Source organism: Pleurodeles waltl, chromosome 8, assembly GCF_031143425.1.
Source record: "Pleurodeles waltl isolate 20211129_DDA chromosome 8, aPleWal1.hap1.20221129, whole genome shotgun sequence".
NCBI classification, from domain to species: Eukaryota; Metazoa; Chordata; class Amphibia; order Caudata; family Salamandridae; genus Pleurodeles; species Pleurodeles waltl.
The window spans coordinates 310,731,659-310,875,837 of NC_090447.1; the positions used below are offsets into that span (position 1 = coordinate 310,731,659).

General features: G+C 44.2%; 1 protein-coding gene across 1 annotated transcript; it reads left to right on the forward strand.

Moving 5' to 3' along the window:
• The first annotated feature begins 15,037 nt into the window (after nucleotides 1-15,037).
• On the forward strand, nucleotides 15,038-92,152 carry CHMP2B (charged multivesicular body protein 2B). Its single transcript, XM_069204148.1, has 6 exons — nucleotides 15,038-15,223; nucleotides 34,217-34,308; nucleotides 61,298-61,492; nucleotides 72,232-72,334; nucleotides 79,168-79,274; nucleotides 90,037-92,152. Exons 1-6 carry the CDS (start codon nucleotides 15,190-15,192, stop codon nucleotides 90,148-90,150), a joined length of 645 nt encoding a protein of 214 aa, XP_069060249.1. The 5' UTR covers nucleotides 15,038-15,189; the 3' UTR covers nucleotides 90,151-92,152.
• The last annotated feature ends 52,027 nt before the right edge of the window (nucleotides 92,153-144,179 follow it).

A 144,179-nucleotide genomic window follows, 5' to 3' on the forward strand; every position in this document is an offset into this window, starting at 1 on the left:
GGGAGGTGGTGAAGTGATGGGAGTGAGGGTGGGGGTTTGTGATGGCATGCAGGTGGGGGTTGTGATAGTAATAGAGATTTGACTTACCAGAGTCCATCCTCCTCCTACTCCTGCCAGGCCTTCAGGATGCATGATTGCCAAGACTTGCTCCTCCCATGTTGTTAGTTGTGGGGGAGGAGGTGGGGGTCCACCGCCGGTCCTCTGTACAGCTAGTTGGTGTCTTGCTGCCACGGAACGCACCTTCACCCGTAGGTCATTCCACCGCTTCCTGATCCCTTGTTCTGGGGTTCTGTCCCACGACGTTGACCCTGTGCAGAATTCTCCACCGTAGCTCCATCTTCCTAGCAATGGATGTCTGCTGCACCTGCGATCCAAATAGCTGTGTCTCTACCCGGATGATTTCCTCCACCATGACCCTTAGCTCCTCCTCTGAGCACCTGGGGTGTCGTTGTGGTGCCAGTAGTGTGAGTGGTGTGGGTGAGGGTGTGTGGGGTGATGTGTTGGGGTGTGTGATGTAAGGTGTGTGGATGGTGTATCGGTGATGATGTTATGTGGCTCTGGTTGTATGGGTGCTTTTGCTGTATGTCTCTCTGGTGGCAATTCTTTCTAGTCGTAAAGGGCTGTGGGTAATGTAAGTGTGTGTTTTTGGTTTGCATATGTGTGTCAGGTGTGTGTAGTTTGAATTGTCCAATGTGGTGTAGTTTTGTTTGAGTGTGTGTATTTTGAGCGCGGAGGTATGTACAGCCAATGGTTTACCGCTATTGAATGTCCGCTGCGGTGATTCGTGGGTAATAATGTTGTGGGCGTAGTTCTGTTGGCATAACGGTGTGGGTTTGGATACTGCCAGTTTGTGCTGCCGGAGTTGTGTGTGTGGGTGTATAGTGACGGATTGGTATGTGTGTGTCATAATATGCTTGGCGGTTATCTGCTGCGATGGCGTTTTGTAGGCGGCAGTCATCATGGCGGTAAGTGGGATTTACCGCCAATGTCATAATGAGGGCCATAATGTTTTAAGATGAAGTTTTTTATCAAGGATAAAACCCAAAGACAGTTCTTGAAGTGGTCCTTCAGTTTTATCCGGTGTTGATGCTTCTTTTCTACCAACAACGCTGGATCAGTGGGAGCAAAAGTGGATTCGGAAATTCAGTTGTGACGAATTTCAGCAAAGGCACTCACTTGGTCTTTTCATAATATTACATTTGTTCAATAAATATAAATAACAATACAGTAGTAATGTGACCAACAAAAATAGTACCAATAATGAATAAAATAGTATGTTCATAGCATATCACTTAGCTCAAGTATCAATATGCAAGCCAAATTAAAAGAACATAATCAAATAGCCAAATCATTAGAGTGAACAACAACAAAATGCTCTGAACAACAAGAGCATATTGTCTCCATTAAAAGCTGTGGCCATAAAATAGGCGCACATATAGCTCTGCTCTCTCTGTGTCCCTGTCAAGCTTGCCTGAAAAAATTAGTTAAGTGATCTTCTTGCCAATAATTTAGAGCCTCATGGTGTTTTGAACAACACAAACCACTTGTATAAAAAACTAATTTGTGACACATTTCATACATAACATTCTATCAGCAATAAAACGGGAAATTAGATGTCATACAAAAATAAAACAAATTCTCTTGCTTTCCCTTCCAACACTTGTTTCTTTGCAATACAAGGACTTTGCAACTTTCTGTGCAGGCATTTATACATTCATATAATCTTTCCTCAAGATGTCAAATAACGACTTTAAAATATATTACATTCATTTGTTTCTTTGCACAGTATTTTTGCATGTACTCAATCCTGGAATAAAGCGTCTCATAAATATAACAAAATGGAACATTTGCAATTCTGCCAATACACACTGCAGACATTGTTTGTGTGATGTTACATCTTAATACTTATGGAAAGGTACAACTGTCAGCAAGACAGGCAGCTTAAAACTAACATTTTATTTCTATTTTACAGAGGAACTTGTGCAAATATATTTGTTGTGCATGTTTTAAGATCTTCGTTGCTAGCAACTACAGAATTATGTCACGTACATTTCTAATGTGTTATCTAGCTTTCTCACCAGTTGTGACGAACATTTTCAAGACGTTTCCTAGGAAACACCCCACTTATAATCACCTTTCCCCTCCACCACAAAGAAATATTTTAGCCATATCACATGACCAGTGTTATAGTCTTAATGAAGAGTTCTTTGCCGGAGGTGGTACAGGAATAGAGTCTGCTTACAAGGGTTGTTTTCCTGGCTCTTTGGTCTGTGAATGGTACCTTGTGAGTGCTGATTTGTAGGTGTCCTTGGAGGTGTTGTTTCGGTTCGTCCCCCAACTTTTTCCAGGTGCTTGCAATATTGCTTGGGAGTTTCTTAGGTCCTCTGTTTATAAGCATGCTTGAGCACAACTTCTTGCGTCTGGTCTTTTTCACGGGGTCAAATGGTTAGTGTAGTCTGAGATTCAATTGTTGAAGTTGGATAGGTTGTTCTGTACGTTGCCTATGAGAGTCATTTGGTTGGATCTGAGACCACAGGCCCAGTCTATTAGTGTTATGTTGTTCCAGTTGCAGCTGAGGATGATGGGTGGTTTAGGTTTTTTGGGGTGGGGTGTGTCAGATGTCTGAGGACTTCAAAAGGAAATGCCTAGAAGTTTCTCCCCCACTTCAAAGACACAACTGGGTGTAAATACTGGACCTCAGACACCAACTCTTCAGTACACTTATGGACCTGAGAATACTCTGCCTGGAAGGAAGTAAGGAAGGACGGCTGTGCTGCTACAAGGACTGCCTTTCTGCTGGACTGCTGCTCTGAAGGAACTGCTGCCCTGCTGTCCTGACCTGCTGCCTCCTTGCCTGGGAAGAAAGAACTGGACCTGCAACCTCATCTTGAACCCAGTGCCCCAGAGTGATTCCGTGGGTTAGTCTGCTGGTATCCTGATCTTAGCCTCAGGGACATTAAAGGCTCCCCAATCAGCTTCTGGATCTAGCTGCAAGGGGTTTCTGACCCTCAAGTGATGCCCCTCAGGTCCTGGATCCTTGGTGCGGCTCAGCAAGCTTAAATCAAGATTTTGGGCTCTCTGGGAATGCAAACAGACCCGTTCACACCGAGACCACGCTGCTCGCTATGAAAATCAGCACGAAGCACCAGCACCTGTCTCTCCACACTGCAGCGTCGACCCCTTACGGGGGACTGACAACACCAAACTCCAGTCTGCCCGTCTGCGACATCCGGCCTGCTCTTCAAGCCATGCCGACAACCTCCCACAACACTCTTCTCGCTCCTCGTGGCCCTCTCCAATGGGAACGGGACTCTTGCCACAAAACTTGAAACCATGAGACCATTTTGGAACTGTATCTGACCTGTACTCCATTGCAGTCGTCCTGAACTTTTGACTTGGACCCAATCCAGCGTGACCAGATATCCCCAGTTGGTGCTTAGTGCTTTTTGGCACTATATTCATCAAATTCTTTAAAAATTCATAACGTTGGTTCTACAGATTGGATCATTGCTGTTTTTGGGCTTGTTATATTTATTCAATTTAGCTCTATGTTTCTAGCCTAGTGTGGGATCCTTTTTGTGTGGTGTTTTCACTGTTTTACTGTTTGAAGTGTTGCACAAACACTTTATACATTGCCCCTAAGTTAAGCCAGACTGCTCTGTGCCAAGCTACAGGGGGTAGAGCACAGGTTAATTTAGGGTTTGCTTGTGCCTTACCTTGTCGCGAGCATGACCTTTCAGTCATGAATAACCACACCTTTATTAAAGGTTTGTAATGTTTACTTCCTGTTGGACTTTTTTGCTTATGCAGGGTCATCCCCAGTCTTTTTGCCTCCTGCCTCCTATTTTTTCTGACCTGTTGCCGTTGGCTTTTGAACTCTGAGCACTTTACCACTGCTAACCAGTGCTAAAGTGCATATGCTCTCTGTGTAAAATTGTATGTGATTGGTTTATCCATGATTGGTATATCTGATTTACTAGTAAGTCCCTAGTAAGGTGCACTAGAGGTGCCAGGGCCTGTAAATCAAATGCTACTAGTGGGCCTGCAGCACTGGTTGTGCCACCCATGTCCCAGACCTGCCACTGCAGTGTCTGTGTGTGTATTTTTACACTGTAAATTCAACTTGGCAAGTGTACCCACTTGCCAGGCCTAAACCTTCCCTTTTCTTACATGTAAGGCACCCCTAAGGTAGGCCCTAGGTATCCCCAAGGGCAGGGTGCAGTGTATGGATAATGTAGGACATATAGTAATGTGGTTTATATGTCCTGACAGTGAAATACTGCCAAGTTCGTTTTTCACTGTTGCAAGACCTGTCTCTCTCATAGGAAAATATACAAGTGTACGGGTGGAGGGTCACTCTCATCTGAAAGGACTGTGCCTGCCTCTGACAATGCAGACTCCAACCCCCCGGTGTGTGTCTGAGGCCTTGCCTGGGCAAGGCAGGATTTCACAAGTAGGTGTGAGTCCCCTTTGAAGAAAGGTGACTTCAAAGACTAAAATGGGTATAAGAAGGGCACCCAAATATACAGACTTTAGAAAACACTTCTGGAACCAAGAGGAACCTCTGCCTGGAGAAGAGCTGATAGCTGAGGAAGAAGTGCTGCCCTGCCTGTGACTGTGCTTTGTGGAGCTTTCCTGCAGTGCTGCTTCTGCCAGAGTAAGAGGGCAAAGACTGGACTTTGTGTTCCTTCCATCTTGTGAAGAAATCTCCAAGGGCTTGATTTAGAGCTTGTCTCCTGTTATTTGATGTCTCAGGGACAGCAAAGACTTCTCTCTGCCAGCACCTGGAGTCTCTGGAGAGACTCCTGCTCTGACAAGTGGTGCCCTATCCAGTCCCTGGGCCCTTGAAAGGAAAGCTGGTGGAAATCCAAGGAAATCGACTTCGGACGACTCCGGACCGACGCCGCTGCTGAATCCAGTGACACCGCCTGCATCCTGTTGCTGGCTGTGTGGACTGGGTTGAGTGTGTATCCGATGTGAGTCAGGCCTTGTACAAGCTGCAAGAGTCCGATATTGTTGAGGCTTTCTAGGATGTCAGTTGCTGTGCCACTGAGATGAATGTTGAGGTCACAGAGTAGGAGGTATTTGTTGGATCTGATGGTGATGGGGGTGAAGAAGTCAGTGAGGAGGTTGCCGAAGGTGGTGCGGGGTTCTGGCAGTCGGCAAGTGAAGGTGCCTGAGATGGCCGTGGAGTGGGTGAGCTGCAATTAGAAGTGCATGTGTTTCATGACCACAGTTGGTTGATCCAAAGAGGTGGTGCTGGTGATGGTGTTAGCGCTTCTGACCTTAATAAGTAAACTTACAAGGGGACGCGAACAGGTCAAAGAACCTTTTGACTCAATTAAGATATTCTTACCATAGATCCAGTACATAAACAATAATCAGTAATCATTACTAATCAATAAATCAATAATCAATGGAGTAAGTAATTGTCGCGAGCATGACCTTTCAGTCATGAATAACCACACCTTTATTAAAGGTTTGTAATGTTTACTTCCTGTTGGACTTTTTTGCTTATGCAGGGTCATCCCCAGTCTTTTTGCCTCCTGCCTCCTATTTTTTCTGACCTGTTGCCGTTGGCTTTTGAACTCTGAGCACTTTACCACTGCTAACCAGTGCTAAAGTGCATATGCTCTCTGTGTAAAATTGTATGTGATTGGTTTATCCATGATTGGTATATCTGATTTACTAGTAAGTCCCTAGTAAGGTGCACTAGAGGTGCCAGGGCCTGTAAATCAAATGCTACTAGTGGGCCTGCAGCACTGGTTGTGCCACCCATGTCCCAGACCTGCCACTGCAGTGTCTGTGTGTGTATTTTTACACTGTAAATTCAACTTGGCAAGTGTACCCACTTGCCAGGCCTAAACCTTCCCTTTTCTTACATGTAAGGCACCCCTAAGGTAGGCCCTAGGTAGCCCCAAGGGCAGGGTGCAGTGTATGGATAATGTAGGACATATAGTAATGTGGTTTATATGTCCTGACAGTGAAATACTGCCAAGTTCGTTTTTCACTGTTGCAAGACCTGTCTCTCTCATAGGAAAATATGGGGGCTACCTTTAAATATGATTAAAGTGTAGATTCCCCTAGAGAGTAGATGGACATGTGGAGTTTGGGGTCCCTGAATTCACAATTTAAAAATACATCTTTCAGTAAAGTTGATTTTAAGATTGTGCGTTTGAAAATGCCACTTTTAGAAAGTGAGCATTTTCTTGCTTAAACCATTCTGTGACTCTGCCTTGTTTGTGGATTCCCTGTCTGGGTCAGTTTGACAGTTGGGTTGTTTTTCACCTCACACTAGACAGTGACACCAAGGGAGCTGGGGTGTAACCTGCATTTCCTGATTAGCCATCTCTGCTAGGAGGGACGGGTGGAGGGTCACTCTCATCTGAAAGGACTGTGCCTGCCTCTGACAATGCAGACTCCAACCCCCCGGTGTGTGTCTGAGGCCTTGCCTGGGCAAGGCAGGATTTCACAAGTAGGTGTGAGTCCCCTTTGAAGAAAGGTGACTTCAAAGACTAAAATGGGTATAAGAAGGGCACCCAAATATACAGACTTTAGAAAACACTTCTGGAACCAAGAGGAACCTCTGCCTGGAGAAGAGCTGATAGCTGAGGAAGAAGTGCTGCCCTGCCTGTGACTGTGCTTTGTGGAGCTTTCCTGCAGTGCTGCTTCTGCCAGAGTAAGAGGGCAAAGACTGGACTTTGTGTTCCTTCCATCTTGTGAAGAAATCTCCAAGGGCTTGATTTAGAGCTTGTCTCCTGTTATTTGATGTCTCAGGGACAGCAAAGACTTCTCTCTGCCAGCACCTGGAGTCTCTGGAGAGACTCCTGCTCTTACAAGTGGTGCCCTATCCAGTCCCTGGGCCCTTGAAAGGAAAGCTGGTGGAAATCCAAGGAAATCGACTTCGGACGACTCCGGACCGACGCCGCTGCTGAATCCAGTGACACCGCCTGCACCCGACGCCGTAACCTTTGCTGGAACGCAGCGCTCTTTGCAGGCCCAACGCCGCTGCAGCCCCGCTGAAGTCCGCGACTCCGTGGAAGTCGCCGCACCACTTCGTGACCGACGCCGCTCGAAGTGCGCTGATTCAACGTTTCGCACAGACGCCGCGATACCCGACTTCGCGCATCGGCTTGTTTTCACTCTTCACCAAAGGTACTGTACTTGGGGGTCTACACGACTCCGTGCCCGGCGCCGCTGGTGTCGGCTTGTTGGGAACGACTCTGTCACGACGCCGTGTTAACATCTCATCGAAGCATTTTTGTTTCTAAGCGCTATTTTTTAATTTAATCTCTAAAAAAATCATAACTTGACTTGTGTATGTCGGATTTTTGTCGTTTTGGTCTTGTTTTGTTTAGATCAATATTTCCTATTTTTCTAAACTGGTGTTGTGTCATTTTATAGTGTTTTCATTGAGTTACTGTGTGTGTTGGTACAAATACTTTACACCTAGCACTCTGAGGTTAAGCCTACTGCTCTGCCAAGCTACCAAGGAGGTAAGCAGGGGTTAGCTGAGGGTGATTCTCTTTTACCCTGACTAGAGTGAGGGTCCTTGCTTGAACAGGGGGTAACCTGACTGTCAACCAAAGACCACATTTCTAACATTGGTGATCAGCGGGTGGGATTTGGACTTGTATTTGTACTTGACATACAGTGATTAAGTGTACACTACTGTTTTGATCTCAGACCACTACGTGACCACATACTACTTGTTTGGTGATCTTTTGCTTTTTCTCTTAAGGACTCCTTTTTGTTCTACTTCCATGATTTTGCTGATCCCTTGACTGATTCTTTTCACTTCATTGGGAACTTGTTTTCTGCCGTTGGAACTTTGCACTTGTTGCCATCATGTCTCAATCTAGAGATGCAACAGCTGGAGCTGTGTTTGAATTAGGGAAACTGAAGAGGTACTCAATTGCTCAATTGAAACAGTTCTGTGAAGATCTTGCCTGTCACGTTAAGAGCTCTGCCAGGAAGGGGGAGCTGCAAGAGGCATTGAGGGCCTGGGTGACAGCCAAGGAAGCTGGGGGGCACACAGAAGATATGGATGGGAAAGTGCAGAGTCTACACCGTGGTGTATTAGAGGTACCTGTTACACCTGGGGGGAGGTTCTCCAGGAGTGGTAGCGGTAGGTCCTCTAAGGGTCTGACTCCTAAAGATGTGCAGGACAGACAGGAAGAAAGGGCTCGCCGGTTAGAGTCAGAAAAGTTGAGGATGCAAAGGGAGTACGACGAGTGGGAAAGGGACTTAGAGATAAAAAGGATGATTTATGCTTACGAGCTTAAATTGAAAGAGCTGGAAGTCATGAGGGCTGAGTCCAGCTGGAATGGTGGCAGCAACAATTGTATATCCAGTGCTGCTGAAGAAGTGCACATGCCCAGAGATGTGGTGCCCTACTTGAAGGAGGGAGTTAACACACACCCGGAGGTTCAGGGGTATGAGGTAGCTCCAGTGATGCACAGGGTCCCTGAGGTGGATTGGGGAACTGGCATGGGGAGTCACATTCCTACTGGTGGGAGGGACACTCTACTGACTCTAGGAGGGACTCAGGGAGAGGGGTTTCCCCCAGGTAGAAGTGCTGGTTATGGAGTGGGAAGACATCCCAGAAGACTGTGGGTTGAGTGTCAGGAACAGTCAGGTACTGTCTCACCAGTCTCAGGAGGGTGATGTGGGGTGCTTTTTCAAAGCAGAGTCACTGGATGGTTGGGTGAAGGGTACTTTAGTTAATTCATGTAAGAGGCTGAGTGATGTAATTGCTGGAGAGCATATGTCTAGTCCTTATTTTCCAGAGCTACGCCAACACCAGGTGGAGTGTGAGTTCTCTGACCCCAGGGAGCTTACAATGGAGGCAGACCTCTTGGTGAGTACCAGAGAGTCTGAAGAGGCATTTGGGGGGGCTCCTGAGAGGAGTGGTCTAGGTATTTCCCAACCAGGTGAGGTAGGGAAGGATTGTAGTGTCCCAGGTAGGTCCCAGTGTAGTGGGATGGGTGAGGGACCCCATGTCCAGTCTCTGAGGAGAGGGAATGGGGATGGGCTGAGGTCCAAGGTGCCCGAGATCCGGTCCCAAGTCCTGGAGGGTTCCATGAGGGAACACCAGGAGGGGAGCCTAGCCTGTACCATAGGGCCATCTGTTGAGGGAGATCGCACAGTGTCAGGAGAACTTGGGGAGGCGGCTGTAGCCAGCGTCCCACCAGTCCTGGTGTCTGGCAGTACCACTCCTAGTGAGGGGGTGCAGAAGTCCAGACAGAGGGTTGAGAGGGGGTTGCGGACCTCAGTGGAGAACCTGGAGGGTCAGGGGTCAGCTCTGAGAGCAGAGCCCCCCAGGAATGACCTTGGTGAGACCATTTCTGGGTTGGGGGGAATCCAGACTCTGTCAGATGGGCAGAGGTCAGGAGACCTGCGCCAGACAGACTCTTTTGTGGCCCTTGGGGACAGTGTGTCCCTTGAGGGGGGTAAGTGTGCCCCCCTGGAAGTCCTGGTGTGCCAGGCAATGGTTCAACCGCAGGGTGGTGACCCTGGGTTGAATGATCAGGTTCAGAAGGTAAACTCTGACCTGATGGGGGGTAAGTGTGCTCCCAAGGAAGTCCTGGTGCGCCAGGCAGTGGTTCAACCGCAGGGTGGTGACTCTGGGTTGGATGACCAGGTTCAGAGGGTAAACTCTGACCTGGTGGGGGGTAGGTATGCCCCCCAGGAATTCCTGGGTTGCCAGGCAGTGGTCCAGTCTGTGGGTACAGACCCTGGACTGGAGGATCAGGTGCAAGAGATAAACCCTGACCTGAAGGAGTGGGCGGTTTGCCCAATCACCCCCCCTGGTGTGATTTCAAGGGGTACTCTCCCTGAGGGGTGGGTGCAGAACCCTGAGAGTAGGGGAAGGGGAGAGAAAGACTCACCCCTGACCCCAGTGCAATCTAAGGGTACAGACCCTGGATTGGAAGGCCAGGTTCAGGGTGTCCCCCCTGACCTGGAGGAAGGGGCTACTGCTAACAGTGCCCCTACCATGTTGTCTTCTGGGGGGCCACTCCTAGTTGTGGGGTGCAGGACCACAGAAGAGAGGGCAGGGGGAGGGAATCCTCACCCTTGGCCCTGGTCCAACCTGAAGGTACAGACCCCAGGTTGGAGGACCAGTTGCAGGTTAACATCCCTGCACTGGTGGAAGAATTGTGCAGGACTGCTTCTAAAGCACTCTCACAATTTTGGACTCTGGGGGTGCCGCTCCTGCAGGGAGGGTACAGAGCCCCAGAGGGGAGGACCAGGGTCAGGTTATCTTCTCTGACCTGGTGGAAGGGAGAGTGGTCAAAGGGTGTCAGGCACCTGGGGCTACCGCCCCCCACTCTCCACAGTCACAGTGGGTGGAGAGGCCTGAGGTCAGGCTCTCATCCCTGACAGTCATCAGGGGTCACTGTGGCTTGCTGTCCTGGTGGACAGAGTTGCCCCTGGGGGTGGGACGAAAGTCACACCCCAGGGGTGGAGTGGGCAACACCACTGTGTTGGCCCTGGTGGTACTATCTGCCCATTGCAATACATCTGTGAGCAAAGTAAAGTTAGGCGCTGCACAGATGGTGTCTGCAGATGTGGAGAAGGGTTCCCTATGGGTTAGCTTAGTAGGCCCTGAGAGTATGGACAGAGGGATCCAACTGGAGTCAGGAAGGCATAGAACTGGAACATGCCCCTGCTGTTGTGGGCCTGGGTCCTTGTTCTATCGCCCCAATCACGGAAGTACATCAAGGTATTGATTGTTCTCCCCTGGCTTTGGGCTGGTAGGGGGTCGTGTTGGACTTTTTTGCTTATGCTGGGCCATCCCCAGTCTTTTTGCCTCCTGCCTCCTATTTTTTCTGACCTGTTGCCATTGGCTTTTGAACTCTGAGCACTTTACCACTGCTAACCAATGCTAAAGTGCATATGCTCTCTGTGTAAAATTGTATGTGATTGGTTTATCCATGATTGGCATATTTGATTTACTAGTAAGTCCCTAGTAAGGTGCACTAGAGGTGCCAGGGCCTGTAAATCAAACGCTACTAGTGGGCCTGCAGCACTGGTTGTGCCACCCACATAAGTAGCTCTGTAATCATGTCCCAGTCCTGCCACTGCAGTGTCTGTGTGTGTATATTTACACTGTAAATTCGACGTGGCAAGTGTACCCACTTGCCAGGCCTAAACCTTCCCTTTTCTTACATGTAAGGCACCCCTAAAGTAGGCCCTAGGTAGCCCCAAGGGCAGGGTGCAGTGTATGGATAGGGTAGGACATATAGTAATGTGGTTTATATGTCCTGACAGTGAAATACTGCCAAGTTCGTTTTTCACTGTTGCAAGACCTGTCTCTCTCATAGGATAATATGGGGGCTACCTTTAAATATGATTAAAGTGTAGATTCCCCTAGAGAGTAGATGGACATGTGGAGTTTGGGGTCCCTGAATTCACAATTTAAAAATACATCTTTTAGTAAAGTTGATTTTAAGATTGTGCGTTTGAAAATGCCACTTTTAGAAAGTGAGCATTTTCTTGCTTAAACCATTCTGTGACTCTGCCTTGTTTGTGGATTCCCTGTCTGGGTCAGTTTGACAGTTGGGTTATTTTTCACCTCACACTAGACAGTGACACAAAGGGAGCTGGGGTGTAACCTGCATTTCCTGATTAGCCATCTCTGCTAGGAGGGAGGGGTGGAGTGGTCACTCTCATCTGAAAGGACTGTGCCTGCCTCTGACAATGCAGACTCCAACCCCCTGGTGTGTGTCTGAGGCCTTGCTTGGGCAAGGCAGGATTTCACAAGTAGGTGTGAGTCCCCTTTGAAGAAAGGTGACTTCAAAGACTAAAATGGGTATAAGAAGGGCACCCAAATCTACAGACTTTAGAAAACACTTCTGGAACCAAGAGGAACCTCTGCCTGGAGAAGAGCTGATAGCTGAGGAAGAAGTGCTGCCCTGCCTGTGACTGTGCTTTGTGGAGCTTTCCTTCAGTGCTGCTTCTGCCAGAGTAAGAGGGCAAAGACTGGACTTTGTGTTCCTTCCATCTTGTGAAGAAATCTCCAAGGGCTTGATTTAGAGCTTGCCTCCTGTTGTTTGAAGTCTCAGGGACAGCAAAGACTTCTCTCTGCCAGCACCTGGAGTCTCTGGAGAGACTCCTGCTCTGACAAGTGGTGCCCTATCCAGTCCCTGGGCCCTTGAAAGGAAAGCTGGTGGAAATCCAAGGAAATCGACTTCGGACGACTCCGGACCGGAGCCGCTGCTGAATCCGGTGACGCCGCCTGCACCCGACGCCGTAACCTTCGCTGGAACGCGACGTTCTTCGCAAGCCCGATGCCGCTGCAGCCCCGCTGAAGTCTGCGACTCCGTGGAAGTCGCCGCACCACATCGTGACCGACTCCGCTCGAAGTGCGCGGATTCAACGTTTCGCACAGACGCCGCGATCCCCGACTTCGCGCATCGGCTTGTTTTCACTCTTCACCAAAGGTACTGTACTTGGGGGTCTACACGACTCCGTGTCCGGCGCCGCTGGTGTCGGCTTGTTGGGAACGACTCTATCACGACGCCGTGTTAACATCTCATCGAAGCATTTTTGTTTCTAAGCGCTATTTTTGAGTTTAATCTCTAAAAAATTCATAACTTGACTTGTGTATGTCGGATTTTTGTCGTTTTGGTCTTGTTTTGTTTAGATAAATATTTCCTATTTTTCTAAACTGGTGCTGTGTCATTTTATAGTGTTTTCATTGAGATACTGTGTGTGTTGGTACAAATACTTTACACCTAGCACTCTGAGGTTAAGCCTACTGCTCTGCCAAGCTACCAAAGGGGGTAAGCAGGGGTTAGCTGAGGGTGATTCTCTTTTACCCTGACTAGAGTGAGGGTCCTTGCTTGAACAGGGGGTAACCTGACTGGCAACCAAAGACCCCATTTCTAACACTTCCCTATATTAACAATGCTAAGGTCATGTAGATTAATCTCAAAATCAGATGAAACACATACAGAAATGGCACTGGCTGTCCAAAGCGGCGGAAGAAACGTAGTCCAATCAAGGCTTGAATAACAACACATTCTAAAGTTATAGTGCAAATCAATAGCAAAGTCAGCTGCGTCAATGTTAGGATGTACATGAAGTTCAGCAGAGAAATTTGTCAAGCATTAGTCCCTGTTATCATAAGTCATTAGTGAGAATCCTTAACTAACATCAAATTAGCATCAGCATGTTGGGCTTCATGCAAAACAATTTAGTAACACAAATTTTGAAAAACATCAAACTATGGCAGAGCCATAGCAAAACAGCGCAGTTGGTACCTAGAAAGAAAAAGCAAATATGTATGATAATTACAATCTGGGTATACCTATCCTCAGGGTGGATCAGCAAGGCAGAATCAGTCTTCGTCCTCAGGACATCAGTCGATCAGCAAGGCATCAGGCTTCAGCATCAGAATTTAAAAGGGCAAAGTCTTTAAGCATTAAAGTTAAGCACTTCTCTTGTCAAGACGCATAAGAAAGTAGTAACCTCTTGGTCAGGAAGAAAATGGGTAATGGGCTGTCTTTTCTCTGTGCTGTGTCGTTAAGTCAAAGTTACCTAAACTTCCCCCAAATCCCTATTTGTCAGTTAATCGTATGTTCATACTCTGTCCAATAAATCAAAAATCCCAAATCTATGAATTCTAATATTACTCCGCTCACATATCGTTGATTGGTTTGTCTTGCGATGTCCTCATCATCCGGCTTGTCAGGTAACAATATTCCTGCAGCTTCTACTCTAGTCAGTATCTCTGTTGTTCTTGTCCTGACAAAGTCAGTCTCACACACATTACACATAAAATGTTGCATTAGCAAGAACATCCTCTCCTAGCAGTGGGTTCACACAAGAAGCTTCTGTTATGAGCACATTTAAACAATACAATAGTAATTCACAGTTTCACTTTCGTAGTCAGCTATTTTATTAAACGCTAAGAAATACAGCTGTCACATGAGGCCTGGCAAGTAGGCCAAGACACTCGCTAAGTTAAGGCCTACAATTAATAAAGCTAATGCTTACTTCATAACCCTTAATATGACATATAACTGCATTAGTCTAACACATATTTGATGTTTCGTAATATTTAATAATTGATTAATACATTTCGTTAACATTGGTGGCCATTCTTCGTAATCACATTTTCAAATGCATGCATAATTTTTCTACGTTATTTTATTTTCCACATAAACTTATTATTCAAAATACATAAACACTCAACACCTGCCCTAGCAATGGTGTCCTTGTGAATTATTGTGAGGCCTCTTCCAGGTTTGTGGGGCCCATTGCTGTGAACGATCTTATAGCCAGTAGGAATGGCCATTGCGATTGCAGGGATGGAAGATGGGCTGAGGCAGTTCTCAGTGAGGAAGAGGATGTCCAGGGAGTGAGTGTTGATGAGGTCCCAGACCTTGGTGGGGCGCTTACATAGGGATTTGATGTTAAGGAGCATGCAGGAGATACGAGTTGGGGATGTGCAGAGGTTGACATTGGAGAGATGCTCTAAGAGAAGTGGGAGCACATGAGAAAGGTCCTGCACACAATGTGGTGTGACACAGGGGCAACGGATATGGTGTGGTGTGAGTGTAGCGGTGGTGGTCCGGAGGCAGAGTCGGTGGTGCTGGGTGTGGTCCAGATAGGGATCGGGCGCTGATGGACTTGCCTTTGGCACACCTACAGTTTAACTGGTCCTAGTAGGAGAAAAGCGTGGGGGGAAGGGCTAGGAAAAGACGGGAAAGCAGCGGGATAACGACTTTTCTGTCTCTGTTTACTTTAATTACCCTTGCTGAGTCAATCGAATAAGAGGGCGTCTTCAGAACTGGACCTGGAAAGCGTTGCTTTGTTCGTTAAAGATATGCAGCTGAAAACAGACAGAATTTCCTTTCAGTGAGAAAGAGAAGACATTACTCAATAGAAATACCGACCAAGGGTCGGTTCTGCAGCCGAACAGCTGACAGATACTTCGGTCACTGTCTCGAGAGCTGCGCGCGCCACAGACTATTCCTGTGAGGGAAGGGAGGGTAGAGGCGGGGATCATATGACGCCGTCTAGTCACGTGACCCGCACCACGCTCTCGTCCTGTATGGGCGCGAGTCACTGCAGCTCCTGGGCAGGGATAGGACGCTGCGGTGTGCGGCAAGTGGCAGCCGCGGCCCAGACCAGGAAGTGAACAGCAGCAGAAACATCCGTCGCAGCAGCAGCACCACCATGGCCTCTCTGTTCAAGAAAAAGACCGTGGATGGTAAGTGTGGAATGCTTCAGCTACAGGCGCGGGTGCTTTTAGAGAGAGTTCCGCCCTCGGAACAGAGCCAGGACTGTGACTGGAATTGTACACCTCCAACTGCCCACCACCAGCGAGGCACGTGAAGCGAACGTTTCCTCCCCTCGTACTCCTTGTCAGACACCCCACGAGTGATTATATGTGTCACCTATCAGGCTGGCGCACTTGTAGGATCGCAAGACTATTCTGAATTATAGGAGCAGCTTCTTGTGACTGTCAAAAACGACTAGCCCGAAGCATGTCAATGAAAAGTTACAGGGGAACCAGCATTTCAATGTCACGTGACTGTCGTTTAAACTTTGACAATTTTGAAAGCTATGGCAAGAGTGCTATTCATATTTTTGCTACGATTTAACTGTTCTGAAGGTACAGCATGCCATACCTACGTTTACTTTGCTATTTTGGGGTAGCTGAACGGGTTTCAAATTTTTTTTTTTTTGGCGAAGCCATTACGTAGACAAGGTTGATGTTTCATTCCTTCATAACGTGTTCCTCATTGGGAGGGACTGCCCTTTTACCTGTCGAACCACTTCCTCTTTCCCTCCCGACTCATGTTCTTGTGGCTCTGATGTCACCTGGCAACAGGGTAAAAATAGACATTTTGTAGTCACTGACGCGCCTCTCCCCCTCTGACGTTCTTGTGCTGGCTGTCACTGTGTGTGCACACTGGTGTAAGGCGTGTTTTCCAAGGAACCACATTGCAGGGTTGCCGCTGCCTGCGAACATAATGTACAAATTGTACAGAATTAATAATTGACTATCAGCTCAAACGAACAAAATACAAAGAATCATTACCGATCTCCACTTACCTTCACATCATGCACATTTATATATGGAGAATAATGTGATGAGGAAGTGGTGCTTATGACCCTTTTTTTTCTGCTCTCATCCAAAACACTTTAGTATATATTTTGTTCCCGTTACCACATTGGAAATTCTCCTCCTCGTACTTACTATGCAAGCTTAAATGTCACCGGCTGGCAGCCTTGTGGGTGTGTCGGGGGGTAGTCACTTGTCGCCTGATGCTTGGACAACAGATTCGTTAAATAAGTCACCTCTTGCACAGGGAGGTTACGAATGTATGTACATTCTACTAATTGTGGATTTCCTCTAATCCTGCGTTGTGCCCTGTGATCGAGATCTGAATTCGGTTCGCAGTAGATGGTACCAGAAACGTCTGGGCTCTTTAAGTTACTAAAACATTTTCTGTGGCGGATAATGTCACTCATACACAAGAAAATAAAGTGATGTGCCACGGAGAAGACAATTCGGATAAGCTGGAAATCGAAACTGCAGTTTAACCCCTAGTTCTACTGTCTCTAAAGTCTAGTAGAGAACATAAGAAGTGTGTGTGTGTGTGTGTGTGTGTGTGTGTGTGTGTGCACGGAATGAGCCTATTGTAGTTACATAAGAAATGTGTCTTTGTACAAGGAATGACCCTTATTGTATTCGAGTTGTATTTCCATTCATCCTCTGGTGATGCTTTCACTGTTTTTTTTTTTTTTTTTCTTTTTCTTTTTTGTTTCTTTTTTGTGGCTTGATTGTTCTTAGAAGAAACTACAAATCCCATCACGTTATCTGTCCTAATCATTTTGAATATTTTCTGCAACCAAAAAATCACCAAATTTAATTTCAGTTTCGAAAATTAAAGTGATGACACACATCACGTTATGACCATGACACTTTGGCGTGTTACTCCAATTGCTGCAATGGAAAGAAAGAAAGATTATAACTTCTAGGTTATGTTAGATAGCCAAATGAAAGACCATCCCTAGAAATAACGTGTTTTGGCAACGTTATGCGAGATCGCAGCCCTAACACAATGTTAATGTTGATTTTGTTAATATTGTAATTGTACACTTGGGGAAATTATAGTTAGCTGAAATACTTAATTACTACCCTTTTAAAAGTATAAACGTCTGCTTCTATATTTCACTTTAGAAAGTTAGGAACTGTGCTTAATTAATGAGGTATCTCGAGAATTTCCTGCCTTTCAAATGATGAATGTTTAAACAGGCCAGAATATTATCACTTGTTTTTTGAGTGACCAGAATGCCTCGTGTCACCAGAACATCCATGTTTAGTCATGCTCTTTCCCTTGCCATAATTTGTGTAGGAGTTGCTGTCTAGTGTCTACAGTGTTCGCTGTAGAACTAGGAGACCCGGCTTATAATGTTTCCCTCACGACTAGAGTAAGTCATCTAGGCAAATTATTTTACTTACATGTGCTTCAGTTCGGTTATCTGTCAAACCAGGCTCTTCACTCTATTAAGCCACACGTACAAAGTGCTTATTACATTGATATGGCACTTTTTCATTGTAATAATTCGTGTTATTAGCCTTTAAGTGAAAGGACATGCTCCTCTACTTTACGCCCCTTCCCACCATAGCTCTCTACACCCTTGCACACACTGCAGATCCAGTGATGACGTTTTATAATTAATGACCTGCAGTCAATAAGACTAAGAGGAGATTGGCTTTCTCTTGTCTCATCCTCAATCTAAGTACATTTGACTAATGCACCTTACCATAATCATGTAGTAAATCAAACATAGGTAGGTACGGATGTAATTAGACCATTCATTGGCAGTGGGTTGATGTTTAATCTTTTGCCTTATGTTTTAATTAACATGGCTCCTAGGGTGAAAAGACCTCTTAAAAATTAACCTTTTTTTGTCAGGGACAGCGGGGGTGAGTTTTAAGCGGATAAAACGGAAAAGTATATGTATTATTTTAAACCGCATATATTTATTATATATATGTGTTTCATGCTTTCTTTGTAGCTGTAAATTCACATAAATGCTGAGATATATATTTTCACCCGGAAGCCCTTAGCCAGATCAGGCTGCAGTGCCAACAGCAGGCCACTGCTGATCTCAGTGATTGCTCAAATTAAGGCATCGAAATGAAAGCTTGGGCCAATGTTTCACTATCCATTTGTCCCTGTTATTTTGTTTGAGTAGCATTTGCCTTATTATAAGGGTAAAACATGTCACTGTGCCACGTTTCTAATGCAGTACCCAAAATATAGTTTCCTATCAAAACCAAAAACATGCGTGAGGTGAGGAGTAGGATAAAAAGACAGAAAATGTCAATCTCTTTGCATAAGACAAACCAAGGTGAAACTGAGCCAACAAGATTTTAAGTTGTTAAGGTATTGAAGGAAGTGAATGGGGTGTGAGGGTGGGGCAGCTGGCCAGAGGTATGCTCGATCACTCTTGCGTAGTGGTCGCTACTAGTTTCTGGCATATTCCTGGCTCACACAGGGTATCTCCTGCTGTGGCATGGCTCATTACCTGGTTAGGATTTACCAAGAAGGAGATTGTCCGACTGTGAATACATGGGTCCAGAGAATTGTGGACATGAGCCCTTACTCAACATTGACCTCTGCACAGGCTATAATCTTGTTATTGTCGACTATTGCTGTGTGCCAAGTTGTTCCTACCCTTTCGTTGTAAATATGTCGTTATTGGTTGCACTTCTGGCATGATCAGTACTTTTTTTTTTTTTAAACAAATAATTGTAAATATCTTTTAAATAAATAAATGTACGTTATCTTCTGGTGCAAGTCACATTCGCGTTTTTGAGAAGAAAAAACTTGGCTGGGTCAGCAATTGTCTTAAAATAGTTTTTCTCTCTGAGTTACAGCATCGAGTGATTCATTGCAACTCTTGAGTTATTATGATTATCCCGATGTCTTTCATGCTTTAGTTTCCAATCTCAACTCATCTGTTTTTTATTTTTTTTTATTTAAAATATTAGCCTGGCAATATTATTTGTGCCTCCCCCCCCCAAAGCTAATAGAGAGTTTCGAGGTGTGTCATGGTGGGGTGATGGGGAGGGGTATTACAGATCACTTTTATCTAATTTTACTTTGGAGAATAGAGCGAGATATGTTTCTGAGTAAACAAAAATAGACAGACTGTCTCTGGGTTGTTCCCTCTACTTGACTTTTGTCAAATGAAAGGCATGTTCTTTTTGAAGTTGTGACATTTGTATGCAGAGTATATGTAAAATACGTGTACCTCGTCGCTTCACTTGGTACAACCTTCAGATGCTGGATTGCACATGCAGTTCTTAATACTCCATCCTTGTGTGTGGTGTACCAAGTCACGTCCCTCTCCTATTACTAATTCTACATGTTTTAATGTGTTTTAGATGCACAGAAAACGTTTCTAAGTGTTTTTTAGCTCATTGTTATAGTGGCAAAGCAACTAGATATTTCCTAGTAAACCTAGTTCATTCATGATTATCTAACACCTGGACGAAATGCCAGTTGGTTTGGGGCTTCTGTGCATGCTGTGACTGACACCCTTTATTTCTATACATTGTCGCCACTGTAGTCTGTAAATAAACATTCTGCTACCAGATCTATTTACTACATTTACATTTACTGACACTAACAGCCTGGACGCCCTTATGGCTTGCCAGCAGTTGCAGTGAGTACCTCTGGCCAGATCTTTGCTACTCTTAGATTCTTCCTTGTAATCCTAGACAATGAAGTGGCAGTAGCAGAATGTAAAGAAACACTTGAGAGTCGCGTTTACCTTCTGTGACACCCACCCTTTGTCCATACTGTAACTGTCAGCAGCAGATAGCCTTTTGAGAGGCTAAAGGCGAGACCAGGCATGCCAGTTCTTATCACTGGGCATTCTCTAGCTGCTATCCCCCACCACCACCCCCACCTTTTTGGTATTGAGGGATTGGTGTAGGGGCAAACCTTTGGGGGCCATTCCTCCCTGTGCCATGTAAGAATGAAAACAAGAGCTATACATTGAGGTATCACAGTACAGTGTCTAACCTTGCTATAATGACTGCAGCACTACCCATGTACTGTTTTATTAGAAGGAATGTACAGAATCAAGCATTCTCACCCGGTGTGTTGGAGATACCAGGTTTAATTTTATATTCCACTGCACTGCACCCTGGCTCTCTTGCCACCAGTAACCTCCGATTGCTGACCACCAGCACCACTTGTGTCGTGGCCTGAGAGTAACCTAAAGTGCAGAGGTGCAACTGTAAGAGCATTCCAGAAGCTTACTGGAAGGACGATTGTCGCTCTGTTTAGAACTTATAAGCATATACCTGGGTATTGTGGGCCTCACTTAAACATTAGATGCCCTGTCTACATCTTTGAGGCTTCCCAGGCCATTTAAGGCTAGACCATTTATGAGTATGATTTTAACACCCCTCCCTTGTTTTGACGCTTTCCTTTCATCGGAGCTTTCATAAAAATCGTACTTGTTTACTTTACTAATTTGAAGTGAACAGTATCTGACTTAGTTTGCGCTCACTCCACTCGTGTTTGTTCGAGAAAACTGACTGAATTGTTCAGTGGAGCAAGGAGATGGTCGGCGACGGTACCGCTCTGAAAATAATATAAGTGAAAAAAGGCTTTAATGTTATGACAAAACTATGCTTTACCAAGAGCACGAGGAAGGAAAAAAGAACCTGTACAAAACATTTGACGTGCTAGGTCCTAGCAAGGCAGCAATATCACGCACTACCATTGTTTCAGTGAATATCATACAGCTCTTAGCACAGTAGGCAACAGCATACATACATTTGAGTAAAAAGTGTTTCGAATAATCAATGCCGCAACAGCTGAAATGCCACAACCAAACTTTAACATCGATTGTCGCTGAAAAAATCAGAAGTGAAAGATAAACAACTCCGTCCTGTACAGTGTGCGTTTGAGGGGAGCTACACTTACATAGGCACGCACACGCCTTCCAGGGTTGTCACTTTTTTATTTATTTATATTTCTTCAATCATCAAGGCACATCAGAATTCTAGTCCTGTCTCTTATTAGTGAAACAGTCTCCGTATTTACTATGTTAACCTACAAAGATTGCCCATTTCAGCTCTGTGTCTTCATTGCATTGGTTTGGAGAAATCCTAAAGTATCTCTTTATTATACATGTTAAGCTCGCCGTGGGGCAATCACAGAAAAGGCACTTTGATTATAACATGTGATTCTTAACAGGACGTTGCAGAAGAGGAACATGAGAGGAAAGTAGAGGGATAGTTGAAGACTGAAATCAAGGAGCGGCAAAAGGGTATAATTGGGTTGGTACAGATAAAAGGTTGGAGGAGGAGATTTTTTGAGAGAAGAGAGGAGAGTATGTGGAGGAAGACGGGATTGGCAAAATGAGAGGATGGGCCAGTGGCTGAAAGGTGGGTTAGAGGAGGAGTAAATTGGTAAGAAGAAGAGAGTATAGGTTGTAGGAATAAACAATGCTTAAGGGGCGGACAGGAACTAATTTTAGGGGGGGCAATGAGGGTAGAGAGGCAGTAATAAAGAGGCGGAGTTTGGTGCCTGAATTATTAGACATGTAACGGAAGGGGGTGGTATCTGAGCAGGTTATGCTTTGTCTCTCATTCCATTGTTAAGAGGGAGACACATATGCAGAGACCGAGTGCAGTCGCAGAGAGCAACAGTCTTGTCGAACTGGTTGGCTACCGTGGTTTTTCATGGATTGTGGTTTACTACCTAGGTCTACAATTTATCTTCTGTATAGAAAATAGAATTCAGCCACCAAAATCTATTTGCTTAACAGATGGCTGGATCTGTGTCCATCATTCAAGACTCTAGAAAATGTTTCTTTCCACGCTCTGCAAATTCCCATCTTCTTTTCACGACAAGAAAGAATTTAGGGTATGTATTGCTTGCTCAGAACTGAACTGACCGGGGCTTTGATCCACCTGCAACCTTTGGATTAATGGCCAGCATTTGGCATTTTTGTAGTCCGCCTTCATTTGAGCTGTTGTGCTACTTGTAAGTAAAGTTGTGCTGAGTCTTATCCAGAATCCAAATAAACAATTTATGGAGTACAACGTATCACCTCAGGGGTATCCAGGTGCTGGGAGATGTGGCTGCGAGCTGGTATGGCTATTCCTCAAAGAGTCATGTCGAGTTTTCTCATGAATTCGGTGAGGGTTATGTTATGTTAGTGGATTTGTAGAGCACAGCTTATTGCCCATGAGGGTACCCAGGTACTGGGCAAGTGATATCTGAGTCTGGCCGCGGTCGATGCTAAGACTAGAGTGCTAGTCAAAGAGGCAGTTCATCAGCTTCTTTTGGAATTCCAGCAGCGACATGGAGACTCTGATGTGGAGGTCATTCCAAGACTTTGCTGTGAGGTGGGAGAAGGATCATCTTCTGACTCTACTTCTACTTGTGCAAGATGTGTGGGTGAGAGAGAGTGAGAGCAAAGGCTTCTGGTGGTTTGATGGAACTGAAGGCGGTGGTTGAGGTAGGAGAATTCAATGTTGTGCAGTGCCTGAAGAGATTGTATTGTCAACATTCATAGTTAATTGTGTTTTGACCCTTACTAGGGAGTGACATCCCTGCGAGCTAGCACCAAGCGTTCACAGGAAGCCTTTACATGATCAGTCACTACTGGACTACCAGTGGTCGAATGATATCCTCCCTAGCACTGCAGCTGAAGATTATTTGAGTGGAGAGAGTTTCGCCTCTGTGTTCATTCAAAATTCACAGCGCAAAATTGGAACTCTGATATGAATTTACGTAATGGCGGATTTTAGATGAAACAAATGATGAAAGCTCACTGTAACTAAAACCTTTGACGGGTGCAAAAAATTGGGGACTCATTGTTATGCCTTCAGTTTAAAAATCAAGAAGATGCATTCTGTAGCAGTCCGTTCTTTTGTCTATGTCAGTTCATGAGTGAACTCAACACTACAAGCTGTCTAAGATGTTGTTTTGATAGTTATTACTCCCTCTCTCTGTTGAATTGTAATGAAGACGCTTGGATATTATTTTTATTATTTAAAACATGTTCCTTCCAGGTTGTGCTTTGTTAATTTTTGTTGCTTTAAGTATTTAAAGCCTGATAAATGTTTATAATGTTAATTGTTTAGGCAGTATAGTTGTTATGTTCAGGCTGTTTTATGTTATAGAAATAAATCCAAAACATTTTAAGAATCCTCGGATTTGGTCTGCAACCATGAAAATTAACCATGATGATATTTAAGTAGACTTTGTCCGTCTTTGTGTGCGACTATCCAAGTTTGCTTTTTGTGAACATTCTGCTTTATGGTACATACATAGACCCACTACCAAACCTGCAACTGACTACAGGGCTCGAAACGTTTTGCACTGGATTACAGTTAGTCTTTTCTTGCGCCTTAGACAGATATAAGTAACTACATGTGCTATATTCTGCACCACAATAGATTATTTGCCTACGGTTTCACTGTACATATTCTGTTTGAAGCTACTCAACATTTTATTTTCTTAATGCTAGCATTTACCTTTTGAAAACAAAGGCATGAAATTGCTATTATTAAATCGACAGGGACTTGTACCTACTAAAGAGATCTAGTCAGATATCTGCCTCTTGGAGAAACATTGTCATAAACCTTAGTTCATCTATGAATCATGGGTTAACCACGGATTCTGTGAAATGTCTAGTTGTAAGGTGTATTGTATCTCTGGAAGTCATTGGGTGCATGATTCCCACGAGCAAGAAACGAAGTACATTCCTTAGGATATGTAGACCAGGTATTTGGTCTACAAATCACACTTGATTTGGCAGCTTTTTTGTTTTCTCCTAGTACTGTGTCAACAATAATTTACTGCAAGATTAACAAATTCAACTGAGAAGAGGTTGGAGGAGTGGAAAGGATTCCTATTGACAATGGCTTTCAGCTGTTTGTCAGCTTCACACATGGCGTAACCGGCTGTGTGATCTCATACTGTACTCACTCACGAGAATGTTTCTATGTTGTTGGCATTTATACAGAACACAGTATGCCTCAGTATAGCTTTGCGGTGCGATTTGCTGCTTCGGGTGTCTCAGCACACAATTGCTGTGTGATATACCAGAATCGGAGTCATCCTTGGATGATATATTCAGGGTACTGTGTTATAGCTCTTCAGAGGTTGGCTAGTAGGAATATTCTTAAAACGAGAGTGTGAATTCACTTTTGAAGGGCATTTAGCCACGGCTTTTGTACCTCTAAGGCAGGTACCGGGCACTTTGATGGTTAGTTCGGGACAATTTAGGTGTCTTGTTGCTCGTTGTGCAAATGTGTTTGCTTGTGTTGTCTTGACGGCAAGTGCCATAAAGGGGAATTCACAAGGAGACAACAAAATACATTTTATTAAAAGTTTATCACAACCAATCTTTAAAATGCAGTTTGGGGTTTACCTTGTAACCCGTGTGAAACCACGAGGAATTCTATACGTAGCAGGAGCGCTCTGGGAATGTAATAACATTAAATGTTAGTGTTGGAGGTATATTTCAGACGTTTTCAGATGTGAACATTAGAAAGTTTTACATTAGAAAGTTTTTATTTTTTTATTTTTATTTTTATTTTTTTATTTTTTTAAAGCTCATGATGAATTGCAGTTGAAAAATATCTTGTGGGAATACACGTTTGGACCCCAGACTGTATTTCGTGGTTTACTTTTCGAAATGTTTTTGTGTTGCTTTCTTTACTTGAGTGCATAAGTCTGTCTAACAAGAAATTGATTATGGTTTCAGTCAGATAAAGGTAAAACAATATTGTGAGAACAAATTACCTTTGCTTTTTCCCTCATTTGGGGCATATCTACATTTTGCTGAGGTTATCTTCAACCTGTGAGCAAAGCATAGTTGACATTTTCAGTTAACTGTTTTGCCCCTAAGTCTATTTTGTACTACACCTCAGTGAAGTACATTTCAGAATTATAAACCTGGATATAGGGTTGTACATTTTAAAGACAATTTTTTTGTGTAAGATCAAACTAAAAGCTTCATTTGCCAAGAGAGTGTAACGATAGAACCTATGATAATTGCAAGATAAACAAGCATTTGCAATGCAATAGTTCTCACATTACATCGAGTTAGAGCTATTAGCGTTGTAAACGCCTAATCGGACTTTTCTTGCCACATTAAATTAAAAACAAAAAAAACAAGTGTGATAATGCTGTGTAAAACACAGAGCGATCGCGCAGCGGAGTAAAGAGAAAAAGTAGTCCAGAAATCATACCGAAAACATAGAGCCTCGTAATTTTCCTGTAGTTGACCGGTGTTCTCGAGGAGGGCTAAACACTGGAAAAGGCATGACGTATGCATGCCTTTCACGAATGAAAACAAGCGGATTTTAAAAGGCAAGCCCACGAACCAATGAAAGTGACTGACGTAACATGGGTGTGGTTAATATCCCCCCAAAGGGAGATTAGAAGAGGGACGGAGCGCTTTGCGCTCGCCCCTAAAAAGGTGGTGTTGTGTTTTTGCTTAGTGTTTTCCTGACCAATGCAGTTTTGGAATTGTGAAAGGAGCTGCTTGCATTTTTATTTTTAAATCAACAGTTAAATGTCTACTCGTTTTATTAAAAGGAGCAGTTATTAGATTAAAAAAAAAAAGTGATATTTTTTGTACATTGAATGGTAAGTTGTATTTTCAAGTTCATAAAAAAATAAACATGTATTTTACAGTGTCGCTCGCATATCAGTTTTATTAAACCCAATTAATTAAATGTGGCAAAAGATTGCATCGAATCTTGATTCTTACCTGCACTTAGTCCTGCCAATAACATCTGAGCTAATCGAGTTAATTTATATTGACACTCCAAACTGAGCATTATCAATGTTGTTTTGGTTTCCCCGAAACATTCAATTAGGTATTAACTGTAGTTAGAATGGAATTAAGACTCTAATTAGGCTCCACTGTATTTTATTCTTTAATTTTCTCATCTTTTTTTATCAGTTATATTTATTGTGTAAAATATTTTTCTGTAAGCCTTTTAAGAAGTTTGCATTCTGGAATGATTTCTCTTATATATTTCGATCTAGACACGGTTTGGCAATATCAACACCTTTTAGCATTTAAGTCTAGAAGTATCTACATTTTCGAATTACGTGCCCTTAAATATACCAGGTCTAAGGGGCAAAAAGGTAGATGTGGCTAGTTTGGAGTTCGGGCGGGTCTTAGGCTTGTGGACTCATCTGTATTATCTTGATACGAAAGAATGCTAGGTCCACTGGGGTGAAAGACATGGGTGAATTCATGGTTTGCATTTTTAAGAAGATGCCTGAAACGTTCCGAATAGTGCGGGTGTTTATTATTGATGAACTCCGTTACATCTTTAAGGATTAAATTCAGGGTTGTAATCAAATGCTTTTTAAAGACCACATATTCAAGCATTGCCATATAGACATCTCACTTGCAAATTGTGAATCATGTTGCAGTGGATTGATGTATGCGTCATGCAGCTGATGAAAAATTATTTCTGAAAAAATAATCTAATTACTTGAAATCTTCCGGATCTGCACAAATAAGCATTTAAAAAGAATTCTTTCAATGTTTGACCCTCTTTCCCTGTGCTTTATTCCTGTTCTTTGTCCTTCATTAATCTGCTACTGCTGTTGTTAGTGTGCTTTCTCCTTTATTGACCATTTTCTTCCTTAATCATCCCTTTTATTTTGATATTGTTTCCTTTCCATAACCCCATATTCCTTATTTTGTCCCCCTTTCCTTTTATTTATTCATTCATTTTGTTATGGTCTTCTTCCTTTATTCTTTCATTTCCTTTACCCATCTCTCCATTTCATTTTCCGTCATCAGTTTTCTCATTAGTTCACGTCCAGGTTTTCTATCTTCTGAATTCAGTCTAACATTGGTTTCATCACCTATTCCCTCTTTTATTCCTTGAATTATTTAGCCATTCCTCCTTTCTTTGTTTTTTTTTTCTTTTATTAATCATTCCTGCATTTTTGTGGGTGTTGCTTGCCCATTGTATTCCTTCCTTTTTTATCTCTTTCCATCTTCATTTTATCTATGCACAACTGTCTTTCATTCCACACTTTGTAGCTTCATCACGCCTCAGTTCCTTTATTCCTCATATATTTAATACCTTCTTCCAAAATCACAATTGATATGATATTTGACATCCAGAGGTAATTATTCAGGGAAGGCTCCTCCTCAGTGGCACAGGGGTGTCGCCCCCCTGACTGAGCCAGCAGATGAACAATATAACGATAGCTTGCTATCGTTTTATTTTTCATAATTTTTTATCTGCTGGCTCTGCCAGCAGAGTGTACAGGGAGGGGCTGGGCTGGGCCACAGGAGGGGGGAGGAGGGGAGAGTGCACTAAGTGTGCATGTGTGTTTGGCCGGCTGTCTAAGGCTGGCCAAATACACATGTGCACTTAGGTTTCTCCAACCTGGCTGTATACACAGCCGGGCTAGAGAAACAGCACAGACCCTAGGCTTGTGTCTGAGCAGCAGTGACTGCCGCTCAGACCAATCCTGTTGCTGCTTACATGCTATATTTAGCATGTAAGCAGCTCCAGGATTGCTGTGGAGCCTGTGCTGTTGTCTCATTGAATGCTGGGACACAACAAGAGGAGCGAGACGGTAGGAAACGGCGGCTGGAGACGGGTGGCGCGAGGTAAGGTTTTTTTTTGGGGGGGGGGGTTCTTTTTTTTTTCTTTTTATAAAATGTTGTTTCCCCTGTGGTCCCCACTGCCTCCCCTTGACATATACTGCGGCTGCCGCTGTAATTATTATTGCAGTTTTCCAGGAGAAAACCTTCCTTTTTAAATGTTAATAAGTGACCAGTACGTTGGTCTTGTAGCCCACAAGGTGGGATGCATTGTGTTTTAAAGTGAGACATGTAGAAATTTGATGTTATTCTGACCTGGCCATGACAAGCCCCCAAAGCTTTTTTCACCGTGGAAAGTTCTGGCTGTCCAATGATGAAACTAGTGTGCAGATTACAATATTCTGCTAGCTTAAGTTTGGTACTAGCTACAAAAATGATTTAACCCTATTGATGATATTGATGAGAAAATCAGTTCAATTGTAAAGTGGGATTTTTAATAAATATTTAGGAAAATAACTTTTAGAAAGTTACCTTTTATCTACCAAAAGCTCATGGAGGCATATTTGCATTAGCCTTACAGCAGCTGCCCTGCTAGTGCTTGACCTTAATGATGTGTAAATACTGCTTCCAGAGCCAAGACAATGGCCTGGGTGTGGGCGTCGTTTTTCTTTCCCTTGCAGGAAGCCCAGATTTTGCCCTGGAACTTCATAAACTTGTACAGGATCTGTCCTTTACAAGTAAATGTAAAATGAGTCATGGCAGTGCACATTCCGAGTGTGCTGCTGGCGCAGACAGTGTGGCGCATTGGCCTCGGCTCTGCCTAAGAGCCAAAGACAATGCTGCTGCACTGTCTGCGCTGGCTAGTCCGGCGGGAGACTCATAAAATGACAGTAGGGAGGTCGCCAGCTTGGCAGCCGCCTCACCATTATCATATTGGTGGTCCAGCGTTCGGCTACCTAAAGGGATTCTGATGGCTAATAATTTGAAATGACCTGTAATTCAGCAATGGACGCCTGCGTGGCACACCAGGCCACCACTTCTGCATTTAGATTTGCAGAATGCTAACATGGCTGCTTCTTTTTCTTTATACTTTATTAGATTGTATTTTTCAATCTAGTCATTCTAATACAAACAATTTCCCTCTCATCTTTCTTTTCCTAGCTTTAAATGTAACTATATTTTTTTCTTGGTTTTAAGTTTTTTGAAAACAAGCTTGTTTGAAATCCTTAATGGTGATTTACTTACTAAGGGGTGCGGAATTTATTAGAATATCTACTTGTCCATGGGACAAGTTGCTTCCTAAATCTACTTGTCCTGTAAAACAATCTACTTGTCCCTTTGGTGCCATGTAGTGCAGTGACAAATTATGGCAGCAATCTCATTATGTAAGAGCTCTGATAATAGCCTTTCTGATTACGCCAGGGCTACTACTATAATAAGGCTGAAAACTTGCAATTTCAGAGGAATGCCTTTGAGTCTGCAAACCTATTAACTTGCATGTTTTAAGGATTTTCACCAGCTCCTCTCTAATCTTTTCCCATAATGAGAAAGGGTGGAAATGTACTCCTGACAATGGCAGATGTTCTTCCATGAATGGGGAAAAAAGCGGTTGGAGGGAAAGTGTCCTTGTAAACACTCAGTAGATTTTCACATGAGCAAATCTACGCATGCCTATTTGCTCGTGCTAAAATACAGTTCACACATTTTCTAGGAGTACAATTTCCGGGTCTACTTCTGTAAGCTCTTTTGAATTCATGAAAGCCACTAATTCAAAGACATATACCATGGGTGCACTTTTGTGACTTTCTTTAAGAATTGGGTCCCTAATTAGGTCTGGAGTTAACAAAGACATTTTGTTTTGATTAAACTTCGTTTTCTCTCTCTATCGGCTGGCTTTACTGTGAGTGATCACACACTGCCCTTCCACAAGGAACATATTGGCACTCAAAGTAGTTTTCTTCAGTGCTAGGAACTATTATGGCGATCAGTGGCGTAACAAAACTGGAGGGGGGCCCTGCAAAGCACAGTGACCGGTCTGCCATAAATTAGGAGCGCTACAGCTCACTCTGCAGGCTCTTTTTGTTTCATTTAAAAAAAAAGGTTTTATATAGCGCAAACTCAACCCGAAGATGAGCACCACTTATGTTACACAATGACACATTCATATTTTTTGTCGACAAGGGGAGATTAAGTGATTTAGCCACGATCACAGTATGTTGAGCCGACGCCGAGACTTGTTTAAATTGTAAACAGATAACTACTGTCTTGACAATGGTCGCAGTATTTTATAGGGAAAAGTAAGTGATTGTGAATTCTGCAAAGTAGCATGGTAAGCAGCTTGGTCTCGAGGCAGTCGCAGACAGCAATCTGTCTGTTATCCTAGTGTCACAGCCACAGGTGCCAGTGTCTTATTCTTTTTGTATGAGACATAATTTAATAGGGTCTTAATCAATCAAGTAATTTATAAAGCATGCTACTCACCCATCAGGGCCTCAAGTCTCTGGGGGCTACTGATAGAATAACCATGTCTTGAGGCGTTTCCTGAATGTCGGGAGGTCCTGGGTCTGGCGTAGGTGGAGCAGTAGAGAGTTCCAGGTCTTGGCGGCGAGGTGAGAGAAGGATCTTCCGGCGGTGATGCGGGGGACGGAGGCGCGAGGGCGAGGATGGCGGAGCGGAGATGGCGGGTGGGGGTATGGAAGGTGAGTCTGTCATTGAGGTAGGCCGGACCTGTGTTGTGGAGGGTTTTGTGTGCATGGATGAGGAGTTTGAAGGTGATCCTCTTCGATACGGTTAGCCAGTGTAGGTCTCTGAGGTGGGCAGAGATGTGGTCGCGGCGTGGGACGTCGAAGATGAGGCGGGCAGAAGCGTTTTGGATACGTTGTATTTTCGTTTGTAGTTTGGCCGTAGTTCCTGCATAGAGTCCGTTTGCGTAGTCCAGTCGGCTGCTGATCAGGGCGTGGGTGACTGTTTTTCTGGTTTCTATGGGAATCCACTTGAAAATCTTGCGCAGCATGCAAAGGGTGTTGTAGCAGGAAGAGGAGATTGCGTTAACCTGCTGAGTCATGCTGAGTCCAGGATGATTCCCAGGTTTCGTGCTTGAGTGGTGGGGGTGGGTGCGGCTCCCAGGCAGGTAGGCCACCAGGAGTCGTTCCAGGCGGAGGGGTTGCTGCGACGATGAGGATCTCTGTTTTGTCGGTGTTTAACTTGAGGCGACTTGATTCCATCCAGTTGGCGATGGCATGAAGTCCATTGTGGAGGTTGTTTTTTGCGGTTGTAGGGTCTTTCATGAGGGAGATGATCAGCTGGGTGTCGTCTGCGTAGGATACTATGTTGATGTGGTGAGTTTGTGCGGTGTTGGCGAGAGGGGCCATGTAAACGTTGAAAAGCGTTGGGCTGAGGGAGGATCCCTGGGGGACGCCACAGATGGTCTTGGAGGATTCGAACAGGTAAGGCGGAAGGCGGACTCTCTGGGTTCTGCCGAAGAGGAACGAGGAAATCCAGTTGAGGGCCTTGCCGCGAATCCCGGCGTTGTGGAGGCTTGTTGAAAGGCAGTGGTGACAAATGGTGACGAAAGCTGCGGAGAGGTCCCGGTGGATGAGCGCTGCAGTTTCACCTTCGTCGAGCATGGTCCTGATGTCGTCTGTAGCAGCGATGAGTGCGGTCTCAGTGCTGTGGTTCTTGCGGAATCCTGATTGGGAGGTATTGAGTGCTTTGTTGTCTTCCAGGAAGCGGGATAGTTGGCTGTTCACGGTTTTCTCAGTGACCTTTGCTGGAAGGGGAGAAGGGAGATGGGCCGGTAGTTCTTGGGGTCATCTGGGTCTGCCTTGGGTTTCTTCAACAAGGCGTTGACATTGGCGTGTTTCCAGCTTTCCGGGAAGGTGGCTGTCTCGAAGAAGCTATTGATTATGGCGCCTAGGTGTAGGGGGCCCTGATCTAGAAACATAAAATAGATTAAAGTTGTTATGTCAACACATGTCTAACACCTGTTCTTTGTGAAAGTGTTCATGTGCTTATTATTAGTAAGTGGTATTTTTACTAGCGACATATTTGTGTGTTGCTAAATATCACTAGGTAAATTAATCTGTGCTCACTCAGGTATTTGCATGTGTGAAGAAAATGTATTTGAATGCCTGTGCACGTTACTGTATGACCGAGTGCCTGATAACATTCATCCAGCAGTGAGCCTCAGCATACACTGCATGTGCACATGCGCATGGGTGCGCATATGCATTGATGTTCCTCTCTGGCGCATTGCTTTTCAAGGCCTGATTCAGCTCATGTACACGAGGTTACAGGCAGAGTGCGTGCAACAGATGGCTTCCTTGTGTTTTCTGGTCACTGGGGTGACTTGCCAGGTGTACTACAGAAGCAGGGATTAGTGTGATCTCGTGCCACCTTGTCATGCATCTAATCTCGCTAGAACCTTCAGTGTTGGTCGTGTTTCTTCCTCAAAAGAGAACGGGTGTCTGACCCTGACACGAACCATTCTTATTTGATTTCATAGCAAGCTGGTGTTCCACTAAGTGGCTCACAACATGCTGCTCTTGTCTCTTTTCTCCATAGAAAATCAGAGTGGTCTCTGACTTTCCAGTGCCTCTGTGCGACCACTATAACAGAGAAGATAACAGACCTGTGACTATAGGTGGGCAAGCTCCTGAAAGCTCGAGGTTGAAGCCCGGCTTTGTTCGAAATCCCTATGGAACTTTGAGTCCAAAACAAGCTGATCTTATTTGTGGCTTTTGCCTGCCTCACTCATTGTAGCTTTGTGCACAACGAGATAAAACAAACATAACAATTTGGGCTGAAGAAAGACGCATATAGATACCAATTTAGGGAGGCAAATTTTTACAAAGTGAAACTAGAAAACCTGGATTCATCGCAGCTGCCCCCTTGATCAATTTGGTTGATCTTAGGCATATATTGTATTTTACTGATCCCCATTTTTTTCACTATTGCATATGAAAATACCTTTGACTACGTGAGTTCAGCATACCAGCTGTACAAAAATCCTACTGTTTTTTATTTAAAATACTATAATGTTGCTCTCACTAGAACAGTCTGGGCCACATACAGGGTTCACAGGGCAAATGTTGTGTCTCATTTTACTAATGGCACTGTCACCAAAGTGGGGATAGGGGCAGGAATTGTTCTAAGCGCATGTTTAGAAACATTGATAAAGTCAATAGGTCTCGGCAATCCAAGAGGGATAGGCGTTGGCAATGTAAATGTGTTTGCGTGGGGCTCTGGGGTTCTTCTTCTTATACACAAATACATTAACATTGCCAACGCCTATAGCTCTCAGATTGCCAAAACCTGTTGGCTTTTCTAATGTTTGTATTCACAGCCACTTTTTTGCACAGCTCATCAAGCAGCTCATCAGGCATTATTCTGCTGTTCCAGCAGCAAGTGATCATTACATTTATTCAGGGAGATTGTTGAGCAAGCTCACACTTTTGAAAGAGCACAACTCCTATTCTGACACATAGCCACTTACAGATTTCGTGGTATGCTAAAACAGTAAATTAAAGGTCCAAGTGAGCTAATTTGTACTGCTTTCAGTATCCACATTATGTCCTAGATAGCTAGATACATTCAGATGCCATCTTGACTACTGATGAAATCCTTTAAATGTAATCACAAGGAGGCTGAGACTGGAGGGCCGCAATCTCAACCCATTATTGGTTAAGATACTTCAACCTGTCATTTCTTACAAGCAACGTGTTCATTGTTCATCGCAATGGTCAAATTCCCATTGAAAAACAGTCTGGTCATGCATATCCATAATGGCCCAGTTTATTTGTATTTTAATTATTTATAAATGCTAACAATTAAGAGGATATAATCTACTTGCGACGTGCATCATAATGAAGGAAATGAAAGGTAAATTGTCAATACGTCAGAAAGGTTAGAGAAGAGTAATCTCACGACGAAAGCGCATCATAACAAGGGTGATTCTGCTGGCACAGGCTGGGTGAGTGAGAAGTACCTTTTCATTGTTATCTTGAAGTTATTCAGTTTGGTGGCTTGTTTGCAGGACCGCAGTGGCTGATTTTTGCAAAGTATTTTTTGCAGAGTCCTTCTATACCATTCGGTGAGGAATGTAAGTTTTTATAGCCAGTTAGAAAGTGCATAACGAAGTCATTTGATTTTTGCTGGTGTAACAGCTCCTAAATAGCTTTCAAAGTTTCAAGATCTGCATTTCAAAATCTAGGCCTTTCAGTGTGGAGCGTGCCGTGGAGACATGCTCATGTTTTTGAACATCAGAGATGAGTGTGATTGCTGTTTGTCATCGTTTGTCGTTGAACATAAAAAGTGTGGATGTAACATAACTTGTTATCAAGTTTTTAGGAATTCTCATCTCTGGTGGACCAAGTCTTGGATCTGCAATGCATGTGCTTCTTTCTGCATGAGTACGTTTGCCTTGCATGCTTGCTCTTCGCGGTTGCAACAGGTCAGCCAAGACCTTGTTGGAAAATATTCACCGTTCGGTAAGCTTGGGAGTGCCTAAACCGGTGTCCTCACGAGTCTGACGCTTTAGCTTTTGTCGAGTAAAATCATTTTACTAATGAATACGTATTTTTAAAACTCTAAAGTGTTCTAATCTTTTTATGCCCTCCAGATATAATAAAAGAGCAGAATAAAGAGCTACGAGGCACACAGAGGGCTATAACCAGAGATCGAACAGCCTTAGAAAAGCAGGAAAGGCAGCTGGTAAGTAGAGCATAAAATCCCCTCCGCTTTCAACGATGAATGACTGAAACTGATGCTAGACTAATTAAAAAAGAGCCATAAACAGCTGATGACAATGGAAGTTTGTTCTTTTGCATTATGAGAAATTCCTCCATCATGCATGTAAATTGCTTCTGAGTGCTACCTGTGGAGAACTGGGCTGAATATATGTCTGCCCAAATGCTGATATCCTGCTAAGTAATGGCTCTCCATTCATCTCGTGCGTTCCTTCTCCAGCTGCACAGACACACTCACTGAACCTAATGGGGGTGCAGCTCCTGGCGGGTAGGCTGCTGCAGGGTTCAAAGAGATGTTGCGGGCGGGAAATTGCAGCCCCTAACAGCCAATAGAACTTTCATTGTTTTGGTGTAGTTATATTTTAATCTGAACGCTTATTTCGTGTGGCATTCAGCAGGCACAGTATCCAACAGGCGCAGTCAGAATGTTCTTCTAACCTGCAGTGAATCATGTGTGCACAGCGCCAGCAGCATGACTTTTCCTAGACAGGATCAATCTTCTCTTGCACTTCTCTGGTCGACCAAGTGGGTAGTACAAAGGGTCTCTTAGCGGCGTTCTGGCTTCTAGTCCTGTTGTTATCAATACTAATACTTCACCATGGGAGAGTTTTAGATCACAACAGATTCTATTCTGCATCCTGAATACAGTTTGTCATGCATGCCTCTTAAATACAAATATCAAAAATGCAATTAGCGTTTTTGTCTGATTATGTCATTGTTGCACAAGTGAGTCGCACAAATCCATCATAGCTACTTGTTGCTCTCGTATTGTTTCTTGACAAATGTCCAAACAAATGTAACATGTTAAATTTATAATTCTGAAAATGTGAATGGGGGATTCCTGTAAAGTATTATTCCTTCCTCGAATCTAATAGATAGATAGGGTCTTGTTCTCTCTTATCATAGTATGGAAAGAGCTATTTAGAAGATTAATAACTTGAAAGAGATTCATGTTGTAGGATCTGGTTTGAGTAATTCCTTGTACTGCAGTTTGGTGACTATGTGCAACTGTAATGCTGATGCAGTATGGGACTATGACCTTACTGTGAGAATACCTCATAGATGGCAGTCACCAAAACCTTTCTTTTTCCATTCCCTTGGTTTATGATTCTCTGGCCTGTTTTCCAGTTTATGACTGAGGGTAGACTCCTCAAAATTTATAAGTAACATGAAACTAGAAAGTAACATGAAACGTGAAATGGTTGGTACTCCCATCATAGTTAAGTTACCTTAGCTTCTTTGATTTTGAGATTTTCTCAAAATAGAGAGTTTGTTGCAACTGCAATATCTCCTCTACGATACAGTTGTCCCGAGTATCTGGTATCCTCATTTTTGGACTCTTGACTGACTTCTTGCTAATCTAGTGTTTGCACGAAAGCCTAGGCCAGTTCCTTGATACCAGCCTGGTCATGGTCTTGGAAGGGCCCACCAAGTGTCCTCTCCATAGTGACAGAGGACTACTACCTCTGTCACAGTTTCATTGGTGTAGCACAGTGGTGGCAGCATGGATTGGTTTTAGTGATCCTAGTGTAAATACACTTTTTTTGTCTGGGTCACTGGAGTGGTGTCACTGGTGCGATGACCTACCGGTCCCCCGTGTAAATTTCCACTGCACTGGTGAACATGTATCCCTGTGCTGAAATCCAGAGTGCATGTGTGTATGTATGTATGTATGTGTGTGTGGCCTGTGTGTTATACATATTGTGCATATCTAAGTGTAATTAAGTGAAGGAGGCCTGGGGTTTCCATTTTGGGAGCCCATTGCCAACTCATGAGCACAGGATGGAGGTGAGATTACTTTGCCATAAAGTGAAAGTGTATTGATGACATTCCTGAGATTGGAGGGAGGGGACCTATACACTGAATTGTGGAAAGAAGAGGTTACTTACAGTTCAACAAGATCCTTTTGCTGCTGTGAATTGTTGATTAGTTTCCTTAAATCCTGCCATTTGGTGAAAGGTAGGGGCTTCAGTTCCTTTTGTCAGAGTGTGAACAGTCCTTTTAGAAAGGGTTTGGCCTTTTGTCTCCCTTTCAGATCATTGTTGAGTGTGTCTGTGATAACCAGCTGCAGAAAGCTCATACCTCTTTGTGCCTCTGTTGCATGTATTTTAAGCTGGAGAACACCCTGCTGTAAGGAGCATCACTCCCGACAAAGGCTGAGTCTGAGAGACAGCCTGAGAGGGACAAATGAAAGAAGAACTGACCACAAACCGTTTCTGGAAGTACACATGTCCTGTCTGCTGTACCTGTGTAAGAGTAAGGGGTGTTGACCTGCTTGTCTTTCTAGCTCCAAGTTTTCTTTGACTAAGGAGGAGGTGCTCCCTGGAATACCCAGAGGACTGCTGTGCAACCTGGGCTGGTGTCTGCCTGAAAGCCAGCTCACATGATGGAAAGGGACAACACCTGGAGTCCGACTTGAAAGAATAGCTGTTCTTTGTCCCAGTGTGTCTGGAGGATCCTGAAGGGACATCATCTGGAGTCTGACCTGAAAGAATGGCTGTTCTGTGTCCCAGAGTGTCTGGAGGATCCTGCCTGGGAGATGGGGGGGATGGTAAGCCCAACCCTGCAGGATGAATGGAATACTGGCATAAGCAACAGCAGTTGACCCTCATGCCATGAGTCTCTGTTAGACTTGTGGAAGCATGACTGGCAGGCTGCAATCTTCTGAGCTAATCAGTATATCCAGAGTAGAGGATTGAAGGCACTAATGAAGTGTGCCTCAGCGAATCGCCCCTTTAACCCTGCTGTTGCAGCCCTGGCACTTGCCCCAAGTGGTCAGCGCCAGTGAAGAAGACTACTACTAAATTGTGGCACACAAGTGTAGCTTGAATTGACCTTGCTGTCGCAGTTGTGACTCATGCCCCAAGAGTGGTTGCACAGACTTCTTCTGTGGATAGCCCTGTGGCACTTACCTACCGTGTGCCTGTGTGGAACTATGCCACTAGAAGTTAAGCTGCTGCCTGGAGACACTTGCCACTGTGCGCCTGGTAAGACCAAGCTGCCACCGCTGCTGCAGTAAGGCTCCTTTAAGTGACTTGACTGCTGCTACCAGACCTGCGCCACAAGCAGACCGCATAAGCACTTCAACTCCCGGAGGACCAAGGTGACGAATCAACAAGTCACCCAGTCTATGAAGGAGGCCCTTCGAAGACCTGTGGGCCATTCTTCTCCCAACACCATGTGCCTGGAAGAGGGCCTCCGACTGAAGACAGACGCACACCTGCTTTTACTTACAAACACTGCTGTGTGGCCTGTGCCTCCTCAAAAGGAGTGAAGCCACCGCGTGACACACCAGCAGATGGCACGTCTTCCCCCTACAATAGAAGAACCAGGACAGAGAGCAGGAGGTGAGAGTGATGCCTATCTTGGATCCAAACTGTGGCTGGGGCAAACACTGAGAGATTGACTATCTGCTAGTACCTATCAGGACAAAGGCATTGGAGAGTGCTGCACTTATGGTAAAACCCACACAAGAGTCCCTTAGTGTAAATGAGGAAGAAGGGGGATGAGTGGATATCTTGCTCGTGAGGCATTAGTTCGACACCTCTGATGCTCTGAGTATCTTTATACTTTTTGGGTATTGTTTATTGTTGAGTTGTACTGCATATTAAAGTATTTGTCTTTTTCCAGTGATAAGACCTGGGCTTAACAATCACTTTATTATATTTTTGGGTGTCTGAGTGCCGACCTTGTTGTATTTCTACACTAACCACCCTGAGACGCCTGTGACTTCTCGTCCTTGGTACCAATAAGAGTCGAGTGCACAAAGTGGTTGTAATTTTTCCAGTTTGCAGAGCTATAGAAGGAATGGTCCTTGGTACCAGTAAGATTCAAGTGCACAAAGTGCAATTTTTTCACTTTGTAAAGCTATAGTATGAATGAGCCTGGGACATGACCGCTGCTCCTCCTTAGCCGTCATCGAGTAGCGTTGCATGCCCTTTTGCCCCCTGAACGGGGCCTGACATGCCAAAGTTTCTTGTGGATTAATACCATGCTCTAAGAAACTCCCGTAGATTAATGTACCTTTGTTACAGGGAACACACACTGTTTTGGTTATGTAACGTCATTTTTATGTGGGATTCCTTCTTTTTAGTGAATGATGAATAGTAACATTTGCATTCAAATTCTAACACGAAAAAAGAACATTTTTGGCTGGTTTCACACGTTTCATGAGAAAAGTAATTGCTGGCCTGCCTCCGTGTTGGAGGCAAGGTACGCTGGAAGAAATATTGAGGAACAGCAAAAAAGCCTTAATTTACCACCGAGGGAACAGTTGATTATCGGAGATCAGGTGTGCTTATTTATTTAGCGTGTAATTAGGATTTACAAAACTCTTTGCTTAAAAAATTATGTTCAGTTCGATGCATAGGTCTCAGAGGAAATAAAATTAGCTGACTTAACCTTTCTATTTCAGAGGTATTGTAGAAGCCCTCAAAAATAGCAAAAGGAAGAGAACTGCTTTTTATATTTCTTTAACCAAGTGTAGATGTTTAGAGTAGAAGTAATCCAAATCTGTAGTAATGATTGAAGTCTGTGCATACCAGCTTCTTTTGGGGTTGTTACGTGCATAGCATCTAATCTCTGAGGTAAGTTATCGTTTTGACCATGCCATATAACTAACTAATAGCATAGGAAAAACTCTGCTGGCTCCGCACTCCAGGAGAATACTGGAGTAGGACCTACTCCTCTCCATGATGCTGATGTGCAATTGTTTTGGGTTGACTCCTCGTCTATGCAAACAGATTAGAAGGGCGAATCCAGCACGAACTTTGGGGATGAGCCTTTCTTGGTTTTTATGTACAAGGTTGCCAGTCTCCCAACTCCTAATATCATCCTGGCAGGTAAAAAGGAGCGTGACATAAGTTTCTACCTTTTCTTCTACAATAAGCGATCTGTCCCACATTTATGGAGATCTTCCAGTCTTCTAAAACAAAGGATAAACACTAGTCATTTTTAAGTAGGCCAGTTAACAGGCCGGGACAAAAGAAGAACGCAGATGTTCAAAAAGTCTCTTTACATTGTGTATGTTTCAGGCTGATCGTTCTCGTCTGCTTTTTATGAATTTTTCCTTGACCATTGTGTACTACTTGAGAGTTTTACGATACTATTGTTTTCTGGGTGTAGAGCTGCACCTTACCCTACCAGACTTTTTCGTTTGCTTGCCTTTCTTCATTTCATTGCTTTTGTAGCATATATTCTACACTTCTCTATACATTCTATATTCCGTCTTACCTTAGAATTTTACAGTGTGTACAATATTGCAGTTTAATGTCAATACTTATTGCATCTGCTCTCCCCTGAATATCCACTTTTCACACTTGTCATACTCGATCTGTTTCTCTGTTCAGACAACGTGATTCTTCTTGCCTGATATGTGTTTCCTGCTTTGTAATTTATATTCCCAAATCCGAATTGTACATGGTATAAAATTCCTCCTCCTCCTCTTGTCTGTGGAAGAATGTAGACTATAACCCATTCAATCCTTGTTCTGTAGGACTGACCTCACCCACTTAAGAATTGAAGACTATTTTCAGGCTTTCCTTATTTGTTTTTGTATTCTTTCCTTTTGCGTATTAAAACGTGGTAGTGATGCACCCGTCCTTTTTCTGAAGACTAAGGGAGTGAGACGTGAGTGCTTTGATTCCGAGAAACAGGACTGAACAATGTTTGCATTACAGTGATGCACAGGAAGGAATACTTTCTTCATGTAGTGCTGTTGAAAATGAGGCATATAGCGTTTATTTGGTACATGTTGTTAGGGAACTGATACTTTTGTATATTTTGGTTAGTACAGTTCACTGTGAAATTGGCTCTTCTGTATTGCGTACAGCTCTTTTTAATGTGGAGTTATTACATTGCCTTACGTTTGTTCTGTTCATTTAGTGAAAGACTGGTACATGTCACACGTTATGTCCAGTACTTTTAATCTGGGGTTCAGAGCATTTCCTAATTGTTTTCTTGTCAATGTGGAGCTGTGACAGATTCTTGCTTCTCATTCATTCGTCCTAAGTGATGAACCACGGTCCTTATTGCTCCCATCAAAGTGCCTTCCTACCCCTGTTGATGTAGAACACAAATCTTGAGACCCAACGTTACTATTGTTGGGATTACTTACCAGTAATAATATTTCATAATCTTATTCATCACCGTGGCTATGCGTAAGCCTTGCCTTAGGCACATTTTGTTCTCCTTAACAGTAATAAAAATAAGATCTTTAATGTGATTCTTTCTGTAAACGTCAAACAAATTATATATAAATAGGAATAGAAATGTGACTTCCTGTAAGTAAATTCGTCATCAATATTACATTTTTTAAAGTTATACGTTGTTGCCCCTACGTATTAGTTGTATATTCTACACCCTCCACCATCAGGGAGGGGAAGGAAGAATGCCAGTGGCAAAGAGAACTCTGAGCTGGTGTCATGAAGATTACCATTAAGTAATCTGAGCATTACCTCTCACCCCATCTTCCTTGTCACAGTCGTTATATGTGAGGATTTACACAAGCTCCTCATTGAATATACAACCAGAATCATGTGTAATAGACAACTTATAGTAAGACTTATATTTTTTTCCAAAAATATAGTATGCTTGGGGGCTTATATATATAAAAAAAAAAAATCACAAACAAAAAGTGGTAACATTTGCTCATGTTAATCTAAAGAAAAAAGTCATTTTTAAACTTAGGTTTGGACAGCCAACAACATACCTCCACCAAGAGCCGAAAAAAGATCCTCCTTCCCTCAATTTCAATTTCAATTTATAGTAATAAATGTACTAGGAGAGGCCCAAGTAGCTGCATTACATATTTCCCTCAAGGAGACCCCCTTGAAGACTGCTTTTTTCTTCCTTAAAGCAATCTAGGCAGAGGGGTTTCCCACAACTCATATGAACAAAAAATAGTTTGTTTTATCCATCTGCTAACTGTGAAGATGGAAGGTTTCAGACCTAGAACTACCGAAAGTTACAAAAAGGGATAGCACTTGGCCGAAACGGTTTCTCATTCCAGAAAAATAAATCATTAATACTCTCTGAACAGCTAACTAGTGACAGTTCTCTTCTGGAAAGCGGAATTCGGAAAGAAAACTGGCAGGACAGTTTGTTGTTGGTTGTGAAAAGAAGATGCTATTTTTGGCAAATAGGTAGGATCCGCTCTACGCACCTCCTAGCTGAGAACGACTTTAATATAGGGATCCGCATATAATAGAGTAATATCTACTAGCCTGTGCCCAGATATTATGGCTACCAAAAATAACATTTCTTAGGTTAATAGATTGAAGGGGACATTGTCCAGGAGCTAAAAGGAAAATTCTTGTAATGCATTTAACAGTGACAAATCTCATGATGGAACAGAGAAATGCACTACTCTAAGGCAGTTTACAAAAAACCTTCAATAACTTGGAAGCATGAACCTCTAAAGATAACCTCTAATTTTCTCTAAATGCCTTAATCACGGCCCATTGACTGCATATGGTTGGTACTTCACGGCCTAACTCAAAACCAGCTGATAATAAAGTTAATGCACATGACCAGGGACCAACAAATGGGATCTAAACCATTTTCAAACGTTTTTCCAGTACCTGGCATTAAAGTTAAGTGCTGCCAGTCTTCTGTATTGTTGAATGGCTATTGCTACCTTAGAAGAACAACCCTGCTCTTCTAGTCTCACCCTCTCAATATCCGAACCCCCAATTTCCTTGTTGCTTCTTCTGTTAAAGGAGGCTTTCTCACGAGAGAGGGTTGAATTGGAAAAATCCATGGTCTGCACACAGAAAGACCCAGGAGAGGAATATACCAGGGTCACCAGCCCCAACAAAGAGCAATTAGTAGTATTCTCACCTTAGCCTCCCTGATCTTGCAAAGGACTCTGGAAATGAGAGGAATTGGGTGGAACACATAAAATATGCCTGTATACCATTGTATTGCCCACCCATCTTGAGCTCAAGCCCTAAGGGAATGAGTCAAAGAGCAAAACAGGGGAAGCAATACGTTCTCACCTTTGCAAAAAGATCCAGCCATGGATGACCTTATCTTTGAATTAGCTTCCTGAAGAAGTTTGTGCAAAGGCATACAATCATCAAAGAAGGGAAGGCCCTGCTCAGACGATCCACACGGCCAATCTCCCTCCCCAGGGAGCTGAGTTGCATCTAGGAAGAGGAGACTGAATTCTGCCCAAACTCTCACAAGAAGGACCAACACATTATTAAACACACCTAGACCTAGGGATAGCCCAAAAGGAAGAGCTTTGAACTGACAAAGTCACAAAACCACAGGAATTTTTATGATTACTGATGGATAGGAATGTGGAGGTATGCATCTAACAGGTCTAGTGTTGTCTGCACATATGAAGGGAAGGATCGGCTGGAGAGTGTTCATCTTGAAAGGAACCCAGGGCAGGAAGGAGTTAAAGTTCTTTAACTTAAAACTGAGTGCAACTGTCTCTAAAGAAACTACAGGGGGAGTAGTAACCGATTTTTGTTTTCCTGCAAATGCTTTAAGAGTTCTTTAATTTTCTTCAGAATTGTCTGCTTTTTTTTAAAGGAGTCTTTGGAGCAAAAGTCTGGTAGAACAATTCCAGATAACCTGTTGAGCATTCTCTTTGGTAACAATGCTTCGTAGCGATGAGTGCCCAAGAATCTTATATCCACTTTTTCCACAAATGAATAAAAGAATCTTAACAAATTTTCTACTGGTTGCATACAGTCATACCTTTGAGGTTTTAGGGAGTCTGGGCAACTGCTGACTGGGATCTGTTTGCAGAAAGGGGCATCCGGCCACTCCCTCGCTGAGAAAATTCTTTACTCGCAAACTGCAGGAACCCAAAACATTTTTGCCCAAACCAGCGGCCTCTTCTGTCTGCACCTCACCGGACAAGAGTCATGAGCTTCATTTGGAGTTTTTTTTTTTTTTTTTATTGCATCCTCCAGTTGTGTTCTGAACAGTTCTGAACTTGCAAAAGGAATATGGCTAATTAAAGTTTGAGATGCATCAGCCCTCTATGAACGCATCCATAAATGAAGCTTGGCTGATATTGCCTAACCTTAGTGGAGGCGGATACACATAAACTGTCATATGATACATCAGACGGGTATCTGAGCTGCACTTCCATTAATGCCATTCATGTCGATCAGTCACCACCCATCTGGATTTTGTATGCTAAGGATTGAAAATCTGTCAGCAAAGACTGAATTGTATATGTTGAATATGCAGACGCCATAGTGGTAAATTTGACCCATTGTACACCTTTTTGATTGCAACATCTACTTTCTTATCCACAACATCCTTTGATGAAGCATTCGCTGAGAGAGAGCCCTGAGAAGAAAGTCCGGCCATAAGAGAGTCCATTTTAACAGATGAAGGAAACTCTTCCGAAAACTGCTTAAAAGGACATTTCTTGTATAAGAAACATAGAAACAAAGGTTTTTCAATGTCGTTCCACTCTTTGTTTTTCAGATTGTACGATGAAAAAAAGACTTTACGTTTTTTTCTTCAGTATTGCACAAAAAGTCTTGCTCCTCGTGAACAACTGTCGGGGGTAAATTTAAATGTCCTCTAACGTGAGATAAAATTTGCTGCATGCTTACCTGCGGAACATATCTGCTCCCTTGTTCCCCAGTTCCTGAGACTCTACGTTCTGTTGCTTTACCTCCCAACTAGGCTGAATGGCAGGGGACTTTTAGGGCTGCAGCCACAGACTTATTTATTATGTCTTGTAAGGTTTCCATTGAAGAAACGGGAAGGGAGGTTCCCTGAGTACCATATTCCAGTTCCCTCTCTGGATGCTTTGTTTTGGCAACACTTTTTAGAGATGGTGCGTTCCCCTCCATTGTTGCACAGTAACACTTCAGCCATCAATCAACTTCATGAACAGAGAAGCTACTTCCTGCTTCTCTATTTCTATAGTAACAAACCCACATCATATACTGTAGCCTTGTGAGACCATGCTGCATAAACAAACACAATGTTGTGAACCTCTATTGAACTTAAAACACTGCTTTTCTCCTTTTGTGCAGAAGAAGAAAAATGTAAATTGCCTTTTTTTCTTTGCTTAAGAAGGTCTGGATGATTAGAGTGACTTCATGACTGGCCAATTTATGACTCTACAAACACTGAAGGCCCAGATGTAGTGCTGCTGCCTGACATGGCTCTTATTTAAATATGGGTTCAGTGTTTAAGTAGATTAAACAAATCACAGACAGTAATCCATTCCTGATTAGAGTTAAAAAAAAAAAGTCTGGAAGTCAGGATGTGCTTTCTGTTTCTGTTTATGCATATGGTGTTTACTGTAAGGGAGTAACCTTAAAGGTCTGGCCTTAGCCAATACCTTTTGTTTTTAGTTAAATTATATGTATAATACGTATGCTCATTTGAGCTTTCAGCTAGCTCTATTCATCCATTGTTATGCTGTAGTCATTCACACTTTGCTTCGTTTCACTACAGCATACAGCATGGGGACTGAGTCACAATACTTCAGCCACTAGTTGACTTCACTTTGAGTGACTACATTGTGTTCTTTTATAAAGAGCATACCCGTACACACGGTAGTTTCCTTCAGTGCCTGTGTTTTTGCTTATACTTTCTAACTGCTTTAGTGTTGCATTTGTGTTTAGAGCCTGATGTGACAGCAGGGCGCTTTTGATGTAACCAACGCACATTCCACCTTATTAGTTCCTGTCTTCTGCCAATGGTGTTGACATTGCTTTTTGGAGGGCCTTTTGTTTATCTGACTACTGCTGTTTCACAGCATTACAGATTGTGTCCATTGAAACTGTTCTTTCTGTATTAGGTTATAGCTTTCTTTCTCTCCTGCTTTCTTTCTGGCCTTCTTTATTTCTTGTCTTTGTCCTCTTTTCTTCCCTTCTTTCCCTTCCATTCCATTTGTTTTCTCTCCTTTCTTGCCTTCTTTTTTGAATTTTTACTTTTGTTCTTGCCTTCTGGCTTTCTTCTTTATTTCCTTATGTCTTGCCTTTTTTCTTTCATTTCTTCAGCCTTGCCTTCTTTCTTGCCTTAGTTTCCTTTCTTGCCTCCTTTGTTTCTTTTGTCTCGTTTTTTTTGCCTTTTCTTGCAGTCATTTCTTTATTTTTTTTCTTTCTCTCTTTCTCTTTCTTTCTTCCTCTTTCTTTCTTTCTTTCTTTCTCTCTCTTTCTTCTATTTTTTCTTTCTCTCTTTCTCCTTTTCTTTCTCTTTCTTTCCCCCTTTCCTTCTTTTTTCTTTCTTCCTTTCCTTCTTTTTTTCTTCCTTTCCTTCTTTTTTCTTTCTTCCTTTCCTTCTTTTTTCTTTCTTCCTTTCTTTTTGTGCCTTCCTTCCTTTCCTGCATTTTTCCCTTCCTACCTTAATTCGCAAAGGCAGGAGGCTAGCAGTCAATGCCAGAACAGTTTTTCTTAACATCTTTGTTACCCAAGACCATTCCTTTTTTACTGAAATTATGTATGTAACATAGTTATTTTCATCCAGCCCTCATCAGTTATCCTGTGGATGTGGTATTCCAATTTACCAAGGGGCAGTGCATCAGCTCACTTCAACCATTGTCCATTCACTATGAGTTACAGCCTGCTGCCCTTTTACATGGAGCACATCCACATGCAAGGTAGTTCTCTTCAATGGCAGGATGGCAGGGAGCACTGTGGTAATGTTTTTATTTTATTTTATTTTTTTACCAAAATATATTTTTGTCTTCAGCCAGTGTTTTATTTTACATTGATAAGGACCACACAAAGCAAGACAAAAATTCCAGAAAGGCTTATGGCCAACACCAGACGTTTTGGGGTTGCCAATGCTTGTTTGTACTATTGTAGAGGAGAATAAAACGTGTCTGTTGGTCGAAGCAAAGCCTCACACATAACGACCGTGACGAGGAAGATCTGATAGGAGGTAATGTTCAGTATGTTGCTTCACTTGCCACATAAATATTTCTTGTTGCTGCATGTCATTGTGGCTTTAAAGTGCTTCCTTCCTCCCGACTCACTGTCTCCCTCACATTATTTTATAATGAGCAGAATTATGCTGTACTCATTCAATTCCAGTGCCGAGTTGGAGGCAGTTTCTCTCTGTTGTAAAATTAAACTGGGTTAAATACCTTTCAGACTAAAAATGGCTTTAACTTGAGATTTCTAATGTGGGCAAATAAGACACTGAAAAGAGCTAAAGCACCTGCCACCTTGCCCCTTCATTATTGTTCTTGTGTGGTGTATGTAATAGGAAAGATGTAGTGATTCTCCTCAATATGTTGGTAATAGCGCACTTGCTCTTGTACCTTTTATCTCTTCTAGTTTCTCTTCTCTTCCTGCTGTGGCTGGTTGTAATGGGGAAAACACAGGAAAGCCAGGAGAGACCCGTTCATTTATTCATTCAACTTATTACTTTTCAGCCTCTGGCAAGAGCATCATAGGTTTCTTCTGTTGCTTTCATGCCTGCGCTGCTTTGTGTCCTCCTGGCTGCTCAGTAATGTTTACCTTTGCAATGGATAGGGCGCTGATGCCTGCTAGTCCTTCTCCCTCCATTTTCCTGACTGGAAACTGCAGGAACGTATGACACTTTCAAAGCAACTGCACAGAAAGGAAACATGAAAACTGGAGTCTTCTATATTCATCATTGATTCAATAATTTGTGTTCTAGAGCTACTCTTCCCCTATTCGTAAGCTTTCCCTAATCATTTAGTGGATAAAATAAGTAGTCCTGACCATCTGATTTAACGAGTAAAAGTAGACTAGATTATATTGTTTGGAATTTGTAATTGCTCGCGCAGCGGTTTACCACTTACTGGGTACTTTGTATTTTATTAGTTTATATGCTAACGTACTAAACAATAAAACATAGCGGGGGGCGTTTGCATTCATTATGAATTTACATGTTGCAGTGAGTTATTGCTGCAATAACTTGGTTCGGCCGTCCACGAGTGTTGAATTGCCTATTAGAAAAAAATAAATAAATATGGCAAAAAGAGATTATACTGTAATGTATTAACATGCTTTTTAAAATCTACTAGAATCAAGTTTCTGCATGTGGTTGCGGTATTTACTAAAATCCTGTGATTTTTTTTTATTATTTACGTGAAGGTGTATCTCTTATATTTCGAGTACTAGACTATCAATGCAACGTTAAGTCGTCAAATATTTTTAACATCTCTAAAGGAAAATTGACACAGAGTTTCCCTACATGTATCTATGGTCAGCTAGACATTTTAATAAGCATTGGCAGTGCCAATAGGTCTGGCACTGTCTGACTGCCTTCTGACTTTTTCAAAATCAAAGTGATAGATGGAATGCTTGGATTCATCTCAGCCACTGGCAATCAGTTAGGGCTGCAAATCAGTCTTGTCCGTGCTCCAACTGGAACGGTCCAGCCTGAACTGCCAGGCCCAGTCCTCCCTGAACTGGAACACAAGCAACGCAGAGCTGGTTTCACCCTTATTAGGGCTTATCAGTTAGGTATAGCTAGGTTCCAGTTGCATATGGTTGGGTCCAAAATGAGTTGGCATGGTTGGCAAAAAACGATTGATTGGGATGGGCCAGAGCGATTGCCAGTGGCTGAGATTATTTCAAGCCATTTTTGTTGTATTGTTAATGCATCTTGCTTTCTTGTTGTAATTTCTGCTGACTTACTTCTCAAATTGTTTGTTTAAAAAGTGGCCAATTACTAATTATCTGGTCCAAAATATGGCAAGCTGTATTGTTATCTTTGATAAAAACAGAGGTAGGTTTAAACCCAGGGTGCCAGATCACTAAACTATTTTGGCTGGTGCTATTTTATGTAGTTGGAGGTAAGTTAAGGCAATGCTTGGTTCAGCACATTTTACCGCCGTATTATGAAAGCAGATTTCTAAATGTGTGGCAAAAATGTTTCTGCATGTTTGTTGTGTGATATTTTTTGATGGAGATGTTTCATGTATATCAACAAATGCTGCTACATTTCAGGCCACAGTAGTACAGGAGTTTAAATTTCCTGTTACAACGTACATTTACAACTGTCTTAAGGCCTGAAAATAGCACTTCTCCAGCTCAACTAACTAAGACACCAGTCAGCCCAAAACAGTGATACAGTGTCTTAACCTAGCACTTGCAATGCTCACCTTAAGTGATCATACCGAAGTTCTCATACCCTGTAATATAGCTTTCATCTTTCTTCTTGGGATTTTTAATAATGTATGTGGAGGCCAGACCCTCAATATAGGTCTGGCTTCTTTTCTGCACACAGCCAGTGTACCTGTAGTCATATGATTAACAGCAAAGTATTATTTTGTATTTTTTTTATTTTCCCCACAAAAAAATTCAAATGCTCCCGGCCGAACTCCACCTTCCAAGGACATCTAATGCACAATTCCCCTGAATTGGCCCGGAAGCCTGCAGGTATCTAGCCCGTGATGTAGGAGCCACTGGTGGAGACGATCTTATAAAGCTGCACAGTTTGTCAACGGTGCCACGGAGACCGGGCCTATGCAGTGTCCGATGAAGATGGCACTGAAGCAGAACCTCATGCAGGGAGTGACAGGGCATTTGACTCCGGCCCTGCGGTCTGACGGTCCTGGAGAGGCAGAGCATGGGGTGTAGTGCTCAAGACACATGGAACCCAGGTTGAAGAAGGTGCTGAGCTGGAGGCCTTTGGAGCGGTGAGGAACAGGAAACAAACTGAGTGACTGTGGAGAGCGCTGTGGCTGAAAAAGACTGAGGCCGCCAACGGACATCCAAGCGGAGGCTCCCGTCACTTGGAAGATCTGGAGCGGAGGTGAGGCGGGGGCTCCCAGTGACCTACTAGGGAGACACTGCTGATTGTGCCTCCCCCGCTCCCCCCCCTGCCCCCCCTTTTGACATTGTCAATCCCGGGGACAGGCATTTCAGGCCTCAACCGGCCCTGCAGCTGCTGATGGGGGATGGCCGGTGTGGTCTGGACGACCGTGAATATTAGACTGTAGAGGCCTCTGCTGCGCCTGGAGTGCTTGTGACTTTGTGGGGAAAGTGCTAGGAAGGAGGATTAATTCCCGGGCTGCTGACCTGATTTCTGTTCAGGTGGCATGGGGCCTAGAAGGGAGCTGCAAACTGGGAGGCACCCAAGGGTGAAGCATCAAGAAGGCCTACATAGGGCCTGGATTGTAGATGGAATGTGGACCCCCCCTGCTCCAACCGAGGCCATTTTTGGAATTGACTGTTCTTGTTGCTGGAGCCTGGGGTGGGCCACCAACTAGAGAAGTTGATGGGGAGTGGTAATTTATTGACTGGGTCAGTGCCAAACAATACATGTGGAGGTGCCATCGGGGGCAATTGGGATCCCGCACAGCTAAGTGAGTAAGCAGCCCCTGGCCTCGGAGACATCTGCCTATGTAGCAGGCGGGGGGGGGGTGGAGGAGACCTACATTTCAGGGCACAAAGAATACATTAGCACTTGAGCAAGTAGACCCGTCTGGGAGACACACATCATATCATTGTGAAGGTGGACTGGTGTAATTTGGGTCTCTTTGGAGACATTAGATACTGGACTACTTACATTATCGGTGTACTGTACTGCTCCACTACTGTACCCATACTCACCTAAACCGCTAATCCTGCAACGTACTGGCAATGGGCAAATATATCAAAAAGAGGGATTTACAGGACCCTTTTCCTCTCAAGAATCTCACTCAGCTGCTGACGTGCTGTAACACTGAGCAGGGGACCCTTACCACATGAACATCATGGAGCAACACTTAACACAGTTTTACAGACTATAGCAGCCTCTCAGAAGGCCCTTGAACTAAAAATCGATACAGTGGCGGTGGACATAGGGCTACTGAGAGACTGTCACAGACTCCTGGCTGAGCGAATAACAACCACAGAGCATTCATTAGCCACTGTTGCCCCAGAAATGACCTACGTAGGGGAAAGGATGACTCTCATGGAAGGCAGGGTCAAGACACTGGCAAGCAGAGTTGAAGATTGAGAAAATAGGACACAGCAAAACAACCTGTGAATCATAGGCCTGCCAGAACAGATCAAGGGCCCAGGGAGGAATGTGGTTGACTTCTTAGAGATATGATTGCAAGATGAGGTGGCCCCGGAAGGCCTGTCCCAGTTCTGTGCCTTTGAGCAAGTGCATAGTGTGCCAATGCACCTGCCTCTGCTGGGGGCGGCTCACAAGCCAGTGGTAGCCGAACTGTTGTATTATCGTGACCGATATCACATCCTATGTCAGGCCCATTAGAAAGGTAATATCTTGGTTGAAAACCAAAAGGTAATGTTTTCCAGGACTTCATTAGGGAGGACCAAAAACAGCATGCCTTCTTCACAGATGTTAAACGGCAGCTTTGATAGCCGAACCTTCAATATGCCATGTTGTTTCCAGCTCGGCTAATAGTTACCAGTGGTGATTCAGTTAATTTCTTTAATTCTCCATCTGAACTTTGAGACTGGATCGATCACCGCCCCAAGACAGAGGGGGTGTCACGACCAATATTTGCAGACCAAACCAGGAATCACGTTTTTGGGCACTGCAGGAGAGTCAAATAGTGGTAGAGGCTCTCACCCATCTTCTGCGGTTGGAGATGACAATTCAAAGGATTCTGACTTGGATACTGACTCCATTTCCTCACTTGGCTGTGGGAGCTTGTTGCCACTAGGTAACCCCGGCATAGCAGGCAAACTAATTTGACAAACCAGGGATGCAATGTTACTCCTGTTGTTGTGTGTCTGTCTTTCTCACGGGTGGGCTCGTTTGACTGCTGATTCACTATTGGGCCAAACAAGAGACCAGTTATTTTCTTAGCCCTTATGGGTGGTGTGAAGTAAATCCGGGAGCCGCTGCAGCTGGTGCAGCCCGCCCCCCGATTGAGATTGAAGGTGTGTGGATGGTATCTGCATGAGTGTTGCATGTTTCCTATATGGTTTGGATGGGGAGCATGTTACTTTTTGTCCTGGGGTTTGTAAGTTGTGGTACTAGTTTAAGGTTGTTGACTTTTAAGTATCGGACTGCCCTTGCCCATCAGGATTGCCCTTGCCCATTCACACTCTGCTTTACTGAAACCACTGAGAGCCCACAAATGCACGGTAGGCCTTGAAACCCTACCCCTGTCAGTGATGCACTATCAAGCTCACATACAACAATGGCGACTGAAACAATGTACAGTTTTGTTAGCTGGAATGTGCAGGGGCTAAATAATACGGGGAAACAGAAGAAGTTCCATACCTATTTAAAGAGAAGAAGAAGGGCTCATATTGCCCTCTTACAGGAAACACATCTTACCCTCACTGAAAGAAAGGCATTGTGCAAGCGATGGCAGGGCCAACTATATGCTACTACATATTCAGCTTTTTCCAGCAGTGTTCTACAGTGGATCCACCAAGGGTGATCTTTCAGAAAATGAGCTAACTAATTGACCCTGTTGGGAGATACATGGTGGTATCGGGTAGCATGGCGGGCAGGGATCTGACCATAGTGCGGATTTATGCTCCTAACTGACTAGGGAAGGTTCCTAGATGGCCTGTCCTGACATTTAGCAGCATACATGACGCAGCCCATTATATTGGGAGGTGATTTTAACTGTGTGGCAGAACAGCGCCTGACAGGTTCCACCCGCCACTACCAAATTCACTGTTGTGTGGGATAGCCAGAACATTTTTACCATGGAAGGATAGATGGGAACTGGTAGACTCCTGGAGACAAACACATATCCAGGGACCCAAGACTAATAGTTCTTTTCAGGGAGGCATGACTTGCATGTACGTCTGGACACCTTTGTGTGCTCACCCGGAGTACGGGGGCAGTCAGGAATGTGGAATTATTTCTTAGATAATGTGGCCACGACCAAGATCCCCCTTGATTGAGTCAGTTGGGTTCAAGGTATTTATTAGAGGGTGCTGCATAGCGGAGTTTGTGGGCGTGTGACACACACACTACTAAGGGAGGTGGAAATACACAACAAAGCACTGTGGGACTTGGAGATTGCAAAGCCCAGAAATCTGGGGTTGAAACAACAACTATTGGAGGCTAGAGAACAAGTAGTGGTCCATATTGATAAATTGCGCTGCTTTAATTATCAGGAATACTTGACACAAGCCCATGCAGAACATGTCAAAGGTTTCCTGTTGCCTTGGCTTAAAAATCCTACAGCTAGAAACTATTTAATATTGGAGGTGGACTCAGAGTTGGGGGAGTGTCTGTACATGCAGGAGGGCATCATTGGTAGCAGTTATATGCTCCCCCGCCAGAGTTGCCTTTCCGGGCTGTGCAGTACTTCATGGACCCGATGGATCTCCCATACGTAGCCCAAACAGAAGCGGAGGCACTTGGAGGAGAAATCACACATCCAGAAGTGCGGACAGCGATTAAACACATGGCACAGGGCAGACACTGGGGACGGACGGGCTACCAGTAGGATTTTACGCCACCTTCATTGAAAAACAGGCATCACAACTGGTTGCACTCTATACAGCATCCCAAGAAGTGGGAAGACTGCCCACCTCAATAGGTGAGGCTCTGGGGATCTTGCTGTTGAAACCGGGTCGTATGAACTGTCAAAAGTCCCATTTATTCCCACTGAACAGGACTGTGCCTCAGCCTCTGGACCTCCATGGACTTACCTGGGAAGGGAACTACCTCAAGTATCTTGGAGTCCACATCTATCCTGATTCCAATGATCTCTCAGAAGGGAATGTTAGGGCAGCGGTTCAGAATTTCCGTGCCAGTGTTGAGTTCTGGAAAACCCTACCACTGTTGGTTGCTGGTCGCATAGTAGTGGCAAAGATGGTGGCACTCCATATCATTCCCCGTCGAATCTTCAGAGAACTGGACTCCTTACTGACGGACATCATATGGGGAAGAGGCAGGTGCAGAGTGGCACTGACTAAACTTCAGCATTTCACTGCAGAAGGAGGACTTGCGGTCTCGGATTTTGAGGCTTATTACTTAGCGGCGCAGCTCCAGTGGTTTACCCAGTAGCTGTACACTTGGGGGCAACCAGGGGAGCGTTCAATGGGGACATGTCCTAGTCACTCGGTACTCCATCAGGTCCTCCTGAAAACCAGGTGCCCTCTTTAAGGAGGCTCTAAAGGTTGCAGGTTTTTCGGTACTGTTGGCGTCGTGCACGCCAACGCATGTATGTGAGTGCACCATATTCACCGGATATTCCACTATGGGCACTAGAGCAAGTGTCTAAAGGTGGAGGATTGAGGAGGGTGGATGAATGACGTACCTATAGAGTGATAAGAGTAGGGGATATTTATAGAGATGGGGAACGTTTAACATTTGAGGACCTTTCTACTGCGTTTGTTATTCAAAGATGTCAATCTTAATGCCACCGGACAGTGATAGCCACAGTGCAAATCCACTGGGGTGAAGGCTCAGCAGAACCGCCATGACATAAGGGATGCCAAGTTCTGTGCACAAAACCAGGTAGACTCAAAGCAGTAACATGTATGTACCAGGCATTACGACACGCTATCACTACTCCATTGACAGGACTGCATGAAAAATGGGAGGCAGACTTCTCTGGTGGGGTTACAGACGAGGAATGGGCCAAGATACTTGCATGCACCAACACTGTCTCTAGGAAAGCCAGATTTGTTTGTTTGTATTTATTTCATATTATTACCTTACACCTGGTAAAATCAGTCGATTCTTTCGCTGCCAGTGAGGTCTGCCCCCAATGCGGAACCCAGGAAGCAGAAATGTTGCATATGGTGTGGTCTTGCCCGGTCTTGATGAACTACTGGAGAGAGGTTGTGATTGACATCAATGAGGTGACCCAGAGAACAATTCTGTGTGCACCCCTGACATGCTAACTGGGATCTAAGAAAAGGCTGTGGTACAGCAGATGGCGCTAGGGCATAGAACCACTTGGTAGACTGCCATAGGGAGCCTATACCAGATGACCCTGTGAGTCACCAGCAGTGCGAGTGGATTCGTCAGAGGAAAGAGAATAGACCTATTCTCTCGCTTAGCACAATGGGAACAGTATGATTGCAGGATTACTACTCTAGGTGCCGAAGCTCAACTTGCATCTTTGACACGATAAATGACGAAGCAGGGGTGCGGGTGAGTGGGTAGGGTACTGGGGTAGGGAAGGTTAATGTTTGAATCGGACTGGACTGGTATGTATCCTACGCATAGCACAATACCTGTGTGTATTGAATGATACCTTCTTTACAATGGAAACTACTGCAATCTCGGCCATCTACGACAATACTGTATGCTTTTGCTTCCATCGATTTTGTGTTGGTGTTATGTAAAATGATAATAAAAATCTATTCACATAAAAACAAGGGTTCAAATATTTCTGCTCGTTTTGTGATATATTTCATTTAATGAACGGGTGAGGATAATCAATTGTTTTACAGTGACCAGGAAGAAAAGACCTTTATATTATGACATATGTTTTAGAGTTTATTTTGTATTGATTAGAGTAAACGTATCTTTCTCAATACGAGCGTGCTGTCCTCTCCAGTTATACGTATAAGACTCAAGGTGTCCAGTTAGCATTGCGCAGCTTTCGTCCAGTTTGACATGCTTTCTTTAACCAAGAAGTTTGGCTTTATAGAGAATCCAAAATGAGCTTTAAATGACCTCTCATCACGATTTATTAGGTCAAGTTTGTGATCAATCCTTGGCTTATCATTATTCAGACCATAGCTTGTAATACAAGTTTGCTTTCTGTACATGGCTGACAATTTCAACCCCTCTTCCTCGTCCTCCTCCCTCTCAGAAGTACATCTGCTAATATTATCTTGAAAGTAATGTATCGCACACCTTGATTAAATACACAGCAGCCCACTCTTACTATGCCCCTGCTGTACTTTGTGAGCCTGAAATACAGCATAAGTATTGCAATAGTATGCTAACTCAGATTTCTTACGTTTGTTAAGTAGAAATATGACAGCATTTGGATGCAAGCAGAAGACATTTGGCATTGAAGCTGTGGGCAAGTAGCAAACTGTTCATAGCTAAAAAGTGACAGCTTTATTTTTGAATTCTTATACCTCATGAATTTTACCTCAAGAAGGCCTGCTGCTTGTGACAAATTATCAAGCTGTGCCAGGGATTCCTCACAGAAATAAACTTACCTTTGTGGGTTAGCCTGTGTAGAGCTCAGTCACAATACTTACCAAAACATGTGTTCTCTTAGTCTCCCTCTCCCATAGCCTATCTGTTAGAGTCCCTGTACCTATGCACTGTGTGACCAATCCTGTCTGGTAAGGCAGGATAACCAAAGGACCCAGTGAAAATGTACAGAGACCATAATGACCACATGTGGAACAAGGTATATTTAGTGATCCAAATCTCTCGAGCAGATCTGTGTATCGTTGTATCACCCTCTGATCCTGGCCGACACAAAGGGGATCTCTGGTTACAGCCCTGACTGCCACAGAGGCCTGATTAAACCTAGGGAATAAGATTCCTTTTGTTATGTTTCACATTTTTTTCCGCACAGCTTGAAATCTTGCTAAAGAGCAGTTTGGTGGCCATCTTTATATGGAAAAATACCCTCTTACATTAAAGCAGTAAAACTTACAAAGACACTACAAATAAGTGTAAGTGGGCCACTTTCACTAGTATGCAGGTATTTGAATGCACAAAATTGAAATATTATTTTGTCTGATCCATAACAGCCGTTTACATGTGCGAAGGTGAAAACCTGCCTGGTAGCCACTACCGTGACTGCACTTGAGATACTTCTCACTGGAACACTTTTAACATTTGGAACTTTCTATTATTTCATCGCACCTGTAGCACCTTCCAACTAAACAGTCTTCTACCAGCCATCGAAGGCTGAAATTCGAATTCCTCTCATCCATGAAGCCCTCAGCAGTTCCATTATAGCAAGAATTAAACAAGATACAACAGGACTTCAATTTTGTTGATTTGCCAAAGAAGCGCCGAACTCCAGAGGCCAAGTTCTCACACATGGAAAAAAGAATAGTAAACTTCGAACAGAAACTAACGCTCCTTAGGATTTATATACCCAGAACTTGTTTTAAAAGAAGATCCAATTATTGATTTTAAAAAAGGCAGCAAAAACTTTGAAAACAAATGACGTAGGAACAATCTATGACTGTGGTACTCTGAAGAGGACTGAAATGGAATACCTTCTAGTACTTTGAGAAATTACTCATGAAATCAGTCAGATTAACTCAGGCTCAATCAGGCTAGTCCCAATTATTTTACTATTCACTCAAAGTATCACCCGTCTCATGAAACATCTCATGCAAAACCCGGGAGCCTCATGTAATTCCTGAATTACATACAAGTAGTGGAAATCCTCTATGTCATGGCAGGGTACAAACGTAATACTTCCCAAGATTTTACGTTAAGACACAGCGGAACAAAAACAAACGGAATTCCTGATTCGAGGAAAAACTGAGTAACCTTGCTATTGCATATGACCTCATTCACACCTACTGGTTCAAAATCACTCACATATCTAACCTACAATCCTCAATGGCCCTGAAAGTGAAACTACAACCTAGACATGATTTCTACAATAGAAATGTAAATCTGACATCAAAATGTAAAATCGGCTCCTTGTGCTATTCTTAATAAACCTTTCTCTGAAATAAAAATAATAATCATAACAGCATTTTCTTTTGGGAAATAAAGTGATCATATCCATCATTTAATTACAAGGTATAAAATCTCCTGGTAAAGTTAACTTCCCGAGATATCCTAATGTGTTTCAAATTAAACAATTGACAGCAAGACGTGCTATTCATTTTACACAAACTGAACCAAGAGCAAAAAGTGACCCGTTGAAAACACCTGTGGATCTCTTTCCTTGACGAGTGGAGTATAAAACTTATTAGAGGTATTGTTTATAGGCTCCATATAGTTGACGCTTTAAAGTGACTTTTTAGAATATTCATTTTTATTACACTTTTAACTTGTGAGTACTCTCCAAGATTTAATTATGGTCAATGAAACATTTTAATGGTAACCTAAAACAATGTGAGTTTACCAAAGGTTTTAACTTATGCTGACAGGCTCGTCTTCTTTTTGCCTAGGTTGTATTACATTTTGGATTTGCTCTTAGCCATATTTAAATAGCATTTAAACTTTTCTTTCTCTCCTTTCTAAATATAACCATAAAAGTATATGTATTTCGGTAATAAAACCTGTTTTGGGAGTCATTTAATGCCTACAGTTGCTGCCCAATTTTCTTTCCTGTATGTCAAGTTGGAGAAGCATATGATTGGACCAGAACAGGCCTACTTCATGACTTCAAGGATGGATGGGGGTATTACACCTCTTTTCATTATCTATTTGAGATGGTGAACCCTAAGGTGTGTGTGGGAAAGGGGCACAAAGCTTATCACTGATGAGGTTTTGTATGTTATCAAAAGCAAAATCTGCCGCTGAGGCTCTCTCATACATCATTACCATCAAGAGCTCTCCCATTACCTAAATTCTATTGTTCATTTCTGAAAAGTGACCAAATCAATTTAAATGTAATCTGCAACTGAACTATTAGGCAAAGTTTACCTATAATTTCTCTTTGTGATGCAGAGATAAAAAGATGACAAACTCAGATCTTATAGTAGGTACAAAGGGCCTTCATGAACATCACAACTCTGTACACAACCATTCGATAGAGCTGTCAGATTTTCCATCTAACTTACATCTAACTTACATCAGGAGTCCAACAAATAGCTGCTAGTCTAAACAAGATTTGAAGTATCACAAAAATCGCTTTAATAATTCGAGTGAAGTAGAAATTAGGTGCCACCTATTACCACTCCACTTGCAGAAAGCATTGGCAAGGCTAGTACATCTTGCCTATGTGAGATTTAGTGGCTTTGGTGGCGTGTAGTGCTGTGGAGTGGATTTGTGTGTCATGGAGTAGCATTGTGAGGCTTGAAGTGGAAATGTGTGGCATTGTTTGGAGTGGAGTTGAGTAGAATTGTTTGCCGAGTGGTAGAATTGTGTGGCATTTTGTGCTATTGTGTGGAGTGGAATTGTGTGGCATGGAGCAGAATGAAATTGGGTGGTGTTCCGTGAAGTAGAATTGTGTGGAGTGGCACTGTGTGGCATTGTATTGCATGGAGGTATAGTGTGTTGAATTGTGTGGCATTGTGTGGAGGGCAGTTGAATTGTAGATCATTGTGTGGCATTCGAATAAATCCATGTTGCCCTCTCTCTCCTCCATCTAAGTTGTTCTACTAAAGTTAAATTTCAGCAGCCTGATTAGCTTCATAAACTGCAGTACATGCTTCATTCTCTGTGATGAATTTTGCACAGGCTGTGGTGCATGCCCGTGTGCTTGCAGCAGTACGAAGTGCAAGGCACAGACAGAGAAACAAGCCGGTCAGATTGTAACAAAACCAGTAATGTGGCTGGAGTCATGCAAGCGCAGTAAACGATTATCTTGAACCAAAAGAGATATTAAGTTAAAACCTACATGGTAAGCAGGTTTTGTTTGGAGGCCGCCCATATGTTTTCAGGAACAAACTTACCATTTAGCTGCAGTTTAGTTTAAGGGACTAATGCAGTGCTTGCAGCAAAAGGTTTATGTTGGACCAACATTGTCTTCTATTATTCGCAGCGTTAGTTTCCGACAGCAATGCTGTGTTCCTAAAGCATGTGGGGGGTGGAGACTGTTAATGGGGTTGGAGGAGGGCGGTAACAGTAAAACCGAGAAATGCGGGATGGAGGGAAACGAATTGGAATGGGTGGGGTGTGAGGATGAATGTGAAAGGGATGTTGGGTAGAGGGTGTGGTGTTATGGCCAACTCTGCTGACCTAGGAACTGGGGAACCATAATGAGTCTCTGCATTCTCTCAGCATCCTTATGATATTGGGCAAATCACTGTGCCTAAAAAACAAAGTGTTCTTGTGAAATGTAACTAGTGCTCACGTAAAGCGATGCAATAACTTTTGACTCAATTTTACGCTATATAAAATTGTAAAAAAAAGCAACATTGGGAAGGGTGGGGAGACGCTGAAGAAACACAGAGGGCTCGAGTGGAGAGAAGCACACAGGTGAGCACAACAAGTGCCAGGCAACAGAGAGCAACAAAGGAGAGACTTACGTGAAGGAGGTGATAACCACAAATTAAGTGCCTCAATCCCAGCACAAGCAGCAGTGGAAGGACACTAATTAAGGGCAACAGGATGTAATTGTGAAGGTACACCTACTTAAAAGCACCCAAGCAAAACAAATGCCACAAAAGTCTAAATAAGAAATGTTGTGTCCTAATCATAATAGAGAACCTCAAACCAGGGGACTACTGACAAAGTGCAGGGTCCATGTTCACAGTCTAGTGGTCATAAGTGGCTGACCAGGACAGCAGTGTCAGACCAGATTTATCAGCAGTTTTGTCTGGACTGCGTGGAAAATGAGAACTGCTTCCACATAGCCTGTCTCAGATTTGAAGAAACAATGTCCCGTCGGTTCATCGGCTTCACAAGATGAGAATAAGTTCCACATATGTCTGGAGGAATGTACAACGATGAATCCCAGTTATGAAAGGAATTTAATAATGATTACGCTTTAAGGACGTCACTGGAAAAGCGGTGGAAAGAGGAGGAGTTCTGCTTTAAATGTGAGGCAAATTGTACGGTGTATCAAAATGTATAATTTGCATTACTGTGAAAGCAGATATGTTATGCAGTACAATAGTTGATAATTGGCAAAATAGGAGTTGCACTTTTCATTTTATTTTTGTAGTGGAAACATTTAATATAGCGAGGGCTGTCTAATTAATTCATCCTTTGTGTCTTTGGGTAGAGGTAAGTGGGCGCAGTGGAGAAGGTTAGGGTATCGAAAAAGTGCTCAGGACTCGTATAGTAGGGCCCATAATTCTTTATCTCCATCCCATAGTGCAGTGTTATCATAACAGGCATTTTCAAAGTCAATTGGTCTCTCCTTTGGGAGCTATTGGTTTGTTAAACGGGTTGCAGCTATGCTGCACAGCTTCCTCGATTCTGTGCAGTATGGTTAAAGAATGATTAAAAAAAGCCTTTGACCTGGCAGCCCATCTTATTTTGTAGGTGGGTGTCTTCAAAATAACACTGGAATATTTTTGTATTCTTTAGTTACCGATCTGAGAGGAGGCAGTTGGTGGGGAAGCAACACAGAGGGTGGGGGTAGAGTGGAGAAGCAACAGACAAGAGGCCAAGATAAGAGTGGGAAGGGGAGAAGCACATTTGCACAAAACCACTGCACAAGGGTGAGCGCAAAGTGGAAGCAGTTGGGAGAAGCACACATATGACCGAGAGCAACATGGATGCAAGCAGAGATAAGTACTCCAGGGATACGGTTGGTGGGGGGGAAATGCGGTCTTGTGGAGTACTTAGCTGAAACGAAACAAGTCGTGCTTGAAAACCAAGCCTTAGAAGCGTTGAAGTCAGCCAATCAGAAGTAATAGTAAAGAGGCAATGCTCCATGGGAGGATCAACCTCAAGATTGAGAGGCTGGGATATGCATAAGAAGAAAACAAATGAGAGGTGACAGGTAAGTCAACCAGTTGTAAGCAGAAGGCGGGCTCCAAGCCCTTGTGTGTTCTTGGTAATCCTACAATATGTCTCTCAACTGATTGAGCATGTGCTGTCTAGTAAGTGAGACCTAAAAATGTGTCTAATGATTCTTCTGACACTGCTTGTGCCATATATTGATGCTCTTCTTTGGTACACTGTAGTGCTGCATATATTTATGGATCAGGTTTGATATCTGAATTGTTGTGCAAGTCAAACATACCGGACATGGGCAAGAAAATCGTTTCTCATACATTTTCTGCGTTGCATGAATGAAAGCAGCACATAGAAACTAGGGATACTTTCATGTGAAGAGTGTAGGAGTTAAAAGAAAATATATGCAGCATTTGTCATGTAAGATGTCTTGATACAGTGCATTCCAGCGCCGAGTTTTGCTTGTGAGAATTTGAGAAAAAGTTGAAAATGTTTGATGCTACTATTCTAGAAACGATTTTTTGCAGTGTCTTAATAAAAAATATTTATCCTTCATGTCACATCTGCTTTTTCGTACTCTATTTTCTGAACAGGAGCTTGAAATTAAAAAGATGGCTAAAACCGGTAACAAAGATGCCTGCAAGGTTTTAGCAAAGCAGCTTGTTCAGCTACGAAAACAGAAGACAAGGACCTATGCCGTCAGTTCCAAGGTCACATCTATGTCAACACAAACCAAAGTAATGGGTTCCCAAGTGAAGATGGCCGGGGCAATGTCGACCACTTCAAAGGTATTGTAATACTTTAAAGTCCCTGGCCCTTAATTATCTGTTGTTCTTTGCTTCCTAATCTCTGTTAGGCGTGGAGTACTCACTGTTCTCAACGGCTACCTCTTATTGTTGTCTGCGGATTTCTCCAGAGTTATTCTTTGATTTGAATTTCAACCTTAGTGTCCTGTCTAGAGCAGTCATTCAGTAGCGTGCCTGCTTCAAAGCATCAACTTTGATACCACCCTCTCTTTCTAATCCAGTCTCCTTTTCATTCTCCTACTTCAATTTTAAGTGTGTTTTGGAAACTGCCCCTGCATTTTATTCTCTAGAGAATCCAATGTTTACAATAATTTCTTGTAGTCTCTTCGAAACCCTGGTACAATGCTATACATAGTTATTTTAAAACAGATGGGTTAAGGGAAATAATTGCAGCCTGTGTTCCTTGCTGTTTGAGCATGCTCTACACCCAGCGTAGTACAGAAGTATATATGAGTAGAACACCTAGGATATTCTATTAGTCAGATTTTCTACATCACACGTTCGGAGGCAATCCTATGTCTGCACATGACTCTTTTCAGAATTTCAACTACTTTTACAAGCATAAGGAAACAGGAACTGCTTCACCTTCTCACTGGCCTTTTTGCTCTACACACACACTTTCCCCACATCTAACTGTAACCTTCTACAGCTTTCACACAAGTGCTGTCTGGGTAACTGATTAGCAGAAATCACTGTTTAGGTTTATACTTTAGTTTATCCAGTGCTAAATCACCCCTCTTCAAACCCTGCACACCCTCTGGCTTCAAATAGATCCTTAGAGATACGTTGCATTTAGAATACATTTGCATCTTGCACCCCAAATATGTCACACAAAACTTGATAGTCTGTTTCTAGCAAATAGTGAAGAATCTGCAAGAAGTGTTCCACGAACTTCTGAAATCATGTGGATGCTCCCACTACCAAGGATAGACTAGTGAACGTTTCTGAGATAAATCATGCCTGTATAGGAATTGCTCCTTCCTCTGTTGAAAGGCACCTCTCTCTCATGGATGTAACACTATTCTTCAAAACCTTGTGAAAAAATCGCCTTGCTTCCTAGAGCTACTACCTTCTAATCTATGACCATATAGTCAACAAGGCTGTTATAAGCTGCATGGAAGCTTCACCCATCAGTTGCCTTCATACTGACAACCCTTTTGTCAACTACTGTTCATGCAGTCCTGGGGGACTACATCTGTCTGTTAATGAAGCACTTGTAAAAGCCCTTGCTTTCTCCAAAGCATTAAACCTGGCGGAAACATTCTCATTTACAGATGAGAGTCTTCAGGGTATGGGGATACCGTATGCTTGGTAGTTCCATTAGTATTATTACTGCTAAAATTAAAATAAATGTGATTTCAGAAACTCAGAAAATATCAGCTCGGTGTGTCAAACTCCCAGCAAAAAGATTCTGGTCATAGTCTTTTTGAGCGGTATTTCAACCAGGTTAAAAAATATCTCAGCACAGCCCTGCATCTTCAGTAGCAAATTATAGTTTTTTTGTTACATTCACTTGGGAGTGGAATAAGACACTTTTGCCATGCTCAAGTTCCTGCAATCAAGAAAGGCAGATGCACGAGATGTGACGAGACCGGATTGTTATCTTAGGGTCAGATGTACTTAACTTTTTTTCTGTGCGCAAATGGCCCGATTCACAGAATCTAGTGTGAAGGACGTCCCTCCCTAATAGTCGCAGTGGGATGTAAGAATGTTGGTGGTAACCTATTCGCAAACGGGAAGGGGTCCCCTTCCCCTTTGCAAATGGAGGTGCAAACATTTTTAAGAGCAGGCAATGGTCCAGCGAACAACTGCCTGCTCTTAAAAAATGCAAAGAAAGCTTTTCAGTTTTCTTTTTGTAATGTTTCCCGTTTTCCTTCAAGGAAACCGGGCTGCATTACAAAAAAAAAAAAAAATGCTTTATTTAGAAATCATTCACAGACCTGGTGATCTGCTGACCTAGGCAGGCCAACCTCCCTGTGATGGTAGCCATTCACAGTGGGTCAAATATTCACGAGGCAGATCAATTTGCAACCCACTGAAAATCGCTAAGTGTTAACCTATGTGTTGTACATCGCATTTGACGATTTCCTCTTAGCAAATCGCTAAAATTCACTATTCGGAAATCGCAAACCCGCAGTTCCGTACATCGTGACCACAGTTTTTTAGAGTTCATTAGTTGGAATGGAAATGATCCAGTAATGATTTTAGGTAAGTGAAGGAAATACATTTTTGCTCAGAGACGATCATCAAACGTAATTTCTAATTAATCAAGCATTATAATTATACTTATTAAGGAGCCTTCTTGTGTTAACAACACACAAAAGAGTTCATTGCTCAGAATTTTTTTTTTCTTCACAGGAAACAGTTTTCTGTGGTCTGTTCAGCAGCATCAGAGGTATCCTTGCTGCCTGGCTCAGGAAATAACAGATATCCTGAGGCTTAGCTGTTTGACCAAAAAAAAAAAACAGTGTGGCAAACCAACAGAGTTTGTTTCTTGGCTTCTAAGTTTACACACCTTAAAAGTGGCTCATCAGAGCAAAAAAGCAAATTTGCAATTCGCTTCAGTAATGGGAACTTGGAATAATTAATGCTTAATGCACGTTGTGAATTATTCCTTGGTGAGGTTTTCACTACCAAATTGAATTAAGTGTGCACAATTTGAGTTTTGGATAGCAGGACTGGGGCTTCCTTGCTGACTCATTCAAGTGTGGTAAAGATTACCTTATGCATATGCATCTTGCCATGTTAGACACACCAATATAAAATTGATAAGTCATCTCTTCTGCTCCACATTTCTGATGACTTTAGTTTTGCCTCTTTTCATGTTTTTAAACACTACAGACATTTGGAAGAGCAGAAACCTGAGCCTTTCTCAAATACACACTGTCCTTTTTATCTCTGAATTTCATCCCTTTCCAGAGAATTTAGACCTTTCCTGGGTCTTTCCTGATCTAACCTATACATGATGTTTGGGAAAAGAAGAATTCTTCCAAGGCTCAAATAAGGAGCACTTTACTGTGGTTCTTCTTGTAGAATTAGAACATAAGTAGCTAACTTAGTAAATATTTTAAATTAGCGAACACATCTGTTAAACTTAATTCTATGGTTTTGTTCATAATTATTCTCCCACGTCCGAGTAGTAAAACCGTAATGTCATATCAAGCATTAACTGTTTAATCCTATGGCCTTTTCTGATTTGAGATTCTTTAATGAAAGACAAGTTCTGATGGATACAACTACCTCTGGATTCCTCACCTAATGAATACTCCCATGGCGCCAGCATTCGACGGAAATCTTCTTCCTAGTCTCTGCACGTCGACGAGGACGTCACTCTAGCCTACGCAACGCCGTCTGACGTCATACAGGCAATAAGAGGTCCTCGCCGACGTCCGTTCCCTTTTTTCCGTGCATTCGAAACGGTTATCTTCGAGGGAGCTACTGTTGCTTATCCAAGTTACAGTGTGTTTTTCTGCTGCGTGATTTTTATCTGAGAGTTACTATGTCTCAGAGGAAGTCTGGTTTCAAGCCCTGTCGGGAGTGTGGGGGCAAGATGTCCGTTACGGACCCGCACTCGGACTGTTTATGGTGCTTAAGCTCCGACCACGACGTCGCAACATGTGATTCATGCCAACACATGAATCCCAAGGCCCTAAAAGAGCGAGAGGCTAAACTCTTCATGGCGAAGTCGAAGAGGAAGGAGATGAAGCATCATAGGAAGTCCTCCTCGCCGAAGACTCATCGGCGCCATCGAGATTCCCGGCGCCGTAGGGATTCACGGCGCCGTAGGGATTCACGGCGCCATTCCAGCCAGAGGTCTCGATCGAGGTCGCCTTCGGCTCGGCGTCGTAAGACTTGGGAGGTCAGTCCCACAGTCACTCCACATCCATCGACGCCGTTGCCTTCTCCAGCTTCGCCGACTTCGCCTGGGCAGACATCTTCAGTGATTGAAGTGCCGCAGCCTCAGGTGTTCCCTCCGGCGTCGCAGACATCGAGGCTGGCGTCGGGGTCGCCTTCGATCCAGGCACCCCACTATCTGGCTTTTCCTGCCCCTAGAGCCGATAATACCGCATTTTTGAATGCGATGTATACCATCTTTCAGCAGATGGCTCCAGGAGGTGCTCCAACTGGTCCTTCGGGGCCGTTGGCTTTCACCTTGGGTGCTCCGGCGCCGCTACGGCCAGCACCCTTCATGCCCTTTCTCCCCTTAGAGAATGTGGGCTCGGCTCCGGTGTCGACTCCGGTGGCCCCAGAGGTTTCGGCCCTGGAGGTTTCCATCCAGTCGACTTCGGGGTTTCGACCAGTGACTCCGACAGGACCATCGGAGGCTCCGAGACGCGGCTCTCTGCATCCGGCTCCTACCTCGGCGTCGAAGCTGCCTGTGGCGCCGGACATGGCGTCGGATGGATCCGGCGATCGGCGTCGTTCCTCGAATTCGGCGGATGCCATGTCGACGCCGCGTATTGAAGAGAGGCTACATTCTAGGAGGCGTGCTCTCCGTCTCTTAGAGGAGCAGGAATACCAACGGGTCTTGGAGGAAGGAGAGATAGAGGATTCTGGCGAGGGTCTTCATGGACTGGATACAGCTAGTGGGCTGGATACTTCCCCTGAGTGGGACTTGTCATCTCCAGGGGAGTATACTGAGGAGGCAGCCACTTTTCACGCTGTGGTAAGAAAGGCAGCTAACTTTCTTGAATTGCCTTTGCCAGTAGCGGAGGCGAAGCAGAATTTGTTGACTGAGATCCTGCATCCGGCCTCTACTGCAGCGGAGCCTCTTTTACCATTCAATGAGGCTATGCTTGATCCGGTGTTGGAGGTGTGGAAGAAGCCGGTATCTTCCTCGGCTGTTCATAGGGCTGTGGCCAGGAGGTATCGGGCTGCACCATCTGACCCTGGCTTTCTGTCCAGACACCCTACGCCGGAGAGCTTGGTGGTCCAGGCCTCCTGTTCTTCTAGATCTGCGCCTGGATCTTTTCCGACGGTGCCGGGGGATAGAGACTCCAAGAAGTTGGACTCACAGTCCAAGAAAATATTCTCATCCTGCAGCATGGCGTTGAAGTCCACCAACGCGTCATGTATCTTGGGGAGGTACATCTATGCTCTTATGGACGAAATAACATCTTCACATACGGAGCTTCCCCAAGGGCTTTTGAATATCGTCTCCGATGCCCAGGCTGCTGCAACCCAGGTTATCCAATCTGGGTTGGATACGACTGACTCAGTGGCTAGGGCAATGGGCACGGCTGTGGTTGCGAGGAGACAGGCTTGGCTTCGCAACTCAGGGTTCTCTGCGGACGTGCAGTCGACCCTGTTGGACCTCCCGTTTGATGGGGACAAACTGTTTGGGGCCAAGGCAGATTCGGCCCTGGAGAGGTTCAAAGAAAGCAGGGCCACAGCCAAATCATTAGGACTACAAGCCCCTTCTTCTACCTCCTCCAGATTTTTTAGGAGGTTTCGTGGATTTGGACGTGGCTCTTCCTCCTCTTCCTTTCGGGGGAAATTCCAGCAACCCGCCTCTTCTCACCCCTATAGATCATTTAGAGGGAGAGGTAGGGCCCGCACCAGAGGAGCCTCTCAGCAGCACTCTGCCTCTTCCTCGCCTTCTGGAGGGGTGCAGCAGGGAAAGCAGCCTTAGGCTTCCACCATTTCCCACTCACTCCTCTCCTGTAGGGGGAAGATTACGGCATTTTCTCCACAAGTGGGAGACTATTACAACAGACACTTGGGTTATCAGTATTGTGGAGAAAGGCTACACCCTTCCCTTTCGGGAGTTTCCGCCCCCCCTCCCGCCCGCCCATCTTATTGTTCAGAACAGCACCTCCTGTTGCTAGAACAGGAGGTTCAAGTCCTCCTTTCAAAGGGCGCGGTGGAGTTGGTTCCAGAGCAGGAAAGGGGTCGAGGTTGTTACTCAAGGTACTTCCTGATTCCCAAGAAAGATGGTCGGTTGAGACCGATCCTGGATCTGAGGATCTTGAATTGGTTCCTCAATCAGGAAAAGTTCAAGATGCTGACCCTAGCACAGGTGCTTTTGGCGTTGAACAAAGAAGATTGGATGGTGTCTGTCGACTTGCAGGATGCTTATTTTCATATCCCGATACTCAAGTCGCACAGGAAGTATCTTCGGTTTGTGGTAGGGTCGCAGCACTATCAGTTTGCGGTCCTCCCGTTTGGTCTTACTTCAGCACCTCAAGTCTTCACGAAGGTGATGTCAGTGGTTGCGGCAGAGCTCAGAAGGAAGGGGATAGCAGTATTCCCTTACTTGGACGACTGGTTGATCAAAGCCAAGTCCCCGGAGCTTGTGTCGCATCATCTGCAGTCAACAACCCAGTTGTTGTTCGACCTGGGCTTTTCGGTGAACGTGCCCAAATCTCACCTGTAGCCCTCTCAGCGCCTCCTGTTCATAGGGGCAGTACTGGATACAACATTGAATCGAGCCTTTCCTCCGCCTCAGCGGGTTCAAGATATTCAGGAATTGGTTCCAATGTTTCAAAATGGAGCGGTAGTTCCAGTCCTCAAGGTCCTTCGTCTGCTCGGTCTGTTTGCCTCCTGCATACTGTTGGTCACTCATGCTCGCTGGCACATGAGGGCTCTTCAGTGGTGCCTCCGAAGGCAGTGGTCTCAACACAAGGGAGATCTAGAAGGTGCGGTCAAGATCTCCAGAGATGCTGCTGTGGACTTGAAGTGGTGGATTGCGAGCAACAATCTTTCGCAAGGAAAGCCGTTCGCGCAGTCGCCACCAGTGGCCACGGTCATAACGGATGCTTCCACTCTAGGGTGGGGAGCTCATCTGGGGGATCTGGAGATCAAAGGACTTTGGTCTCCAGAGGAACAGATGTTTCATATCAATCTGTTAGAGTTACGGGCTGTACGTCTGGCTCTCAAGGCCTTCCTCCCTTCCCTTCGTGGTCAGTCGGTACAGGTCCTGACGGACAATACTACCACGATGTGGTACATAAACAAACAGGGAGGAGTAGGGTCGTACCTTCTCTGCAGAGAAGCTCTTCAACTATGGTCCTGGGCAAAGGACCATCCGATTTGCTTGGTAGCAAATCATTTGGCCGGGGTCTTGAATGTACGTGCGGACAGTCTCAGTCGCCAATTCTCGCCCGACCACGAGTGGCGTCTCCATCCAGATCAAGTCCGTTTAATCTTCCAGATGTGGGGGTTTCCTCGGATAGATCTGTTTGCCACTCGGGAGAACGCGCATTGTCCGTTATTCTGCAGCCTCCAGTATCCGGTGCAGGGAGCATTGGGGGACGCGTTTCTGATACCCTGGTGCGACCAGTTGCTTTACGCGTTTCCCCCCATACCCTTGATTCCTCGAGTGTTGAGGAAGATTCGCCAAGACCGGGCCCAAGTCATCTTAATAGCTCCGGATTGGCCAAGGAGGGTGTGGTACTCCGACCTTCTCCAACTCTCGCTGTGCCCTCCGCTCCATCTCCCTCTCAGGGCAGACCTCCTCTCGCAGTCGCAGGGGCAGGTTTTACACCCCAACCTCCAGAGTCTACACCTACATGCCTGGAGATTGAACGGGGCAACCTGAGTTCCTTCTCTCTCCCGCCTGATGTAGTGGATGTTATATTAGCGGCCAGGCGACACTCCACTAAATCTATCTACGCTAATAGGTGGTCTAAATTTGTTATGTGGTGTGGAGAGAGACAGATTGATCCCTTACATGCTCATCTGTCAGATGTTTTGTCTTTTGCTCTGTCTCTAGCGCAGAAAGGTTGTGCAGTGGCTACCATTAAAGGTTATTTGTCTGCCCTGTCAGCCTTCATTTGTCTTCCGGATCAACCATTGTTATTTAAATCCCCTATTGTTCTCAGATTCTTGAAAGGTCTTCTAAATAAATATCCTCCTAAACCATTTGTTATGCCTCAATGGGATTTGTCCTTGGTCCTTACTTTCCTTATGGGGTCCCCTTTTGAGCCTATGCATTCTTGCCCCTTAAGGTATTTGGTTATTAAAACAGTCTTCCTGGTGGCTATAACATCTGCAAGGAGAGTGAGTGAGTTGCAAGCCTTATCGGTAAAACCCCCTTATACAACTTTTTATGGGGATAAGGTGGTGTTGAGGACCAAGGCTGCTTTCCTCCCGAAGGTTGTTTCACCCTTCAATTTGGCCCAGACAATTACTTTGTCCACGTTCTATCCTCCGCCTCATCCTTCAAAGGAGGAAGAGAGACTACATCGATTGGACCCAAAGAGGGCGTTGAGCTTCTACATTGATAGAACGAAGGACTTCAGGCTGGAGGATCAGCTGTTCATCGGATACGTGGGCAAGAAGAGAGGAAAGGCAGACCACAAGAGAACACTCTCCAGGTGGGTTGTTCTTTGCATTAAAATCTGTTACTCTTTGGCAAAGAAGGATCCTCCTGATGGCATTAGAGCTCATTCCACCAGAGCTAAGTCGGCCACTACGGCCTTGGCCAGGGGTGTTCCTGTGGTCGACATCTGCAAGGCCGCAACTTGGTCGTCCCTTCACACTTTTGCGAAACATTACTGTTTGGACTCTGAGGTCAGAAGGGACGGCCATTTTGCACGGTCAGTGCTGCAGGATTTCTTGGTTTGACCATTTCGGCACCCACCACCGGGAGTGGTACTGCTTTGGGACTCTATTCATTAGGTGAGGAATCCACAGGTAGTTGTATCCATCAGAAGAACGAGTTACTTACCTTCGGTAACGACTTTTCTGGTGGATACATTAGCTACCTGTGGATTCCTCACGGTCCCACCCGCCTCCCCGTTGCCTTTCTGGTCTTACCAAGTAATCCTTGAGTGCGCTCCTCTTGGTCTTCAAGGTTGCAATAGATGTTGTATATATGGATACTTGTATATATTTATATGTGTATATATATATATATGTATATATCTTTGTGTATATACATGATTTGCATATATTTGTTGGTTTAAAAAAAAAAAAAAAGAGTTATATTAAATTTACAGCCATTTTATTGCAATGTTGTGTATTTTACAATGTTATGGGATGTTGCCTTGCTCTTTCATTGCATTGGGTTGTTGTTCTCATGCACGTAAAAAATGTTGGTACTGACGTCGGCACATCGGCGAGGACCTCTTATTGCCTGTATGACATCAGACGGCGTCGCGTGGGCTAGAGTGACGTCCTCGTCGACGTGAAGAGACTAGGAAGAAGATTTCCGTTGAATGCTGGCGCCATGGGAGTATTCATTAGGTGAGGAATCCACAGGTAGCTAATGTATCCACCAGAAAAGTCGTTACCGAAGGTAAGTAACTCGTTCTTCTTGTCATCTAACTGCTTGATAAGTAGGATTGGTTAAATGCTCACCCTGCAGGCATTATAACTCTGTGGTACTCCAGTTTGTGTGCTACCTCTATGACCTGTTTCTCATCATGTTCCCTTCTATGTTGAATATTTTTGTGTTCTATATTTTACATGCTTTAAGATTAGTGGCGCTTGAGGGTGCTACATATCAATTTCATAATATGTTAATTGCTCTGCGTTGTAGCTTTGAGGTGTGTGACGCTATGTACCAAAACATTTCTAAAGTGGCTTTTCCTTTATACTGGCATTTTTCTAAGTTATTGTTGCACCTATTGAAGCTACACAGGGGGTTGTCAGGCATCATATATGCATCTTGTGCGCGTGACTTAATACTGAGGTGAACACCTCAAAAGATTACTGCTTAAATGTGTAGACTGTAGTAGAGAATATTACATGTCCCCTTAATGTTCGATTCAAATGTGATTTCTTCATCAGGATGCATTCAGTATGATTACAGATGAATAGTCTTGCCAAGGAATACTGTGGTTGTGCTCCCCTACTTGTTGATTCCAAGGTGCTTAATGGCTTGACAAGTAACCAATATTTATTGATGGCCAGTTCTACAGTACTCCTTTTTTTTTTTCGACCTCTGAATGATAAAACATTGAGTGGATCTGCCAGGTTACCTTTGACCATTGGGTCGAACAGAGGTCGCTGCAGTGGATTCATTAGTCCACCAGATGTGGTTTACATAATGTTGTGTCAGGTGGAGCACATGTACCCTTAGCGAGTGCATTGGAGGATACTCCACAGCAGAATACCTTGACTCCCCTATGGCTAGAAGTGTGAGCGCATGGATGAAACTATAAATATATATATATATATATATATATATATATATATATATATATATATATATATATATATATATATATATACACACTAAGCTGTCAGCACTTCTAGCACATGTGATTTCCCTCTGCTCAAGATGGCATATGAATATTATGAGCGGATTGCTAGGACTGCGCCATGATATCAGACTGCCAGTGGCGTCATGGCATCTCTCCTTAAGGCACAAGCAGTAGAGCGGACCCTCTGGGAGGGAGCACTACTTAGCATGTCAACATGCTGCTCCATTCATTTGCATCAGAATAGTAAATATGAAAGGCTTTTTTTCCGTGGGGCACTGGACTGTGATCAACTATAATGTTGGTGCTCATCTGCTGAAGGACTCGGCATGGTGGATTCTTCGATTCACTGTGTATCTATCCCTGGCCCCTTTTGACATTTCCAAGAGCACCACTATATCACATTGCAGTTTTGGGACCAAGGTAAACAAGTACATTTTTCACATAATTCTTGGGATGCAGTTGCAAAAAGTATATTATGTACACAGCTAGGTTATTGGAGGATAAATCGCTCATTGCCCAAGAATGTAGAAAAATAATTGTTTAACACTGATGTTTTCGTAATATTTCTAGACAATGCAGGCTGTGAATAAGAAAATGGATCCTCAAAAGACCATGCAGACAATGCAGAATTTCCAGAAGGAGAACCTGAAGATGGAAATGACCGAAGAGATGAGTGAGTAAATCATTTCTTCATTTTGTAGGAATAAAAAATTTTCTAGCTATCGCGTCAAGAATTTTAGATTCTATTAAGGACACGGAGGCGAGGATTATGCTTTCTCTTAACTTTACTGACAAACACAGCAGCCAATAAAAAACAATAATTTTTCAAAACTACTAATCCCATGAGCCTTAGCTCACCAATCATGGCACGATACTGTCCATATATATATCATGAACTCTATAGTCCTTCCTCTTTCTTTGCGAAAAACAGTTCAAACTTGCGTAAACTTGCAGAACTTGAAAACAAAATTCTTTCCAGATCTCTGTAACAACTCCAGGCGTTGGAAGATAACCACATTAACGATGCTTCGTCGAAATCCTTCATGATGTCGTGCTGGATGTTCCTGAATGAAAACAAAAACAAACCACTAATATCGAATATATCATGGGAGGGAAATTACTTCACGTTTTTAAATTAAAACCATTTTTTAATCAATTATCATATTAATGACATAAAATGACAATGAAGCCTTTATCACCTTAATGATATAAATGTACCAACTGGGTGGGATAATCCTCGCCTCCGTGTCCTTAATAGAATCTAAAATTCTTGACGCGATAGCTAGAAATTTTTTAATTCTATGTCAGGACCGGAGGCTTCGGATTATGCTAGTTCAAAGTCTATTTACTACTTCCGACACTACATCCACAATGGGTTTATGATAGAAAACCTTAAAAGTGGAATCGTTTGACCAATCAGCTGCAGCCATAATGTCCTCAAGTCTGGCTCCTGTCGCAAAGGCTTTGGAGGCTATAGCTCCTCTAACCGAATGAGCCCCAGAAACACTTATGTCAATGCCGGATTCGGCTAATAACCACTTGACCCAACGGGCTAAGGTTGCTGCAGAGACAGGATTAAACGGTTTTTGTAAGGAAATCAACAATTGACCTGAAACATTTTGCCTGAATTCTCGAGTGACATCCTCATAACTCTTCAGACATTGAACAACACATAGTTTCTTGTTATGCGGAAACGATGGATATGAAATACATTTGGATGAAGTTTTTGTACGCCTAGAAGTGGAAAAAGATACTCCATTAGGAGTGAATACTCTACCTGATAAATCCAGAGCTTTAACGTCTGAGACCCTTCTGCAGGAGAGTAAGCATAGCAGCATAGTCAACTTTGCGGATAATTGTTTGCGAGATAGACCGTCATTATCCGGCCAGTTTCTAAGAAAACGTAAAATAATGTTAACATCCCACAAGGAGGAATACTTTGATTGTGGAGGTTTTACCATACAGATGCCTCTAAGCAATTTGCAAATCAAGGAATGCTCTCCTACCGGTTTCCCTTGAATATGGGGGTGACCTGCCGAAAGAGCTGAACGACAATTGTTAATTGTCCTATAAGCTAAACCCTGAGAGGCAAATTCTGACAAAAAATTGGCTATGACATGAATTTCTGACCCCAAGGGATCCACATTCCTTGTGTCGCACCAACGAATCCACTTCTTCCAGGCCTTTTCGTATCTCTTCTGAGTGGAGGGGGCCCAAGATTGGGATAAGAAAAACAATGCTGATTCAGAAACTCCAGGCACTTGCCATCGTCTCCTGAAAGTCTCCAGGCCATCAGAGTTAACAGACCTTGAAGGGCCAGAGGATGGAAATTGTTCGATGGATCTGACAGGAGATCCACTGACCACGGTATCTTCACCGGAAATTCGCATGACTGGTTCATTGCGGAAGGGAACCATGGTTGAGCACTCCACCATGGGGTCACCAGAATGATTTCCGAGCGCTGGCGACGCACTTGAGCCAAGACGCGAGGAATCATTACAAAAGGAGGGAAGGCATAGAGAAGTTCCCTCGGCCACAACTGCATGAATGCGTCCGTCCCCTTCGCTTGAGGATCCGGCCTCCAACTGAAGAAGCAAGGGACCTGGCTGTTCAACCGGGAAGCAAATAAATCTATCTGACATATCCCCCAACGAAGTTGGAGAGCTTGGAAAATGTTCCGTTTGAGCCTCCAGTCGCTGCCATCCCGAAGGAAACGAGAGTTCCAGTCTGCAGTCGTATTGGTAATGCCCGGAATGTATTCCGCTATTACCGAGATTTTCTGATTGAGGCAAAAGTGCCAGAATTCTTTCGCTATCTCCGCCAGGAGACGAGACCTGGTCCCTCCTAGGCGATTGATGTATCTGACTGCGGAGACATTGTCCATCCGCAGGAGAATGCAGCAATGAGCCCTGCGGGGAGCCAAGGATTTGATGGCGAACAATCCTGCCAGGAGCTCCAGGCAGTTGATGTGATAAGATAATTCCCCCGGTGACCAACGGCCTCCTGTCTCCACTGGGCCGCAACGTGCCCCCCAGCCCCATCGGCTGGCATCCGATTCGATCACTACATCCGGGTTGGAGGGAAAAATCGCTCTGCCATTCCACGCATCCATGTGGTCTAGCCACCATGTTATCTCTGTCTTGGCTTCCTCCGAGAGGGGAATTAGCTCTGAATATTGAAGACCTTTTTGGAGATGAAGAATCTTCAATCTCTGAAGGGCTCTGTAGTGTAGAGGCCCCGGGAAAATTGCCTGAATAGATGAGGCTAAAAGGCCGACAAGCTGGGCTAGAGTCCTCAACGATATAGTCGGAGAGGCAAGAGCTCTCCTCAATTCCTTCTTGATCAGATTCCATTTGGTGATCGGGAGAATTAGTAATGATGCTAGACAGTCTATCTGAAACCCTAGAAAATCCATACTTTGTGAAGGAATCAGGTTGGATTTCTCTGAATTTAGGATAAACCCTAGATCCTGGAGCAATTTTATGGTCCAATTGAGGTGAGTCAGCACCAGGCTTCTGTCTTGAGCCATGATGAAAATATCGTCCAGGTAAATAATTCGGCGCACTCCTCGTTCTCTTAGAAATTGCACCACTGGACGAAGGAGTTTGGTGAAACACCAGGGCGCTGAGGAGAGGCCGAAAGGGAGCACCTTGAATTCGAACCACTGGGAATCCCATTGGAATTGTAGGAATCGTCTGTGAGGTGCAAATATCGGGACTGAGAGGTAGGCGTCTTTGAGGTCTAGCCGTACCATCCAGTCCTTGTCCCTTAAAAGATCTCTGAGAAGGTGGATGCCCTCCATCTTGAAATGGCGATACACCATCCAGGAATTGAAATGTTTTAGATTTAGGACCAGTCTGGATCTGCCGCCCTTCTTTTGAACCAAGAAGATAGTGCTGGCGAAACCCCGAGGGTGAGGCGAGGTTTCCACCACTGCCCCTTTTTGAATGAGAGAGATAATCTCCTCTTTTATGAATTTGTGATCTGCGTGGGAAAAAAAGGAGAGGCATAGGAGGACTCTTTTTTGCTTTGGGGGGGCGTAAAATTCTAGCTGAAAGCCCTGAACTGACTGAAGAACCCAAGGATCTTGAGTAATGGATTCCCAAGCCGGGAGAAACAGTTGAATCCTGCCCCCCAAAGTTACCTCTGAGGGAAGAATAATTCTCACCTGAATTTGTGCTGTCTTGAATGGAGTTACCTCCATGATATCCTCTTGAGTTTCTACCTCGCCCCCTGTAGCGATTGGGGTAGAAGTTGCCCTGGTTTGGGTAGGTTCCTCTGTTGCCTTGGGAGGCATATCTCGGGGTCTGGTATCTTCGGCCTGGCGCTCGACCCCTGAAGCGTCCGGCCCGCATAAAAAGAGCATTATTGAATACCTTTTTGATATTCGATTGGGCTTTATCAAGGGCTGTAAATGTAGCTACGTATTTGTTCAAGTTGGAAATAAATTTATCTCCGAAGAGCATACCGTTAGCCGCAGGACCGGCTTCGTTAATGGACAACTCAGCGAGCTTAGGATCTAAACGAATGAGGAAAGATCGTCTGCGCTCCGTTGACATGGCGCAGTTTGCGTTTCCCAGGAGGCAGATTGCTCTCTGGGTCCATTGAAGTATCGCTTCCGTATCCAAGGGGGTTTCGGTTTCCTTGGATTCCACAGCTAAATCCAATATTTTTGTTAACGGACCGGAAATGTCTAATAATTTGTCCTGGCAACCTTTCCAGGCACGGTCTAGACCCTTTTTTGGGTCCTTGGCGAATTTCCAGAGAAAAGTCGCCATGTTAGGATCCAGTTCTGGTGTGTCCGCTACTTTACCCAGGAGGGAGAGGCGGGGACACTCTGATCTAAGAGTATTGCGCACCTCTTTCTCAAAGCTTCTGCACAGCCTGTCTTGGACGTAGTTCGCCACTTCTTGTTGAGGAACCCACTCAGTAGAGCGAGGGTGAATGATATCCTCTGGAGAGAATAAGAGGTTCTTGCCTTGCGGGGTGTCATCTTTGGGTGTATTATGCTTCGCCTTGCGCTGCTTTTTGCGTGGTTGAGTATCAGTCTGAGATTCATCTGAATCCGATTTTGAGGAAGAGGGGTCGTGGTAACTGGATTGGGAAGATGGCTGCACAGGAGTGGAAGGCGAAATTTGAGGGGGGGAGATCCTCCATACGCATGGTCACGCAACACGGACGTTGCCATTTGTGACAAAAGTTCTGCAGAAGAGGTGCCACCTGAGCGCTGTAGTCTAAGACTCAACACGTCACCGGAATCCCCGGTTTGCAGGCGAGGTTGTTGGCTACTCTCACCTAGAAATTCTCTTCTAGCGAAGTTAGACAGAGGTTGAGTAAAGGGCTTGAGGGCCTGGATTAACGCCCAATTCACGGAGTCTTGCACATGGTAACCCAGTGCTTCCACCAGTCTTTCCTCCAAAAGATGTTCTGAGGTTTCCTCCTGCAGTTCGCCATACTGCTCTTCCTCATTGGCGTAGTACGCCATCGTAAAATATGCGTGTAAGTCCTTGATAGGAGGAGTTGACAGGGGGGGGGGGGCAAAACCCTGAGCAGGTGTGTCAATTATCTGGTAAAAAAAAGTTTTTAAAATGGAGGGAGCCACCTGCCAATTTTAAATCTTATGGAATTATGCAAAAATTTTCAAAAATATCTTTATACCCCCTGAGCAAAGCTCTATGAGTATTGTTTCAGCCCCTACGGGCGCTCTTAGGCCGATTGCACAGGAGAAATTGCCACTCGCGTACTCGCGCTGCAAAGAAGCCGGTCGGAAGCCTGGGCAATGAAAGAGGACTACGTCCTCCGAACGAGCGAGCGCTCGTTCTTACGGCCTGCTCCCGCTCCACACCAGTGGGGTTGTAACGATGAGGGGCATTAATGAAGCGGAGCCGAAGCTCCGGAGAACGGAGAAAATCAAATACTTCCGACGCGCTAGAAATATTATTAATCCTTACAAATCGACATGACATTAAAGCGGAGCGAAGCTCCGAGCGCGCTGCTTACTATAATATATTAAAATCACAACAAAATGTTAGAGCGCTTCGCGCGTGACTTAACTGGCTGCTGGAGCAGCAAAGAAAGAGGAAGGACTATAGAGTTCATGATATATATATGGACAGTATCGTGCCATGATTGGTGAGCTAAGGCTCATGGGATTTGTAGTTTTGAAAAATTATTGTTTTTTATTGGCTGCTGTGTTTGTCAGTAAAGTTAAGAGAAAGCATAATCCGAAGCCTCCGGTCCTGACATAGAATAGGAGATTAAGGTTTGACGCCATTCGCAACCAATACATGTCTGAGGTCGCCTACAAATTGCTCTCCTATGTGGTTTGAGTGCCCTGTAGTCAAAACTGTTATTGCATGCTGAGACCAGAAATGTACAGAGAGGTACGTGAAAAGGGTTTTTAAAGACTTTTCCACCTACAATGGCGACCTAATTAGTGACTCATTTAAAACATGAAAAACAATATTTGGCTGAAGTAACCTACTGCACGTGTGGTGAAAGTCAACTGTTTTCTTTGTGTGTAGTTAACTGTTCTTCTCTTATTACCCGTGTGTCATCTAGTGTGAAAGTAGAGCATTTGTAAACTCTGTTTTGTCCTGCTCATGTTGCATGCTATCACACCTGTTTGTATGTTAAGTGCGTCCTTTTTACGTTTCCCAATCTATTTCGAATACGGACCTTTTTTTTAAATGATTTGGGGTTTCTTCGCTAAAAGACTTAGGTTTGGGTTCCAGTCTGTAGGCATTGCCAGGTGGGTTTATCCTTAAAAGTAGGCAAACACACTCATATACATTTTCGTATATTTACCTACCTGTCACACGGAGTTTCCCACTCAAACACATGTACTTGTAATGCTATCAATAAGTTGAGTATTTGTGTTTCCAGGATGGAATGAGAAGAGACTACCCCCAGAGGAAGGTATTATAATAAAACATGTTGTACCATGGGGATAAAAGAAACCAGGAAGCCTAGTCACAAAGACATTTTGTAGTACATCAAGTACTACTCTTTTATGTACTCTTGCTTGCCTTTGTATATTTGTCCCAAAACATCGCAAATTGAAATGATATGGTAATGTTCATTTAATATTTGTCTCCCAATAGTACAAGTGGAAAATGGTGCCTGTTTGCACTTTTATTGACGGTGGTTAGACTCTTAAGGCCGATTCACAAATGCACGGAAGAGTCTATAAAAGAGTACCCGTGTAGTACTTATTCCCGTACTAATATATGGTTTTGTAAATCAGCCCCTCAATGCCAACGTGAATCTTTTAGTCTGATTCACACACTGGGAAGTTTCAACCTGATGGGGGTCTCCTTGTATGTAAATTTGTGCAATATAAAGATGTTTCTTTCTCATTGATTTTAACGTTATAATAGGGGAAACAAGTCTTCTGTTAGAGGGTAGCGGTAAATTATTTAATCACGCATATTTTATTGATTCTTTTTAGATGTTGTTTGATGACGTGCTTGTGCTAATGCTTGGTTAACCTTTATTATCCTGTAGTAAATGATACTCTGGATGACATTTTTGATGGGTCGGAGGATGAAGATGAAAGCCAGGATATTGTGAACCAAGTTCTGGATGAGATTGGGATCGAGATCTCTGGAAAGGTATGGTAAACTACGCAGTTTTGTTGAGTACAGTTTGCATGCTTGTGGCATTGCTTACAGTAAGCATCTACAGTAAATGGAATTCACTTTAAACTATCTTTATAAACAAAAAGAGCTCGTCGATATACATCTTCAAATATCACCTTGTGCTACGAAGACATAAAATGCTGTCAATCCAAATGAATACAGCAATATCAAACACATAATCGTGTTGTTAGCCAGTACTAAAAAATACCTACAAGCAGTTTTCTATAAAGCAGATACACTTATTCAATCTAAAGATACTGCTGTAAATATGACTAAGAGTTTTTTTCAGCATGATATTGGGAGCTAATAAACTGAAAATAAATCCTTCCAAGGAGATTATGGTGGTAGTTGCTCTAGCCAACACATCTCTCACAGATTTGTCTGGGGCCACTTATGGCATGCCCTTTCCCAGCTACCCTTGCTAAATTCTATGGTGTCAATAAGGACACAACTCTATAATTCACTTCCCATATCACGGATGCCATTCAGTCGCCCATTACCATAAAAAATTTAGGATCACTTCGGGTTTCTTGAGGATACACTATGCTAGTCGTCTATATCTTTGACTTCCTTTCTATAGTATCCGCTAGCCAGAACAAATTGCTGAATGCTGTGGTCAGGCTCCCCTATTGTCCAAAAGACAGTGATTACTTACTTCCAGCCTTCTATTAAGGTATCCCATCTGCTTTTTAAGGGGTCTTGTGCTGCTCCCCTTAGGTCCGCTCTACGTCCTTTTTTAACATTTTTTTTTAAGCTTTATATATCTTTATTGGCTTTTTCAAGGTACAACTATGTACTAAACATTGAACAAGAAAAAGTATATCCCCGGTTTGAATAGCCTGAGCGGCTCAATAACATCATTTATAATATTGTTGGCAGTTGAAGAAGACCAGTAAAATACAAGGCATATTAATTAGGACAACATAACATAGCAATGAAGGCAGTTAGTAGTACCTTACAGGGTTTTGCGTCCTTTTCGTCAGAAGAGTAACCAGCATTGTATAATGATTGAAACAATACTGAAACTTCTTGCCAGAGAAAGACTCCAGATGGAGTGTGGTGTGGAGAGACGTTTGAGGGACAATGCACATGGTGCAGTATTGTGAGCCCATTGGTACGAGGGCGGCAGGGGGGATGTCATAAGGAAAGAAAGATTATATGGGCCCTCTGCATGAACATTGTGTGGAGTCGTTGTCGTGTGAAGTATGTTTGATGGAGCTAGTTAAACTATATGAATTTTAGGCAAGTGTTTTGTGACACACGTTTCACGTTTTCCAGTACCATTGCCTATTGTTTAAGCGGTGAGCACCATTCCCAGGCTGCCTTCCCATCTGGGTGAACCGCCAAGTGCACTGTCTGTGCCTGCTGCTAGTAATGCCATGTAAAGGGTAGATATCGCCTTGCGTCCTACTCCAGATGTAAGAAAACACTGTAAACCCTGGTGTAATTTAGGCTTGTCTCCACCCGCCAACTATGTGTCCCTAACAGCTAGTGGGAGTGCACAGTAGGTAAAGGAGGAGTCTGCTCCATGTCCTTGGATGTCCTGGAGGTCTTGAAATGACTGCAGGACACCCTCATCATATAGGGCTCCCACCCAAGTTTTCTCTTCTTCCTGCCATGGTACCGGGTCATGGCTGGGGTGTCTCAAAGGCTGAGTTGCGGTGCATAAGGAATCAAATTCCATCTGGGCTGGATGTATCTCTTCCAGACCACTTTGAGTACGCGTGTCAGTATACTCAAATCTTTCGCTGGACCCCAGGAGTAAACCACCCCTCTAGCAAACTCTTACCATCAAATTTAGTCCTTTTCCCCTAATTTTTCATAAAGCATGATCAGGAAGACAGACTATCATTGCAAGCAGTCTGTGGAAAGGCTTTGAAAAGTCTTCTTGTTGCAGCCTAATTTATATTTTATCAAGGCATATTTTAAATCTGGTCAGTTTAAATTCACCTAGATGCCTTGCTTCTGACACTTGAGTATTCTTAAAACAGATCAAACATTCCCATTACGTAAGGCTTTCTTGCACAGAGAGACAGTATCCGATAGAGACTTCTGGCTACAGATTATTTACCTTTGAATCCACCCCGAACGTCAGAAGGGATCCTAAAGATTTTTGTGAGCAGTACGACGGTGCACCAGTAGGTTGCATCGATCGGCTCTGTGTTCGTTGGAGGCGCCATCTATGCTGGAAATTACGCTGCAGGTCCCATATAGCCGCAACTCTAGTGCGCCGACATCAGTTCTTTTCTTTCTCCACCAGCCAGCGCTGATCCGAAGATAGCTGCCAGTCAGTTTTTGACTGGCCTTTTTCGACCTTTTGTTGAGTCTTTTTGAGAGATTATTCGCCTGGTGTTACGAGGATGTGTTCCCGGAAGACAGGATTCAAGCTTTGCGGATCCTGTCATCGGGTGATGTCCATGATGGATCCGCACCTCATGTGTCTTTGGTGTCTGGAGCGCGACTACAAGCTGAAGCTGCGTTCCAAGTGCCAGACCATGCATCCAGAGGCTTAGAGGGAGCAGTCCCTAAAGCTGATGGTGACCTGGCAAGGGAATTTGCAGAATTCAAGGTGTCTGTCGAGAGGAAGGTCCTGGGACTGGTCGCGGAGTCCAAAGTCATTGTCGTCCCTCTCCACGTATTCAGGATGATCGGGTAAGTCCAGACATAAGAAGAAATTCAAGAAGTCAAAGTGCTCTTTGACTTGTTCTCATCAGTCGGCCGACAAGACAAGGTAGCTTTGATGCTCTAGACCTTATTCTGAGGAACCTGTGGCTGGGCCCATTTCGTGCCTCCCTGACTTTCTGGGAGCCGACTTGACCCCTTCTCAACTCCCGAGAATTTTATGAGGCTATGTGCCTCATTTTTGGGCAGCTCTACCCTGCTGAATCACTATTGGACCCCACTGGGTCATAGAGGGCCCCTTCACTTTGGGTTCTGTCCTGACAGCTCTGGCCTCAGCACTGAGTGTTTCCCAGGGATCTAGTCCTGGATCAGAACCGGTGCCATCTGTGTCTAATGGTGGTGCTGTCCCCATTGTAATTCGTGCTTCTGACCCGGAGCCTGATGGACGTCATAGGATGCCAACTCCACGGCCGGCAGGAGCCTTGTCTCCTTGTTCATATCCTGAGCCCTTTTCCTATGGACTAGGCTTCTGGGTAAACAGGAGGGGTCACTGGAATGTTTAGAATATGAGCCATGTGAAGCAATGGACTGGTATGAAGACTGGCGTGTGAGGCCAGTGGACTGGACACTTCTCTAGATACTCGCATGCTTTCTCCCCTAGCATGGCTACGGAGGAGGGAGCTTCTTACGTTATGGTGGTAAGGAGGGAAGCTGAGGTCCTAGACCTTTAACTGCCCTCTGTAGCCGTCAAGACCAATCCCTTGATAGAGGTGCTGCAACTGGTAGCTTCCACCTTAGAGCCCCTGCTCCCATTCAGTGATGCCCTCATTGACTTCCTACTAGGTACCTGGTCCAAACCCAACACAGGAGCCCGTGTCAACAGGATGATTGCCCACCACCATTGCCCTGCGCCTGGGTACCCAAGTTTCTTGACAACACCCCACCTCTGAGAGCTTGGTGGTCCAAGCTTTGACATCCCATGGCTTGTTCCCTTCCACCTCCCAGGATAGGGAATCCAAAAGGTGGGACTCACTTGGAAAGAAAATATTTTCTTCCGCTAGCCTTGCTTTGTGGACCGTGAATACTGCATGCCTTTCGGGCTGTTATTCTCACAATTTATGGGATATGGTTGTGCAAGTGCTGCCACCGATCCTGGAGGAGGCCCGGACTGTACTTTCGCACTATTGCCGATGGTAGAGAAGTGGCAAAGTTTACTATTCATTTTGGACTTGGCATGACCAACTCGCTAGCTAGAGTGGTTTCTTCGACAGTGGCCCCTAGGTGCCACGCCTGGTTGAGGACATCTGGCTTTTTGGGTAATGTTCAGACCTCTTTTAATGGACATGCCCTTTGATGGCACCTGTCTTTTTGGAGACTAGGCTGACTCGGCGCTCGATCAGTTCAAGGATTCTCAGGCTACAGCCAGGTCCTTGGGCCCAACAGCGCCCCTCTTCCCCTTTGTCTGCCTTTCGTGGCTACTTCCCGGCCAGCCACCGTGCTGCGCATGCTGCCCAGTCTGTGAGTGGCTAAGGGATCCTGCTGGTCAGTCTGCCGCCACTCACCCCCTTTGCAGCCGTCTCTAAACTCTCCTAGTCCGCCCCTCCCCCACCAAGGACCAGTTGGCACCAGGATTTGCCATCACCTACCCCACTGGCATTCCATCACTTCAGACAGGTGGGTTTTGCAGATCGTCCGAATGGGCTGCTCTCTCACTTTCAAGACTACCCCTCCCTCCATGCCACCATCCTATGATCTGATGATGGAGGATCATTTGTCCCTTCTCCTCGAGGAAGTTATGGCTGTCGTGGCCAAGGGATCCATAGAGAGGGTTCTAATGCCAGCAGTAGGCTGTGGCTGCTATTCCCACTACTTTCTGGTCTCCAGAAAGGACAAGAGTCTTTGCCTTATCCTAGACCTTTAATCTCTCAATCTCTTCCTCAAGAAGGAGAAGTTCACACTGCTCATGTTGGCTCAGGTCTTGTCCTCCCTGGACCCAGGAGACTAGATGGTAGCGTTGGACTTGCAATACGCTTCTTTTCATATCCACATCCTGCCTGCCCACTGATGTTACTTGCGGTTCATGGTAGGCCACAAGCACTTTCAGCTCACAGTGCTTCCCTTGAGCCTTACCAGCACCCCTCGGGTATTTACCAAGGTGATGGCGGTGGTTGCAGCTTATCTGCGTATATCGGGGGCTTCATTCTTACCCTGTCTTGACGACTGTTGAAGGTGAATTTGCCCAGGGCTGTCGCCTCCCACCTCCATACTACGGTGGACCTCCTGCAGTCGATGGGGTTCACTATAAATGTGCAGAAGTCACTCCTAACTCCCTCTCAGACTCTTCCTTTCTTTGGAGCTGTTCTGGACACACTGCAGTTTCAGGCTTATCCTCCTAAGCTGCAAGTCCTGGATATTCACTTCGGTACCAATGTTTAAGTCTCTATCTTAGATTTAGTGAAAATGACTCTGAGGCTGCTGGGCTCATGACCTCCTGCTGATGGCACATGCCAAATGGCATATGCGGGCTCTAAAGTGGGACCTGAAGTTCAGTGGGGAATCTCTCCGACAGGACCCATATCTCAGAGAAAACTGTGAAAGATCTGCAGTAGTGGCTTACAAACCGCAGTTGGGTCAGAGGCATATCCCTCTCCCTTCCTCAACCAGATCTGACCGTAGTGACGGATGTGTCACTCATGGGATGGGGCAGCCATCTGGGAGAGGTGGAGATCTAAGGCATCTGGTGGAAATGGGACTCTACATCAACATGCTGGAGTGCCAAGCGTTCTGGCTGTCACTGAAATCCTTTTCTCCATCTATCAAGAGAAAGATGGTGCAGGTGTTTATGAACACCACCACCACCATGTGGTACTGCAACAAGCAGGGAGGGGTGGGACGGTGGACCCTTTATCAAGAGGCTTTGCACCTTCATACGTGGCTGGAACATCAGGACATATACCTGGTGGTTCAACGTCTGGTGGGCTCTCTGATTGCTAGAGCAGATGAACTCAGCCAAAAATACCTTGTGGATCATGAATGGCATCTCCATCCAGAGGTGGTGCAAGGTCTCTTTTAGCAGTGGGGAGAGCCTTGGTTAGATCTGTTCGCCTCCGCAGAGAACACGCAATGTTAGCAGTTTTGCGTGTTGGAGATTCCAAGGCGGCAATCGCTCTGAGATACTTTTCATCTTCAGTGGAGTTCAGGCCTCCTGTACGCCTTTCTGCCCTAAACACTCCTGCCCAGAATTCTCAAGAAGATCAAGAACGACTGGGCCAAAGTAATCCTAGTGGCTTCGGATTTGGCATGGAAAATCTGGTATCCCGAGCTGCTGAGCATGTCCATCGATCCTCTGCTCAGACTGCCCCCTCGAGAGAATCTTCTGTCGCAGCAGCAAGGGAGGGTTATGCACCCTAACCTGTTCACTCTCTACCTTCTTGCATGGAGATGAGCAGCGACAGTTGACAGCCTTTGACCTTTCTTCCAGTCTGTAACATAATCTTGGCAGCCAGGCACTCGTCCACCAAAATGGTATATGCCTGTCTTTGGAAGAAATTTATGGCATGGTGCTCAGAGAAGTCGGTTGACCCTGTTTCTCCGCCTCTCTTTGAGGTCCTGTTCATTCTGTCCCTTGCCCAGCAGGGCTCTGCTCTGGGTATTCTTAAGGGATATTTGTCTGCTATTAATGCTTTTTTGCGGTTGCCTGATCAACCTTCTTTGTTTAAGTCTCCTATTGTACATAGGTTCATCAAAGGTCTTACAAATCTTTTTCCCCCAACCCCATTCATTATGCCCCAATGGAATATCAATTTGGTTCTGACTTTTTTTATGTGTTCTCCTTTCGAGCCTCTCCACAATTGTCCTCTCAGGCTTCCTCCATTAAAAACAGCTTTCCCTGTGACAATTACATTATCCCGCAGTGTGAATGAGATGCAGCATTGTCATCTAAGCCGCCCTACTTTTCTATCTAATCTGACAAAGTGGTGCTTCGCACTCTGCCCTCTTTTCTGCCAAAAGTGGTCATGCCCTTTCATTTAGACAACTCCATCATCTTGCCTACTTTTTACACCCTCTAAAAAGTAGGGCATCCTTCTAAGGAAGAGAAACGACACCACTGCCTGGGCCCAAAAAGAGCATTGGGGTTCTACCTTGATTGTACAAAAGAGTTCCGGATGGATGACCAACTCTTTGTAGGGTATGTAGGTGCGAAGAAAGGTCTGGCAGTGAAGAAGCAGACCATCTCTAGATGTGCTGTTCTCTGCATTAGCATTTGCCAGTCACTGACCAAAAAACAACCGCCCGAGGGCTTGCACCCTCATTCTACCCAAGCTAAGGCTGCGACCACTGCGTTTTCACGTGGATTTCCTGTCCTAGACATCTGCCAGGCAGCAACATGGGCATCTCTGTGTACTTTTACCAAACACTTCTGCCTGGACAGTCAAGTTTGTAGGGATTAGCACTTTGCCCGTTTGCTCCTGCAGGACTTTGCAGACTGACCTGCGGAGACAGTATTGCTTGGGTATCTATCCAAAGTTAAGGAATCTGCACCTAGAAGTATCTATCACACGGACAAGTTACTTACCTTCGGTAACGCCTTATCTAGTAGAGTCTATATCTAGCTGCAGAATCCTTACCGACCCACCCATCCTGATTTAGGCCTTAGATTTGACACACCAGTAGTTGGTGTTGTTCATGGCTCTGCTCTTATGGCATGCAAAGTTGTGAAAAGAAACTGACGTTTGCACGTCTGGTTGGTGCCATATAGGATCCACAGCATCCTTTGTGGGGCGGACGATGCCGACGGACACGCAGCAGATCAACACCACCTACCGGCACCCAGGGGTACAGTTCCCAAAAATCTTCCAGATGTAGTCCGACTCCTGGGGAGAATTCAAAGGTAAGAAATCTGCAGCTAGATATAGTCTCTTCCAGATAAGACTTTACTGAAGGTAACTGACTTGTCCATCAGAGACGCTCATAGAGAACATATGTGCCACCATTACTGGCACACATGCATACAAAGGATTATTTTGTGATGCTTACTTTACAAATACATTAATAGACATAAAGAAACTTCGGAGATAAGACAGACTCGGCCACTAAAGTTCATCACTTTAATTAATCCATAAATCAGTGCCATTAAATTGGAAAAAAAGAAAGGCTTAGCTTTGAAGACAGATCACATAGTAATCCTTCTCTGAAAGTTGGGAAAAGGTAAGCATAACAACTGAAAGTGAACTCATTAAGTCTGTTCAGGATGTCTGCTTTTGACAAAATTACTATGTTGTGCTACAGTAACACACTCTCCTAATTTAAGTTCCATTTTGACTTTTGATTTTTTTCTTTCGAACCCTGGGTTTATGCGAATCCTTTTGAAATGTCTGTCAGACTTGCAAATAAATGGTTTGAATTCCAGCAGGATAAAGTGAGGCCTACCTGGTTGAGTAACAGTTTCAATTATGTCTATTATGTACAGCATTACGTAGCCATAATACTGTGACAAGAAGCGCCTCAAGTCAGTAAGATTGGTTTAACTCTATAAGAGTGGAACTGAAAATATCAGAGCAAATTTATGTTGCATAATATATCAAATCTAAGAAAAAAAGATGTGAAGTAACTTTATTCGGCAGGTCCATTGTGTCCCATGTCCCTAATCATGGTCTGAATGGTTTTTAGGCTCAGTGAATTACTCCCTTCTACACTCAATGTGGTGGATTGCCTGCAAATGAAAGTGCAACCGATGAAGAGATTGATTCCACACTACTACAGAATTTTTCAAATATATTAAATGCATTTTAAAGATGAGACCAATATTAATAGTCTACTGCACAAGTATGTAGCTATATACCTTTCAGGAACACTCAGCAAAACAGTTTTTTTCCAAAAGGTATATTGAAACTTCTAAACCGTGAACCAAGCAACCCATCACAGAGTAAGCACGGGTACGTAAAGTGAATCCCACTATTCACAGACTATTGCATTAGGAACTGTTCTCAGCATCCTTCACCTGCTCCTCGGGCAGCCGCCAACGTCGGACGCCTGGCCACCTGTTGCATCACGATGGAAATATTGTCCTCCATGGGGATACCTGGCACACTGCCCTGTTGACTCTGGTTATCACGTCGCAGAAATCTTGGCAAAAGGAGCACCACGACCATCTGGACTTCACCCACCCTGTTTTCCAGGGCCATTTTTGAGGCTTCTATGGATTTGAGGATAGTGGCCGGGTCAGGCTGGGTGTGTCCCAAAGACTCTACCGCACCCAAGGACCCTCCAGAGCCCCCGGGCCCCATCAGCACCATAGTGAAGTGGGCCATTTTGGTTTGGGCTGCGGCAGGTGGTGGGACTTTGTTCTTGCCCATGATAGGTGTTAGGGGGGTCAAGCCCAGAGGACTGCAGAGAGGAGAAAATCCTCGAACAGCCCGCTTGCCATTAGGCAGCATGAGCAGCCAGGGAGTGACAGGTGTTGACGCTCATAAGGTGTAGGTGCATATGAAGTGAGGATGAAGTATGGGGAGGTCCCTTCTAAGCCTGCTTGCTCTGTGGAATCAGGAGCAGCCAGGTCATCTCCAGGAGCAGGGTGCAGCTTGACGTCAGACCATTCGTCTGGGGTGTCATGCCGGATGAGATAAGGCCCCAGCCAGAGGAAATTCCCCACTGCTGTAGAAATCTTGGGGCCAGGGGTGCCTCTGCCCTGGGTTCCCATGTTATCAGATCAGGAGAGGGCCTCTGTTGCCGGGCGAGTCCACCAGGCCCTTAGGTCCCCTTTTGGGTGGTTAGGCTTGAGGCAAAAGTGTGGTAGGTTCCGAGAGATTTAGCAGGTGCCTCAGAGGATGCTCCAGGGTGCAGCCGGTGACAAAGTGGCAAGAGGCGACACTTTGCTCACCCCAGTCCCAAGGCAATAGCAGACACGACACTGCAGGCATTAGGGGAGAATGAGCCCCCACTGACCCTGGCCCCACTCCCTAAGCAAGCAGGTCTCAAATCCAGGGTGGAGATGCCTCCTCCACTCATCAGCGTCGGTGTGTCCTTGGAAGGGGATGTTCCCCATCTTTGTGCGGTTCCCGCCACAGGCGAAAGTAATGGGCATGTTCCAGACCATTGTTTTTTAACCCACTATGCCACTTCAGATAGTTAAGACAATATGCAGATCAGTCCTGGTACTGTTCCAAAAAGAACAGTCAATCCCCAACTGCCACCTCAGTTGCCCCCTGACAGTAACATTTGCTGTTGGTCTTCATTCAATCAATCAATCAAAGCATTTGTAAAGTGCACGACTCACCCGTGAGCGTCTCAAGGCGCTGATATGAGGGTGCAGGCTGCTAGTGATCGAACAGCCAAGTCTTGAGGTGTCCCCTGAAGGTAAGTAGGTCCTGTGTCTGTCTTTGGTGGGTGGGAAGAGTGTTCCATGTCTTGGCGGCAAGGTGGGACAACGATCTGCCACCGGCAGTCGTTCTGTGGATGTATGGGACGGTGGTGAGGGCAAGGTCAGCGGAGTGAAGCTGTCTGGTCGAGGTGTAGAAGGGGAGCCGTCTGTTGAGGTATTGTGGTCCGGTGTTGTGTAGTGCCTTGTGAGCATGGGTGAGGAGTTAATTAAACTTTTCAACTTAGTTGTTCATTTTATGACTGACAGATTATTTTTGTTTGTTCATTTAGCAAAACTGATATGTTTTGAAGAGATTTTTGCTGAAAGTTATTTACTTCCAGATTGTTGTTTTTTGATTTTCAAAATAAGATTTGTCCTTAGATGGATTTGTAGAAGCCTATAGGTAGGCGACAGTTGGATCATTCTGTTTTTCATTTAAAAAGTTATATATTCTTATAGTTTAGCACCATGTCCAAAATATTTCTTATTTTTTCCCCCAAAGGGAATGAATGTTTGTATGCCATTTCGAAGAAATATTTGTTTGCAATGTCGTATTTAATTTAAGCCATCTGGTTTATCACTGTAATACAGTCTTGTGTAGATAAGACTTGTGCTTCATTTGTTGCTTTGTTTTGTCCAACCTTTTGAATTGTTTTTGCCTTCCATTAACCAAAAACATTTATCCATAATTATTTTTAAAAATGGCTGCATGTTATCAGAATGTATCAACTGGTATAATTTTTTGTTTTTCAGATGTCAAAAGCTCCATCAGCTGGAAAAGGGTTACCATCTGCTTCTGCAGCCAAAGCTAACACTATATCGGATGAAGAGATTGAGCGGCAACTTAAAGCACTAGGGGTAGATTAAGCCTTTAGACAATGTCCTGATGGTCACGGAGGCACTGTTCCCTTTCGACTGGTGCTTAAAAGTAGAAAGTGACAAACACTCTCATTCCAAGAGACTGATATATTTTTGTAAGAAAATAGATGGAAATGGAATTTGCATGTCAATTCAAGCCCGTGGCTCTTAATGGCTTCCTTTGGAGTAATTTTTTATTCCTCAAGACACTACTTTTGGAATTGAACATTTAGAAACCCAGTATTGCTCCAATATAACATCTTTTGCGCTGGTTAACTTCTTTTTGTCTCCCACAGACATTATTAAATATATCATTTGTCACCCGCAGATGTTATAAGAAAATAGAGGGAGGCAGATGTTCAACATGTGAACACGTTAATTTTATGAAACGGTTTTCTATTACTTTCGCATTGTCAAGGTTGCAAGATATCGAGTTTCTTGGTGTAAGGGAAATCGTTTTTATCCCGGATGGATAATTTTGGAAAGCAATTTGAGGATTTTATTCAATTAAATTTCGAAATGATCTTTGGCGTAGAGGATGCAGCAACCAGATGCATCTTCCCTTAACAACGAATGAATCCATGGAAAACTGTTGTTTTATTTATTTACATTAACCGTTCTGCATCATTTAAAAGTCCAGTGGTATGCAGTAAGTGTATTAACGACCTACCTGAGGAACTTCCAGGACTCCATGACCTTATAGCAACAATGGTCTTTGTTACTATCAAGTTGTCTTTCTCAGTTGTGCATACCTCTATATATAGTAGGCTGCATGTTATTTAATTTGAAAAACTCATTATTGCAAATAATAGAGAGCACATGGCTTACTGTTATTGTTAGGCTCCGAGCAAATTATGGTTTTATTGATTTGTAACATAGTCTGATTCTCGAGGGTTCCAGATGCACACATTTAGAAGAATCGCTATGGGAATGTTGGCTTTGCTTTGTTGAAATGCATTTTGGATGACTTGCAGGTGAAGGGGGAGGGAGTGCAGCAAGAGGCCTCAGTGAAAGAGTGCCACAATTTCAATCATGACCTCCTGCTGGGTCTCCACGCGTGCCTCATTTATGCACTTTTACGAGATCGTCTGCACGTGCTGCCGCTGCTTATATTTGTGCTCAGCAGGGGTACGCAAAACTCATTTTTTCCCCTACTCCAAAAGTCTGTTGGGAAATAACGTTTCCTTGAGAGTGTGGTTACACGTGCATAGTGTATGGAAACTGCCACAGCTTGTTATATTCATCTCGGAAATGTTGTGCCTTTGTGGATTCAAGCCTTATTGTCTTCTTGATTAATTTAGCCATGTTCTTATATCATTATGTTTTTAAAGAATTACAGGTAAGACGTGAAGCTCTCTTGAATTTCAGAACACCCCCACGGCCTTGGAAAGAAAGAATATCTTTACTTTAGCGATGACTGTGGTGTATGAAATACACCTTGCTAAATACACCTTATGACAGACTTGCCAAAATATGGTGTATATCCTTTTTTAAATTCTTAACTATAATTGTAAACTTAGCTGAGTTCTTGGTAGGTTGGACCGTAATGCTGATTATAAGTAACAGATTAATTCTTAAATTTTTTGGTTTCAACCACCATCTTCAAAACATTTTGTGATTATAGCGTTTTGCCTTGTGCAATGGCCTGAAAACATGTAATCTTTGAACAACGAAGTAGCTTTTACCAGGCTGCAAAACCCACAGTGCAGTTTCCTGGTTTGTGTTGATTTTAGTGCACTGATAGAATTTTAGATTTAAATAGGCAGCCACATCAGATGCTTGTTGTAGTCAGCATCCCTTTCTATTTAAGGGGGACCTCAGCAAGCTAAAGCCAAAAAGGCAGGCGTCATACAGCATATAGACAAAACCAATTTAAACTAACCTGGACTCATATTTGTGTGTAATATAAAGTTTCTAAACTGTTCTTTGTTTTTTTTGGTGTGTTTTGAGGTTCTAACTTGTTTTTGGTTTCTTTTTGAAGAAAAAAATAAATAATTTGTTACATAATGTGCACTGTTGTTTTAACTCTTCTTACATTCTGTAATGTAAAGTATCCCTAATTAGTGTTGCTCATTATTGCAAGCATCCTCCCAATAAGTCTGTGCAGTTGTTTACTTTTTGTTTCACTCCAACTGTTGTGACTTGAATTTGCCCTGTTCCTTTCGGTGGGTAGCGTAAACCATTTGCTCGGACTTTGACTCTATTCTCTGTGAACATATAATGATTTTATTACTATTCTGTTGATATAAGGAATCTGTGTAGTCATATTCCCATACAATAGTTGGGATCCTTGGTGTGGTTTCCCCATACCTTTTGCTTTCTGACCTTGTGTGTGTCTGACTTTATTTTTTGCAAGGCTTTAGGATTCCGTGCACTCTACTACTGATAACCAGTGCTAAAGTGCAGGCACCCTGTACTCTAAACATGGTGATATTGGTTTCTCCACCATTGGCATATTTAAATTACTTGTATGTCCCTAGTAAAGTCCACTATGTGTACCCAGGGACTATACATTAAACAGGGCTAGTTGCCTGCTTCACTGAGTGTGCCACCCATTGAAGTAGCCCTTTAAACATGTCTCAGACCTGTCACTGCAGAGCCTGTGTGTGCAATTTTAAACTGCCATTTCGTCATGGCAAGTGCACCCACTGTGCAGGCCCCAAACCTCCCTTTTATCACTTATAAGTCATCCCTAAGGCAGGCCCTAGTTAGGCCCAAGTCAGGGTGCAGTGTATTTAAAAGGTTGCACATGTACGTTTAAGTTTAACATCTCCTGGAAATGAAAAACTGCTAAATTTGGTTTTTTTTTACTACTGCAAGGCTATATCTCTCCCATAGGTTAACATTGGAGTTACCTTGAAACATCCTTTAAGTGGTACTTCCCAATGGTAAAAGATGGAAGTTTGGAGTTTGGTGTCTCTGGACTCACAATTTAAAATCACAACTTATGATAAATTTGTAATTTAAATTGTAAGTCTGAAAATGCCACTTTTAGAAAGTTGGCATTTTCTTACTTTATCCATTCTGTGCCTCTGCCTCTCTCTGAATACACAACTGGGGGGGTGACATGTGGGCTTTGCATTCCCTCTAGACAGTCACACACAAAGGGAGCCTGGGTGTCACATTTGCATCCTGTTGACCCATCACCAGGCTGATGGGTCTTCCTGGGCTAGATGGGAGGAGGGAGCTCACACTTGTACGTGAATAGTGCTGTGCCTCTCACCATACAAAGGGCTACATGACCCCCGTAGAGTGTCTAGTCTTTAAAGTATCTTCCACTTCAGAGGCTCAACTGGGTATAAGTACTGGATCCCAAACCCCCTGAAACCAAGGACCCTCTGCCAGCAAGAAGGACTGCTGTGCTGCCTAGAGGGACTGCCACTCTGCCAACTGCATAGCTGTGTTGGCCTACTGCTTGCTGTGTGTTGTGCTGTAGGAGGGCCTGCCACTTAGCAACTTGCTTTGCTGTGTTGGCTTGCTGCGTCTTTCCTAGAGTGTGAAGGACTGGACCTATTCTCTGCATCCTTGATCCTAAGATTCTCTAAGGCCTTGTCTGCTTGCCCCCTGATTTCAAAGTCTCAGTGCCATCAAAGACCTCAGTAATTTCTACACGGCTACTGGACTCTACCATCGATTCCTGCAAGTGGAGCTTGGTGCTTCCCGTTCGCCACATCAAAGGACCCGCAGTTTATTTCCAAACTTGACAAATTCCTGGTTGGTGATAACACCTGCCAACAATCATCAGCTGAGCTCAACGCTCCGTGTTTTATTCTTCAATGGACCCGGGCTTAATAGCAGCACGTCGCACTAACTCACCCCCTTTCTGTGCTAAGGCGTTGCCGGAGCAACGTTGTGCTCCGCCTACCATCCCAAGGTGAGACTGCTGCAGCACCCCCGCCAACCGGACAAACGCGACATTGGGAGCCCGTGTCCGAGGCCACCAGAGCCCGCAGCACATTTGTACCTCACCACCTTGTACAAGGTACTATGTGTGTGATCGGACCCGTGCGATCCCTGTAGTCGTATTGCACTCTCTCACAGACGACTGTCTCAATCTCAGCACAACAGTCCCAAAGGTCCTGCCAAGGCTCTTCCATTCTATTGACTATTCGGCATTGACCTACAGATACTTGGTGCAGTTGCACAATTTGATGATCCACCGCGTGAATCTTGCCCAGTGTAACACGTAATTTTAAGGACTGCTTTTTACCTATATTTTAAAATTTTCTTATCTTGAGATCTTCTTATTGGATTTTTGTCATTTTGTTCCTGTTTTATTCAGTTAAATATTCTCTGTTTTTCTAAACTGGTGTGAAGTCTTTTTTGATGATGTTTTCACTGTGTTACTGTAATTTAAGTGTTGCACAAATACTTGACACATTGCCTCCTAAGTTGAATCTGACTGCCTTTTGCCAAGCTACCAAAGGGCGAGCATAGATTAAATTAGGGTGTGTATAGGACATACCCTGGCTAGGATTGTGGTCCCTACTTGGACAGAGTGCATACGTCTGCCAACTAGAGACCCAGTTTCTAACAATAGTCCTATCCTCATAATCCGATTGATGCTTTTTGATACACTGTCTCATATCTACTGTATCCAAACGTATATCATAGAACATTTGTAGATGGCATATACAATCTCAAACCTTTATACCACTCATGCTCTCTCAATCAATTTTGCCCGAAACCACACCTTAAAGAATCACAGTGGAAGAAATAAAGTCTATTGTTACGAGCAGTGAGAGTTGAACCAGAACTGACGAAGAAACAGCTTGAGTCCTTTATAGGCATAGGAGAGTATTACTCCAGGTTTAGTTAAGGGATTTGGTAATATTGTAAATATGTTGTGAACTTTGCTTAAAAAGAGTGTTTGGTGGGGGGACTGAAGAATGCTTTTGAGTTTGTGAACAAAGATTTGTACTGCATCATCAGAAATATTTGAAGTGTGGCATCATAATACTTTACTACTGAGCTAGCACTTAAGGTGTAGGTGGTACTTTGCCACATGTTGTGGTTGGGAAAGAAAGAGTTGTGGCTTTTGCCTCAATGTGTCTCAAGAGGACAGAGAAGAATTGCTCAGATGTTGAATGTGAGGTCCTGCCTTGTTTCTTCATCATAAAGCATTTCAGAATGTTCATGGAGGGTTGCTTTTCATATTGTACACAGACCACAAGTATATGTGTTCACTGGTAAATGATTCATTGCACAGTACTTCATTTATCTCACTGTTTCGTTGGGTGGGATGAGTAGCACTTAAGTTGAACAATTAGCATGCTTTAAGGGATGTGACTTCGGTCTGCCTTTCCCTGTTGCCTTTGCAGCGGCAAGTGGAGAGAGAGAAGGTACTTGGGGTTGATCTTAATTTGACAGTGGGTGTTTGTGGTGTGTGTACTTAGGAGTGAGAAGAAAAGGCTGGGACATGCAACTTGTTGAGAGTGATTAGGACAAAGTTGTGAGCAACATTTTATTATTAAATGGTATTTTTGTTCACTACATGCACACTTGTGAGGAGTATAGGAATGAAAGTGCTGAAATCCTGACTGAACTTGAATTATGAATTGGAAAAGAAACAGCCTTATTTTTGGTGACCTGATCAATTTCAGATGATCGTTGTTAGCAAAGGTCAAGCAGTTCCATGTGAGTGTAACTTGAGCTTGAAAAGCTCTATAACTTTATTTTGAATGTATATAAAAGTGTTCTGTACAACAGAGAAGAATCTGGTCTTGGGTTTGGATTTGGGGTGTACATCTGAGATCCAGTAGCCACAATACTTGGCCTTTCCTTCATAGAATATTATTTGCAGTATGTACAGATATTAAACATAATCCTCTTCTGGACTGGCAGCCAATGAAGTTTGTGTGGATGAGCTAAACTATGATCATAAATGTGTAGTATAACGTATTATGCAGAGTTTTGAATACCCTGCAAAAGCTGATTACTTTTGACCTTCAGTCCTCTGTAATCAGCATTGCCACAATATGCATGAGAATAGATACAGGTAAAGGCAAGACCCCCTGGGAAAAAAACAGTATGACAGCATGATTTAGAAACAGCTGCAATCAGATGAGGAAAATATAGCTCAGATTATAGAAATTTGCATTAGCCTTCAGCTGCACTCCTCTCAGTGTTCAAGCCCTTACTGAAGTGTGCAAACTGTTCCCAGAGCAGGGACAAAGGCCTAGGGCATGTGGAGGTGTCTTCTGTATCTCTGGTAGGAAAGCTGTTTGTGCAGTGCCCAGGAACTTAATGTACTTCATAGGGCCTTCCGCTGCCACAGACAGATATCAGAAGACACCTGAACAGACCCCTTCTTTTGTTACTTAGCCACTGGTCCTTGTGGGAGGTGAGCTGCCCCTAGAGCTGGTTTGAAGTGACAACTTAGGATGGGTTGCTCATTTTGCTGGCCACACTTCTGGGGTGGGCATACAGGCTCTGCAAAAGGGGAAATGGGTTTCACCATCTTAGATTTGGGGAGAGACGGGAATTGTGGGATTGCTTGCTGTAGGACACACAGGAACTGCTGCACAACTGGGTAGAGTAACCCCTGGATACCTTTAACCCTTTGGTTAAGGAGGAGCCAGGAGTTGTTCCTCACCAACAAGCTGATAACAGACATAAATGTGGGTTCCCTAGCACCCTCTTCAGAACACTGCTGGACCTGAGGAAGATCAGAACAGGACTAAGCCTGCTGTCTCAGACCCCAAAAAAGCCCTGAATTACTGGACCTGCTGTCTGGTACCAAGGATAAAGAAGTGGACTCCAAGGATCGTAAGACATACCTATTTAAGCTAGAGGGACACAGCAAGCTACAAGAGTCCATCCCTGAACATTTCCAACTGACCAGTTCCAACTAAATCTGACCTACTTCCTGCAGTTGTCCTATGCTAAAGTAAATCCTAATTCCCAAGTGCTGAAACTGAGGTCCCTGAATTCTTAGCTAGGTCTATGTCGACTTCTCCTACCACACTTGAAAATCAAAGCCTTTTGGGCTCTAGAGCAGGAGGACTGGGACATATCTGCCAAGCCGATCTGACCGAGGTGCCTTACCACTGGGCTGAAAATTCAGGTTTCTCCCACGCAGATCTTTTCCGCAATGGCAAATTCTTGGCAGTGGGACCTCACAGAGATGGTATCCGGCCTTGTGGAGCATTTATTTTGGCTACAACCTGCAGCCTTGCCACACCAGAGGAATACAAGCTCCAAAACAGTGAATAAGGGTGAAAGAAGAAATCTTGAACAGCCAAATAGTCATATACTTTAAGGAAGAGAAAGCATAGACGATTTCATGAGGGGGGGGCATGTCTTCACCCAAAATTGTCATAACATCTGCCCATTTATTCCAGATTAAATCTTTAAAAAAGCTGTTACTATCTATTTTTCCCCATTTGATGGTGAGACCTTTTCGGGCTGAAAACTTCATAACTGGATGTCATTTCTCTGATCTAAAGTCATTCTTCAAACCCAAGTTTGTTTCAATAGTTCGAGGGTTATGATCACTAATACAAGTTAACGTCACTCTAAACTGCCCAACAAAGGGGATTATTTCTCTAGAATAAATAATAAAATCAATTACAGTGTGGGCATCTCCTCTTATAAACGTCGGTACCCCCTCTGGTACTGATACAGGAAAAAGCAGAGAATTAGCTATTATCACACAGTTGAGAGCATTCCCATAAGGAGAATGCTTAAAGTGCTGGATAGGGCAGTCGTATTCATTGAGGAGCCCACAACAGTTTAGATACTCTGGTTCACACAAGTGAGCATTAAAATCACCAGCCCATATTATTCTTAAGTCCTTCTGGCTAGTATTCATTGCCTTGTGTATTATCATCTCCAGGTTACCAACCACGCTAGTGTCCAAGTGGTCGAAGACATTATTATAATAGTTAATCAGAAATATATCAAATGGCTCAGATAATTTCAAAATTAAAGCCAAGAAAAAAGGGGATGCGCCCACAACATGCACATCCACCCCCTTTACCATTACTGATACAAAAGTGACCAAACCTCCCTTAGCCCTGCCCATGGAGGTCTTAATTGCAGGGACACCATATGTAGTGTAACCATTAAAATATGGAGGCTCTATAAGCCAGGTCTCTTGGCAGCAAATAAAAAGGTTTTCTGTCACTAATCTTAGCCAATCAGGGTTTCCAATTTTTGATTTTAGTCCTGCCACATTCCAATAAATAATCCCAGAAACTGTCATATCATGTATATCAGAGGCTCCCCTAGATTGCAAAAAGGGCTGATGCAATATTTTTGTCTCCAGAGTCTCCTGTAGAGAAGGCCAAGTTGCTAATGGTCAGTCTAGCTGCTCTAAAGAATCCAGGGGCTCAAATCTGTTAGACAGCGTCAGGCAGCTTAGAGGCACGAGGGTGGCTAAGATTCTGTTTTCCAGAGTGGTTTAGGTCAGATGAATAGGGGTTGGGTGAAGAAAAGATAAACTTAGTTAAAGGTTGTACTCTTATCGACGCTGTGGGTTGCATTATGGTTGAAAGGTGATGGTGCAAGGCATTAACTATCCAGGGGCTCCTAAAATGTATGATTATACAATCCCCTTGTGAAGACTTGGGGAATAAACCTACCCAGGGGACCCTTCTTACAGTTATAATGTCCTTGCAAAAATCTGCCCTCCCCCCAAATACTTTCCTACCCAGTGTGTGACTTTATTTAGCAGTGATGTATGAGACTCAAGAGTGCGAGTTTCCTAATGTAGGCACATTTTCCAGAATTACAATATAAGGAGCACATGCCAACGGAATCCTTGGGAAAGATGTTTGAGATCTTATAGGCACCTGACCTTCACAACCTGCCTGCTTGTCTGTTCCCCACTGGGATTGCATATTTGTGGAGTTTTGTATTACCACAGGATTCAAAGACTCTGACAAGCCATTAAAATCGTAAGAAAGATCTGTAAGGAAGCACTTGCCAATAGGAAGGCTGAACTGAGAGAATCTGCCTGGGAGGAATTGACTGAAGCAAGTAAAAATAGAGATATTTCTGCCTTTTGGCGAGTGGTTAACTCTCCACTGTTGAATGAGAAGCATAAACTGACCATGGATACTGTCATTCCAGCTCAAACTTGGGTGGATTATTTTTCAAAAACTTTTGCAACAGAGAACAACGTCCCACAAGATGACACAAATTGTTTTATGACAATAGGAAATGCCTCGATTAGTGCGGCCTTTAGTAATACTATAGTAATACTATAAGTGTAGCCGATGTAAAACAGGCTATCCAAGACTGCCCTTCTGAGAAAGCTCCTGGCCCAGACAGAATCCCAGCTGATTTATACAAAGCACTCCCAGATTTTTGGGGACCATTGCTCACCAATGTTTTGAGATCTGTTATGATAGGCCCATTAGTAGATACATGGAGAGAGGCGATCATTGTCTTGGTTTTTAAGAAGGGGGAATAGGGCATATCCATTATGTTACCAACCAATTTCTCTGTTGGACAGCTCAGTTAAAATTCTAGGTCGAGTGATTCTAAACAAGTTGGAAAACTGGGCAACGGAGACCAATTGTCTCTCAGGAGTGCAATTTGGCTTTCGACCAGGGTTGGGTACAGTCAAACAAATACTTAACTTGACTTTGATAGTCCAAAAATATACGAAAGCCAAAAAGGGATGTGTACATTTAGCATTTATGGATTTGTCCTGTGCTTTTGACACAGTTAATAGAGAGAAACTGTGGACGGTTTGTCAAATATGGGCGTGGATAAAGACATAATTGTCCTGCTTAGCAGACTCCATGTTTATATCTCAGCACGGGTTTGTTACTCCAAGGAGGGCGGTTTAACAGGGAAGTTCCCTTCATTAAAGGGGGTCAGGGAGGGTTGTGTGCTGGCCCCCTTTCTTTTTCTTATTTACATAAATGGGCTAGAGAAATTTCTCTGTGAAACAGGGAAGGATCTGCCAATTATTAACAAATCCCCAATTCCAGTACTACTGTATGCGGATGACGCCGTATTCATTTCAAGGACAGCAAATGGCCTTCAGATTTTATTGAATGCTTTTAATATATTTATGGGAAACCTCGGTCTTAAAATTAATAGATCAAAGTCATTTGTGATGAAGACTGGGCCAAAGCTAGCATAAACTAAAACATTTGTTTTGGATGGGGAAGAAATACTTAAGGTCCCACATTTTACGTATTTGGGGGTTCCCATTGATGTAGATTTTAATTGGAAAGTTTTAGTAAAAATACGTTCTATACAATTTCAGAAAGCCATAGAAGCAGTTTTTAGATTTTCAAAAAGGTTGCGACACAAACCTGTAAAAGAGATGATGACTGTTTTTTCTAGTAAGTGTCTTTCTATCGCGACATTTGGAGCAGGGGTTTGGTGATATGCTGAATGTTCGAGCCTCCAGATTGTAGAAAATAAGTTTCTAAGAAGGCTATTAGCAGTCCCGCAATCAACTTCAGTAACGTTTTGCCATGAAGAAGTGGGCCTGAGAGGTATATCCAACTACATAAAGCTCCAACCCATATTATTATGGTTAAAAATTTGGTCAAAACCGGAAGCCCATTTATGTACAACAGTGATACAGGATTGCCTCTTATTATCACGATCATTGGACATACCTTGGCTTAGATATGTCCACTCCTCTCTTCTTTCCTTAGGATTAGGGGAGTTCTTTCTTAAGCCGGACCTTCTGACAAAGGAGGATATTAAAAAGGTAAAGGAAATATACTGGCAGAAAATGTATGATTTAAAGCCAGATTTGGCTACAGACAGAATTCAGGCGAGGAACCAGACACAGCAATTACATCAATATTATATCTGACTACTATCAGCTTTGGGCGACATAGTTTCTTACTTACCAGGCTACGCCTGAATACATTACATTATTTGGTAGCATTGCCCACCCGCGAAACTTGGTTTAAGATTCTTCCATCCTGTTGCTGCGATGGAAAAAAAAAAAAACAAAGCCCCATGCACTTTATATTTTTCTGTGCTTTTTATGATATCCCAAGAAAAAGGTTTTTACGTCCATTATTTTTATCTAAAAGTATTAGAACTACCCAGCTTGCCTACTTTTATTTACATAACTTGGGAAATGTAGATATAATACACGCTGTGCTAAATTTTATATATGCTGCTTTTGTAATTCGAAATATGTATTAATAATGTTTTTATTAATTTCATGATCATGAAATTTGTATGTTTGTATATATTGGATGTCGTTTATGGTCTAGTTTGTACCGAATAAAGCAAAGTATTGATTGAACAGCCAAATATGTGAGAAGTGTCGGGCTGGTGAGGAACCTTCCATTCAAATTTCTCTCATTCTGATCTTGCCTGTCAAATCCAAAATCTTGACCCATGGACCTTGTCCAATGGCTATCTGATGTTGTGAAGTCCTTGACTGTTTCATCCTACTGTCTTTTGCTGCTGAAGATTAGGACTTGCATTTTTGAGACTAAGTACCAAGATAAAACATCCAACAGAGTCAAACATAGTGGTGGTATCCAATCAGGACTCCGTTGCACTCAAAATGTTCCTAGGTTCTGGTGTAGTGTGACCAGTTGACTGCAGTTTGCACTTAATGCTTTTTAGCGCCATTTTTATTTGAAACTTTAGAAATTCATATCTCTGGTTCCACTTATTGGATTTTTGTAATTTTTATGTCATTTTATTTATTAAAATGTACTGTCTTTTAAAATTGTTTTTGTATTTCTATATTATGTTGTATTTTAAGTTTATTTCTGTTGGGGCAGAAAACTCTGCTGCATGGTAATGGACATGCATCCTTGCCCTGAATGCCCCAGTTACAGTAATATCTACATCATTAGAAATATATATATATTGTTCATGGGGAAACCCATATCATGTGTGTACACCATGACAGGCCTGTCTCATGGATTGTGGTCGCCAGGCCAGGAAGGGCACACAAAGCCTTACCCTGTGTTAGACCTGGGATCCTTAGTGTGGTATTCCCCCAAACCTTTCGCACCTCTTGTTTGCTTAATTTGTTTTTGCTGGCTTCAGGGTTCTGCACACTTTACCTCTGCTAACCAGTGCTAAAGTGCTTGTGATAGCTCCCTAAAACATGGTAAAATTGGTTTACACCTAACTGGCACATTTAATTTACTTGTAAGTCCTTAGTGAAATTTTTACCTGGGCCTGCAGATTAAATGCTACTAGGCAGCCTGCAAAACTCATTGTGCCATCCACTAAAGTAGCCTTTTAAAATATGTCTCAGGCCTGCCACTGCAGCCTGAAGTGCAGTTTTAAACTGACATTTCGACCTGGCAAAGTAAACCTTTTGGCAGGCCTAAACCTTCCTTTTTTAATACAAGTCATCCCTAAGGTAGACCCTAAAGGCTCATATTGATGGGTACCTTGTACTTAAAAAGTAGAACATTTGTGATTAAGAGTATTGCATTACCAGGACATGTAAAACATAGTTGTTTTTCACTACTGTAAGGTCTGTCTGTCCTATTGACTAACATTGGGTTACCCTATAACATTTAATGAGTGATAACTTTTGATTTGGAACACATACAGATAGGTTGTTTGCACTCAAATAAATTGTAACTTAAAATCCTCTTTATGTTAGGCGGTTTTTAAGATACAATTCTGAAAAAGCCACTTTTAGAAAGTTGATATTTTCCTTGCTGTAACAATTTGTGCCTCCTGCCAATGCCGTGGTTCACATAACTATGGATGGCTCTGTTGTTGAAGTGTATGTATTCCTGCCCGACAGTGAGACTAAGGGCACTGGGTATATACTGTATGGGCCATCCTCCCTAGATGGCTAGGACAGAGCTGTTCACTATCCCACATACACTTCAAAGAGCTTGCCTCCGGCACACACAAAGTAGCCTGACACTAGTCTTTTGTCAACCCAGTCATCTTGCAGATTTGGCAGGGGAAGGAAAGAACTTTCCAGAATCACAAGTGGGGGTAGTGTAGGGAATCCCCCCACTTCAAAAGGCTGGCACCAGGTAAAAATATTGGACCTCCTACACTTCTTGACCTCTAGATACTACAGAAGAAGGATCGCCTTGATCCTCAGAGTACTGCCCCACTGCTACTAGATGACAGCCCTGCTGCTTGAGGCCTTCCTTGTCCCCCAAAGGTCTGTCCTGCTGCTTTAGACATGCCCTTATCTCTGAGAATGAAGACTGGGCCTGTTCCCCTTGATCCCAGGCTACCTGAGTGACTCCAAGGTCGGTCTATCTAGCCTCCTGTTCTGAGCTACAGCGACACAAGCTCCAGATGCCTCCCTGCAACTGCCCAGCTGAACTACTGCACTGGACCTGTGTGGAACTGCCTGAGCCCTGCTGGCCTCTGTTAGAGTGAATCCCTGATCCCCAAGAGGTGCCTTCCCAGGCCCTGGACACTTGGCTGACATCAGGGTGCATCCCTATGTAAAAATAGGTGTCATCCTGAAGTTTTGGGTTCTCTTTATCAGCAAACAAGCCTGTTTGCACCAAGACTGCTGCCCTTGATGACCACCAACCCAAAGTTCCGGTGAACTTGACCTCGCACTTGACCACGAGCGACTGGTGTCCTGGAACTGGGATACAGGGAGTAGTGAATTCAAATGTATGACCAATTCAATGGGCCTCCATATCTCAGGTTGACCATTGATTTTATTGTCTCTTTGAAATGCATGATGTTGTCTAAACTTCAACTGACTCTTTGGAATTTTCTCTTTCAGTTTAAAGCTACCATTAACATGTACGAACGAATTTTGCTTTGGAAATGAGGTGGGACCCAATAGTCTCCTTCCCTGTTGATAGTGTCTAATATGTCCAGGATCGTGTTTGATACTGACTGCAAAGCGGGGTAAAAGGGTATGAAATCGGGCACATAGGGGACATCCTCCGATTGTAATCAAACAGCTTCTTTTGTCAGATGCAGGCTCTCTGTGTTCTACAGTCTTTCACAAGGGACAGTTCTTTTATACTAAAATTGAATGCAAGACTGCAGTTGCTTTCTACTCTTAAATCATTTTCAATTGCATGCAGTTTTTTATTTTACTTCGATTTCATATGAATGGTTACATTTCAAGGAAACTGAAGAAATATCCAAAAATCACTCCACTTGGTCCTGGTTCAAGGCCGTATACATGGTTGTTAAAGCTCCACTATATGATGCTCCAAACAGAAACAAAAGTTCATTCAAGACTTAAATAACTTTGAAAACCCAAGAGAAGGTTGTTACATTACAATGTGGAAGGCTAGGTAGAATTGTAATACATAAGTGAAAGTTACTGTTCAAGAATCCAACAGCAGTTTCACAATCCAAACAAATAAATCTAATGTCCCTTACCTAATCACCAACCTGAATTCTTGGAGAGCATCACTGGAACAGGTGGAGGAGTGCAAGGGATGCATGGACAGTCTTCAAAGAGGTCCATTTATGTGAGGAGCGTATTTCAAATGATGTTGCAGAAGTTCCAAGATGTAGCACAAGCAGAAAACCTCTGTGGAGATTAACTTGACATTTGCTCAAAGAATGTTTCAGCTGGAGAAGAAGGTACTCAAATGAGCAGCAGAGGAGCACAGGTGAATAGCACAGCCCAATGGAGATGCTTCCTTTCATCAGTGGGGGGGGAGTTAATCTCCTGGCCATGCTTTGGGTGTGGCTTTTACAGACTGTGATCCTGGAATCCTGCAGCAGACCTGTGACAATTCATAAAATTCAGATGTAGATCCTCAAGTTCTGAAATGTTGGGATTATGCAAGAGTTTCTTGAATCACACTGTAATCTGCCACTGTGATGGAGCATACTGTCACTGCTCTCCTGGTGCCCACTTTGGGACAGGGTCGGTTGTACTGGTAGTTTGGGAGGGGTGGCAGCTGGGCAGCACACACATGGCATCCACAATCCTGAGCGTCACCCTGCGCGACTATGCCCTGAGCAAGTGGTCCAACAGGTGGCTAGTAATTCCCAGGAACAGAGATGGATGGGAGTGGTGCTGAGCAGCTCTTCCAAAGGCTGCCTAACAAGCTGAGCTTAGTCATTGACAAGAGGGTAATAGGAGAGCCAAACTTGGAGCACTGGCATTCCTACCTGGCTCTCATGACCTACCTTTGGGTCTATAACCTTTCCAGTCAGCTAGGAAAACAAGTGCCTTCTACTGTGCCTGAAATCCATTATGACTTTCACCTCATATTCTACATGACCATCCACGTGTACTGAAAAAGAAGATAGTTCAGATATACTATGTACATTATAGGGTTTGGCCAAGAAAACATGAAGAATAGATATCCAGGAGCTCATCAGGCTGAACTAATTTAGCTGATCATATGTTGTATGCCAATGAGACTTTAATCTGTGGTGTAACTTCTTTTACCCTTCTATCTGTAACATGACTGAAACAAGGTCTCTAGGCTATTGCTGAGGTGTTGCTTGTCCATTTTTAATTGGGTGCTGTTGGTAAACGATTTTGGTGTCTTGAAAACATTTTGAGTATGGTCCAAAATCTTCTGGAGATACTGGTGGTGGTCTTTCACAGAGGACACTTTATTTTCCTCCCCAATTGAATGTATTTCATAGAAGGTAGCTAAAAGGGTAATGGAAGGAAGAATTCTTTGTAGTTATAAAAGGTGTCATTGTAAGAAAACCCAGCTATACTAAGGGCGTCTACCCAGTCAGTTTTATGGATGTTTTCAGTAAGCATTGTATGAAATGTTGCATCTTTTGCTTTACATGCACAATTTTTTGGTTGATCTATTTAGAAAAGCAACCTTTTTCACATGGTTAGCGCCCCCTTTTTGCCTGGTGTCTGATGTGGCTTCGACTGTTAGTGGACATGGTCCCTGCTAACCAGGTTCTCAGTGCCAGATCTCTTTCCCCAAAACTGCACAGTTGTTCTGCACTAGTCTCTAGTAAATGGTACCCCCGGTACCTAGGGCCTGGAGTACTAAGAAAGGTCTCTTTCACTTCATGTGCCAGGTGTAAGCCACACGTAAAGCAGGGTGCCTCAGGGCACACGTGAGAGTATATATGCACGAGCAGATAAGCCCATGCTATGTCTCTGTCAATTCTGAGACATAGCAAGTGAACATGGAAGCCACTTTAAATGTGCTGGAACCATTCATTACGAATTCCCCATCTACAAAATGGCTTCTCTGAACCCTGAAATGTTTATTATCAAACATCTCAGACTAATAAACCCTCACTGAATGCAGTGATGGATTTATTAATAAATGCACTATAAGGCACCTTAAAGGTGCCCCCTGAAAACATACCAGCTACTAGTGTGCTGACTGACTGGTCCTGACCAGTTCAGCCACCACAGATGTGTTTCTGGCCCCCCAACGTGAGAGCCATCACTCTCAAGGGCCAGAGACAAAAGCCTGCACTGGACAGAGGTGTTACAACCTCACCCAGGCAGGATGGACGTTTCATGGTACTGAACTTCAAAGGCCTAGCCACCTTTGTAATGTGACCCAGGTCTCTCCAGATAGTAGAGATGACCAACTCCCTGTCCTGACCCCACTTTTGGCGGCAGCACAGGCAGTAAATTAGGCAGATTAGGTGTGCCCACTTCATGACAGTCCCACCCCTAAGGTCTACGAGCTGAAGTGGACACCACTTTTTAAATCCCTTTATCTTATTTGGAAGAAATTAGGTCACTAGCATTGGGGTGTGCCCACTTCCCAGCGGAAGCTTTATAGAAAGGGTGTAGTCACCATAAAGGTGGGCAGCCCATTGGCTACTGCCTGGCACTCCCTGTAACACCCCTAAATTGAGTATTTAGGTGCACCCCTAATCCCTTGAACTCAGATCCTGGCAACCTAATAAGATAAGGACAGCAAAGAGTAGCACCTGCAGAAGAGGAAAAGAAGAAGCAGCTGACCTTGTCGGACTACCTGCTGAACTCAAATGACTCAGTCCAGAAAGCCAACTCATCCTGCCTTCCATAAAAACACAAGTCTCCTGTGAGCAGCGGACCTGCTCTGCAACAAAAACTTCAAAGAAAGGACTATGCAGCTGCTGAAACCTCAAACACTAAACACCTAAAGTAGGCACTGCACCCCAGGTCCACAACCTGAGGTGAAGCCAACCAACGATGCTAACATGGTTCCCCAGCTGCTCAAATACAAAGTCCAGTATGGTCTCACCCATCTTGGACTCGCCTGAGATGCCCGCTGCTTCTGCACGCAGGCCTCCCTCCCCATCCTTGTGGTGAGAGAAAAACCTGACACCTCCAGCAACAACTGCACCCGTCACCTCTGACCCCATCTGAGGTGGGTCACTTGTGCCAACGACGTCTCTCAGCTCCTAAGAGCTCGAGTCCACCCAGGGTCCACCCCTGCCAGCCTCCCTGACGGTGCCTGTAGCCTCAAAACACAGGACCCCCTGATCATGAGTGCTCCTGGACAAGAAACCCCAATACTAAAGACACCATCCATCCGTCACCCCTTTGCCCTGGAGAAAAGGACCAAAGGTGCACCTACATCCTTGAGCAACTACTTCCTACCTACTTGTTGTCCCTCCTTCGCTTCCTCGCCAGAGCCTGCTGCCTGTCAGGCTCGAGGTCCAACTCCCATAGAGAACCAATGGGCACCCAACACATTACTGCACCCTGTAACCAGGCCACCCCAGTGCTGCCTGGTATGACCTGTTGGTGTGGTTCTGATCAGTGCCCAGCAGTTATCTTTGATCCCTGAGCTCGACCTCGTAAGTCATTGCTAACCCTGTGTTTGCTGAACATTGTTTTCCCCCATAGGATAACATTGATTTCTGAAACTGCAAAGTATTTATGTCCTACCTTTCAAAAGCTCCAGGAGCTCTTGGCAGAGTATGAGCATGCCCATGCTACTGATGAAACTACTGACCCTGTAGGTCAGGGCAGCTCAGTTGAAGAGGAGAAACTGGACCCTTCATCACTTGAAAGAGTGAAATCTGCACCTCCCAAACAAGCCAAGGTGTCTAGAACACCCCCCCCCCCCATAGTGAAGCAGGCCCAGGTTCCTCAAGGTCCAGAGAAGAACTCTGTGAAGAGGAGCTTCTCTTACAGAGATTAGCTAGAAGAATTGCACTGGAGGACAGGATCCTGGCCATAGAAAGGAAAAGAGCAGAATTGGGCCTAGCACCCATGAATGGTGGCACAACATAATACCTAGGGACAGAGTAGGGCCCTCTGACTCTAAAATCCCCAAAGGGATTGTCCCCAAATATGAAGGTGGTGATGATATCACCAAGTGGATCACAGCCTTTGAGAGGGCCTGTGTTCCAGAGAGGTTAACAAAAAAAGGGGGGGCTCTCTCCTCTGGGAACTGTTCTCAGGAAAGTACAGGGATAGACTCTGAGTGAGACGGATGCAAAGTCACATGATCTCATGAAGGATACCCTGGTTGAGGAATTCAGGCTCACTCCTGTGAAGTACAGAAAATTAGGGAGACTTGAAAAACCCAGTCAGTCCTGGGTTGATTTTTTTTTTTACTCCTCAATGAAGACACTAGTTAGCTGGTTAAAAAGTAACAATGTGCATGATTATGAAGGGCTTTACAATTTATTGATGAAAGAGCATCTGTTGAGCAATAGTTTGCAGAAGACGCTACATCAGTGCTTGGTAGACCTAGGTCCGCTTTCTGTTCAAGAGTTGGGGAAGAAGGCAGACCAGTAGGTCAAACCAAGGGTGACCAAAACTTCCACGGGCAGGGGAGACCACAAAAAAAAGCCAAGAAGTCCTACCCCAATGGAAAGGGGATAACCAAAACAAAGACAAAAGCAAGGACTTTTCTAAAGGCCCCCAAAACCCTGCACAAGAGAGTGGGCCCTGAGATTCTTCCCAACACAAGGGTGGGTACAAGGGCAAAAATTGGAATCCCAGAAAGGCTTGGTGTCATAACTGCAAAAACAATGTACACCAAACTGGAGATCTTACATGTCTCAACAAAAAGAATGCCTCTAGTGCACCTGCAGTAAATTCAGGTGTCAGTCTCCAGATGGGATTCCAAGTGGGCCCTGACCATGTCAGGCAGCCTACTGAGGCAACGTTAGTCACAGAGGGTGGGGTAGATGTAACTGCCCTGGCTGTCTGGCCCAGTAATATAGGCAACAGCCTCAATGGGATTCAAGTTACTGAGCAACTGATGTCCTCAGAACAATATCTGACTGATGAGGCATACACAATCCCCAACACTGACAATCAGGCTAAGGTACATCCCATAGTGATGGTATCTTAGAGTGGGGAAGGCTTATTGGCCTGAAGAAGGTGGTTGTATCTCCTCCAATCCCTGTGCAATGTCCGGTAGGAAAATATTTGGAGTCCTCAGCATGGGTTGAGGTTGAGGGTGAAAAAAAGACTCGTGCAGCCATGCTGGGTATCTCTGAATGGGTCTGTGTAAAAACAAGAGCACAAAGCAAGGCCAAGGGTGAAAAGGTAGAGTTGGAGTCTGAAATAATGGCCAAACCTACCAAGAGGAAAAGTGAAAAGTCTGGGAAGACAGCTTCCAATCAGACACCATACAAGGTCCCATCACCTCAGGGAGAAGATCTGTCAGCCCCAGAGGGAACTGAGCGCAGTTCTTGGGTTTAAAACATATATAAAAATAATTGTTATTTTTCTAAGTTGGTCTTGGATTTATTCTTTGAATCTGTGCCTCATTTATTGCCTCTGTGAGTACAACAAATGCTTACCACCACCCTCTGATAAGCCAGTTTGCCCACACTACTACAAAATAGCGCATTAGTTCTATCTAACTTTGCATCTGTAAACCAATTGGGGATCCACTGGACTGTCTGCATTTGTGTACTTTTTTTTAGTGCACCATATAGAGAGCCAGCTTCCTACAATCTACAAATGTGAGTCAGAGGACAATTTTATGTCAATTTCTAAAGATGCACATAAGGCAAACCTTTTCTTAGAAATAAGGCCAAAGGTTGGCGATAATAGCAGTAGGAGCCCCATATAGTTGTACAATGCTTTGAATGAAAATGTGAGAAATTGGGTTGTTGGTTCACTGGGGTGTGAGCTCTCATGAAGCAACAGCCACAATCCCTTGCAGGGTGAACCACAAAAATTCAGTAAAGTAACATGTGTTTAACATGTGGTTAACCCTGGGAAGCTTGGCACAAAAGCAGTCAGACTTAACAATGAGGCGCTTTATAAAATGTTTATGCAGCCTACAAATGGTACTAAAGTGAAAATATAACACAAGGAAAATCCCAAACCAATCTAGAAAAATAGAGTACATTTTAATAAATGATTTGACACCAGAAACACAAAACTTTAATCAGTAGAACTGGAGTAATGAATTTTCAAATTTTAAGATTCAAAATAGCACTTAGAAGATGAACAATTGCCAATAACATACATCTGGGCACCTTTAGCCCCACAACCCAAGGGTCCAGTAGTAGGTGGAGACCTATTGGGGGTTCAGGGCTCACTCAGCTAGGTCCAGGTTTCGGTTCACAATGGTAGGAGCCTGTTTTGTCTCTATGGCTCTGAACATGAGGCCAATAAACTAGTTCTTGGAGTCTCCTCTGGTAGTCCTGGGTGCAGGTGTAGAAGCAGGGCTGACCTTTGAGTGTTCAAAGCAGGATCCAGGCAGCAAAGCAGTTCTTCCAGGAACAGCAGCAGTCTGGCAGAGTATACAGCAACAGGCAGTCCTCAGAGTCCTTCTGCAGGTCCAAAAGTGAACTGAAGTGTGGATCTGAGAGCCCTTTTTTAATACCCTGGTGTCCTGCTCCTAGAAGGTGGAAGACGTTTCTGAAAAGGTTCTTTGAGGTTCTTGGAGTTTCCTGACTCTGCAGCCCTGGCTCCAAGCTGGCTGCAGTGACAATAGAGGTTCATTAGGGTTATTATGAGGAGACAGGGCAAAGCCTATTCAGGTACAGGTGGGGCTCTGCTCTGCTCTGCCCCCTCATCCCACCATCAATCCAGTTAATGATCTATTGAGGCACACGTAATTCCACTACTGTGTGACTGTCTGGGAGGATTTCACAAAGTCTATCGACTACACCCAGTCATGGGACCCAAGCAGGCTGCAGTCCCAAATGGCAAAAGGCAGGAAAATGCCAACTTTTTAAAAGTGACGTTTTCAAATTGTAATGATAAATCACCCTTTACAATTAACAAGGGTTTAGCATTACAATTCCAAAGGTACCAAACATGACATATCCACCTCCTCTCATTTAGGAATGACATCAAATTAAATAGAATAAGGATTCACCAATGTTATTCTATGAGAGGGGTAGGTATCACAGGAGAGAAAAATGAATTTGGGAGTTTTTCACTACCAGGACTTGTAAAATTTAAAAGAACATGTCCTACCTTATACTTACACAGCACCATGTCCTATGTGCTACCTAGGGCCTACCCTATGGGTGACATGTATAATAAAAGGGGAGTTTAAGGCTTGGCAAAGGGGTTTAAATGCCAAGTCGACATGGCAGTGGGATGCTGCATTCAGACTGCAATCAGGGGCCTGGGGCATGTTTGTACGTGCCATCTAAGTGGGTGGCACAGTAAGTGCTGCAGGCCTACTAGTAGCATTTAATTTACAGGCCCTGGCTACTTGGTATACCACTCTACAAAGGACATACACATAAATTATAGATGCCAATTAGGTGTATGCTAATGAACCCATGTTTTAGGAACTGAGCACCCACGCTTTTGCAATGTTTAGCAGTGGTAAGGCACAGAGTCCTAAGGCCAACAAAGCACAAATCCAGAAAAAGTAGATGGAGGAAGGCAAAATGTTTGAGAGTGAAACTGTAGTGAGGGCCATTTCCAACATGAAATACCTGCCAATTCCTTGGCACTGAAGGAGCATAAATAAATTAACCATTTGGATTAATATATCCACTTTAACCAAGATGGTGATCTGGCTGTGATCAGAAGGCAATTGAGTTACAAAGTCCATAATGATAGTCTGCTAACGGGAAGGTGGTACAGGTAGACTGTAGCAGTTCAACACAAGACAAATGCCTGCTTTTGCTCAGATTGAGCGGTTCAGGACAAACGCCTTTGCATCCTTAACCTGGGTGTGTCAACCAAAATTAGTGTTGATTGGATAGTAGAGTGCTATTCTTTCCTGGATGTCCTGCCAGAGATGTGATATGACACCAATAAAGTTTTTGCTGGCAAAAGTCGGGGTCCGGAATAGAGAAGGCACATTGTTTGAAGGACAGATTATCCTGAATGGTATTTTTGTGATCTTGAAACCACTCAAGCGGATCTATATAATCAGCAGCAGAGCAGACTTTATCAAGAAATTTGTCTAAGGCTACTGCACCGATCACTTTGGCGATTATCAAGAGAAAGCTGTTCTGTAGTTCTTCAGTGCAGCCTTCAGCCCATCTGCTCTGGAATTTTAGTTTCTGGTTGATATGGTATCACAAAGTCACTGAAAAACAATATTAAGCACTACTATCTGGGAAGACAATGCTCATGCTAAGTGCAAAGATTGCAGATTTTTGTCTTCAGAATACAATGAAGACAATGTTTACAGCTCCTTGGAGGTAATGCATAATTCTTAAAAGGATCATTTAAAGGCCAGTAGTTTCTTCTCCAAGATGATGTCAATCTGTTCAAACTGGAGCAACCTTTACACATACATAGGATAGATTCAATGTCTGAAGCTGTGGATGGAAAAACACAGAACAATTTACATACCCTCATTGGGAATAGTGTAGCATGCGACACAGATCCTATAAGGCAAGAATCTAGTATGAACAACCGAGTGTAGCCAGTGTCAGTGTCAAAGGTGGGACACCCCTTATAGTCGGGGACAAATTGTGTTAAGCAGACTGTATATCATATATTTCATACATGTACCACACTATATATCCTTTGCTGGGGAGGGAAAGAGAGGTGTGGAGAAGGAAGGGAACCCAGCAAGAACAAAGTCTATAATGAAAGGTAACTGTCTTATATATCGGTCGCTGCTTGTAGCTAAAATGAAGAGATTCTGAAGGTGTGTTTCATAAATCTATCCAGAGTTTGCCATACTTCCTGCGAGATCTTGGGGTTGGTCTGGGACTCCTCCTGAGAACTATGGGTACCTCTAAGTTAAGAGAGCCAGGCCCACCATGTGTGATGGAATATGTTGTTGAATGACTTCCATTCCGTGATTATGACTTTAACTACAGTGGTCAGTAATAGGTCCAGTAGTGACATATCATTGGCCTTGAACAATTATTGGCAAGTTAAGGGGAATTGGTGTTTCACTGGTTTATTTTTGCCAGTTTAAATTTGCAATACATGCTGCAGTGGCAGGCCTGAGACATGGTTCACAATGTTACTTTAGTGGAAGGCATGATGCGTGTTATAGACCATAAGAGGCATTCAATGTACAGTCCCTAGTTACTTGTAATAACATTTTCTAGGGTCTTATAAGTAAATTGAATAATTCAATTCTAATTATTAAGGGGGAGAGCACAAGTACTTTACCACATATTAGAAGGTGTAAAATGCACAGAGTAGTAAAGCCAACAAAAATGGGTTCAGTGAAGGAAGGCAAAAATCTTGGGTCACCTTATAGCAAAAGACCTGGTCCAACAGCTGCCTATCGCAATAGGTCCAGAAGTACTGTGGCCAAGGACAATTAGTAGCTCTTGATTATGGTAATTTTTTTAATGGCTTTATAGTCTACACAAGTCTTGAGTGCTCCATTCTGTTTTGCTGCAAAAAAGAGCAGTGAAGACTGGAGATGTTTAGTATCAGGTAAACTCATCTGCCTTGATCCCACAGATATATTCTTGCAAATATTAATTTTCTTTCTCTGTTAAGGTGCATACTTCACTGCATGGTATGATTTCTCCTGGTTGCAGGTCTACCTGACAGTCAAAACTCTGGTGTGGTGTAAGACACTAGCTCTTATTTTGCCTAACACATCTTGAAAATTACTGGATTGCGCCAATTCTCAAGGGTGGTTTCCCCCACTGCACAAGTCAATGGCATAACTATGCCATGGGGTTCCTCACAATACTTCTGGTAAAAATGAATAGAGCCAAACGTTACCTTTTGCATGTACCAGTAGATCTTTGAAATATGTCCATAGAACCATTGGATACCAAGTGTGACACCAAATTAAGGAGTGTCAATTAATTATAAAGCAATTCTTTCTACATAGCCATTATCACATTCCATGGTATTGGGTTCTGACTGATAAGTAATAGTCCTAAGGACAGTTCAGTTTTGGCTACAGATTGAACAGGATCTGGGTACTCTTTCTTAAGAATAGGTGCATCTAATGACTTAGCATACATAATTGTCATTGAAATTCTGTGACACTCCTGAGTCCAGGAGGAGTTCCCTTGCTACTCCAAGAAGTATAGACAGTGCAAAGATAATTAATGCCAGTATTCTTGAGGCAAGATGTTAGCCTGAATATTAAAGACTAGAATTGGTTTTACACCTAACAGAAGGCTCTCCCTCACAGTGAGAAACTGCCTTATTTGTTTAGGGGGTAAACCCCTAATCAAACAACAGCCACTATCCTTGTCAGGGTACACCAAAAAAGTCACTAAATTAACTTGTGCTTAACACTATAGTAGCTTGGCTCGAAAGCAGTCAGGTTTAACTTATACGCTCCATGTAAAGTATGGATGCAGCACCTAAACAGTAATACAGCAAAAACACCACACCAAAAAAGTCCCACACCAAAGTAGAAAAAATGAGTATTTTTTGATATAGTATTTAGCACAAAAGATATAAAAAGCCAATCAGTAGACCCAGAGTAATGAATTTCTAAAGTTTTAAGTGAAAAATGGTGCCTAAAATATCAAAGCGCTTACCACTGACATCTGGTCGTGAGAGACAAGGGCAAAGTTGAAAGTTATGTTCAAATGCAATGGAATGCGGTTTTGATACACAAAGTAATTGGGCCCAGTCTTCGCTTACCTTTGGGCTTGGAAGCATTTTTCATGGAAAATGTCTGTGAAGGTAAAGTTCAGCGGGGCAAAACAGCCAGCTTTGTCCGAGGAGGAGGCATTGTCGTCAGGGAGCCACTGGGTGAAGTCACAGTGAAGATTTCTATGTTTGGACGTAGGTTTTTTTCTGAAAGTGAAAAATCTAGAGTTGGACAAATCTATAGACTGTAGTCAACGAGGACTCAATCAAGCCGGAGACCCCTTCTTCAAGGAGCCGGTGATCAGAATTTGCTGCATTCTCCTTTCAGTTGTCTGAGCACTTTTTGCCAGAATATTTTCTATGACCCAAGTTTTGGATTTGGGCTAGCTGGGCACCCTTAGCACCCTTTCCAAGGGCCCAGGCCTGAAGGGGCACCACTAAGAGGGTCAGCGGTCACTCATGCTGGGTCCAGGTGAGAGTATAAGATGATGGGAGCCTTTTCTATCCCTGAGGTTCTGATCAGGAGGGCAGCCAACTAGCCCCTTGAGGCACTCTGGATGTCTTGGGTACAAGCAGGAGAGCAAGAAAGGTTTAAGCTTGACAAATTGGTTATATTTGACCAAGTTGAATTGGCAGTTTAAATTGCACTAGAGGCTGCTAATGCCAGGCCTGAGGCATGTTTTAGAGGCTACTTAAGTGGGAGGCACAATAAGTGCTGCAGACAGCAGAGTAGTATTTAATGTACAGACTCTGGGTACATGTGGTACTACTTTTCTAGGGAGGTATTAGTAAACTAAATGTGCCAATTGGGTGTAAGCGAATTTTACCATGTTATTGGTAGAGATACCTTTAAAAAGTGTTCTTAGAGTCATCCTGTCTTCTTAAACTCACATCAGTAAGGACATTGCCAGATATAAAGTCATTCAGGGTTTAAGCTGCTACTTCTGGCTATTAATGGTAACGGCTATGTGTTTCTTTCCCTTTTGTTTTAAAAGGAAAGCACTAGGAAATGTTTGCTTTACACAGTTTAACACCCATAGACTGCTACCTACACTCTTTACATTTGTGGCTCCCTTTTCCACATCATGTTATAGTGAGCACAAGCAATTTAGCAGTGGTTAGTGCACAGAGTCCTAAGGCCAACGAAAACGAAATTCAAAAAAACTGAAAGTAAAAGAAAAATGTTGGGTGATCCTGCAGAGAGTGCCAAGTCCAATACTTACTATTAGGCATTGGCATTATCCTCAACCTTTAGGGTCATAGCTAGCGTCATTGTCCCTGCTTTACTTGATTTATCCTTTGTTGAACAGTCTTTAGTGAAGTGCAATGGTTTGCTGCAATATGAGCTCAAATTCTGTTTCTGACACCTCTCTTTCTCTTCCTTGGTAAGTGGATCATGCAACCCCCCAATCTGTATAGGCTTCACCTCATTGGTGGGGGTGCAGCTCATTTTTCTTTTGCCCTACTAATGCCAACTTTCTGGTCCGCTCTAGCCCTGTCTAGTCAATTAGGGCATCACTGGAGTCAGGAGAGTCAACTACCTATGCCAAGGCATCTTTTAAGTCATTGCAATGGCCTTAATAAAAAAAATAGAGTGCAGTTCTCTGTGAGCCAGTTTGCTTTGGTAACTAATTGATTGATCAGGATTAGATAAGAAAGGAAAACCCTATCTCCTTACTTTAAATTAAGTACGCTATTATCCGACCTCTGCATATATGTGTGTTTTGTGAACTCCTCCATAGCCTTCTTAAAAGCGGCAAAGTTGTATAGCAAAGGGTCATCTCACTCACATGAGGACTGTGAACAAGTTGCAGAGCTGTTCCCCTGAACATGACAATGTAAATGCTACCTTGGATAAGTTGCCTGGGAATGCAGCTGTCCACACAGTAACTAGGTGACATTGTTCATGGATATGTCAAGCTTTGCACTACCGCCATGGAATGGCTTATGTGGGGCTAAAGGGATGGGAGGTGGAAAGACAAGTGCCAGAGCCGCTCTTACTTGTGAGAGACTGAAGAACACTAGAGAGAGCCTCCATTTGTTGAGATGAGCTGTATAACTACAACCTGACAGTATCTCCTCTTCTTCTTCCCTCATATCTCCATCCTGTTTCCCACCATTTAAACATCAGTACTGACACAGTCTTCGATATATTCAGCACTGTCGACAGAGAAAGGAAACTAGTGGGTTACATATCATTTCTGAAGCAACATTGAGATTTAGAGGTTAGTGGTATCTTAGGATGGACAGGCAGCAAAGCACACAGAACCTTGCAGTCAGAACGACATGGATTCAGTACTTCATGACCACAGAATGTATATTCAAAACGTGGCTGTGGACATAATGGATGACAATCACAACTAAAACATTTCTTCCAAAGTCACTCTAGATAACATTCAGGCAGAGTTAAAGATCATCCATCTAGAGATCCAGGCCCTAAGGGCAGAACCATGAACATGCAACGCAAGGAAAGAACTCTGGCCTTTACCAAGGCTAGTTGCAGGCCAGCCTTAACCCAGAACCCTCCTGTCGTTCTGACTGCAAGGTTCTGTGTGCTTGGCTGTCTGCCCATCCTAATATAACACTAACCTCTAAATCTCAATGTTGCTGCAGAAATGACATGTAACCCACTAGTTTCCTTTCTCTGTTGACAGTGCTGATCGAAGACTGTGTCAGTACTGATATTTAAATGGTGGGAAACAGGATGGAGATATGAGGGAAGAAGAAGAGGAGATCCTGTCAGTTCATCTCAACAAATGGAGGCTCTCTCTAGTGTTCTTCAGTCTTTCACAACTAAGAGCTCATTATTCAGAACAGAAGACTACTGTTACTTTTTAGTCTTACCTCAGTTTTAATTACCCGCAGTTTTTCATCTTTTAAATGGATTTCAAATAAACGGTTACATACTACTAAAATAGTACCTTTATTTTGCTGGAGCCAAATGTATTGTTGTGGGACTACTTCTGTTCCCATAGCTGTACAACTTGAGGAAGCAAACAGAAACAAATGTTTGCTCACAAATTGTAAATACCTCTGCAAAGTACAAAATGACGGTTGTTACAACATAACATAGAAGGCGAGGCAGAGCTAAAGTATTTATCCAACAGTAGCTTCCAATCCAAAAAAACAAATCTAATTTTCCCTAGCCTAGCTAACCACTAAACTTGGACCCTGAACACATTTAGAAGAGGTGATGTTGCTATAGAAGAAGTGATGCTATAGAAGTTCTGAAATGTGCCACAAGCAAAAAAACACTTAAGAAATGGACTTTACATCCCGCTTAAAGATTATACGAAAACGTTCAAAGATGCCCCTGTACATAGGTTGACAGACAATGTCAGATCTCTTATTCAACAAAGCTTATTTGTTAATGCTGTTGCATTCACGTTATTACACTTGAGAGAGCGTAGTTTATATAATCTATATTAACACAAAATGTTTTATGAATTAATGTGTGATAATGCTGCATAGAAACTGTAGAAATGATTTTTCGCTTAAACGTGCACCTGAAATGTGACCACAGGGAGTGGCGGCCAATATATACGAGAACTAATAGAAATGACTAATATTGATAAAATATGATATTAAAGTGTGGTTCTGTACTAATTATTAATTGCGTTATTGAATTTGTGCTGAAATCCTTGTAGGCCTTAAGTTAGCATGAGCCGAAGCTTAGCTGCTAGGCTCTCATATTAAACGTATTTTCCCTATCTTGCAGTATACTGACTCGCAAAAGGACATGACCCCTTGTTTTCTTCAAACTAGAGGCTGAATGTAACCATAGAAGATCCGTTCTCACGAAATCCACATTGCTTGTAGAAAATATTAGGCAAAATGCAACAGTGTAGATTAATGTAATGTACAAGGTCGTTCAAACCGGTGAAGACAATGGAGCTACTGACCAAAAGATTGTGCAAAGAATTACAGAAAGATGAAATCATACCGGACGTGCTACCTCTGAAGACGTCAATCATGTGGACCAATAAAAAGCTTGTAAAATAATATGGGGTGAAAGATTAATGACATAATCCATTTCCTAATTGGATAAAGATAGTGGGGTATAACTAAGATCCAATAGAATCTTAGGGGAATGTACAACGAAAAAGGGAAAAAACCCATGACACGGGGAGCCATTTAGAATTAGGGAGGGACTGCTATTGATTTTATCCAGAAACTTTGTCACTCTGTTTGGTGACTTATTGGGTTGCTTAGAACCATCCTCGTCCTTAGATTGCCCATTTTGTACTTTACCTCCTTATGAGGGAAGTGCCCCTTTTGCCCTGGAGCTGAATTCTGATTGATTGACGATTAGACTGATGTCCCGAAGACTGAACCTGAGTGCTGACCTAAACCTTGGAGGGTAATTTTGACAATGAAACTGTGATTTGTCAGTTTGCTTTTCCTTTCTAGGTACCAACTGCTTACTTTTGACAGAGACCATAGCTAGATGTTTTCCAAATTGGTGTTCTAAATTGTTTTGCATGAAGCCCAACATGATAATGCTAATCAGTGGTTAGGACAGGAGTTCACTAAACTGACGCAAATAAGACAAACGACTGAATCTATGCTTTGTTGAACTGAGACGTTAATGACACTTTGCTAAAATTGACTTATGTTAACGCTATGTTATGTTCTAATAATTGCGTTCCTCGCGTTGTTTAAGTCTTATTCACGTTGCCAAATTATGACAATGTTATTGAGTGTTTTGCTAATTAAATTAACACATATGCTCTTAGAATTGTAATCAATAGGGAATAAACCTCATAAAATTCTACTAAACTGGTGTGGTTATTCATGACTGCAAGGTCATGGTAGTGTCTTGAATTGACTAATGACTTTGACTAAAGTGAAATGTATTGTTGTGATAAATATTGATGACATTATTGACGTATTGATTGACATATTGATTAGCTATCTCGTCCTAAGGTGTCTATCAACTGGGTCAAAAGATTCATTGGCCTAAAACGAGTCCTGATGTGTAATAAATTATCATAAAGGGACGCGTTAGCAGTTCTGGTAGCAGAGCGACGGTTTGGCCCTTTGGGGCCCTAGGACAGAGAATTATTGTTTAGATTGTTTTTCTGAGATAATGCAAATTGGAGGTATGTTGTGTTTCTAAATTCACCATGACTTTCCTGGGATCTCGGACCCTGCCTAAGTGAGTTGGGGATGTTCTCTGCGTCTTAGCATGTGTGGTGTAGGATTTGCGCTTGCTCAGCTTATGCATCTTGCAGGTGATTTGTGAAGTTTGTGTGTATTTAGGCCAGGTGATGTTGTTTTAGTAGGAATAGGCATACTCCACAGTATGAGAGTAGGGAAGTCGGCAAACTTCATATGAGTGTGGCGCTTTGTGCACAAAATGATCCACGTGGTTGGTTGTTAATGTACAGACCCGTCGCGGTCTAAGACTCCGGAGTATATTGACAAGTGTAGAAGACACTTGGGTTTATGTTGTAATTTGTGCGGTTTAGTCGGTCAATCGGGCGTGGTTGACAAGTCGAGTTTGAGTCACTTGTGTGAGTGAAACCTTCGATGAAGATTTGGCAAGTTCTAAAGTGCACTAGAACAAACCATTGACAAGTCGAGAGTAGGATTTGCGGTTCAAATTCTGCGTGCGGGTGCGGGAACTGAGAAGGAGAGAGTAGCGGCCGAGGTTTCAAGTGAAATCTCTGTAAAGTTCTGAAGCGATTGTGTACCCTTCCTGTAGTGAACCAGCAAATTTGAGTTGTTTTTGTTGTTAAAGGTGCTCGCAATATGTTGCATTAGTTTGGTGTGAATCCAGTGAGGGGCGGCCAAGCCGCAAGACTTGGTCAGCTGCAGTGTGGTGCCGCGCTGGGATAGGTCAGTTGCCGAGAGGGGTCGTGCACGGATTGGCTGCCGTCCGTGAGAGGCAATAGGTTGAGGAAGGTGGGTGATGAGTGTCCTGGGAATTAAAGTCACTACCTGATTAAATACAAAGAAAAGAAAAGACGCAAATATGAATTTTATTAATGCTTTTAGGAGCGCTCTGAAAGGAGGTGCATACATTATGGCGAATGAAGGGGAGCCTACACCGCGTGAGGGTACTCCAGCTTATATAGTAATGGAAGAGACGGGAGTCGCGCCTTGCTTATGGATGAAACAATGGCGCAAATTGACAGAGAAGGGGGGATGCTTGGCATTTCCGGAGCACGGAACGTTCAATACAAGAATTCTAGAGAATTTGAGGTGGATGTTAAGTGTACAAAAGCCACCTCGGAGGCCAGCTCAGTACGAGGCTTTAGCAGTCTGGGATTTAATGGCTATTAAACAAAGACAGCAGAATTTCGGGAGGAGAATGAAAAGGGCAGAAAAGACTTTAGCTGAGGCTAGATGGGACAATGAGAGCAAAATGTGGAGACGGGGAATAGTTGACGGATTCAAATTGTTTCCAGCAATAGCACAGGGAGACGAAACGCAGAGGAAGAAAGCCACCTGTAAGACAGACAAGGACTCTAATAAGCCTAAAGAGACTAAGAGGTCATGGATAGAGGAAGATGACTCTGTCGATGAAGAGTTTCTTAATCAGTTATTGCATAATCGCCTGCCACCTTATGCAGTAGACGACAATGTCTGAGCACCAGTGCGGGTCCGGGGAACCAGACGCAGGAGAAGGGAGTTACCGATACAGTACAGACTAGTGATACTGGTTTGATACAGAATGGTGTCAGTGTACCCACTGCGCCAGACATGCAGATACAGTTGCAACCTCCACCGCAGATACAGAGAATCCATCCAGACATCCCAGTACTGGAGACTACTACAAATCTGATAGTGCCGCCTGACCCGATATATACAAAATACAGGTTAGTGCAGATTGAGCCAACTCCACAATTGCTGCCCCAGCCGCAGCAACAACTGATATCAGGGTATAGTCCAGAAGCAGGACCTCCATTAGTACCTGCCCCGGCTTCAGCGAGTCAAGCTTTGGGAGTTTCTGCTCCGCGGGGTCTGGGACCAGGTCAGCACCAGCTGCCATATCATTACCAATTACTGTTGGTCCACCGGTGCCATTGTATGTGCAAGGTAAGCCTGGTATGTGTGATCAGGGAGTAATGACCCAAGATGCAATAAGAGGAGGGTCCATATGAACTCCTCAATTAATGGCTCTGGGGGAGCAATCAATTGAAAGACCAAGGTCTTCGTTAGACCTTAGTCCGGTCGGAACACCTTTTGAGGCAATGAGACAGGCAGGGCTAGGTGTGCTAACCCCACAGACAATGAGTACAAATGCTTCACAGTCACCAATGATGCATGCAGGGAATATTTCACTGCAAGGTTTTACGGTGCAACAATTAAACGAGTGGAAAGAAAACACTTATGCTTCACAAAAGACTGCAGTAACTGCAGAGAAGCCAGAAAAGTCAGAAAAAAGATGAGTACCTGAACTTTGTGAGACTGGGCGTGGAAGCTGCTGAACTAGTGGAAGGGACAATAGGGGTAAACAGATTAGAATTGAACACCGAAACAGAGTTAAGGTATCTGTGCCCCAAGATTACTAAAGAAGTGGGAAAGGTGCATCAGAGGTTGGCAAACCTGGCAGACAAATACAATATTGATATTGAGAATGCTAAGCATTTGAAAAGAAGTTACAGACTAGACTTCGACTCTAAAGATTTTGATCACATGAGGTCGGCCGGAATAAAAGCGCATCTTAAAGAAATACTGCAAAGTGCTCAGATCTGGGGAGCCTTAGAAAAGTGGGAATGCAGATGGGCAAAGAAAAGAGATAAGGAGAAAAGTGACAGTCCGGGATCAAGTCCGACTAAAGCCTCAGCAGACACTGGGACAGTAAAGATACTACCAATGAGAGAAACAGCTGGTGGGGTTCTAGTCCATGTACCGTGGCCCCGGGGAGACATTTTGTCATTTACAAACGATAATCCCAGGTTGAGGGAGAAACCGATAGAATGGTATCAGCAAACTTATAGGTTTGTAAAGCTTGCGAAGTGTCTCTGGGAAGACTTGAATACTTTGTTTGAGATTATTGTCCCACCGACTTATGGCTTGAGTGCAAGAGAGTTGTAGACTGGCCGACACAGGGGCCGGCAAGGGATAAGGCGACCGGAGCACAATCTGAGGAGGTGATGAAGTACTATCATAAAGTAATTGAGTTTTTGAAGCAAAAGGTTTCGCCGAAAGTGACAGATTGGCAGAAAATTGACCGGGCCTCACAGGAGGTTAAAGAGTCAATCCATGCTTACTATGAGAGGTTATTGAAAGCGTTCAAACATTACAGTGGCACTGAGACTATTGAGCCGAAAGACATGAACCATCTTGTGTTTAAATTCATTGAAGAACTGAGACCAGAGGTTAGCCAGACGATTAAGAATCATTTGATCTGTTGGTAAGCGAAGCCGATTGATGAGCTGTTGCAGTATGCGAAATACTGTAGTGACGAGATTGAGCTAAAGTAGAGAAAACTGAAGGAGAAAGTAATGGTGATGCAGATAAGGGCAGCGCAGGCAGGTATGCAAGGGAATGGAATCCAGCAGAAGGTACAGCAACAACCGCAAGGGAATGGCATGTTTCAGGCGCAACCTAGAGGCCGAGGTCAAGGTTTTGTGAATCGCGGTCCAGATTTGAATACTGTAGTAGTTCAAAATGACGTACAAGGGATGAAAAAGATGTCACCATGTCACGCATGTGGGGGTGTGGAGCATTGGAAGCAGGAATGCCCAAATGCGGTACACAATGGCGTTGTTCAACAAAGCACTGATGTTGGTACATTTCAAAATGTGAGAGGTCCAAAAATGAGAGGTCAAAAACAGAACTTCCAAAATAACATGGTTCAGATGCAGGGGTTACAGCCCATGCAGCAAATGCAAATGCCGCGTGTTCAACCAGCACAAATGGAGCAGGTACATCAGCAGGTTCCCATGGTACCTAGTGTGCTGCTTTACTCTTCAGAATATCAAAACTATGCACTTCAGGATATCTTAAGGCACAATGTAAAGCAATCACTCTCAAACACCTTCGTAAGTAGAATAATCAAGTTTATTCAAGGGGCAAGTTCTCAGCTAGCAAAACTAAACCACACTAATATATATATATATACATCAGGAGAATAACATGAGAATAATGATAAAGATATAAGCACTCTGTGAATAATTGCAAGAGTAAGTGCATATAATACAAGCACACACAATATACCTCAATGCTCAATAGCATGAAAATGACTGCAAGAATAAGTGCATATTACGCGCGCACACACAATATACTTCAATGCTCAATAGCATGAAAATGAATAAGTACACATTACGCGCGCACACACAATACACTTAATAAATTGAAAAGCTTCACCGAAAAGAGCGTCTGCATCCCTCCGCCGTACACAAAGCTGGGGAACCCAAATCAGCTAGCACAGGGAGCCTCTGTTCGGGACAATCAGTCCTCCTGGCGTTGCGTCCAACCCAGAAGAGAGTTCCTAAACCAGCCCATCCAGGCCCCCAACTTTTATAGTATCTACTAACGCCCAGGAGTCTTTTCTAGAAAAAGACCCCCTCCTTTACAAATTGTGCAATCGGCGGTACCTTGTTCACCCTTCGAGACGTCTCCTCAGAACGGGCCAAGTTCCCAGGAGAGGACTCCAAGGTGAAGCTTGCATTCCTCCTTGTGTACAGGCGCATCCCCCTGTTGTTCTAACTGATAGCTCGTGGAATGTAAATAGCGCCCTTCGTACCAGGCAGATGGAGCGAAGTTGAGCAGAAAAACACCCCACCCTTCAGCTTGCCGAAGCTTGTGGAAAAACACAGAACAGTGCCTTACGCACCGAACCAGACTCGACAAAATGGAGTCGTGAACCAAAATGGAAGCGAAGGCCAATGAAAGCAGAGGCCAATGGTCCACACCCTGCACCACTGTTTACCTTGCACGTAGTGCTGCCGCATGCACGTAGTGTATGTAGCAATACACCTAGACAGCAAATGCAATTACCCTTAGCTCCAATGGGACAGCAACAGGTGATACTTCCTCAGCAGGTCACTAGTCAAGTGATGAGTCAAAATAATACAGTACAGCAATTCCCATTGCGTGGTGAAAATGGAATGAATGATGAATGGTCGGATGACAGTTCAGGCAGTGAGGAGTGCAGGCTTGCAGCGTCCTTAGAAGTGGACCAGAGGGGACCCTATGTAGAGGGAAAGGTGATGGGTCACAAGGTTTCATGCTTGGTTGACACCGGAGCTACACCCTCTACAGTCAGAAGTGCAGAGGTTCCGAAATTGCCACTTTCAGGGTGTACTATAAGAGTAGTAGGAGTAGCAAACCAGTATTTGACAAACCCGATCACAGATCCGGTTCAGGTTCAGATTGGCAACTTTCAGGGACTGCATAAGTTTGTAGTCTGCGATTCAAGTCCTGTGTCCCTACTGGGAAGAGACCTACTGTGTGTTGTAATGAATGAGAAGAAGTCAACACTTGTAGACAGGAACTTTATTCCAACTCCTCACCAGCCATCACAGATCCTCACTGACTCAACATTCCATGGTAAACTCCCAGCTAGTCCACTACTCTCAACATTCTAAGGTGAGTCAGGAGCATACCATTATCAACTATTTACAATTAATTGAATAACTATTCCAATGAATTATTTTCTTCACAGAAGAATGATTATATATATATATATTACACTTAAAAATATACAATAATAATATGAATAACAACAACACATTCTTACATAGTGCTGGACAATATTACTGGTTAATTATACGTGTTCCTTAAGTGACTTGCTACAACACTGTGCAAAACAAAATGTTTGATTACCTGTTCCAACGATGGAATTGAGGTGCAGACAAACAGTGATGATGAAGGGGATGATGGTCACTTCTCAGAGTTAGAGACAGAGACCGCGAATGAGGATTACCCTTTGATAACCTTATTCCCGATGCTTACAGTGACTGACTTACCAGCTGAGTTACAGGGAACAGTGACAGAGAAAGTGTGGTACTTGACAGGAAAAGAAGTGGGGCTGATAAAAGGAGTGGAACCCGTTAAAGTACAAGTGAAGCCAAATGCAGTGTTTCCCCAGGTGCCACAATACCACATGGCACAAGATGTCCTTATCCAGGTATCACAAATAATTGCGGATTTTGTAAAGCAAGGAGTTTTGAAAGAAGTATTGAGCAGCCCATGTAATTCACCAATAATGGGTCTGAAAAAGCCTTGTGGGAAGGTTCGAATTGTGCAGGACTTGAGGAAAATAATCGAGATTGTGGTAAAGTGTTGTCCTATAGTGCCAAACCCAGCAGTGATTATGTTTCAGGTTCCGTGTGATGCAGAGTGGTTCACTGTTGTAGACTTGTCACAAGCCTTCTTTTCGGTGCCTCTTCATGAGGACGGACAATTTCTCTTCAGTTTCAAATTCCTGGACAAGGTGTACAGTTGGTACAGAATTCCTCAAGGGTTTTCCGAGTCACCGTCCATCTTCAATCAGATATTGAAGAAGGACTTGGAGTCATTAGAACTGCCTTTCAGTTTGACTCTGGTGCAATACATTGATGACTTACTGATTGCGTCCAGGACAAAATACGACTGCAGGTATGACACAATTGCCTTTCTGAACCATTTGGGAAAGAACGGACATAAAGTGTCTCCAAAGAAGCTGCAGTACTGTCAGAAAGAGGTAAAATACTTAGGGCACTTGATTGAAAGAGGGTCTAGGAGAATATCAAAGGAAAGGGTGACAGCTATACTACAGATGAAACCACCGAAAACAAAGAGAGATGTCAGGATGTTTTTGGGAATGGTGGGCTACTGTCGCCAGTGGATACCCAACTTTTTAATTATCTCTAAACCATTTATAAAGCTTACAGGCAAGGAAACTAAGGATGACCCGTATACCTTAACTCTGTCTAAGGAAGAGCTTGAGTCATTCATGGAATTGAGGGAGTGCATGTGCAGGGCACCAGCTTTAGGTATGCCTAATTACACAAAGCCTTTTCTACTGTTTTGTCAAGAACGTGATGCTTGTTCTTTGTCTGTCTTGACACAGGTCCATGGAGGTGCAAACCGCCCTGTAGCGTATTTTTCAGCTACCTTGGACCCAGTCGCAGCAGCCTTACCGGGTTGTTTGCGTGCAGTTGCAGCAGTTGGTGAGAGCCTCACGCAGTGTGAAGGCATAGTGATGGGACATCCCTTAACAGTAATGGTTCCACATCAGTCGAACTAAAACCCAGCACATGACAAATGCCTGACTTACCCGATATGAGACAATTATTTTGGGGTCACCAAATGTCTCCTTAAAGAGATGTACTGTATTGAACCCGGCAACTCTACTTCCTGTTGAAAGTACTGATATTAATAATGAAGAGGAAGTGAAGCATGATTGTAGGAAAGTACCATCTTGCCTGGCATGTTACCCCCATTTTTCACTGTATATATGTTGTTTTAGTTGTATGTGTCACTGGGACCCTGCAAGTCAGGGCCCCAGTGCTCATAAGTGTGCCTGAATGTGTTACCTGTGTTATGACTAACTGTCTCACTGAGGCTCTGCTAATCAGAACCTCAGTGGTTATGCTCTCTCATTTCTTTCAAATTGTCACTAACAGGCTAGTGACCAATTTTACCAATTTACATTGGCTTACTGGAACACCCTTATAATTCCCTAGTATATGGTACTGAGGTACCCAGGGTATTGGGGTTCCAGGAGATCCCTATGGGCTGCAGCATTTCTTTTGCCACCCATAGGGAGCTCTGACAATTCTTACACAGGCCTGCCACTGCAGCCTGAGTGAAATAACGTCCACGTTATTTCACAGCCATTTTACACTGCACTTAAGTAACTTATAAGTCACCTATATGTCTAACCTTTACCTGGTAAAGGTTGGGTGCTAAGTTACTTAGTGTGTGGGCACCCTGGCACTAGCCAAGGTGCCCCCACATTGTTCAGGGCCAATTCCCCGGACTTTGTGAGTGCGGGGACACCATTACACGTGTGCACTACATATAGGTCACTACCTATATGTAGCTTCACAATGGTAACTCCGAATATGGCCATGTAACATGTCTATGATCATGGAATTGCCCCCTCTATACCATCCTGGCATAGTTGGCACAATCCCATGATCCCAGTGGTCTGTAGCACAGACCCTGGTACTGCCAAACTGCCTTTCCCGGGGTTTCACTGCAGCTGCTGCTGCTGCCAACCCCTCAGACAGGCATCTGCCCTCCTGGGGTCCAGCCAGGCCTGGCCCAGGATGGCAGAACAAAGGACTTCCTCTGAGAGAGGGTGTTACACCCTCTCCCTTTGGAAAATGGTGTGAAGGCAGGGGAGGAGTAGCCTCCCCCAGCCTCTGGAAATGCTTTCATGGGCACACATGGTGCCCATTTCTGCATAAGCCAGTCTACACCGGTTCAGGGACCCCTTAGCCCTGCTCTGACGCGAAACTGGACAAAGGGAAGGGGAGTGACCACTCCCCTGACCTGTACCTCCCCTGGGAGGTGCCCAGAGCTCCTCCAGTGTGCTCCAGACCTCTGCCATCTTGGAAACAGAGGTGCTGCTGGCACACTGGACTGCTCTGAGTGGCCAGTGCCATCAGGTGACGTCAGAGACTCCTTCTGATAGGCTCCTTCAGGTGTTGCTAGCCTATCCTCTCTCCTAGGTAGCCAAACCCTCTTTTCTGGCTATTTAGGGTCTCTGTCTCTTGGGATTCCTTAGATAACGAATGCAAGAGCTCATCCGAGTTCCTCTGCATCTCTCTCTTCACCTTCTGCCAAGGAATCGACTGCTGACCGCGCTGGAAGCCTGCAAAACTGCAACATAGTAGCGAAGACGACTACTGCAACTCTGTAACGCTGATCCTGCCGCCTTCTCGACTGTTTCCTGGTGGTGCATGCTGTGGGGGTAGTCTGCCTCCTCTCTGCACTAGAAGCTCCGAAGAAATCTCCCGTGGGTCGACGGAATCGTCCCCCTGCAACCGCAGGCACCAAAGAACTGCATCACCGGTACCTTGGGTCTCCTCTCAGCCCGACGAGCGAGGTCCCTTGAATCCAGCAACTCTGTCCAAGTGACTCCCACAGTCCAGTGACTCTTCAGTCCAAGTTTGGTGGAGGTAAGTCCTTGCCTCCCCCCGCCAGACTGCATTGCTGGGAATCACGACTTTTGCAGCTACTCCGGCCTCCGTGCACTTCCGGCGGAAATCCTTTGTGCACAGTCCAGCCTGGGTCCACGGCACTCTAACCTGCATTGCACGACCTCCTAAATTGTTCTCCGGCGACGTGGGACTCATTTGTGCGACTTCGGGTGAGCACTATTTCACACATCCTTGTAGTGCCTGTTTTGGGCACTTCTGCGGGTGCTGCCTGCTGCTGAGAGGGCTTCTTATCTTGCTCGACGCCCCCTCTGTCCCCTGACGCAATTGGCGACATCCTGGTCCCTCCTGGGCCACAGCAGCATCCAAAAACTTGAACCACATGATTTGCAGCTAGCAAGGCTTGTTGCCGGTCTTTCGGCGGGAAAACACTTCTGCACAACTCTCCACGGCGTGAGGGATCCGTCCTCCAAAGGGAAAGTCTCTAGCCTTTGTCGTTCTTGCAGAAACCTATGCTTCTACTGTCCAGTAGCAGCATCTTTGCACCCACAGCTGGCATTTCCTGGGCATCTGCCCATCTCCGACTTGCTTGTGACTTTTGGACTTGGTCCCCTTGTTCCACAGGTACCCTCGACTGGAAATCCATTGTTGTTGCATTGTTGGTTTGTGTCTTTCCTGCAGAATTCCCCTATCACGACTTCTATGTCCTTTGGGGAACCTTAGTGCACTTTGCACTCACTTTTCAGGGTCTTGGGGTGGGCTATTTTTCTAACCCTTACTATTTTCTAATAGTCCCAGCGACCCTCTACAAGGTCACATAGGTTTGGGGTCCATTCGTGGTTCGCATTCCACTTTTGGAGTATATGGTTTGTGTTGCCCCTATCCCTATGTGTCTCCATTGCATCCTATTGTAACTATACATTGTTTGCACTGTTTTCTAATACTATTACTGCATATTTTGGTATTGTGTACATATATCTTGTGTATATTTGCTATCCTCATACTGAGGGTACTCACTGAGATACTTTTGGCATATTGTCATAAAAATATAGTACCTTTATTTTTAGTATATCTGTGTATTGTGTTTTCTTATGATATTGTGCATATGACACTAAGTGGTACTGTAGGAGCTTCACTCGTCTCCTAGTTCAGCATAAGCTGCTCTCCTAAGCTACCATTATCTATCAGCCTATGCTGCTAGACACCCTATACACTAATAAGGGATAACTGGGCCTGGTGCAAGGTGCAAGTACTCCTTGGTACTCACTACAAGCCAGTCCAGCCTCCTACAATGATTGTCTTGAGGTAACAGAACTATGTACCAAGCCCCGACCTGACATTCAAGATACACAGTTAAAAGAAAATGACTGCATTATGTTTGTTGATGGATCCTGTTTGAGAGATTCAGTCGGAATACTGAGAGCCGGTATGCTGTGTGTACAATCGCTGGTATTATTGAAGCTTCCTGGCTCAAGAGAGTGTATTCCGCACAAGTGGCAGAATTAATTGCCCTTACTAAAGCATGCCAAGCAGCTGAAAACCTGAAAGTCACTATCTATAATGACAGCAGATACGGATTTGGAATTGTACATGATTTTGGCCAATTGTGGTCACAGAGAGGTTTCATGACCTATTTTGGTTCTCCAGTGAAAAATGGCGAACAGATTAAGGACTTGTTACATGCGATTCAGTTACCTCTTGAAATTGCCGTGGTGAAATGCAATGCTCATGTTAAATCACAAGACTTTGTGTCAATGGGAAACGGCTATGCAGATCAAGTCGCAAGGTTTTGCGCATTGAACTGTATATCGTTCAAGGATCAGTGGGAATTGTTACCGCAGACTGAAAATGAAACATGTTTGAACTTTGCCCTAAGAGTAGTTGATACCTTAGATGAGTTAAAATCACTGCAGGGCCGTGCTAGTAGAGAGGAAAACCGCTGCTGGCAGAGAATGCAATGTGTACAGAGGGCTGATGACTTGTGGGTCTCAGAGGAGGGGAAACTGTTTTTTCCAAACAGTCTCCTGTCACAATTTGCAAGTCTTTATCATGGACAGGCACATCTTGGGAGAGATGCAATGATCAGGTTATTCAAAATTGACTGGTTTAACCCAAAATTCAGACAAGCAGCAGAGGTTACTTGCCACAGGTGCATAATCTGTCAACAGATGAATGCAGGAAAAGGAACTGTGGTAACTTTGAGCCACATAGGGAGAGCTGGTGGTCCTTTTAGCAAGATGCAAATGGATTGCATTGAAATGCCTGTTTGTGGAGGATTGAGGTACGTGTTGGTGATTGTGTGTGTTATCAGCCACTGGATTGAAGCTTACCCCACACGTAGAAATGACAGTCTCACAGTCGCAAAGCTGTTGCTCAGAGAATTAATACCAAGGTTCGGTTTTCCAGTCTCTTTAGAATTAGATAGGGGCAGACACTTAGACAATGAGGTGATTAAGCTCTTGTGTGCTGCGTTAGACATTGAACAGAAGCTGCATTGTAGCTACCGCCCTGAAGCATCAGGACTGGTAGACAGATGAATGGTACCTTGAAGTCGAGAATGGCAAAAATTTGTGCAGCTACCAATATGAAATGGCCAGATGCATTGCCCTTAGTGCTGATGTCGATGAGAAACACCCCTGACAAGAAGACAGGACTATCACCCCATTAAATCCTCATGGGCAGAGCTATGAGGCTACCCGCAGTACCCGCAAATGCTCTTGTGAATATCACGGATTATATGGTGTTGGACTACTGCAAAGGTTTGGCTGATGTGGTTCGCTCTTTTTCCCACCAGGTGGAAGCCAACACATTGCCACCGATCAGTGATCCAGGTCACACCCTGCAAACCGGTGACTGGGTGGTTGTCAAGAAGCACGTGAGAAAGTTGTGTTTGGAGCTGCGCTGGAAGGGGCCATATCAAGTAATACTGACAACAACCACTGCTGTGAAATGTGCAGGCGTTCCAAACTGGATACATGCCAGTCACACAAAGAAGGTAACATGTCCGACTGATGAGGAACTTGAAGTTTCCGACTCAGCAAATCCAGAGGAGGAAGTCTGAGGGCCAGAAAACAGCCAAGAGGGAACTGAGACTACAAGAGAGCCCACTAAGGACGGCCTAGTCCCTCAAACAGTAAACAAGTTTGAGAGAGGTGACAGTGAGCCTATCTCAGTAGAGACAGCAGGAGAACTAAATCAAGGAGAGGCTCTCCCAGAAGTAGACGGGTACGGGTTAGAGCTTGGACCTGTTACAGACCCAGAAGAAGAAGAAGGGGAAATAACAGAGAGAAGTCAAAGCACACCGGCATCCCCTGAGCCAGTTGCAGGTCCGTCAAGAGAAAACACCATAGCACAAGAGGAGGGTGCTGTTCAGCGTCCTGAAAGGACAAGCAGGGAGAAGACGCATAAAGGTGATAAATGGCCAGAGAAGCAGGCTACAAAAGAAAAGGTCGTACCAGGTGAAACAATAGTGGAAGAAATCGATACAGCCTGAGTAGAGGATCTAAGTGAAGGAGAATTGCAAAGTGAATGCAGGCTGAAAAGGAAAAGAACCGCAAATAGAAGGTACGCAGGTCCTGAATGGGCATATGCAACAACATCTGAATGGCAACAAGAATTCTTAGCATTCTGTTTTGATCGAGAAGTACCAGGCCAATACTACGGTACCTGAAATCAATCAGAGAAAGAGACTGTGTTAAAATTGAAATCGAAATTGAAGGCTGAAAAGCTGAGAAAAGAGATTTATAAATTACCGGATGTGATACTGATAACCTGAATTGACTTTGAAACCCGATTATGACAAGCTGCTAACCTAATTTGACGAAAGGGTCCTGGGGTGAGTGAAACACTGTAAATACGCGCAGAGAGAAAAAGAGACTTTGCATCAAGAAAAAAAAAGAGAGAGTTTTAAATCGTCCTCAAGTTGATTGTTTGTTCTGAGTTATTCTGCTATCTGATTCTTTACAGACCATGGCTCATAATAGAGGTAGTAGCAAGAAGGGTAAGGTATGTGGTTCGTTAAGTGTTATATTAGGTAGTGTGTGTGCAATAATAATTGTAGGTGTGATTGTGGGAATGCTGTGATTGGATAAGAAAGTGACTAACAATGCTTCAAAACCTGAGACTACAACACTAACACCGTGGGAAAAGTTTGAGCAAGATACAAAACATTTTCATGAGGGAACTAACTCAAAAGGGGAACTCTCCACTAACGTCTTCTATCGCTTACTGAATGAGTATGTTGAAACCATGGATGTGAGAAACTGTTATGTGTGCAAAAAGATTCATTCATCAGTGCAGGAGGGGGTCACATATCATAGTCTTCCACTAACATTCGGGATAAGTTGTAGCTTGCTATTAACAAGATTTTATGACCAGAAGCATGTGCAATATTTTTACTCAAATTTGGATGTGGTGTTTTCTTTTGTGCCAGTGATTGAGTTCCTGAATAAATTAGCTAAGGAGCATAGTACAAAATAGTTAGAGGCTTCTTTGAACCGACACTTAAATTTGGGACAGCTTATGCACACCGCAACAATCTGACTTGCTTATTAACACCTGTAGAGAAAAGCTTCTTAGATCACACTGATGATAGACGCAAAGCATTGAAAGAGAAACTAGAAAAGGGGCTAGAAAAACGCACATATGCAAATGATTATGGTTACACTGCAATAAAGCTGCAAGGCAAATTAGCTATAGATGCACTACATGTAGGAAGACTTTGTATATATAGGCCAAAATCTGATCATGACACTTTATTTGTGGGAACGAGTGAATGCAGGCATGTGTTTTTGTTTCAGAGTAAATGAACATTCATGTTAAATGGACAGGATCCAACGATCCCTGGGATCTATTATATTTGTGGACTTAATGCTTATTACCGTCTCCCTAAGGGATGGTATGGGACATGTTATTTGGGGATAGTTTTCCCAAAGATTGACCAGATTGATGACTTAAAGCAAATACCTAAAGCGTCTGAATTACAACATGCTAGACAAAAACGAGAGACAGCGGCTGCTGTCGTTGGTGACATATTTGGAGCCATAATTCCTACAGTGGGGGTTATCTTAAACTCCATAAAGATTTGAAAGTCGTCTACTATTGTGGATAACATGGTGACAAATTCTACAGGGGCTATACTCCTGATGGATACTGAACTTGCTGCGGAAAGAGCTATGACTCTTCAAAATCGGCTTGCCTTAGACATTCTTTTAGCAAAGAGCGGCGGAGTCTGCAAGATGCTCAACGAGCGTCATTGTTGCTCATTCATACCGGACAATAGTAAAAAGATTAGAGGTATGCTTACTAACCTAACTAGAGATAGTACTGATTTGAAGGAACTGAAGGAACCTGGAGTGTGGGAGAAAGTGGGAAAAGGAATCGCCAGAGTAGGGAGCTGGTTTAGCAATATTTGGAATGGGGATCTTGCAAAAATATTAGGGGGTCTATTAATTGTTCTAGTCTATTAGGTTTATGGGGAGCATGCAAAATTAATGACAAAATTAAACGAAATTGGACTAAGAGAAACAAGAAAAATGAGAAAAGTGAAAGGGAGAAAATGTTCAATGAAATTTGGGAAAGTTCACACAAGGGACAAGATGTTGAAATGCGCATTATGCGCAAGGTGAAAAATTAAAAGTGAAAGGTCGAAAGGGAAAGGTTTGTGTGATGACGAACATCATCAGAGGAGGGACTGAGAGAGCGTAGTTTATATAATCTATATTAACACGAAATGTTTTATGAATGAATGTGTGATAATGACGCATAGAAACTGTAGAAATGATTTTCCGCTTAAACGTGCACCTGAAATGTGACCACGGGGAGTGGCGGACAATATATACGAGAACTAATAGAAATGACTAATATTGATAAAATATGATATTAAAGTGTGGTTCTGTACTAATTATTAATGATTGCTTTATTGAATTTGTGCTGAAATCCTTGTAGGCCTTAAGTTAGCATGAGCCGAAGCTTAGCTGCTAGGCTCTCATATTAAACGTATTTTCCCTATCTTGCAGTATGCTGATTCACAAAAGGACATGACCCCTTGTTTTCTTCAAACTAGAGGCTGAATGTAACCATAGAAGATCTGTTCTCATGAAATCCACATTGCTTGTAGAAAATATTAGGCAAAATGCAACAGTGTAGATTAATTTAATGTACAAGGTCGTCCAAACCGGTGAAGACAATGGAGCTACTGACCAAAAGATGTGCAAAGAATTACAGAAAGATGAAATCATACCGGACGTGCTACCTCTGAAGACGTCAATCATGTGGACCAATAAAAAGCTTGTAAAATAATATGGGGTGAAAGAATAATGACATAATCCATTTCCTAATTGGATAAAGATAGTGGGGTATAACTAAGATCCAATAGAATTTTAGGGGAATGTACAACGAAAAACGGATAAAAACTCATGACACGGGGAGCTATTTAGAATTAGGGAGGGAATGCTATTGATTTCATCCAGAAACTTTGTCACTCAGTTTGGTGACTTATTGGGTTGCTTAGAACCATCCTCGTCCTTAGATTGCCCATTTTGTACTTTACCTCCTTATGAGGGAAGTGCCCCTTTTGCCCTGGAGCTGAATTCTGATTGATGGCGATTAGACTGATGTCCTGAAGACGAAGACTGAACCTGAGTGCTGACCTAAACCTTGGAGGGTAATTATGACAATGAAACTGTGATTTGTCTGTTTGCTTTTCCTTTCTAGTTACCAACTGCTTACTTTTGACAGAGACCATAGCTAGATGTTTTCCAAATTGGTGTTCTAAATTGTTTTGCATGAAGCCCAACATGCTAATGCTAATCAGTGGTTAGGACAGGAGTTCACTAAACTGACGCAAATAAGACAAACGACTGAATCTATGCTTTGTTGAACTGACACGTTAATGATACTCTGCTAAAATTGACTTATGTTAACGCTGTGTTATGTTCTAATAATTGCGTTCCTCGCGTTGTTTAAGTCTTATTTGAGTTGCCAGAAAACATCTTTTTGTACCTGCGAGTGGAATCAGCAGTGACCCCAACCAGGGCCTTGGTGAAGACCAGGCATAGTAGCTCTGGGGCTGAAGGAAAATGGCCTTCCTCTGATAGTGTAGCCCTTTTCATAATACGGAGGAACACTAGTCAGCCCTTACACATGGTGATATGGTGGACCCCATATATTAATGCGTAATATTTTTTTTCCTAAACATACGGAAGTGCTTGGGCCGGAGGCCCTTAATCAGTTTTTAAGTGCGGCAAATTTCTTAAAAATATTCAGGTATCTACTTTCTGCCTCCCTTTCTACAGTGAATTTCAACAGGTAGAACTCCTACATGTTCGGATTTCTGTGGGGCCACTTTGATAATTTTTTAGTCCCACAGCGAGCAAAACTACATCAGACGCTCTGCAGTCTTTCTACAGCTTTTTAAGGAATCAAATGTTGACACTAGAAAGCAATGAGACATAAGATTGCCACCTAAGGCACAGCGAATTACATTTTCAACTGGCAAGGCTGCAGACTAACCATATTTCAAGAACTGCCAACTGCTGTTGTCGCTAAAAGTAAAATCTTTCCTTTAAGTTGGGAAAGCTGGCATAAGGCTTACAAATTAGAGCAAGTTTTACCTCCCCTTCCACATTAAAAATCCATCTTCAGTCAGGCTCAAGGCAAGTGGTTTCTGCAGAGCAAGCAATTAGCTTATTTAGTGGCATCCAAAGAAAACACATTCTCGTAAAACGAACCGACTCAAGGCAAAATACGTATGTAATATTCATGAGGCTGTTTTTAGTGCCATGTATGTATGCTTAATTGTTACACTTAATGCAGTAGTATTTATTTATTAACTGATCTCGTAAAATGTCAGCACAGCCATTCAGTCTAAGTGGCGTAAATTCCTCTGAGGGGGAGGACAAAGGCCTGGCCTACCTTACAGTTTGTGTGGAATTCGCCGAGGGCTTATATTCGTACTTTAAAACGAGGAGAACTTAGAAATGTATCCCTAAGGAGTTATTTTTTATATTTACTTTATTCAGTCTGTCCATGGGGCGGTTGAAGAGGCGGTTGTTATTTTTCGAATTCGTTTTGAATATGTGAATGTTGGAAGAGCCCATCCTTCCCCTGAGGTAAGCACTGATATCACTGAAGAAAGCGTGCACGTACACTCGCTACTGGAAGGAGACCAAGCTGCTGCTCATGCACGGGCATGCCTGTCCTCAGGAGCTGTTGGAAGGTGCGTCATGGTTTGTGTGGCCTGCACAAGTAGTGGGTCTGCACTGTAGCGCTTGACTCTCATTGGGCAGCGTTGCAGAGCAGTCCAAGGATTATTCAACGGTGTGATGTGGGCTAGTAGTAACCATTCACAATTGCATAAACATAAGTCTCAATAACTCTCAATAAATGATTGTCCAGTCTCTGCTTTTTCTTTTGAAAAAGGAAAAGTGCATTTATTGCACACACACACTACTCAATACTGTGCAGCAGTTTACAAATATACACAAGCTGATGGAATGACTCTTGGGTGACAATGCCTAAACCATTCTTGTCTCTCCCTAAGGGAGAGGTAGACCAATAACCCACATGGAAAAACATTCACATGTATTCCAATACAATATCTGATAGTAACTTGGAGTAAGAGCACCTAATACTTGCAATAAAGTACAGCCACTTTGATCATTAGAGGCTGTCAGTCTCATTAGTCAAATAAAGCATTAACAAGAAACATGTATAGGAATATTGGAATGATTTGTGTTATTACGATTAATCTCAGCATGATCTACTCAGTCTAACCACTCCCCTAGAGGCCGTTGGCAAAGTTTCATTATATTCCACATTGAAGCATTCATCTTAAAAATGATGCACAGTTGACAAAGTCCCAAAAGGACATCACTTGGTTGTTCTCAGTTGCGTAATACCATCTTTCATCCCTAGAGGGTGCATTTCCATGTGACCATACATGTAACGTAACTGGCTATGATGCTGCAGCCATACATTTTTAATCACATTCAGCCTAGGATGCTGCATTTTGACCATAGTCCCTAAAGGACTCAATTTCTGTAAAAAAAACATGTAATTACAGCCCTTCACCCCTATAGGGTGTGCACCATTATGGCAATCCATTGTTAATAACATTCACACCACAAGGACTGCAACCATGAGCTTCACTTCTTGAAGGTGCAGTTCCACCACCTTGAACGAAAGATCCATCTGGGACAGAGCTCAAAAACACATTGGTGCTCTTGAGGGGTGATTTTTTCAAGTTTCCTGAAACTGAGGGTGGGAACAAATGAAACCTTCTTCGGAGGAGGCTGTACTGCTGTACTGCTGCAGCTCCCCCCGCATTTGGAAATCATTTTGGTGGTGACCCTGGTATCCTGGGGCCACTACACCACCAACATGAGGGACTCTTTTCTCAAACATGTGGGGGAGCCCTGCAGAGCATTATGAAGCGTATTAGAAATGGGGTCTCTAGTTGGGAGTGGTTTTCACCCTGTCCAAGTAGGGGCCTCACTCTAGTCAGGGTAAGGGAGTCACACAGCTAAGATAACCCCTGCTCACCCCCTTGGTAGCTTGACACGAGAGGCCAGGCTTATCTCAAAGGCACTGTGTAAAGTATTTGTACACATACACACACAGTGCAAGTACCACAAAAGTACTCCACAGCAGATTAGGAAAATATCCAATATTTACCTGTGTAAAACATGATCAAAATTACAAAAATTCCAACAGACACAAAGATACAAAATTGCAAAGACTAAATCTCAGTATAGCGCTTAGAAACACAATAGCTTCAACTGGGGTATCATAACTTCTTGACAGAGTCGTTCCCAACAGTCCAACGCCACTTGTGAGGGAGTGCGGGCCCGTCACGGAGTCACACGGACCCCAAGTACAGGACCTTGGAAAGAAAGTTGTTGCACAGAGTCAAGGAGGTGTAGTGTCGCTAGATCCGGGCAGCATTGGTTTCTTACTGCTACCAGGGAGGTGAGGCATTGGTTCCTTAATGCTAGGCAAGGGTGGTTAGGTGTAGATTTCTTACAGATGCAGGGGAGGTGATTCAGCCACTGTAGCGGGGCTTTGATTCCTTACAACAAGGCATGGTCAATGAATCCAGCAGGTCAAGAAGCAAGGCATCGACTTTGTGGTGTCGCATACACACCACGAGCCATAGGTGCTGCGGTGGAATCAGGTGTCGTGGACGTCAGTCACACGCACTCAAGACTCACACTGTGGTGGGACTGCAGAGGTACTGCAGCAGCGTCAGGCCTGCAGCATCGGTCACTGCACTCAGTGTGGACCACGGCTCTGGTGCATGCAGAGGAATGGAGTCGGACAGCACTATGGGTTCCGAAGTCACTCTGAAGTAGATATACTTGTTTTTTCTTTGTTGCACCAGAACTCACTCCCAGGGACTAGATTTGGCACCACTTGGTAAGTCAGGACTCTCAGCAAGAGAGCCAAGCTGCTTACAGATGAAGTCTTTGATGTCCCTGAGACTTCTTAACAGGATACAAGCTCAGTTCAAGCTTTTTGAGAACCTTTAGAAGAAGGATGTAGAAATCAAATTCCAGTCCTCTCATTTCCTGGACAGAAGTAGCAAGCAGCAGGCCAGCACAGCAAAGCAACAGGCAGAGTAGCAGTCCCTCCTAGAGCATCTAGCTTTTCGTCCAGAAGGATTCTAACTTTGTGGGGTTTGTAGTTCCTATGAACTAGGCATACGTCAAAGAAAGTCTTTGTAGTACACAAGACCCTGTCTTTCCGCCCTGGCCCCAGACACACTCCAGGGATTTGGAGACTGCTTTGTGTAAGGACAGGCACAGCCCTATTCAGGTACAAGTATCAGCCCCTCCCACCATTATAGCTCAGGAAGGCACATCAGGATATCCAGGGCACACCTCAGCTCCCTTTGTGTGACTGTCTAGAGTGAATTCACAAACAGCCCAACTGTCATTCTAACCAGACATGTATTCAATAGGCAGGCAGGCAGAGGCACAAATGGTTAAGCAAGAAAATACCCACTTTCTAAAAGTGGCATTTTCAATTCAAGTCAATTCCATTTTATTATCATGAATTGGAACTCCAAAGAGGTCCACATGTAAAATGATACAGAACAATAAAATAAGTTAATACAATTCCTAAAAAAAGGTAAAACTCCAAACCTCACATTCTTTTCAATATACTTCACACATTACGGGGACATTCTGTAAGCACCGATATTCAATCGTATTGCCCTCTCCTAACATAACATAAAATTACCCTCATAACACAAAATCAAATACTAATAATCCCCACCCAGCGAGACTGGTGGTCGCGTCCCTCCCTCCCGTGTTATGGCTAATCTACCTTTATAAACAAGACAGCATTAAGATCTCTTAGGCATTTGGAAGGCCCCTCCTCCCTAAGGACCCAGCAGATACTTTCAAATACCCCTGCAATTCCTACAGTGTTTGATTTTCTCACGAGGGCCCATAGGGCAATCTAATCACAAATAATCAATATAGCTTTAGGAAGGTTTGAAAAAATTTAAAAGTCCTAAAGCAAAACCTTTCATTAGGGGGGGTTATAAAATGAGTCTAAGGCCTCCCCAACAGATCTAATATTTAACCGCAAGTAGAGGAGTTTCAACCATAAGTTCCTCTGAGCGGCTAAGACTGGGTAAAGAAATCCAATATGCTTGAGATTCTGTACCCCACCTTGGCACAAGTCACAAGTATTAGTAGCACCATCCCATGTGGAGGTTAAATCCCTAAGAGGCACTCTATTGAGTCTGATCAGTATGAAAAAACACCTCACTCTGTGCAGGAGATTCCTTGTCAGGTAAGGCTGAGCCACTTTAGGAGACACTGACTTGATTAAATTATCGAGGCTTCTTTTAGGGAGGCACGACTCAAGATCGATTGTGAAGTCTTTAGACCATGACAACTCCTTCAAGATTTTTTTAGAATTATAAGGGGAGTCGAAGTAATGAGGGCCCGTCCAGCTCAGGGAGCTGGACAGCCTGGGTATAATTTCCGAAGAACCTGGAATTTTACTTTCAGATTATTAAAAATTTCATTAAAAGCCAAGTGTCTCAGTGTAGATTTCTCGCTGTGTATGAGGCAATGTACCCTCATGATCACCGCCGCAAGGCCCTGCACAAAGATGTTCTTAATGCCAAATTCAAGTCTTAAAGCTGCCCCAGAGGCTAAGTTATTACAAGAGGCCAAGCGTCTTAAAATCTGGCCTTTTGTCTTATCAAGAGAGTCCCAGTTATCTATGTCTATGCATTCTAACACATACAGAAGAGTAGCTGGGATCTTGATAGGCAGTCACTAAATGTGAGAAGTGGCGTTTACCATTTGCGTTAAAAAAAACACTAATGGGGTCATTCTGACCCTGGCGGTCGGTGATAAAGCGGCGGCCAACCCGCCAACAGGCAGGCAGTCAAAAAAAAGGAATTCTGACCCTGGCGGGAACCGCCAACACAGCCCGCTACTTTACCACTCCGACCGCCACGGCGGGACAGACAAACAGCGCGGCGTTCACCGCCAACAGGCAGGCGGCAGACAATGTACCGCCCACCCTATCACAACTCACCAATCCGCCACCTTTTCCGGGGCGGGAGCCCCGCCGATAAAAACACGGCGGAAACAGACTACGAACGGGAAAACGCTCACCTATACACACTGCACGAGGAAGGAGGAAAGCATGGAACCCAAATTACACATCCTACCAGCTATTGTCTACCTGCTCATCTACCAGGAGTACGAACGCCGGCGCAGACGACAACGGTGAGTACTGCACCTACGACACAGGCGAGGGGGGAGGAGGAAAGCTTACGGGCACACACACATGCGCCATACACCCACCCCCCAACCACAAATACCTACACCCCAATGCCGAGCAACAAGTCAGAGTGACACCACCCAAACCCCCCGGAATAATGCAAAGACACAATTAAAATTATCTATAAAATATATGTATAAATAGCTCCATTGAAGGTATGGGAAATATGCTATATAAAAGATACAAAAAATAAGGAATGAACACAGTCAACAATATATACATAGGCAATAAGTCCTGCACATTCCGTCAAAGTTCCATAGTCCGTGGGCCAATGTGCACAAACACATGGGCAAAGCCCACACAGGAGACCAGATACCATTGGAGAGAACACTGCTGGGGCATCAGATGATAAAACTACAGGCACCTCAGGGGGAAGGGAAGGGGGGGCACCTCAGCCACATGAGTCCACGACGCCAGATCCACGAGGGGCCTCCATGCCCACTGTCCCATCCTGGGGAGTGCAAAGCCACAGTCTCACAAGTCTCTACAGTGGGTGGCTTGCCCACTGTACCATCCTGGGGAGTGCAAAGCCACAGTCTCTCAAGTCCCTACAGTGGGTGGCTTGCCCACTGTCCCATCCTGGGGAGTGCAAAGCCACAGTTTCACAAGTCTCTACAGTGGGTGGCTTGCCCACTGTCCCATCCTGGGGAGTGCAAAGCCACAGTCTCACAAGTCTCTACAGTGGGTGGCTTGCCCACTGTACCATCCTGGGGAGTGCAAAGCCACAGTGTCTCAAGACCCTACAGTGGGTGGCTTGCCCACTGTCCCATCCTGGGGAGTGCAAAGCCACAGTCTCTCAAGTCCCTACAGTGGGTGGCTTGCCCACTGTACCATCCTGGGGAGTGCAAAGCCACAGTCTCTCAAGTCCCTACAGTGGGTGGCTTGCCCACTGTCCCATCCTGGGGAGTGCAAAGCCACAGTCTCTCAAGTCCCTACAGTGGGTGGGTTGCCCACTGGACCATCCTGGGAAGTGCCAAGCCACAGTCCATCAGATGGATTACCGACTCCACTGTTAATGGAGGAGGCATGTTGCCCAGAGTGCTTCCTGAAGCCCTGCTCGACACAGAACCGGCACTGTCAATGGGCCAGCGGTGCTTGAGATGAAGGCCTCAGCGGAGCGGTGCTTGAGATGAAGAGCCCAGCGGAGCGGTGCTTGAGACGGCGGGGCCCAGCGGAGCGGTGCTTGACAGGAAGGGCCCAGCGGAGCGGTGCAGAGACGGCGGGGCCCAGCGGAGCGGTGCTTGAGATGAAGGGCCCAGCGGAGCGGTGCTTGAGATGAAGGGCCCAGCGGAGCGGAGCAGAGCTTGAGACGGCGGGGCCCAGCGGAGCGGTGCTTGAGATGAAGGGCCCAGCGGAGCGGTGCTTGACAGGAAGGGCCCAGCGGAGCGCTGCTTGAGATGAAGGGCCCAGCGGAGCGGTGCTTGAGACGGCGGGGCCCAGCGGAGCGGTGCAGAGACGGCGGGGCCCAGCGGAGCGGTGCTTGAGATGAAGGGCCCAGCGGAGCGGTGCTTGAGATGAAGGGCCCAGCGGAGCGGTGCTTGACAGGAAGGGCCCAGCGGAGCGGTGCTTGAGATGAAGGGCCCAGCGGAGCGGTGCTTGAGACGGCGGGGCCCAGCGGAGCGGTGCTTGACAGGAAGGGCCCAGCGGAGCGCTGCTTGAGATGAAGGGCCCAGCGGAGCGGTGCTTGAGACGGCGGGGCCCAGCGGAGCGGTGCAGAGACGGCGGGGCCCAGCGGAGCGGTGCTTGAGATGAAGGGCCCAGCGGAGCGGTGCTTGACAGGAAGGGCCCAGCGGAGCGGTGCTTGAGATGAAGGGCCCAGCGGAGCGGTGCTTGAGACGGCGGGGCCCAGCGGAGCGGTGCTTGAGATGAAGGGCCCAGCGGAGCGGTGCTTGACAGGAAGGGCCCAGCGGAGCGGTGCAGAGACGGCGGGGCCCAGCGGAGCGGTGCTTGAGGTGAAGGGCCCAGCAGAGCGGTTCTTGTCCCGGCGGGCCCCTGTTCAGCGGTTCTTGTCCCGGCGGGCCCCTGTTCAGAGGTGCTCCTCCCGGCGGGGCCCTGTTCAGCGGTGCTACTCCCGGCGGGGCCCTGTTCAGCGGTGCTCCTCCCGGCGGGGCCCTGTTCAGCGGTGCTCCTTCCAGCGGGCCCCTGTTCAGCGGTTCTTGTCCCGGCGGGCCCCTGTTCAGCGGTTCTTGTCCCGGCAGGCCCCTGTTCAGCGGTGCTCCTCCCGGCGGGGCCCTGTTCAGCGGTGCTCCTCCCGGCGGGCCCCTGTTCAGCCGTGCTCCTCCCGGCGGGGCCCTGTTCAGCGGTGCTCCTGCCGGCGGGGCCCTGTTCAGCGGTGCTCCTCCCGGCGGGCCCCTGTTCAGCGGTTCTTGTCCCGGCGGGCCCCTGTTCAGCGGTGCTCCTCCCGGCGGGCA

Bases quoted from the DNA above. Each gene is read 5' to 3' on its own strand.
- CHMP2B (XM_069204148.1), top strand. From the start codon at position 15,190: ATGGCCTCTCTGTTCAAGAAAAAGACCGTGGATG. The intron at 34,309-61,297 runs GTAAGTAGAGCA...TTTTCTGAACAG, and splicing joins AAAAGCAGGAAAGGCAGCTG to GAGCTTGAAATTAAAAAGAT. The intron at 72,335-79,167 runs GTGAGTAAATCA...ATTATCCTGTAG, and splicing joins GGAAATGACCGAAGAGATGA to TAAATGATACTCTGGATGAC.